At 35.8% G+C, this 144,179-nt stretch overlaps 8 protein-coding genes, 2 long non-coding RNA genes and 1 pseudogene across 15 annotated transcripts in view; 3 read left to right on the top strand and 8 right to left on the bottom strand.

Annotated features, from left to right (window-relative positions):
* The first annotated feature begins 5,121 nt into the window (after nucleotides 1-5,121).
* Nucleotides 5,122-7,502, top strand: LOC145057392 (peroxidase 12-like). The gene is made up of 3 exons (XM_079005217.1): nucleotides 5,122-5,411; nucleotides 6,302-6,499; nucleotides 6,718-7,502. The coding sequence occupies exons 1-3, from the start codon at nucleotides 5,157-5,159 to the stop codon at nucleotides 7,336-7,338; spliced, it is 1,074 nt and encodes a 357-aa protein (XP_078861343.1). The 5' UTR covers nucleotides 5,122-5,156; the 3' UTR covers nucleotides 7,339-7,502.
* A 4,617-nt stretch (nucleotides 7,503-12,119) lies between these two features.
* Nucleotides 12,120-13,093, bottom strand: LOC145059406 (uncharacterized). Its single transcript, XR_013686764.1, has 3 exons — nucleotides 12,960-13,093; nucleotides 12,742-12,835; nucleotides 12,120-12,361 (listed from the first exon to the last, which is right to left on the bottom strand). It is a non-coding gene; the product is annotated as an uncharacterized LOC145059406 (long non-coding RNA).
* A 14,118-nt stretch (nucleotides 13,094-27,211) lies between these two features.
* On the bottom strand, nucleotides 27,212-28,135 carry LOC145057393 (ATP synthase delta chain, chloroplastic-like). Its single transcript, XM_079005218.1, has one exon. The coding sequence runs from the start codon at nucleotides 28,050-28,052 to the stop codon at nucleotides 27,294-27,296; it is 759 nt and encodes a 252-aa protein (XP_078861344.1). The 5' UTR covers nucleotides 28,053-28,135; the 3' UTR covers nucleotides 27,212-27,293.
* Nucleotides 28,136-32,308: 4,173 nt separating this feature from the next.
* LOC145059105 (uncharacterized) lies at nucleotides 32,309-32,742 on the top strand. Its single transcript, XR_013686630.1, has 2 exons — nucleotides 32,309-32,342; nucleotides 32,686-32,742. It is a non-coding gene; the product is annotated as an uncharacterized LOC145059105 (long non-coding RNA).
* Nucleotides 32,743-53,297: 20,555 nt separating this feature from the next.
* On the bottom strand, nucleotides 53,298-55,481 carry LOC145057394 (Chaperone DnaJ-domain superfamily protein). Its single transcript, XM_079005219.1, has 5 exons — nucleotides 55,035-55,481; nucleotides 54,415-54,489; nucleotides 54,113-54,252; nucleotides 53,734-53,871; nucleotides 53,298-53,661 (listed from the first exon to the last, which is right to left on the bottom strand). The coding sequence occupies exons 1-5, from the start codon at nucleotides 55,336-55,338 to the stop codon at nucleotides 53,446-53,448; spliced, it is 873 nt and encodes a 290-aa protein (XP_078861345.1). The 5' UTR covers nucleotides 55,339-55,481; the 3' UTR covers nucleotides 53,298-53,445.
* A 13,377-nt stretch (nucleotides 55,482-68,858) lies between these two features.
* TGA7 (bZIP transcription factor family protein) lies at nucleotides 68,859-71,385 on the bottom strand. 3 transcript variants are annotated; one of them, XM_079005221.1, is made up of 9 exons: nucleotides 71,294-71,385; nucleotides 70,738-70,914; nucleotides 70,565-70,630; nucleotides 70,272-70,331; nucleotides 70,116-70,193; nucleotides 69,936-69,975; nucleotides 69,564-69,835; nucleotides 69,145-69,372; nucleotides 68,859-69,073 (listed from the first exon to the last, which is right to left on the bottom strand). In XM_079005221.1, the coding sequence occupies exons 2-9, from the start codon at nucleotides 70,897-70,899 to the stop codon at nucleotides 68,900-68,902; spliced, it is 1,080 nt and encodes a 359-aa protein (XP_078861347.1). In that variant the 5' UTR covers nucleotides 70,900-70,914; nucleotides 71,294-71,385; the 3' UTR covers nucleotides 68,859-68,899. The 3 variants fall into 3 exon arrangements, with proteins under 3 accessions (XP_078861347.1, XP_078861348.1, XP_078861346.1); XM_079005222.1 differs by having other exon boundaries at nucleotides 71,298-71,379; XM_079005220.1 differs by lacking the exon at nucleotides 71,294-71,385 and adding an exon at nucleotides 71,016-71,256.
* A 9,561-nt stretch (nucleotides 71,386-80,946) lies between these two features.
* Nucleotides 80,947-84,761, bottom strand: LOC145057397 (uncharacterized). Of its 2 annotated transcripts, none has more exons than XM_079005223.1 (13): nucleotides 84,539-84,761; nucleotides 84,301-84,400; nucleotides 84,068-84,155; nucleotides 83,817-83,916; nucleotides 83,650-83,723; nucleotides 83,411-83,482; nucleotides 83,258-83,335; nucleotides 83,058-83,182; nucleotides 82,894-82,966; nucleotides 82,732-82,793; nucleotides 81,632-82,006; nucleotides 81,443-81,545; nucleotides 80,947-81,371 (listed from the first exon to the last, which is right to left on the bottom strand). In XM_079005223.1, the coding sequence occupies exons 2-13, from the start codon at nucleotides 84,378-84,380 to the stop codon at nucleotides 81,147-81,149; spliced, it is 1,455 nt and encodes a 484-aa protein (XP_078861349.1). In that variant the 5' UTR covers nucleotides 84,381-84,400; nucleotides 84,539-84,761; the 3' UTR covers nucleotides 80,947-81,146. The 2 variants fall into 2 exon arrangements, with proteins under 2 accessions (XP_078861349.1, XP_078861350.1); XM_079005224.1 differs by having other exon boundaries at nucleotides 84,527-84,761.
* A 4,714-nt stretch (nucleotides 84,762-89,475) lies between these two features.
* On the bottom strand, nucleotides 89,476-91,793 carry LOC145057398 (uncharacterized protein At4g37920). Its single transcript, XM_079005225.1, has 6 exons — nucleotides 91,540-91,793; nucleotides 90,771-91,132; nucleotides 90,532-90,700; nucleotides 90,185-90,429; nucleotides 89,885-90,072; nucleotides 89,476-89,765 (listed from the first exon to the last, which is right to left on the bottom strand). Exons 1-6 carry the CDS (start codon nucleotides 91,667-91,669, stop codon nucleotides 89,606-89,608), a joined length of 1,254 nt encoding a protein of 417 aa, XP_078861351.1. The 5' UTR covers nucleotides 91,670-91,793; the 3' UTR covers nucleotides 89,476-89,605.
* A 2,560-nt stretch (nucleotides 91,794-94,353) lies between these two features.
* On the bottom strand, nucleotides 94,354-96,223 carry LOC145057399 (membrane-anchored ubiquitin-fold protein 6-like). Its single transcript, XM_079005227.1, has 3 exons — nucleotides 95,833-96,223; nucleotides 94,983-95,153; nucleotides 94,354-94,629 (listed from the first exon to the last, which is right to left on the bottom strand). Exons 1-3 carry the CDS (start codon nucleotides 95,960-95,962, stop codon nucleotides 94,574-94,576), a joined length of 357 nt encoding a protein of 118 aa, XP_078861353.1. The 5' UTR covers nucleotides 95,963-96,223; the 3' UTR covers nucleotides 94,354-94,573.
* A 6,456-nt stretch (nucleotides 96,224-102,679) lies between these two features.
* Nucleotides 102,680-105,324, bottom strand: LOC145057400 (eukaryotic peptide chain release factor subunit 1-3 pseudogene; annotated as a pseudogene). 2 transcript variants are annotated; one of them, XR_013686068.1, is made up of 3 exons: nucleotides 105,172-105,324; nucleotides 103,342-104,792; nucleotides 102,680-102,974 (listed from the first exon to the last, which is right to left on the bottom strand). The product of XR_013686068.1 is annotated as a eukaryotic peptide chain release factor subunit 1-3 pseudogene, transcript variant X1 (transcript). The 2 variants fall into 2 exon arrangements; XR_013686069.1 differs by having other exon boundaries at nucleotides 103,342-104,789; nucleotides 105,172-105,307.
* A 38,798-nt stretch (nucleotides 105,325-144,122) lies between these two features.
* LOC145057401 (tRNA modification GTPase) overlaps nucleotides 144,123-144,179 on the top strand; it is a 3,131-nt gene continuing 3,074 nt past the window's right edge. The window contains exon 1 of the mRNA XM_079005228.1: nucleotides 144,123-144,179. This exon is cut by the window's right edge and continues 225 nt beyond it. The gene's annotated coding sequence lies outside the window, so the exon portion shown is untranslated.

Genomic DNA, 144,179 nt, shown 5'->3' on the forward strand with positions numbered 1-144,179 from the left:
ATTGACATGCTGGGAATGTTAGGTGTCGCAGTGTCAAGGAAGTTGGTTGTTGACTTGGTTCTTCAGTCACTTCCTGAGTCATATCATGATTTCATTAAAGATTACTATATGACAAACCACGACATGACCCTTATCGAACTTACCTATTTGCTGATTGCTCCTAAATCAAAAATGATTTGGCCCACTGGAAAAACAAATTTGATTAGAAGATCTACTTCCCAAACTTCCATGGACATTGACAATGGAAACATTGGAATTCCAGAAAAGTCTTCTCTTCCCAATGGAAAATGATCGGCCATAGTCAACCCGGTTGACCAAATGGTAAAGAGAAAGGCTAAGTCTGAGATTTTCCCATGTGTCATTCCAAAAGAATCTATTTTCTTCTACTGCCAAGAGAAGGGGCATTGGTTGCGAAGCTGCCTTATCTACCTGAAGGATCGCAAGGATGCTAAAGTCAAAGTGTTTGACTTTGCTTCAGGTAAGTCCACTATCTAACTCTATTAAGTTCCTATTTGTAGATTCTTAATACATGATGTGACAAGGTCTCATTTTGATGTTTTGTAGGATCAAAGAAAAGAAAGGAAGCTTAAAGGAAGAGCAAGATCAGTCTGGTCGCGGATCGGATTTTTGAGTTGCTGCTTAAGAGTTGTGATATATTGCTTAGAAATATGTAGTAACATAGTTTTCATTTGTAATTGCATTGTAAGGACAAGTTTTTCCGCAATCTTTTATAAATAAAAAAGATTTTAATTTCATCTTATTTTATATTTCCTTGCAATGGCATTTATGAAAATTGATGTTTATATGTTTCTATTCTTAGCATATGGATTTGATTCTTTCGTTTGTGGTAGTGTCAAAATTTACCAAATAAGGAAAGATTCTCATCAACTAGGTTTCAATTGGACAGAAACTTGGAATCATGCAACTTGTATTATATGATGAATGAGAACCTTCATCTTTAGGAAATCAAGACTAATTCGATGTTCACATGTATATGTGAGTCAAGTGAAGGACTAAAGGATCTAGTACACATTGTTGTGCACTGGTCAGGTCCACCACAAAGAACGATAAGACTATTCGTCATGATTTACTAAATTTTAGTAAATATGGTTATGCTTACAAGATTAAGTGTAATTCTGAATCATTGAAAATTTTCAATGTATAGCAGAGCGAATAAGAAGAATCAATTAGGCAGAAAAATAAAAGTTTCTCCAATCTGAAAGGAAATGAGAGTACTTTAGTATCGTGTTTTATGATCATCTTAATGATTGTGAAAACAATATCACAATTTGATCCTCTAAGGACACCTTAGTTTACTTGTGTGGCTAATAAGTAGAATAGGGAATTGTTGAAACGGTTAAATCAATTAAGGTGAGTCATACTTCGTTCCAAAATCGAGTCTTAGAGTCATACTCCAAGATCGTGACTTGAGTGACATATCTTAAGTAGGTTTATAACACATCATGAAATATGGAATTGAAATGTTTTCTAGCTCTTGCATATTTCAAATTGGTAGTTGTGATGTTTTGGCTGAAACAAAGACCAACTAAGACCAATTATATGAAGTGTTTATCTTGATAAGAAACCGAACTAACTCTTGAATACTTGTTTATCTTATATGTCAAGAGGTCAGTGGGAGTCTTAAAGATCTTGAAAGGCTTCAAGAACTAATCAAGAATAAACCTATTGTTTATCACTAGCACACGACTTGAGGTTTGTAACCTATCGTGTTGACATATTCTTGTTTCTGTTCCCATTCCGGTTAAAGTTGCTATGCATGTGAGTTCTATGAGTTCTCAATTGTTTGCATAAGGAAAAGCACCTTGATCCGTGAAAGTTCATTGATTAGTAAGGGTGATCTGCTCAACAACTTGGAAGACATGGTAGGCGCTAGTGCTGCCAAGTATTAAGAAATTAAGATTGAACAAGTTCAGTCCGTATGAGTTTGGATTTGTCACTAATCTTGTTTTGTGATTGTGGTTATGACAAATTCACATGGATAGGAACACATACACCATAAAATCTAAGTGTCATAAGGTTTCTCTCCAATTCATGAAAATGATTGTGAGGAAACACTTTCACTAAGTAGATTTTGAGGAGATAGCAGTTGTGTTGATCGCATTCTCAAATTCGATTATGATTACGACATCCATTTTTATAGTTCGAAATGTGATAAATGGCAAACAGTCCGAACATTCGGAACTTATTGTTGTAAGTTCTGAAATAGTTTACACACATATATGAGCTTTCTTATAAAAGGTGTATGATCTTAGATAAAGGCTTATCAAAGCATCTCGTATCAAAAATCTGAACTTTGGTAAGGAAGTAAATATGTATTGATTTCTAGATGTCCAACTAATTTTTAATTACATGTCAAAGCTAGTGGGAGCATAAGTGTTATGCTGATAAAAATATAATTATCATGATAGTGAGAGCATGATTATTATATGAAGTGTTGCAAGTTAGCAATACTAGTTATAGGAAACAAAGGTTAAGAATTTTGCAAAGTTGCTAAATTTGAAAAATTGTTTCGCTATAGTAAGGGAAAGGATACTTATACTTTATTTCAAATCTAAAAGCTTAGATTGAAATATTAATTAGACTTAGTCATGGACATATATAATTACCATGTTGGAATGCTTCAACATTGGAAATTCTATATAGAAATATTATAGCAAAAGACTGGTCAAGTATCATGTCTTTATGTAAGACATTATGAATCGTATCCCATATGCTTCAGGAATAGGATCGATCGCATATGCTATAATATTCACGTGTTCTGTTTTTCCAAATGCTTAGGGCATTAAGAGGGAAAAAGGACTAGAACTGAATATGACTAAAGTTATTAAACAATTGTTAAGGACAATCTAAGGTTCGCCAATGATTGGTCGCTTGTAGTTGGAAGTATAGTAATGGATAGACCATATTGACATTATTATAAATAGACAGGATTCTATTAATAATAAGTTGTCATATGGAAAATATGGAAATGTTTCCATAATTGGAGTTGGATATTAAGAATCTATGTGTAGGTTAGAAACTTCTATGCAAGAAGGATGTTCATAGGAATGTACTTTGAATATGAGACTTCACTTCCATGGAATTGTTCTTGTGACAATATCCAAAGGAATACTTTGTATATCGTTGGCAAAGTCTCTGTGACTTTGGTACCTCGACATTACAAAAGGAATCATTGCATGATAGTTTAGAATCTAACGCATTCTAATAGTGGCAAGAATTTAGAATTCTTACACTTGTGATAAAGATTTGGAATTGTGAGATGGGCTTCATTGGAAATGTTTTTCAAATTGATCGATTTCAATGGCTTTGGAGAACAACAGAGGAGATGAGGGTCGACAACTCCTGCAATGTAGCTTCGTTTGCAAAAGTGAAGAAATGGGTAGAGATAGAGATAAGAGTAAGGAGGTCATATGGAGGTGGACAAAGGATCTGAAACAAGTGGCAAGCATGCAAGAAAAGTGCAACAGATCGGCTCAATATCAGTCGATCACCACCCAAACTTAGCCAACAAAAGCAAAACAATAACCACCATCTCAAACTAATCATTGTTCATAAACGTTGCTCATATCTCTTCGAATAAAAGAGTATAAATTTTGCTACTTGTCATTTTTTTTTATACTTTTTAATTTCTTTTCTCATACTTTCTAAAAATAACACATGTCTTTTTTTATGATTTTACATTTAAATTTAAATCTTTTTTTAAGTCCCTTCAAATTAACATTATTAATAGAGATTTTGAAATTTAAAATATTTGGTAATAATTATGTGATCCATGATAGAAAAAAAATATTCAACTATAAATAAGTTCCTATTTTACTCATTTTATTCTCCTTTTTTATATTTTTATAAATACCCTTTTATAAATTTGTTTGAAATATTTTTGTTATAATTATTATGTATTTTATTTTTATTTATCAATCATGTATTACATGTATCATAATAATAGAATAAAAATAAAAAATATGAGATAATGGAACTCAATATTTATGATTTATCATAAACAGCAAGTTAGTATATTTAAATTCATTTGTTAAATAAGTTACTCCAAAATATTTAGGAATAAAGATATTTATTATATACATTTACAACAATTGAAATAATGTGTCTTTTCGTAATCTAAGATTCGTAATATTTTTTTTGAAGTGGCAATAATTTTTGGATATCCGATTTGTTATTTGAATCCGTACCCGAAAATTCGGATATTCGAAATTTCAAATACAGATTCAGATGTCAATTACTCACTATTTGAAATTTTCGAGTATTTGGTTTTGAACACCTTTACCTCCACCTCCAGCTTGCTTTTAAGGCGAGGGGAAATATCTTGAAATAATATTTCCCTTGGTTTATGTTTGTTCTTTTATATAATCTTTGTTATTTATATCAATTTTTTTATTTTGAAGTAATGAAATATTTGGATTTTTATTTAGTTAGTTACTAATTTTTTTTATTAAATTTAAATTATTTATTAACATTTAATTTCTAAAATTAAATTATTTTGTTGTGAAAAAAATTAAAGATGATCGGTTTTTTGAAGAGTGAAAATATAATATGAAAAGAAAATGAGGTGACTTTGAAGTAACATTAAAAAGAAATGAAATGTGAAAGATAGTTGCATTATTGAATCTTACATTGAACCAAGAACAAAAATTTAAGTAATTCTAGTGATTTTCAAAAATAATTATTTATTTAAATTTTAACCAATTTCCATGTCAGAATTTATCACGAAGTCCATTACAAAATAATACTCTCTCTATTTTTTTTTCAAATATTTTTCTCAATAAAGAGATGAATAAATATAAAAGATGGTATATTTTTTAAATATGTCTCTTTTAATTATTACTAAAAGTCAAGATATAATATTATTTATAAGCTACCCAAATTTAGATTGTAGTTGATAAATAGATTAATTAATACAATTAATAAATTGAAACAAACCTAAATGCATTCATTCGTCGGTGCACCCACATGGACTACATCACATCACCGAGCCCTTGTATTTTATCTTCTGCCTTATCCATATTTAGAGGGACAAAAAAAAATAAGTATTCAATCATGAGGGGTTATAATGAAACTTCTTCAGCTATAAGAACTCCATGTATATTCAAGGTTTGAAGAGCAGAGAACACAAGCATCCAATGGCTTCTAAAATTACAGTAATGCCCTTTCACACACTCAGTGTGACAATATTGGTGGTGTTGGTTCTTGTGCATTTGCATGGAACAGAAGCACAACAGCAGCCATTGGTGCAGGGGCTTTCTTGGAATTACTATCAAAAAAGCTGTCCAAAATTGGAATCAATTATTAAAAAACAGTTGGAGAAGGTGTTCAAGAAGGATGTGACTCTTGCTGCTGCTCTACTTAGAGTTCACTTCCATGATTGTTTTGTTCAGGTATAAATACATTTATATTCCCGCTTGCTTAATTAGTAGTGACAGATTCAAGATTTTGATGATGTTATGTATTATTGTAACAACTTTTTTTTTACAAAATAGAAATATGCTTTTTACCAGGGTATATTCGTCTTTTTGTCTTAAGTCAAGAATAATTGTCTTGTTGTACATAACTAGTAAGTACAACGATTTATTAATTAATAGAATAATTAAATAAATATTTTCATCTAGGGAAACTAAAAATGGTTGTGTAAGTTTTGTATAACAAAAATCGTTTAGCTTTAATTTTTCGAAATAAAACATGAATGTATACATGTTTAAAAAATAATTATTTTGCAATAGAGATTAAAACAATAAATTGAGGGGTATATGGAAAAACCGAACCCTTTTAACTTGTAAGTATGACTTTATATTTTGAGTATGTTCAAATTAAATAGTTGATATGTATTAACGATTTACGTTGGAAATTAAAATTTAAACGTGTATCTACATAATTTTATGTAATTTTTTTAAAAATCATTTATTTAGAGAATCCACTTTTAGAAAGCGGAGTATGGTCTTAGAATAATCAAGTGTTTTTATTCCCAAAATATTCCTTTGAACCACGTTTTTTTTAAGAAAAATAAATTAATAATCATATTTGTCTTTTTCAGTTTGATTAATAATTTAATATACAAGACCTAAAGGAAAAATTCCTCTACATCATTTTGCGAAAAAATGTCAGGCTTTCCAACAAATAGTTCACTTAAAACATGATCATACCTTTTAACCTATAACTCTAAAATTTGTATTTGATCGACTTATCATAACATTCATGTAGTTTGATTAGCATTACAATGATCATAATTCGTATCCATTTTATGATATGAATACGATGATGTCTTCAACAGGGTTGTGATGGTTCGGTGTTGTTGGATGGATCGGCTAGTGGACCCGTTGATAGCGAAAAGACTGCACCACCAAACTTAAGCTTGAGAGGTTATGATGTCATTGAGGATCTTCGTAGTCGGGTTAACAAAGAATGTGGTTCGAATACTGTTTCTTGTTCCGATATTACTGCTATTGTTGCTCGTGACGCCATTGTCTTGGTAAACCCTTATACACTCTTGATCTTATTTCAAGATTTTACTTTTATTTGTTCAAATCATAAATGTAACAATATAAGATAATACTTAAACCTATAGTCTTTTTACAACAACAACAACAACAACAACAACAACAGACTTCGAAAATCACATTATTAATACTTAAACCTATAACCTCGTTCATTTGTTTAAATGTTTTAACAAACTTGTTATATAAACAGACTGGTGGACCACAATATAAAGTTCCACTAGGCCGAAGAGATGGAGTAACATTCGCCACAAGAAATGCGACACTTGCAAATCTTCCATCACCATTTGTCCCAACGGGCACACTGCTAACGAACCTAGCGCTCAAGAACTTTGACGCCACCGATGCTGTGGCCTTATCTGGAGCCCACACCATCGGTGTCGCCCATTGTACTTCTTTCACTCGACGTCTTTACCCTACACAAGACACAACCATGGATAAAACATATGCTAGCAACCTTAAACGTGTATGCCCGAATGCTAATACCAATGCAACCACAAACATGGATCTTAGGTCTCCGAATGTATTCGATAACAAGTACTTTGTTGATCTCATGAACAGACAAGCGCTCTTGATATCGGATCAAGATTTATACACGGATAAAAGGACACGCTCTATTGTTACAAGCTTTGCGGTTAATCAAACATTGTTTTTTGAGAAATTTGTAGATGTTATGGTGAAGATGGGGCAAATGGAGGTGTTAACAGGCACACAAGGTGAAATTCGTAAAAAATGTTCGGTGCGTAACTCGAACGAGTTGCTTATATCGAGTGTCGTTGAGGGTGACAACATGGACAGTGTCGAGAGTCTTTGAGGTTTTGGAAAGTTCTTTGTACGTTTGAGTGGTTAGATTCATGTTATCGTTTGATGTTTTCTGATGTATGCACGTTTTGCTTTGTGTTGACAAAATCTTTTCGAACACTTAACCTTTGATGGAATTGTGATGGCTTCTTTTATATAGAAACCGAGTTTAATTGATGAGATGATACACCATGTTTGACATATCAGGAACAGTATGCTAATTTGGAAAATATAAGAGGAAATCAAGTATTTGTCAAATATAATAACCACTGTGTGTTAAATCTGCAAAAGACGATCCTATATATTCATGTTTTCAGATTAATACAAAGGAAATTAATAAACAAATTAATTTAGTGGAGGACTACGACACAATAGGTGGCAAGAATAATGAAACCCATTTTTTTAATAGTGAGCAGATTTTATTAATGAAAATGCTAATCAAAAGTTCAAAGCCCACTAGTCACTCCACGTCTCCACCTACCAAGCAAAATTTATAGACTACTTGCTTATTCATTTCTATTTGCTACTTGGGTCAAGTGCCCATTGATGGCTTGAAGTATATATAAAAAAAAAAAAAAAATTAGCCCACTTAGCGTAAACAAAGTTTGCTCATTGGTTGAACAGTATGCACAAACCGGTTTTTCTTTTGAACCGGACCGGTTCAAAAAACTGGGTCAGTTCTGGTCAACGAAGTCAAAACCAGTTCACCCCTAAACCGGTTCGATTTCAAACTGGTTCACCACTAAAATAATTTGAACCTATACAAACCAGTTCGGTTCAGTACAAACCAGCTCACTTCAAATCAGTTCACCATAAACCAGTTCAAAACCGGTTCGGTGAACCATTTCAAAAAAATTCGGACGGAATTGCTTCTTTTTTACAATGTTTGCTTTGTTTCTTAGGATATCATGGCTAATATGTGCATGGTTAATTTGTAAGACCGGTGCATAACCGGTTCAAAACCGGTTTTCTAGACCGGATCAGCATAAAACCGGTTCGAATGGCTAGAAGTCCTAATTACTACAAATCGGCGGTTCGGTTCGACATCGGATCAGTTCAACAGTGGACCGGTTCAAGGGTGAACTGGTTTTCGGTTCGGCCACCGGTTCGGATCGTAAACCGGTTTTTTTGTGCAAGCCTAGGTAGTAGTAGGCCAAAAAGTCGGTTTATGTTTTAAAACCGGTTTGAAAATCAAAATCGATCTCAAAATAAAAACGGTTTGGATAAATTGGTTCGGTTTAAAATCTAACTGTTGGTTTAGATCGGCTTATATATGTTACACATGAAACCAGTTTGAAAAAAATGGTTTAGAAATAGGTATTCAAACCGATAAAAACTGATTTTCAGATAGTAAAAATTATTATTAATTATATCCATTATTTTTTTAATTTTTTGGTAGTAAGGCCGGACAGTATCATAGCGGGAAAGAGGAGAGAGAAGTTTCCCTCACACTGGAACATCATCCCTTGGGTGAAGGAAGCAACCCGTGGGAAAGAGGTGGGAGGAGGGGGTGCAACACTCTTTCTCTTCATGCTATTAGGTAGTTTTTTTTTTATCTTTTTTAACATTTATAAAACTATATACCTACTAAAAAAATAAAAAAATATATCAAAATTCATGGTTTTTAATTCTCTACAAAATGAGTATAATATATGTATGAAATATATTTTTTTTTTAAAAAATAAAAAAAATAGTGAGGGGAGCTTCCCACCTATTCCTTGGGTTTTAGGTGAGGGAAATGAAAGTGAGGGAAAGGTTGGTGTGGCCTACAAAAAGTGAGGGAAACATCCCTCTCATATAAGGTTGAACGTGGTGCGGTTCGGTGTGGTTATTAGCAAAAACCTCACCACTAACCGCAAATGCGGTTAATCAATTTTCAAAACCGCTCGGTGCAGTTATTTTTGCGGTGCAGTTAGACGGTTATTTTTGCGGTGCGGTTTTTTTTGTGTGTTGCGGTTATTAACCACATAGATTTGATGCGGTTATTTTGTGTAGTTTTTAACCACAGTTTAAAGCTCAAATGGTTTTAAGAGTTCAAACATATTACTTTTAATGATAAAAAAAACCATAAGGTATAAGACAATTAACTTAAATCACAAACAACTAATATCTTAAAAATGTCAAATGAATAGTAATTAACAATAAATATCTTAAAATTGTTTAATTTCACCATTTTTCAAAGTTAAACATAACAAAAAACCAACACTTTTGTATTCTACTATTTTATCTATCTTTCATCCATGAAACTTGTCTTATTTTTAATATTTAATATAATAATAATTAATAAAAAAATTGTATGTAATATATGACGTGCGGTGCGGTTTTTTTGCGATTTTTGAAAACTGATAACCGCACCGCACCGCAAATTTGCGGTTTTTGAAAAACAGAAAACCTCACCATCGGTTTTTATTGCGGTTGCGGTTTATGCGGTTAATTTTAGTTGCGGTGCGGTTTTTGCTCAACCCTACTCTCATACCCTCCAGTCTAATAGCCAGGAATGTGTATGGGACGGTTTGGTTAGGGGTGTTCGTTTGGATGGATCGGTTCGATCCGATCCAATTCAGTAAATCCAAATTGATTTCGGTTTTCAAAATATGGATCCGAATAATCCAAACTAAATTCAAATCCGATCCGATCCGATCCAATTACAATTCGGTTGGATCGGTTTTTAATTCGGTTTTCAAAAGCTAAAACATTCTAAAATTACATATAATTATAATATTCAATTTTTATAGAAGAAGCAAAAAAAAAGATTTTAATTTTGATTTAAAATTTATAAACTACTAAGAATATAAATTATAGTTTAATATTTAATAGATAAAGAACTTTTAAGAGAAAATGCGTATTAATGTTTTTATTAGATGAAATTTTTTGAACTTAGTTGAAAAATTAAATTATAAAATTAATAAATAGTTATAGTTATATTAAAAATAAATAAATAATAAATTGTCATTCGGTTTTTTTGGATTATTCGGTTCATATTTTATAAACCAAAACCAATCCGAAATCCAAAATAGTAATTCGGTTTTGTTGAAAATCAATCCAAAAATCCGAATATCCGAACCAAATAGTCCAATCCAATTTGTCCAATTGAACAATTTGGTTTTATCCAAATAATGAACAATCCTAGGTTTGGTTTGGTTTTAATTAAACCAAACCATAACCATTATAAAAGATTAATGCATCATGGTAGTCATGTATTGGTTGATATTGATTTTGGTTAACAATTTTTATAGGTTAATGATTATAGTTAATGGTTAATATTGATTAAATCATGATGGTCAAAAATGAGATAAAAATAATAATACTTTGCTATAAAACTGAAAAACATAAAGTGCATTTTTATAAAACTGAAAAACATAAAGTGCATTGTTATAAAAAAAAAAAAAAAGTGAACGTTCAACAATGTTTATAACCTTATTAATATAATAGAATATTAGATATCCCATTTACTTCCAATAATTACCTTTTAGATTTTCAATTTTAAATATAATTACATACCATATATTTAATATTATACTAAATTATAAATATTTATTAATATTATTGGTTCAGTTTGGTTTTTAGTGGTTCGGTTTTAGATGAAAATCATAACTGAATCATATGTATTTGGTCAATCAAAAATAGAAACCACATCACTTTTTTAAATAATTGTTCGGTTATTTTGGTTTTTTTCGTTAATTTGGTTTTTGTTCAGTTTTTTAGTTAATATGCACACCCCTAATAATAGGCCAAAAAGGTAGTTTATGATCTAAAAGCAGTTTGAAAATCAAAATCAATCCGAAAATAGAAAAAGGTTTGGATAAATTCGGTTCTGTTTAAAATCTATCCGTCGGTTTAGGCCGGTTTACAGATTTTACACATGTAACTGGTTTGAAAAAAAAACGGTTTAGAAACCGGTTTTCAATCCTATAAAAACTTATTTTTAGATAGTAAAAAAAATATAATTGATTTTTGTCCGTTATTTCTTCATTTTTTTAATACAAGGTTTTAGATGTTGAGAAAAATGGTTTTCACCACTTTTACTATCATGAATCTCTTTCTGATCGACCATTAAAGTTTCGTTGAATTCTGATATCAAAAGCAAGTTCTATAAAATACGAAAACCTAGCAAAAAAAGGTTTTTTCAAACGAATCCTAAGCTACTACATATTTTAATATTTTTATTAGGAAATAGATTTGAGACCAATCTAATTTTAATTCAAACTGACTTTTATTTTTATTGACACGAAAGTGATTCGTAAAAAAAATGGTTTGTGCAATAGAACCTCTGTTAAGGATCATTCCTACTCTTATAGGTTTGGATTTATCCATGGATAATGATGGCAATAATATATATATATATATATATATATATATATATATATATGCTTAGGTTATTTTGTTTTTACTAACTATTATGTGTACAAATATGGACCAACGGATGAAATTCATCAATGGACATGATTTGAGAGTGTATGATATTACAATGGGATAGCATCTACTATATAATCACACAAATTTTAGCAAATGGTATTTGGACAATTAACTACAATTATAAAAGGAAATTTTCGGATATTATGGATAATTAATTCTCCTAATTTTAAAATTTTGATTTTTTTAATTAATTCAATTTTAATTCTAACATAATTTGTAAAAATAACCGATTTATTTTGTCAGAATATTTTTTTAGTTAGAATGATGCTCTTTCAGAATTTTATTCTATTAGAAAATTATTGAATAATAATAAAGTTTTGGAATCCGAGGTTGAAAAATAACTACATTCTAACATATTCTGTCAGAATAACATAATGTCAATCAAAAACTACTAAATACATTCTGAAAAAAATATACAAAATAGATTTTTGAACTAATAATATACCAAATAATTAATTGTGATTCTTTGAATAATAACAACATTCTAAAAGAATAACAAGTGTAATTCTTAAAAAATAACAACATTCTTAAACATTAAGTGTGATAATTCTTTAATTCATTCTTCAAACTTTTCCCATCAGTTCTTCAAGCCATTCTTCAAGCCATTTCTATCACAAATTCTATTAGAATGCAACAGTAAAATTCTGTTAGAATACATTATCAACATATAAATATTAAAATTTTATCAAAATAAAACAGTAAAATTCTAGCAGAATTTATTATCAACATATAAATAATTAACCAAAACCATAATCGGAAGACATGAATATAAAAAATTAATAGATTTTTATCCTCTCAATTTATTAACAATCAAATGAATAAAAAAAATTAATAGATCTGATACTTCTATGGTCCTGCAAAACAATTTATAATACAATTGAAACAAAGTTGATTCAAGAGTTTTGTTAAACACCTTACTTACAACAAAAACCTTTATGAAGAAACCATTTATATTTTCCAAAAAAATAGTTGAACATATATAAAAAGATTGGATAGAAACCTGATTTAAGCATTTTATCGAGCAGTTGGTATGCAGCATGAAACTTTCTTTAAATTCTCAATAATGACAGCTTATGCTTTGCCAATCTTGAAACCTGTGAAAAACATGAAAAACAAAAATATTGTCCCGTAGGATTTTTAACAAACAGTTGGTAGACACTAAATAAATAATTGGTTGCTCAATGTCTTTTTCAAATTCAAGCACAGGGGAGCTCAAACCTTCAATCACTCCATCCTCCTTAATGGGATTGCGAATGACATGATTAACCATTGGAGAACCAACGATATCAGCCATAACCACTTTAGAAGAAATCTTCGATCCCATCACAGCACCATCAGAACCATTTGACAATCCCAAGCTGTAACGTCCCAAAATTCAAGACTAAAAATTTCTTTTAATAAAATGTTACTTAAAGTAAAATCATCCTTTCAAAACATATGTTCATTATCAGAGTAAAACATTCCCAGGCTGACTAATCTATGGTGTGTGCCATGCGATCATCCCAAGCTCCATTACCCGCTACCGTAAGTACCTGAAACCAAAACTGAAAACCGTAAGCACGAAGCTTAGTGAGTTCCCCAGTTACCACATACCATACAAACCATTCATAGCCAAGAACCGACTTATCCATAATCAAGTAAGGTGCTATGTGCCAAACATAGTCTTGCCATTATGCCACGGGCCGCGCGTGGTCTTCCTGGTCAAGCCTGGGCCGCTCCCTGGGTCTAACAGACAAGTGCCAAGGGCCACCCCCTGGTCTTACATACATGTGCCAAGGGCCACCCCCTGGTCTTTTATGCAAGTATCACAAAGACAACTATACATACTACTCTACTTAGCTAAACAACATACAGTGTGCCAGAAGCCACCTCCTGGTCTTTCATATATAATAGCATACAATGCGCCAGGAGCCACCTCCTGGTCTTTCATACATATTGCCTAGGGCTAACCCCCGGGTCTTCCTATCATCCATAATAACAGACAGTGTGCCAGGAGCCGCCCCCTGGTCTTTCATGCATATTGCCTAGGGCTAACCCCCAGGTCTTCCTTCCATACATAATAACATACTGTGTGCCAGGAGCCGCCTCCTGGTCTTTCATGCATATTGCCTAGGGCTAACCCCCGGGTCTTCCTACCATACATAATAACATACTGTGTGCCAGGAGCCACCCCTGGTCTTTCATGCATATTCTAATGGGCCGGCATTGGTGCCTTAGACCCATACAAATAGTGATGAGACTCACCTCGCACTGCTGAACTCTGCTGATAACCTCTGGCTGCTGATCGACAACTCTTTGAACTCCTGCTCCACTCGCTCCCCAAGCTACCAATGTCAAGGTAACACTGAGTCTAACTGACCCCCGAAAGACAACCAAGTCAACTCTGGTCAAAGTCAAAGTCCTGGTCAAAGTCAACCTTTCAGGTCAACCCTACTCGCTGAGTCACACTATTGACTCGCCGAGTTCATATGTTCAGAGTCCTTCTCTTAGCGACTCGACTCGCCGAGTCAGTACATGACTCGCCGAGTCTACCGATTACCAAGTCCTGACCTGTCCAACTCACCGAGTCTCTATTCGACTCACTGATTCGAGTCTCAACTCGAAGGGTTTGGGGGTTTCGCGACTTGACTCGCCGAGTCCAAGACAATCTTCATCAGACTCGCCGAGTTGTTCTTCCAACTCGCCGAGTTCCTGCTCAACCTCATCCGACTCGACGAGCTGTTCATCCCACTCGTCGAGTTCCTCCTCATCTTCAAGATACTCGACGAGTCCACTCAAAGGACTCGCCGAGTCCATCCGGTCCTTCATACATGCAGAGGACTTTTGAGTCATGCAGGGACTCAAATCTGTAGATCTATCCTTCCTAAGCCTATTCCTCACGTAAAGTTGCAAACTTTACGTGTAGAGAAGGAGATCTAAGCAAAATACACCATAAACTAGGTTTTAAGGCCAAGGGGCTTCAACATTGACTCAAGGGCTGATACTTTATGCTTCTCTAGTCCATAACACACTTGGATCTGAAGTAGCAACTCCAGATATGGCTTCTAACTCAAATGGGTGTCAAACCATGGCTTAAAAGCCCCAAATCTCACAACCATGGAAGATCTAAAGGAGAGAGGGACGACTTATTACCTTCAATATCTCATAAAGGCTCCACAAACTCCAGATCTATAGTCCCTTCTTGCTCCTCCAAGTTCCTTCTTTCTTCTCCAAGCTTTAATGCACCTTCCAAGGCAACAAATGGCTCAATCAAAGGATATGACGGCTAGGGTTTGGTATCCAGGGCTGAAGAGGCAGTAAGGAACCCTTGGAAGAAGATTAAGACGTTTATATAGGCTCCAAGTCCCGAATTTAGGGTTTTCCACGCACAGACCAGACTCGCCGAGTCACCTTGGCCAACTCGCCGAGTCGGTCACTTACTCCTCGACCCGGATCCCGCTCGAACTCGCCGAGTTCTTCCTTGGACTCGCCGAGTCGCCCCTAAAAATTAGGGTTTTCTTTCCTTTCTTGGCCTTCAAAACTTTGGGTGTTACAACTCTCCCCCACTTAAACTAAACTTCGTCCTCGAAGTTTGCTATGGCCCACCGCCTGCGATCTGCCTCCACTAACTCACCAATCAATCCAGCACCAGCTGCCTACCTTCGATGGCCTCCCGCTCGGTCATTCCGACTAACACAAATCCTTGTGGATAATCATTTCGGGTCAACTCTGACCCTGATCATTATGGAAACACCCCTTACTCAACCGACAACCTTATGTTACTCTCCGAGTACTGCAACTGAACCCATAGGGATTCACCCCTTCTTTCCTCACACGATTCCCTTTCCTTCCCAAGGTGATGCCCCAAAACAACTATCTCCCCTGATACTGTGAAGATCCTATGTTCACCAAATCCATTACCCCCGCTACTTCCAGTACGGGTCATTATCGCCAGTATCCACTGGGCATTCTTTCTACTATAATTGGTGTTGAGCACCCCACGACCAAGTATCTGATTTTCACCATAGACTGCTTACCAGCACTGCTACTGACTAGAAATTTCTGCTATTCCTTATCTGCCTTCCGGATGAACTGAGACCACCCTGGTCCCTACCAATCTACCAATATCTGGATTACCGGCCCCCACCGGTCGCTAGCCCCAACTCAACTCCTAGTTGCTCCCAACGACTTTCGAAGAAACTTCACCAATAACCGCTCAATCCACTCTGCCACTAAATCATACACCTGCTACATTCGCTCTAACGAATGGGGACCAATGAATCCTACGGGCCACCCCGTAGTCTTACAACACTTCTATGCTGCCAGCCAACCAAAGCTACGGGTCGCCCCGCAGTCTTGCTAAACCAGTGCTACGGGCCACACCGTAGCCTAACCCTACTCTCATACGATTTCTGCGGGCCGCACCGCAGTCTTGCTAATCTAATGCTACGGGCCACACCGCAGTCTTACTAATCTAATGCTACGGGCCACACCGCAGTCTTACTAATCATCCTCACATACGATTGCTACGGACCACACCGCAGTCTTAATATACTTCTCTTACTATTTACCCACTGGTGAATGCTACGGCCATCCGGTAGTCTGACAACACCTTTCCACACCGACTAGCTGATAGTGGATGCTACGACTAATCCATAGTTGATCATACAACACAATCGAGTACTCCCAAGTGGTACTCATGTCCCAAATGGAACTCCCAACCGATTCCTATGTAATCCGCGACCAGAAATTTCGAGAATGAGGTCTCACAATTGGCAAGTTTTTCCCAACTTCCAATTTACACTATCCTCCAATCATACAGTCACCTAAGCCGTCTTTCTTCCTAACAGGAGAGCGAAACTTAACCTAGTTTCAAAACCCCTTCTACTCCCATAACCTGATTGTTTCTCCCCCACTTAGCCTCAGTTAAGTCTTTACTGCCTGCGAAAACCCGAAGTTTTCCATTCCTTCCTTCCTTACACGATAGGCATGATCACCACCATCGCCCTATCCCTGCTAGCGATCCGTCTCTAGCCCACTCCAACTACCATATGATTACCGAATACTAGATGAACACCTCCCGCATCCCTGATGCTAAAAAAAATCCTCTAAGCTCTGACTACTGTCCTTATAGCCCGAGTAACTGGACACAGACTCCTTGGTGGTAAGCCACTTTCCTTGAGGCTTCCGAAAGCCATCCCGAACGCCCGGATTAGAACCATCAAACCCTAATGATGGTGGTTGACCACTCCCTGAACCATCTTCAACCGTAACCGAGATGATACTGGACACTTCGAACCCGAAGTGAAAGATGACCTACACTAGCTGCTAATAGCTCCTGGTATGCAATTGGCATATGACAATTCCAAAATACAATCCAAATACAAGCAGAGAGACAAATCATACATAAAATCGCCTGAGTCCAGGGTAAAAAATTCCCTAATTCACATAGGAATGAAAATAGCCATATATACGTACCTGCAACATTCCTTGCTGTAATCCAGATCTTCCGCACCTGTCACTGCAAGGCAATACCCTCTCGCCCATCCGTAATCCTCATAGTCGTTGGGGCAGGCGCACTCCCTGCTCCTCCCCTCATTGTCGGGCAGTCGGTCCTCTTGTGGCCCACCTGATTGCAGTGAAAACATAATGGGCTTGCCCCCCGTGGGTAGTCCCTGCTGACGTGACCATCACTGCCACACTTGTAGCAGTCGGAACCCTGACACACTCCTCGTGCGGTTTCCCGCACGTGCTGCACTGACTTCGGCCCTGCCGACCCACTAATCGCTGATCTGAAGTCTTGGGTCTCTTCCAGGGACCCTCCAAAGTGAATGTCTGATCTTAATTCCTCTTCGCAATGTGCTCCAGATCGATCTCCCTCTCCCTAGCTCTGGCAATCATAGAGTCCAGGGTCAGGCATGCCGAGAAGCTGACATGCTCCCGAATCTCCGCTCTCAACATGTCATGATAGCGGGTCCTCTGCATCTCATCATCCCCTGCATACTGAGGAACTAATAGGGCCCTCTCCCGAAACTTGGCGGTAATCTCTGCCACCGACTCTGTTGTCTGTCTCATGTCTAGGAATTCTCTGGCCAGCTGCTGAAGCTCCACTGCCGGTGCAAACTCCGCCCTAAACCTGGCCACGAAGTCTGACCAGGTCATAGCCTCGATGACTGAGGCTCCCAATGAGTCTCCAACTGACTCCCACCAATCTCTAGCTCTGTCTCTCAAACATGTCGCCGCAAAGCGGACCTTTGACCCATCCGGGCAGAAGCTCGTCAACTGTGCAGACTCAATGTCTGCGATCCATCTCCTGGCAGCAATGGGGTTCTTCACCCCGTGAAAATCCGGCGCACCACACCCTTTGAAGTCCTTGAAGGACAGCGTGCGCGTAGTTGCCTGGCCAGACGCCAAATCACTCCTGAAAGCTCGGAGGTGATCCTCCATCAGCTCAATGATCCCCTCCTTGATCGACCCGAAAATGACCGGGGTCGTCTCGAGGATGCCTCTCGTAATCTCAGATGCGATGAACTCGTGCAACCCATCATCAACTGGTTCGGATCCCGTGCCCGAACCTGATCCTGAACCGGATCCTGACCCGCCCACTGGTCTCTCTCGCAACGTCACCATGCTGAAAATATAACACAACCATGATCAGAATACGGATCACTGCTGCAAGATCAAACACACGCACTACCAGGTTCCGGGTCTTGTCTAGGCCCTTCCCGAATCGAGTACGGATCCTCTGCTTTCAGTAGTACGGGCCCATACTACCTTCCACATCTATCTGTACTTTCCTCAGGAATTGCTTCGACTCCACCAGGTCCCTTTCTACTACTTCTGCTTCCACCACTACCTCATCCTAGGCTTACCCTACGGAAACCTCTGACTCAACTCAACCAGTCCTCAGTTGCTGAAAGTCTCCTTGTGATGTCAATTAGCCATCACCTAGATACCATCACATGTGACGAGGCTCAGATAATCCTTCGAGTAAAAGACTCGTCCCTACAACGGTTGGACTCAAACAAGAGCTGCGCAATAGGGTCAAATCCAGCACTCTGAGATTATTCAACCCTGATCACATGTGACGTGACGTATCCACCTAATGGCTAACTCCCATCACACAAAATCCACAATGCACAAAGCAAGCAGCATTCAGACAAGGGGAAAATCTAACCACAACATACTCAAGCAATCATATCCAAATAGCGAGAATCTGAATTAGCATGCAACACAAACTCATAAACTCAGGCATAACCTAAACAGACTATCCTACTACTGTCTAATCAGCACTATCATGCAGCTCAAACACATATAATAGGCACATAAGGCATCATTCCTAGATCCCTAGTCCTAATCTAGCATGCTGTTCTATCAACTGATAATCATAACATAAACTTGTATGGGTATTTTGGGGTACTTACTTGAGCTCGACTGATTGCATGCACCACACCTCTTTTTCTCTTTTCAAAGTTCTTTTCTTTCTGAATTCTTTTTGCTTTTCTAAAACCGTTTTCTTTCTCAAAAACTCTCTTTTTACAAAAATGTCTTTTCATTTGAAAACTTTTATACCAATTCCTCAGTTTGAGTTCAGACACACCCGAGAGCATGTCCGAATCCCTCAAACCAAGGCTCTGATACCAACTTGTAACGTCCCAAAATTCAAGACTAAAAATTTCTTTTAATAAAATATTACTTAAAGTAAAATCATCCTTTCAAAACATATGTTCATTATCAGAGTAAAACATTCCCAGGCTGACTAATCTATGGTGTGTGCCATGCGATCATCCCGAGCTCCATTATCCGCTACCGGAAGTACCTGAAACCAAAACTGAAAACCGTAAGCACGAAGCTTAGTGAGTTCCCCAGTTACCACATACCATACAAACCATTCATAGCCAAGAACCGACTTATCCATAATCAAGTAAGGTGCTATGTGCCAAACATAGTCTTGCCATTATGCCACGGGCCGCGCGTGGTCTTCCTGGTCAAGCCTGGGCCGCTCCCTGGGTCTTACAAACAAGTGCCAAGGGCCACCCCCTGGTCTTACAGACATGTGCCAAGGGCCACCCCCTGGTCTTTTATGCAAGTATCACAAAGACAACTGTACATACTACTCTACTTAGCTAAACAGCATACAGTGTGCCAGAAGCCACCTCCTGGTCTTTCATATATAATAGCATACAATGCGCCAGGAGCCACCTCCTGGTCTTTCATACATATTGACTAGGGCTAATCCCTGGGTCTTCCTATCATCCATAATAACATACAGTGTGCCAGGAGCCGCCCCCTGGTCTTTCATGCATATTGCCTAGGGCTAACCCCCGGGTCTTCCTTCCATACATAATAACATACTGTGTGCCAGGAGCCGCCTCCTGGTCTTTCATGCATATTGCCTAGGGCTAACCCCCGGGTCTTCCTACCATACATAATAACATACTGTGTGCCAGGAGCCACCCCTGGTCTTTCATGCATATTCTAAATGGGCCGGCATTGGTGCCTTAGACCCATACAAATAGTGAGGAGACTCACCTCGCACTGCTGAACTCTGCTGATAACCTCTGGCTGCTGACTGACAACTCTCTGAACTCCTGCTCCACTCACTCCCCGAGCTACCAATGTCAAAGCAACACTGAGTCTAACTGACCCCCGAAAGACAACCAAGTCAACTCTGGTCAAAGTCAAAGTCCTGGTCAAAGTCAACCTTCCAGGTCAACCCTACTCACCGAGTCTACCGATTACCAAGTCCTGACCTGTCCAACTCACCGAGTCTCCATTCGACTCACTGATTCGAGTCTCAACTCGAAGGGTTTGGGGGTTTCGCGACTTGACTCGCCGAGTCCAAGACAATCTTCATCAGAGTCGCCGAGTTGTTCTTCCAACTCGTCGAGTTCCTGCTCAACCTCATCCGACTCGACGAGCTGTTCATCCCACTCGTCGAGTTCCTCCTCATCTTCAAGATACTCGCCGAGTCCACTCAAAGGACTCGCCGAGTCCATCCGGTCCTTCATACATGCAGAGGACTTTTGAGTCATGCAGGGACTCAAATCTGTAGATTTATCCTTCCTAAGCCTATTCCTCACGTAAAGTTGCAAACTTTACGTGTAGAGAAGGAGGTCTAAGCAAAATACACCATAAACTAGGTTTTAAGGCCAAGGGGCTTCAACATTGACTCAAAGGCTGATACTTTATGCTTCTCTAGTCCATAACACACTTGGATCTGAAGTAGCAACTCCAGATCTGGCTTCTAACTCAAATGGGTGTCAAACCATGGCTTAAAAGCCCCAAATCTCACAACCATGGAAGATCTAAAGGAGAGAGGGACGACTTATTACCTTCAATATCTCAGAAAGGCTCCACAAACTCCAGATCTATAGTCCCTTCTTGCTCCTCCAAGTTCCTTCTTTCTTCTCCAAGCTTTAATGCACCTTCCAAGGCAACAAATGGCTCAATCAAAGGATATGACGGCTAGGGTTTGGTATCCAGGGCTGAAGAGGCAGTAAGGAACCCTAGGAAGAAGATTAAGACGTTTATATAGGCTCCAAGTCCCGAATTTAGAGTTTTCCACGTACAGACCAGACTCGCCGAGTCACCTTGGCCAACTCGCCGAGTCGGTCACTTACTCCTCGACCCGGATCCCGCTCGGACTCGCCGAGTTCTTCCTTGGACTCGCCGAGTCGCCCCTAAAAATTAGGGTTTTCTTTCCTTTCTTGGCCTTCAAAACTTTGGGTGTTACACAAGCCCTTATTCTCAATAGAAATCGCATCACATCCAGCATCCAAAGGGGAATCCACCAAATTCACTCCAGACCTAGGGCCTTCAGATTTACTCACATCACTCGATCCTTTTATCACAGGAGATTTCACTTTTGATTCAAACTTATTGACAAGAAGAGTGATTGATTTAGCTTTCACTCGATCCTTTTATCACAGGACATTTCATATCACTCGATCGCCTGATGCCTTCTCGATCTAATGAAGAAGGAGGAAGAAGAAAATGGGTCTCTCATGTGCTTGCCGATTGAAAAAAGAAAAGAGCAGGGATTAGGGTTAGTGAGATGAACAACGATTTAAAAAGGATCTGTGATACTCATTTAATGATTTTCCAAATATACAACATTTATTTTTGGTTTATAAAGGTAAAATGACTAAGTTACCCTTTATTATTTAATTAATGATTTTTTTTCCTAAATTCTGATTGGGGTATTTAGGCACACAATATTTGCTAAAAACATTTGAACCTATCTCTCTCTCTCTCTTATATATATATATATATATATATATATATATATATATCATTATTATATATGAAAACGTTGTTTTCATCCTTCCTTTAAATTCAAATTTACATGGTTCAATACAAGACACGTAATCTAACTACAAAATGTCGCAACTGATGATATGTTATCTTCTACAAATCTCCCAATGTTTGCCAATATCCATACAACGTTTCACGATGTAAATTGAAACCATAAATCCATTCTCGTCACAACCCTAGTTGAAACGACACATCGATTTCCTTCCTCAGTAAGGTTTCACTCAACTCTTATCTTTGTAATGAAATGATAGTTGATAAATTCTAAAAGGATTTAAACACAAACACATGTGTCTAACTGGACCATAAATTTTGTAAAATAAATTCAACGCCTCAAAAGCCAAAGGTTGCGTTTAGTTGCGAAAAAATAAGCCGTTTTTCGGAAAAAATTTCCAAAAAAAATTAGAAATTTGAAAACACATTTAGTTCGTCTATTTTCCTAAAATTTTCAAGGAAAATGAAAATTTTCATTTTCTAAAATTACAAAGAAGTTGGAAGTTTTTGGAAAACCGATAATCATTGTTTTCCACATTTTTCTAATTCCAAAATTTTACTAAAATATAAACACACACCCACTCCCACCCCACCTACCTCTATCTATCCTCACTTAACACCCCCAATCCACTACACCCCTACCTATACACACCCAACCACTCCCAAGCCCAACCCCCCCTACACACACATCCCTACAAACACCCACCCCTACCCACATCCACACCCCCACAAAGACACACACACACACACATCCACACCCACTCTGATTTTTTTTTAATTGGTCTAAAATTACTAGCATACCCTCTCGTCCACCTTCCATCATTTTCATTTCAGATTCACAACACTTCGGCGCCACCATCCTCCATCATCCTTACCATCGCCTCACTGCACCACTATCTCTCTCCTCTACTTAACACTTGCAACCCTCTCACATTATTCTCTGTCCACAAGCCACCACCCTACTATTTCCCTCTTCTTCCCTACATCCTATAGAAAAGACTTTCAATCATAGTGTCACCTCTTCTCTCTCTTCAGGTCTAGGTTATTGTACCATAGTGAAGCTCGTCGTCTGTGTTTTCTTCGATAAACCTACAACTTTATATCTCTGACAAAGTACCACCGCTATTGGTTTAATAAATTGGTGTATTCTCCAAAATGATTATAGAATGCTTTTATGAAATCATTTTTTTTTAAATCAGTGATCATTTTAGAACCTCCACGTTTAATTTCAGTTTTGTTATCGTAGATTGTTGGCCGATTCCTATATTAGATTTTTAAATCTGATTCTAGTTTTGTAACGCTCGATCCAGGTATTATTCATTTTTTTGGTCCCTTATATATTAAGTCATTGCTTTTTAGCCTTGTTTTGCAAGTTTGTGGGGAATGAGGAACCATTCTTGACAAGATTAGACTTTTGGAGGCGGACGTCAAACGCGGGCGTTCCCTTGGGGAATGCAGGGCGTTCATGCGTAGAGCTCAAACCTTAATTTTTAGGGTTTAAGATCTATTTAAACACCTTAAGTCCCAGACGTTGATCTCATTTCCAGCCTCCATAGCCTCAAGCCCTAAGGTAGTGTTTGTTTTTTGTCTGTAGATTTGTGTGACATCTTTTGTTTGCGCCACTCAGACCACGCGCAGACATTAACCCTCACAGACTGTTTGTTTTTTTTGAAGACTGTAGACCTAAAATGTCTGCGTGCCCTCTTCTTGGCGCAGATGTGGACCAAAGTCTTCTAATATCTTCAGACATCTTCTAGCCTAAAAAACATATATATCTTTATTTATTTATTTATTTATTTTTTAGTTTATATTTTTTCCAACTTTATTAATGATAAACAATTTGAAAAAAAAATTACAAAACTTTAAAAAAAAAACGTTTGACGATACAAACATGATATTTTTGACAAATTTATAAATAAAGATTTATTACAATAATAATCGTTGAAGTTGTTAATATAAATATGAAAAAAATCATAATGTATTCTTATATTTTTTTTTGCCAAATTTTGTAAAAAAATTATTTAATACAGTATCATCAATTTCTCGAGAAAATATTTATGGTACGTTTTTAATGGATTTAATTGAAAATTTCGAAGTTTATTTCCATCCATTTATGTATCAAATTCTTTGATCACTAATTATAATGTTTAGTTATAACTTTGCAACCAAAGTTGTTGGTTTTTATCAAATATATATACATTAATTCATACCATTTTTATTTTTATTTTTTATACAATAATACATAAAAGTTTATCTAGATTCGTTAATTATTTATAACAAAGTCATAAAAATATTAAAAAATCACTTTGAAGTTTAAAAAAATCAGTTGGTTTTATTAGCTTGCAGATGTTAAAAAAACAAACAATCTTCTTTTTTCAGACTGCAGACGTTTGGTCCACCTCTTCTACTGCAGAGGTCTACAGATGTGTTCCGCAGACTGCATACATTTTGCCTCAGAAAAAACAAACAACACCTAAATCTCGAAACCCTAGAGCCTCCTTGTGTGTTGTAAGCTCATTGTGTGTGTTTTGGTGTATGTTTTAAGCTCATTCAAGGAAGAGAAGCTTGGTGCAAAGTGGTGGTTCAAGTTGGAGCTTCTAGATCTTGGTTCTTTGCTCCATTTCCATCACAACTAAGGTATAAAGCTCAAACATTGCTCACTAGAAGCTTAGATCTAAGTTTTTATGGATTTTGGTCCCTTTTTGGTCACATGGTTGAGATCTTTAAGTTATGATCACTCCAGAAGCCTTGAATTGTTTCTCTTGGTGTTTATGATGTTTTAGATTCAGAAAGTTTGCATCTTTGTAGTTTTAAAAGTCTCATGCATGAGATTAAGCCCTTTTTATGGAGGTAGGATGATATACCTTGAAGTTTGGACCTTTTGGGGCATGCAAAGTCACCAAGTCAGTGACTTTATGGTTATAGATGATCTTTAGGATGTGGATCTAGTTTCTAGTCATGTGGCTTTAGGCATTAAGTGCTTAATAAGCACTTTTGGGCTTCTGGGTGCGAACACCCTGCGCTGGGTCGAGGTGCCCATCGTTCAGCCTGGAGCTCGCTATTTGTTGACTCTTGATGAACTTCAAGCGTTCTACAATGGAACGCCCAACGTTTGATCAACAATGGGCTTCTTTTGGGCCATTTTCTTGGACTTTGTTGCTTTAGGCTTTAGTGGACCATAATAAATCATGTTTTGTGTTATGTTTACGTTTGGGCTTTAGGGTAAAGCCCATTAGAAAAATTTGGGACCAATTCGGAAAATTGGGCCATAAGTGGGCTATTGGTAGGCTTTGGAAGATTATCTAGTGATGGAACTTTATGTTATGATTTTGGGCCTTAGTCATTAGCCAAATTAAGCCAAGGGTAAAATGGTCATTTTACCCTAAGATAGACTATTGGATTTTGTTTGGATGTTATTTTGCTCTAATAGCTCGGGAGTCGTCAGGACAACAGTTAGAGATTTCCTTTTCTGAGATTCAGCTCTTCGAGGTGAGTTTCCTCACTGGTTAGCGGGTCTAAGACACCAAGGTCGACCCTCGTTGGTTATGTTATTATACTTGTTGTGTGTGTGATACTTGTATGTACTTGTATATGTATGTTTATTGGGTGGGGCCCATTATGTGAGTGTGGGCGGGGCCTGTATCTCATTACTATCCGAGTGTTGGCGAGGCCCGTATCTCATTGTTATCCGAGTGTGGGCAGGGCCCATATCTCATTGGGCGGGGCCCGTTATTCGAGTGTGGGCGGGGCCTGTATCTCATTACTGTATGTTATATATGGTATATGGTAGTTTGGTGAATTCACTAAGCTTTATGCTTAAGGTTTTCATTTTATGTTTCAGGTACTTCCAGTTGCAAAGGGAAGAACTCGAGATGACTGTATCTCACATACAATTGAGATTCCGCTTATGATGTTTTACTCTGATTTTATAGCAATTGATACATTGATTTTTATTTGAATGTTTGGATGATATTGGAAAATACTATTTTATCTATTATTAAAATGAAATTTTTGCGACCATATTTTTTTGATGTTACAAGTTTTAATTTTTGTTTGCTTATGATTTCATTAGACCTTGTTTTGATTTCGTCATGTTTGGTTTTGATTTTCTTAATTCACCATGTTTTGCCTGGTTTGATTCTGACTTTCAATATGATTTCTTATGATTATAGGTTTGTGGTTGGTTTTGTCTTTGTTTGATTTGGTGCTCGTGATGGCTAATGGTGGTTGCCGGAGGTAACTAATGATGGTCGTTGGAGGTGACCAGTGATCACCGGAGTTGAACGGATTGAAATCATAGATTTGTTAACATGGAGTGGAGGAAAATATTGGAGTGGTATAAGAGAAAGGAACGTGAAGGAATGTGTTCGGGTGGTAGGACCAAAATGTATGTATTTATTAATCAAAAAATAAATAAATAGTATACAAAAAAATGAAATAGACATTGAAAAATCATTTTATACACAATAAAGACCAACAAAACAAAAAATAGAATCATGTTGATCAACCATATAGATGATTTGATAGTTATATTGAATCTTGTTTTAACAATGCAATTTTTATATGTATCCTCCAACACTATGTAACCCCTCATGTAAAGTGTAATAGTATTTGTATACCTTTGATGTGACTATCTATGGGAGTGAACAAACCATAAGGATCAATGCATAATTTTGTCCAATTTAAAATAAGGATAAAAGTAAAACACATAACCCTTTATTTTTTGGGTGTTACAATATCGTTTGACATGAAACCTAGCTATGTACACTAAAATAAAAATGGACAGGCATAAAATAGATGAAACGATATTGTGCTTGGCTGTATGCTTGTATCAACATCAATGAATAATAACGAATGCAATCTCTGTCTTCCATCCACAGCCCTCTCGCCGCATTCATCCACACATACACTCTTATCTCCTATGAACGATTTTTGTATTCCCCTCATCTCCTAACCCTTTCCACATAAAATCAAGAACATAGTTTTTCACCCTATCAAATTATTATCCTTTTCGTTTTATAACTGTCCAAAATGACCACAACATTTTCTTTTTAAGTAAAACTTCAATGCAAGTTCATGTTTGTGTCTATTTTTAAGTTGTACACAAGAAAGCATATAAGATTTTATAAATTACATTAGAGTTATTGTAATTTAATTATCTCCTGAAAAACGCATGATTACAATTCTCCCAAAAAAAATATATATATATTCATATGTTTGTGAAAAGCAAATTATTATACGAAGAATGATGAAATTAAAATCCAATCATACAGCAAGTGAAATGTCGCCGATCTCAAGCTCTGCAGCAATTTCCTCCAATTGTTTCTTCACACTCATATCAATCAATTTGGATCCAGAATTCCCATACCTGATTGTGAATCCAGCAACCAATGACTCATCAATCACTGTCTTCAACCTCACGTTCTTCGCTCCGGTGAGTTTCTGCACTTGTTTCGCGATCTGCGCCATGTGTTGTTCCTCGAGCTTCACCACCGATGATACCACGGCCAACTCTGTGTTTGTTAACCTGTTGTAAGCCAGCTCGAACTCCTTCACGATCTCCTTGATCATATCGATCCGCTTACTCTCGACTAAGATGTTGATGAAATTGCAGACGTGTACTTGGAGTTTACCTGATGCAGTGATATCATCGAGCAATGCTCGTTTGTCTTCGAGGCTTACGATTGGGCTCACGAAGTAACTGAGTAAGCTGTCTTCTGAGAAGAGTTGATCGACCAATTCGACGTCTTTGACAGTCTGCTCTAGTGTTCCATTTGCGACTGCAACCTCCAACAGTGCTGCGGCATAACTTCCTGCGGCGGAATCGGCCATCTTAGCTCCGGAGGCACCGCCGCCTCCGCTGCGCCGTGGTTTCCCAGTTAGTTTGATAGATAGCTTTGGGAGTCTTAACCCGCCGGAAAAGGAGAACTTTACTGGCTTGACAGAACTTACACGAGTTGAGACTGGAGTCCGGGACTGGAATGTGACCGGAGCTTGTTGAAGAGCTGCGGCGGCTGTTGCCATTTTTACCGGCGGTTAGAGAGGAGATGGAATTTCAGAGAGGCAGAGGGAAGGTTCAGATAAAAAGGAAACGACTGAAATTTGATGTAAGAGGATTTTGGATGGAAACGGACGGTTGAGATCAGGAATGAGGAGTGATAAACGGTGAGGAATGGGATTAAAATTTCTGTGAACAAGGGGGACGATTGGATCTTATCTGTAGAAGATAACGAGGTGACACGTGGCAGTCTTGTATTAGTTCAGAAAAGTATTTGGCGAGGGGATTAGAATTGTATTTTAAAGGTTCCATTTGTAAATCTTGTTTAGTATTAATTGTCCGGCCCTATGTATCTTGGCCCAATTGGTCTATTGCCCGACTGCCTATTGATGTGATCCTATTTATATGTGTTTAACTAATGAGATAAATCTTTATGGGAAATTATCAAGTATATGATGTCAAAGTTTTATAGTTTTTATCCTTTCTTTCTAACCCTAGTCGTCCCCCCTACCCGTTATCGTCGTCGGCCATCCTCTCACATTTCTTCTGTGTTTTGTTGGTTCATTATTTCTGATACCACAAACCCAGAAAAACCCTATGAGATTATTAATACAAATTTGAATATCCCCATCATTCTAGACCGAGATCATTGTAACTATGATGCATATCATGAGTTATTTTCAGCTAACCGGAACCTAGTTGAATGAAACGGAAAACCCTACATAATCTGATGACACCGAATGAAACCTAATCGACTCTATAGTGAAGTTGTAGATTTACGTAACAATTCTACGACCCCTCCTCTAGATGATCTTGAAAAAAATGACATTTCTTGTCATGTATGAAAGAATCTTGAAACCTTCTTTCACAATAACAAATACGCAAAGACCACAAACATTGCCATTAGTGACTCCTCCATGACAGATTATTGTATTCGCATAAAGTACATTGTCAATCTCCTAAAGAACACAAATGCAATCATCCAAAAGAAAAACTTGTCAATGTATATTATTAATGGATTATCCTTGAATTTCGATTATGTGGCTAGTTTAATACGACATAGATAGCTTCTTCCCATTTTTATCGAAAACTAGATCTATTCCCCCTTCAAGGAGCAACAAATGGCTCGGGTGCAACATCGATATCTCCAAGCATCTCATGGTGATCACCCATCATTATTGACGGTGGTTCCTATGATGGTTGTTAAAGCCAACAAATAAATAATCCAAATAATCTAACACAAATAATATATATTATTAATAAGGGATTGAATCCATATAGACTGGTTCAGTGTTTATTTATGCGATCCATTCGCAAAAATCAACTTTAAAATGAAAAGGAGATTTGTTTGGTTAAGTTCTAAACTATTCATAAAAAGAATTGTAAAATTAATAAAAATCAATATGAAATGAATCAACACCGGAGAGATAATCAATATTGAGATATTATCACAAGATCAACTGTTAATTTATCATTATGGTTAATGCTGCAATATTTTTAATTCATTCCAACTTAGCTATATTAATTCAAAAGTTTGAATCACCTAGATTTTTCATAAATAGTCCATTAGTTAGAAAAGCTCTTAACAATCATTCCTAATCAAGTAATGATCAAATAAGCATATGTTTCATGTAAATTGACTATCATAGGGTTTAAGAATCATATAATCCAAAAGGAGCCCAAAATTTTACACTTATACTTTGGAGAATACAATCTTATCATTATGATTTAAAATGAGATTATAAGCATCTACCTAAATCATTTGTTACTAATTTGTTTTGAAAATCAATTAATTAATTTAGAAGACAAATCACCATAACCATTCAATTATTAAAGCTCATAGTTAAAACCACAAGAAAAGTTGAAACAAAGATTGCATTCATGGATGTGAACAAGATACTCATAAACCTTTCAAAACATAGCTAGATGTTGATGAACTTTTTACCCAATATTGATAAAGAATAAATTAGCCACACATAATCATAAATGAGAAATAAAATGTACCAAGAATTAAATCCACAAGTTCACAAGTTTTCAAGCCTTCAAAAGTTCTTAAAAATAACCCTTCAAAACACTAAAGAATATGCTCCAATCCCTCTTCATCCATCTAGAAAAAGTTCACCTACCATACCATAAATAACGGCCAAAATGTGAACTTGATACTATCCTAAAACCCATGTGACCGGGCCGAATTCAAATTAGCCCAAAAGTTACCAAGGATGTCCATCCCAAAAGAAAGATAACAAAGCTGCAAGATTTATGGACTGATGCAGCCCGTTTATTTTGTGTATGTTGTTGCATTAGAATAGACGATCAGAAAATTAGGGTTGTGCATGGATCGGTTTTGGTCGGTTTTGGACCAAACCCAACCCAACCCATAAATGGTCGGTTTCTGGTTTTCAGAACCCAATAGGATCAGTTTCTGATCGGTTTGGTTTCTTGGGTTCTGAGGTCGGTTTGAATGGTTTTTCGGTTTCTTGGGTTCAACCCATACACTAACGGGTTCTGGGTTTAAACCCATGGGTTTAAGGTTCAAACCCATTTTCCAAAAATAAAGTAAGAAGTTAAATACTTCAAAAAACACCAAATTGAAGTTAAATACTTTAAGAAACATGAGTCTTATAACCAAATAGTCTATTATAAGTTACAACCAAAGCCCCAAATAGTCTGTTACAACAAAAACACAATCAAGTATGGGTCGGTTTCTTGGGTTGGATGGATCGGTTTCTTGGGGCGGTTTGTCGGTTTTAAGTATGGGTCGGTTTCTTGGGTTGGATGGGTCGGTTTCTAGGTAAAAACCGAAACCGAACCCGACTTTTCGGTTTCTAGAAAATTCAAACCCTAACCGTTGGTTTTGCTTCGGTTTTGGTTTCGTCGGCTTTAGTCGGTTTTTCGGTTTCTTGGTTTAGGTTTGCTCACCCCTACAGAAAATTGCTCCAAAGTCTCTTTCATTCCTTATAAATTCTTCTATTATGATATACCCTTTTCATTCAGGAAACTTTACTCATAAAGAAGAATCAAACCCTTACAAGATAATGTTTTGAACCCGATTCCATATTCGAAATACACCCTTGGGAGTATAATAATAGTTATTTCATTCATTTAATTATAGTAGAAGAAACAAGAAACCAAGAAGATCTAACTGACATCCAAGGCTTAAATATTTGGCAGGTACAACATTTGAAACATAAGTTACAAGTCATCATAGCATACTACTTAAAATGGATTCGCGGATTTTCATTTACCCATTGTGGAAATACCGAAGTAAAGAGTAAAGACTCTGACCATATTCACGTTTATGTCAGACATCCTTAAATTTACGCTTTACCCCTTCATCTCTTCAAGAATTGCATCTCCTGTCAGTCCCCGTGAACTTCACCATTTATTAGCTCTTAACTCTTAAATGTTATGTCTGTACCATTTGCATTAAATGTTGTACATTTACTAGCCTAAAATCACCTTCATGGAATTGAAACCTTCGGTTTCATTCAACAACTGAATCTTGTATTGATGTGTCGTAGACATTTGGAATTGTTGATAACTGGTTTAAATTCGTTGTATAGTAAAATCGCTTTAGTAAAATCATTATGATTTTTTTTGTGCACATATAATAGTAAAAACTAAAAAGTATTTTACTTCCATTAACGTTACTTATTTACGAGTTATCATATTATGTTAGATTAAGCTTACAAAATAAGGGGAACTAATTAGTTTTTGTTTTTTTTTTTTTAATCATATGACAATTTTGATATCTAACAAACCAATCCTCTCAATTTGTATGCAGACAGAAATGTATTCGCGACAGACTTAAAACGTCAAAGAAGATCCATTCGTTATTCATCCACATGTACCCATAAGGGCCCAACGTACAATGGCAAAATTGTCATTTACCAATTCCCACACATATGCATGGTTTTAAAATTCAAAAATTTGACCATGCATGGCTTAGTTTCAAATTTTGGCAACTCTTGAAGGCGTAAAACTCAAAAGAGGGTGTGTCCAAGAATCATGTGAAGTGCATCAAATGTTATCCTTACATTAAATATAAGCACCTATTAATTTCACTTTTTGCATATATAAATATATGCAACTATTAATTTCACTTGGTTATTCTCCTACCCTCCATATATCTTTATGTGCGTATCTCTTTCTGACCATTTGACCCTTCAAATCTCTCTGTAAAACCTTGTTTTGTAAAAGCCTTAAAGAAAGCTCAAGACTTTCCAAAATGAGGAACATATATCCTCACATATTGCTTCTTGTCAGTATAGTTTTCTTGGCACTTGACCTCGGTGAAAGCCTCCATCCTCATCATTGTAAGGCCACAGTCTTCATTTACTTTCTTTGCATTATTAAATGTTAAGAAAAGAAGCTTTATTATCTGTTCCATTTTGCTTCACTTTACGTAAAAAGAAAGCCTTAATAACTCTTTTATTTCATCTATATGTACGCTCTTATAACATATTGTAACTTGTAGACTCCGATTCAAGTAATGTTTATATTCAAAAAGTGGTTTTATATATGTTTAGTCTTTGAACGTTTGTTAAAAATCCAAAATATATACATAATAAATATATCATTTTATGTTTTTTTCTATTAATTTCTTTTATCATCTGAATTTTCATCACTAATTAATTGTCTTTCTACCTTTTGTTTTAGTTACTTACAAAGTGAAAGGTGGTTATGGTGAATCCCAAAATCATAAGCATCCCAAGGTTTGATCAATTCCACTTATTTGAGTGATAAATGTTTGTATATCCGATTATAAAGAATCATATAACATGCATGTATATGATATTTTGTAGGAAGGGAAAAACGTAGAACTTGGAATGGATTTATACCCCACAGGATCAAGCATACCAGATTGCTCACATGCATGTGGGCCATGTTTTCCATGTAGGAGAGTGATGATAAGTTTCAAGTGTTCCATGCCTGAATCATGTCCTGTTGTCTACAGGTGTACTTGTAGAGGCAGATACTATCATGTTCCATCGAATTGATATGTATCTATTGATCATGCATGGGTATATTAAATTGAACTTATGGTATAATGTGGCTCATGAAGGGAAATTTGTAGTGGTGACATAGTTTCTGAAGTTGAATATTTTGGGAATCTAAATTGATATTGAGTTTTGTAGATATGATCTTTCATGATCGTAGTTTTGTCAGCAGGTTTTTTTTCATGTTAATTTTTGCTAGTTTATTGTATGTTCTTGTGATTTGGGTTTATTTGAAATTGGTGTAAGAATTCAGAATCTTATTTGAATTATATTTTGTTTTTATTTTACAAAATTTATTTTGTATCATGCTTGCACTTCTATTATTAGTTACTCTTTCATGTTCTTATATATGTTTCTCTAATAAAAAAATGTGATGATACAAAAGCCATTATTTATATAATAAGTAAATTCAGTTATATATATGATTAATGTTAGAAAAATTATTTTTAAAAATATGGAATAAACCGTAGACCGCACCACAAAGTGTGTGATAACAACTAAAGTTCTAAACCGTGTTATATAATGTTGGCGAAGAAAAATCCTTTGGCGACAATTAAGTGACGAAATTATTTTGTAACGTCAATTAGTATCACTAGTCCCTTCAACTACGGTTTATGACAAATATTATATTGCTTTTTTTTGAACGGCAAGCTGGCATTAACAAAAAAAAAAAAAACTAAAAGACTAGCCAAAGGCTAGAAATACAAAAGACCATAAGAGAGTATGCAGTGGATAACACAAAACAAAAAAACAACTAAGAACATGAGTACTTAAACCTGCAATAGCATTCTAGAATTGGGTCACAGCACCACTCCAGCCAACTAAATGTTAAAATGTATGTCCCTTCCGATTACGTGCATTGATCCATAACTAAGCCAGAGATTTCACTTCGAAAGCCAGCGTCGAATGGGTTTTTGAACCTGGACTTGGAATATGAACTATTTGGTTTCGGTGATTCCATATGATCCATACATACACCAACATTATAGCTTCATGAATTATGGATAATCTCTGATGCCCTTGCAAATTTGCTTTGCAATTTAATAGATCACCGACTGAGTTGAAAGTGCAGTCTACTAGCCGCCACCATTTGCCTACATGTTGCCAAACACCTTTTGAGGTTAGACATTCCACTAAAATATGATCTTCAGTTTCTGGAGCATCGTTACAGCACCTGCCTACACTAGATTGGCTGATACCAAATTTAAATAAGTTAGCCATGGTTGGAAGTTTCCCAGCGCATATCCGCCAGGCTAGAATATTAAGTTTCCAGAGACTAAAGGATTGCAAGCCCATTTCCCATCACTTTGCGGAAGGATTGAGCTATCTATAAAACTCCTGAGAGAGGAAAACAGTGTAAATCCCAGATGGATCTAGAGACCAGCCCTATATAGTTGAACTGCCATTATTGGGTACTAGCTTGAAATGTTCTAGGAAGAGCATGTTTTCTTTTTCCAAGTCTTTAGGGATGTTAGCTATTGATCCCCAGCATCCACTCCTTCTCTTTGCAACCAAGGGTCCGAGGAAACCACCATCTGGACCATAAATTGACTTAATCACCTCAGCCCACATACTATTGTTTGAATTCTTAAATCTCCACCACCACTTTCCCATTAAAGCTATATTTTGTGCATTTAGACTACCAATCCCCGGACCTCCTTTGTCTTTAGCTGCAAGGGCTTTTTCCCATGCAATCGATACCTTCTTCTTCAAAGCCATTTCTCCTTCCCAGAAGAATTGTGACATCCCCATTTTCACGGCCAAAAAAGACCGATGTTGGTTATGCTTTATAAAAATCAGAGTACTTCATTTTATAAAAATGATGCGGAATTTGTTCCCAGAAAAACATGGTAAATACGTTATTAAAACATTTTCGAAGAAACGTATTTATTTCATTTTAAAACGTTTGGGATGTCATCGTTAATACAGAAACATAAGCATAAACAGAACTTACAATTATTTACACTAGTGATCTACATCTCTTTAAATCTCTCAGTGTAATGTCACTTCATATCAACACCTGTGATATAAATAAACTGAGTGGGTCAGGTTGGAAAACCTGGTGAGTACATAGGGTTTTCAACCCATAATAATATAATTATTATGTTTAAACAATCAAACAATCAACCCAATTACCCATCCCCATTATCTTCTTTATTCTTAAGGATCTACCCTAAGAATCAGCTATTTCTCATTCATTCATTCCTAAGGATCATCCTAAGGAAACAACATGAAGTCCATTGTTGCCAATGACACATTGGTCAAGCGCAGCTGCTAATATTGTCACTTAGGCTCAGCTGCCAGAATTAGGACATTTTCTATGAGGCGCTTCTGCCGGTATTGACCTTTAAACACTACTTTCATGGTCATAAGGCTCCCTATTAGGCGCAACTGCCGATACTATCCTTAGAGCGCAGCTGCTAGGACGTTTACCGTAGATCTAAATCATCTACGGGTTGTGGCACAGCTGCCAGTGCTCATCTATAGGGTACTAGGTCCACTGCTGCCAATGTATACCTATAGGGCACTAGGTCCGTACTACTAATGTTCCTCTATTTCAGCTTTTATCCATCATCATTCATCTACCCATGTTTTACCCAACATATCTTGTAGATATAAAATACTTTATACAGTTTACATCATTTAAAACATGTATAAAAATCTTTCACCAGCATAGACAGCAAGTATTCAGACAATATGCACACATAGCACGTAAATTTATAATAAAATACTTCATATCTATGTGTAAGATGAAAGTAACTATGCACTCACCTGATTAGGTGGTGATTCCGAACTCAGACAGCACTTCGTTATCTCAAAACAATTTTCCTCGACAAAACCTAGTATCAATACCACTAGGATTTAGTTTTTAACGTTAACCACGACTAATTAATAGTCTAGCTATTATTACTATTATATAAGCGTTAAATAACACTCAATATAACTCATAATAATAGCCCAAATAATTATTTTAAGGTCCTAATAATGTTACTATAATTAAATAAAATCTATATTAAATATAGTATAGGCGTAGCTCACTTACAGCGAGTTTTTATTAAAAACCGGGCTTCGCTGGAGCAGCGTTTCCAAGCCGAAAGCTTTTCTTCTCGGAGCCGTCGGGCGCTCCGGGGATTTCTTCTCGTGCTAGGGAGGTTCCGTAGACTTGGGAGGGGTTTAGGGAGGCTAGAGAGAAGTTAGAGAGAGAAAGAGAGGCTTATGGTGTGAAGAAAATATGAGGAGTTCACCCTTGTATTTATAGGAGTTTTATAGTAAAGTAGTCTCTAAGCTTCGTCCGTAACTTTTGCATACGAGCTCCGTTTTTGTCTGTCTTTTTACCGTTGAGTTCCTATTAATGAGATCTTCAACTTTCATTTAGACCTCGTTGGCTAATTCTCATTCTATCTCGGATTTACAAAACTGTATCGAATTCGTCGCGCTCGAAAAGTAGGGACTAAGCTTCGTCCATAACTTTCGCATACGAGCTCCATTTTTGTCTGTCTTTTTACCGTTGAGTTCCTATTAATGAGATCTTCAACTCTCATTTAGACCTCGTTGGCTAATTCTCATTCTATCTCGTATTTACGAAACTGTATCGAATTCGCCGCGCTCGAAAAGTAGGGACTAAGCTTCGTCCATAACTTTTGCATACGAGCTCTATTATCGACGTTCTTTATATCCACGCGTTGGTATTTACGAGTACTACAACTTTCATTTAGATCCCGTCGGCTAAAAATCGACCGATCTAAAATTCAGATTTCGGGCTGTGCACTGCTATGCTAAATCTTAGAAAAATCATAACTTCCTCATACGAAGTCAGATTTGGGCATTCTATTTATCGATGTTCTTAGTTTAACATATTCTACGACTTTCGTTTAGATCGCTAAGGCTAAATCTCGCTCTATCGTAAATTCACTATTTACGCTTCCCGGTATCGTGTCGGTTCCATCGCGAAACTTCAACGGGTCATAACTTTTTCGTTATAACTCGGTTTTCGGCGTTCTTTATATGTACGAAAACCTTGTAACATACTCTACAACTTGGTTAAGATTATTTATTCTAAATAATCTTTTGTCGAAAAGTCGTTTTCGACCCCTATTGCCTCTAATTTGACTAGCCCAGATTTGCGGGCGTTACAATTATCTCCCCCTTAGGATGATTACGTCCCGGAATCATCAACGAAACAGGGTCGTATAATGACTCCATATGTCATCTCTTCATCCTAGGTAATAATTATAACTTCTACATTCCTTCAATTCTATCTCTTAAACTCATTGACTGTAAGTGTACTCGATCGTGCACCTGCTCTCTACCTCAGGTTAGACTCCAAATTATGACCTTCAAGTCACAATCTCGATCCCTGCTGGATAGGGACTTGAGATAAGTTCTTTTATTACTACTATAGATCGATGTGTCATATTCTAATGACCTATCATCGTATGTTGCAACACTTAGACTTAGGTCTCTTAGAGTTAAATTCTAAAACAGACTATGCCTTCCTTCATGTTCTAATGTGATATAATCACACTTTAACATTAGGCATTTCTAGCCACCAACTTCTTTAACAACGAGTGCGATACTTCTATTGATCGCTTTGATTTCAACCGTTTGGTTTAAGTCGGACGCTACATCAAACTTGGTTCTCTGAACCACACAACATACTCATCGTAGCCGGACTCGATTCGATATGACCACTAGGGTCGGAATATCAACAATCTTCTTAGTCATTACCGAAACGATGGTAACAACACACTTGAATAAAACGAAATCAATTACTAGCTTCTTGGTAACCTTGTGACTTTCCCTGATCCAAGTGTGAGTCCTGTGCTTCCGGTAGTATAGGCCTCTACTACCATTCACACCTACTCATACTCGTCTCAGGTATTGTCCCGCAGTTTTCCAAGTCACCACACAAGAAAATCATATAACAGCTTAACACATCAGATATCAAAACGAAGGTTTTTATTATTACTTGAAACTATTACATAGGTGTTCAAGTTCACCCTAGACTATGCCTCTAACAGGCTACATCATACGATTCTATGGCTACTTCATAACTCGATCTTTGGATGTCAAGCCGTCACTCCTGAATCCTCGCGTTGTCATCTGCTTCGTCAAGGATCATTTGAAATGCTCTCGCCTTTGGCTTTGGCGACACATTTGGCTTTGTAGCCCTCTCTCTCTTTGGGCAATCTTGCTTGAAGTTCCCTTCCTCATTACATTCGTAACACACCCTTTTATTGAATTCACACTCGTTGGCATAATGCCCATGCTTCCCACACTTGAAACAAGTTACTTCCTCACTGCATTTTCCAGAGTGTTTCTTTTTGCACTTCTCGAACCATCTTTCTTCACTCCCTCCTCCTCTAAACTTCCTGGTACTTGATTTGCTTCTCTCATCGGGCTTTGCAGACCCCTCAAACTTCCTCTTTTCGCCAACCTCGGTCTTGTTGGCGGCTCTTCCCTTGATCATCTCCTCAACCGACTTGGCAGCCCAGATAGCTGCCTCCAAAGTAGGTGCCTGACGCACTGGCACTGCATATTCCCATGGAAGTCCTTTTGCGTACTTGTCAATTTTTGTCAGCTCATCCGGAACAAGACGTAAGGCGAACTCCATCTTCTCTGTGAAGTTGTTGGTGTATTCATCAATAGACATGCTTCCTTTCTTTAAGGTAAGGAATTGGTTTTCTAGCTCGAGCAGATTTTGGGCTGAGCAGTACCTACGTTTGAACTGCACCAGAAATTCTGCCCATGTTAGTTGCAAGGGCTCATTGGGGCTCAGAGTTTTCCCCAAGGTATTCCACCAACGTACAGCGCCTCCTCGAAACTGACGCACTGCAAATGTGGTCTGTTGTTTTCCTCTGCAACCGCACGTCATGAAAGCTAACTCCATCTTCGAGATCCAATCCATGACCCCGATCGGATCCTCCTTTCCAGTGAAAGTCGATGGCTTGCAAGTCAGAAAATCCTTGTACTTGCATCCATTCCTCTCGACTTTGTCATCTTGGTTGTTTTGTCAAACTATTGGCGGGTTGACTTGACCAACAGTCCCACTGTAGTTCTCCTCCTCAGTCTGCCCTTCATTCAACTCGGGCCGTTCGATCTGAATAGTGGCTTCCTCTCGATTTTGCTGGAGAAAACGTCTAGTTTCCTCCATTTGACGATCCAACATCGCTTGGATCATCGCTTGCACTCCGGCCATTGTGACTGGCTCAGCAATGGCTTCCATCATCGGTATTTGCTCAATCACTGGGGGCTGATCTCGGTTCCCATTTGCATTCACGTTCCCGCTACGTGTTCTTACCATCTCGATCTATACACCGAATGAGGTGAATCTAGACCTTTACTTAGGATTGACGTTTAAATCATCCTTATCACTCTGAAACGTTTATATGCTAGTTCTAATATCGTAGTCGTACGTTTAGAATCCTACACACATAAGGTTTCCAGATCCGGTCGGCAACAGACCATAGATCCGAACAACTAACAGCATATCAGGCACAAGTATTTAGCACATAAAAGCATTTTAGGCATAATTCCTAAAATAATCTAGTGCTCACACCTCATAATCATCGCTTAGCATTCTAAGTTTAAGTCTAGAAATAAATCCATATTCCTAGTTCGCTTAAACTAATGCTCTGATACCAACTGTGACATCCCCATTTTCACGGCCAAAAAAGACCGATGTTGTTTATGCTTTATAAAAATCAGAGTACTTCATTTTATAAAAATGTTGCGGAATTTGTTCCCAGAAAAACATGGTAAATACGTTATTAAAACATTTTCGAAGAAACGTATTTATTTCATTTTAAAACGTTTGGGATGTCATCGTTAATACAGAAACATAAGCATAAACAGAACTTACAATTATTTACACTAGTGATCTACATCTCTTTAAATCTCTCAGTGTAATGTCACTTCATATCAACACCTGTGATATAAATAAACTGAGTGGGTCAGGTTGGAAAACCTGGTGAGTACATAGGGTTTTCAACCCACAATAATATAATTATTATGTTTAAACAATCAAACAATCAACCCAATTACCCATCCCCATTATCTTCTTTATTCTTAAGGATCTACCCTAAGAATCAGCTATTTCTCATTCATTCATTCCTAAGGATCATCCTAAGGAAACAACATGAAGTCCATTGTTGCCAATGACACATTGGTCAAGCGCAGCTGCTAATATTGTCACTTAGGCTCAGCTGCCAGAATTAGGACATTTTCTATGAGGCGCTTCTGCCGGTATTGACCTTTAAACACTACTTTCATGGTCATAAGGCTCCCTATTAGGCGCAACTGCCGATACTATCCTTAGAGCGCAGCTGCTAGGACGTTTACCGTAGATCTAAATCATCTACGGGTTGTGGCACAGCTGCCAGTGCTCATCTATAGGGTACTAGGTCCACTGCTGCCAATGTATACCTATAGGGCACTAGGTTCGTACTACTAATGTTCCTCTATTTCAGCTTTTATCCATCATCATTCATCTACCCATGTTTTACCCAACATATCTTGTAGATATAAAATACTTTATACAGTTTACATCATTTAAAACATGTATAAAAATCTTTCACCAGCATAGACAGCAAGTATTCAGACAATATGCACACATAGCACGTAAATTTATAATAAAATACTTCATATCTATGTGTAAGATAAAAGTAACTATGCACTCACCTGATTAGGTGGTGATTCCGAACTCAGACAGCACTTCGTTATCTCAAAACAATTTTCCTCGACAAAACCTAGTATCAATACCACTAGGGTTTAGTTTTTAACGTTAACCACGACTAATTAATAGTCTAGCTATTATTACTATTATATAAGCGTTAAATAACACTCAATATAACTCATAATAATAGCCCAAATAATTATTTTAAGGTCCTAATAATGTTACTATAATTAAATAAAATCTATATTAAATATAGTATAGGCGTAGCTCACTTACAGCGAGTTTTTATTAAAAACCGGGCTTCGCTGGAGCAGCGTTTCCAAGCCGAAAGCTTTTCTTCTCGGAGCCGTCGGGCGCTCCGGGGATTTCTTCTCGTGCTAGGGAGGTTCCGTAGACTTGGGAGGGGTTTAGGGAGGCTAGAGAGAAGTTAGAGAGAGAAAGAGAGGCTTATGGTGTGAAGAAAATATGAGGAGTTCACCCTTGTATTTATAGGAGTTTTATAGTAAAGTAGTCTCTAAGCTTCGTCCGTAACTTTTGCATACGAGCTCCGTTTTTGTCTGTCTTTTTACCGTTGAGTTCCTATTAATGAGATCTTCAACTTTCATTTAGACCTCGTTGGCTAATTCTCATTCTATCTCGGATTTACAAAACTGTATCGAATTCGCCGCGCTCGAAAAGTAGGGACTAAGCTTCGTCCATAACTTTCGCATACGAGCTCCATTTTTGTCTGTCTTTTTACCGTTGAGTTCCTATTAATGAGATCTTCAACTCTCATTTAGACCTCGTTGGCTAATTCTCATTCTATCTCGTATTTACGAAACTGTATCGAATTCGCCGCGCTCGAAAAGTAGGGACTAAGCTTCGTCCATAACTTTTGCATACGAGCTCTATTATCGACGTTCTTTATATCCATGCGTTGGTATTTACGAGTACTACAACTTTCATTTAGATCCCGTCGGCTAAAAATCGACCGATCTAAAATTCAGATTTCGGGCTGTGCACTGCTATGCTAAATCTTAGAAAAATCATAACTTCCTCATACGAAGTCAGATTTGGGCATTCTATTTATCGATGTTCTTAGTTTAACATATTCTACGACTTTCGTTTAGATCGCTAAGGCTAAATCTCGCTCTATCGTAAATTCACTATTTACGCTTCCCGGTATCGTGTCGGTTCCATCGCGAAACTTCAACGGGTCATAACTTTTTCGTTATAACTCGGTTTTCGGCGTTCTTTATATGTACGAAAACCTTGTAACATACTCTACAACTTGGTTAAGATTATTTATTCTAAATAATCTTTTGTCGAAAAGTCGTTTTCGACCCCTATTGCCTCTAATTTGACTAGCCCAGATTTGCGGGCGTTACAAGAATCTCATTCTAATTTTCTCAAGACTCTCAGTAACTTTAGATGGATCCTTGAATAAAGAGAAATAGAAAGAACCAAGACTGCTTAAAACATATTTGCATAGTGTTAGTCGGCCACCAAACGACAAAGTGTTTGCTTTCCACTTTGATAACTTCGCCTAAAAAAATTTCTACAACTGGATTCCAATGTGTAGATCTTGCCGTAGATGCCGCCACTAGGGGTCCAAGATAGATAAAAGGGAGTGAACCAACAGAATAGTTGAAGCTTCGAGCCACCAAATTCAATTCGCAAATTTGGACCCCAAAACGGAATATCTTGCTTTTCGACTTGTTCATCTTGAGTCCTGATGATAATTCAAAGCATCTTAGGATTCTGATCAAGTTCTGTGCATTCTCAATCGACCAAGATCCCATAAAAATCACATCATCTACACATTGGAGGTGTGATATAACTAGACCATCGCGAGGGAGTTTAATGCCCTGAAATAGACCCTTTTCTTTTGCCATTTCCATCGCCAAGTGAAGTCCCTCTGCTGCAATAATAAATAGAAGTGAAGATAGGGGGTCCCCTTGTCTAACCCCTTGCTCCTTGCCAAATTCTGTTGTTGCAGACCCATTTATGAGCACTGAAACTCTTGTAGAAGATAGGCACACTAGGATCCACCTTTGGAATTTAGTCCCAAACTCCATTTGTTGCAGCACAGAGTCTAAATACTCCCAGCTAAGGCTAACAAATGCCTTCTCGAAATCGACCTTGAATGTAAACTCTTTCCTCTTTGCTTTCTTGATCCAATCGATTACCTCAATAAGTATAAGAGGGTCGTTAAGTAAAACAAAACCAGACTGAAAATGATCAGATCAATGACGAACAAAGGATGAGTCGCCAGATCAAGGTGGTCTGCATCTGATCCTACATCGGCTTGGAAGGAGAATGAAACATTTCCTTATAAGGGGTGTAGATACCTTCCTTGACACAACTTGTTTTAAAGCCTTAAGGGCAGCAGATCCCATAAGAACTCTGCAGTTATGCGTGCTTGGGTGAGAGCAATCTAGGGATGGGTGACCCCCTGGGAAGTTTTCGAGCCAGGACCCCAAAGTGGACAATATTGTGATACGTGCCAGAGGGAGATGTTACAAATGGTATCAAAGTTGGGGCACGGGTCAATGTGTTCGACGAGGACGTCAAACCCTATAATGGGGGTGGTGGTGGGTTGCACTTGATCCTATATCGGCTGGGAAGGAGAACTAAGAATTCCTTATAAGAGGTGAGGAAACATTCCCTAACAAGACGCGTTTAAAAGTCGTGAGGGCAACAGATCCCAAAAGGACTCTGCAGTTAAGCATGCCCGGGTGAGAGCAATTCAGGGATGGGTAACCCCCTGGGAAGTTTTCGCGTCGGGATCCCAAAGCGGACAATATTGTGATACGTGCCAAATTGGGATGTTACAACTAGTTCCTTCCCCATCTTTACCATTTGTTATGTTCCTTTTCTTTACCTTGAGTGTTGTTGGCTTTTGAACTTAAGGACATGTTACTTTGTTATTTCCTACTTTCTTGCACACACTACACCAAAAAAAAATTTACCAACCTTTGACACAGTGTTTCTTACACCCCTTTCACTTGGATCGTTTCTTCTATTCACCTTAGGTCTACTTGGCATTGTTCTCTAAATGGTGTTAAAGGCGGTATAAAGTCAGTTGATAGCCAAATCTTGCTACCATTCATCTCACGTATTGGATACTTGTAAGTATTCTTGTAAAATGTTGCATAGTACATTAAATCCACATAACTTCCAACATCTATATTTAGGAAGGAGATAGTTTCAAATGCACACATCCATATGATGGGTTTTAAGCATAACAAACAAAAAATATGTGTATATGCAACCCTAATTCTTGGATCTATGTTTTCGCTAACTGAACATACAACTCGTAAACATCCAATGGAAAACCCTAATACTACTAGTATAATTCTGAAATTACTAATATAGGGTTAAGAAAGCATACCTTGATTGTTATATAGTAATAACAATGTAAATCCTTAGTGTTGTTGAAGCTTAGAGAGCAAGCACCACAAATATCATGTCTCTAATGGTTTACACCCAACACTAGCAAGAGCATGAGAGAGGAGAGAGGGAAGGATGCTTGAGGATTTTTGGTTATTCCTTTAGGGTTTCAGGTGGATGAAAATGTGAAGGGGTAAGGCTCTTTATATAGATAGGGCAGCTTAGAGCCAAAGCTAGGGTTTTATGAGGAAACCCTAATCCCTTAGCTTAAGGACTAAGCAGCCCAAGAATCCTCATCCAAGAGCCCTTGGACGAAAATTATAGGGCCTTCCTAGAAGTTCTCATCCAACCTATTCTAGGGAGGTTCTAGAGCCTCTTTCCTCAACTATCAATAAGTTGCCAAACAGCCCCTACACTTTTATAATTCAATTTAATCCCAAAATTAATTCCAATTAATTTATGATTATATATTAATTAAATATTACTATTTCAAATTAATATATTATTCTCATAATATATTAACAAATCATTTATTTTAGTTAGGGTCATGTCAATATTCCTCATATGAAAGTTCTCAATGAATTGACCATATGACTTAGGAAGTGAAAGAATAATCAAATCAATGGTTTGCTTCCTTGGGAAAACGACACCCATTATATTCAATTTGTTAATGTACGATTTCATTTCCAAAACATGCGCACATACAAAAATTTCATCTTGATGTCTACATGCCAATAGGGCTTGATTAGTTTCGTATCTTTCAATTTGAGGAAAATGTGATGTGGGGAGAGTCACTGGAGGAGGATGTGGAAGAGTTGAAGAAACATGGCGTCCAGTTCCACCATTTCTCAAAGAAGAGAACATTTTCACCTTGATTAGAAAGTGGAAGATCATCTTCAGAAGAAAGAGGAAAACCATTTCCAAAAGAATAAGGAAGAACATCGTTGTCTTGACTCGACATCTATAATGGGAGAAAAGAGAATTCAAGTTAGTTGATTTTAATCCTTAATTATTAACCCATAAATTTTAAATTAAGGCTATGATCCATATTTTCTATTCGAACTTTGAAGAGGGGTGTCGTAATCAAATTCAAATCTATCTTAGGTAGGTAAGATTTTTACCAATTTCAATCTTATGAAACTCTTAGATATTTTGAGATTCATTGAGTCTAATCGATGACATGTTTAATCTTGGATTATGCTGTCACTTTTGTGATAGGGATGCCAAGGATCACAAACGAGATGTGAATAACCATACAAACCTGCTTGACAACCTCGATGTCATTTATCATCTCTCATTGATGTACTGGTTAACCACACACGCTTCATCAACAACGATAATTTTTCGACATGTCCATTATATCACTTTATAGTCCTTATTAGTGTTTTGGTTAACCACACACACTCCACTAACGACATATAAAGTATGGTGTGCTTTTCATGGATTAGCATACATTTCACATTTTTCCTAAAAGTAACTAAGAGTGAGATTTTAAAAATAGATTAGTTACTTTATGTCATTATACTTATTAGTGATATTATGTCCTATCAAATCCGTTCGGCTAACGACCCTCCACCACACATGAGAGCGGTGGGTGAGAGTGGACACCTATTCAATGGCTATTTTATAGGCCTCTTCCTTATACCCTCTTTATAGTATGGTTTTGTGAATAAGGCGTACTACCGATTTGACTGAATATTTTTATACATATAATATATATTTAACTTATACATAATATAAGGTGTATTTTAAAACATTTTAAAATTGCAAGGTTTAATCTTTTGATAAATTAAACTTTTATTTAATTAAATTTAAACCATTTTATGGGTTTATTAGTTATGTTTTAATAAATATTTTAATAAAATTAATAATAAGAGCTATAAGGAAAATATTAATTAATCTTATCATTATCTTGTCTAAGATTATCTCATAACATTTAGGGTTTTATTTAATTATCTAATATGACCAAATATCGGATTTGGCAGATTTAATAAGAGATAATTACCAAATAACAACCATATAAATCAAATTAGTCAGGAAAATCCGAAAATTTGAAATTCATTGTGCTCACGTCGTGAGCATAGACTCTTACGCCGTGAGGACAGTCTGGCAAAAAACAAAATTTCGAATTTATCTGTGTGCACGTCCTGAGATCAGTGTAACAGAAAATTTTGATTTTTTCAGGTTCAATCAATATACATTCAATTGTTAGACAACCAAGCTCTGATACCACTTATGAGTTTTACATGTATTAACGCGGATAAATCGTTAACACTTAAGGGTATATGCAACCTAAAGATCTATGTCATAACTCTATTGAAGTAATATTCTATTGAACAACAAGAAACCTATGAACCCTAGGTATTTTTGAATTTTGACAAACAAGATAGAATTTACATACATTTTTTTTATTGTTGTAGTAAACAATCAAGAATCTTTTCTTCTTTGATTTTGGAAGCTAGCACCACAAGTGTCGTGTCTCTAATGGTTCACACCCAAACCCTAGCATCCAATGAAATTGAAGAGAGAGAGAGAGAGAGAGAGAGAAAGAGAAAGAGAGAAAGAAAGAAAGAAAGAAAGGAGAGAAAGGAGAGAGGTAAGAATTTCGGCCTAACCCTTCTATAGAAGTCATGGCCAAAAGTTGGAGGTATAGTGGTCCTTATATAGTGCAACTTGGAAACCTAGATAAGCCCAAAACCAATATAATAATAATAATATTATCTTGAATTTGTAATTATCTAGTTTCCTAATTATCCTCCAAGGATAATTCTAGAATTCTAAAACCTTATAAAAACCGTCCAAGGCTTCTAGGAAGAATCTAAATGCCTCTTGCTCAACTATGGAACAATTACACTTTAACCCTTGTACTTTTAATTAATTTCATTCATCCCAAAATTAATTCTAATTAATTTTTGATTAATTATTAATTAAATATTACTATTTATAATATATTATTCTCATAATATATTAACAAATAATTTATTTTTATTTCTAATTAATTTATTAATTATATAATAAGTCAATTAATCAGTCTCTCTCTCTATCTCTCTCTCTAAAATTTATCATATTCAATTACTAGGTTTGAGGGCAACCCAAAAGAAATGTGCTACTATCAATTCAAGTTTATACCAATTATAATTATGGGATTAGACACCAAGTCCAAGAAAACTCACATAAATCTCCACTATGTTTTGATTAATATATAGCTACATCTGTCACAACTAGGAATTCTGATGCTTTGTAAACACTTAACAAGGATAACATTATAACTAAAACTTGAAAGCATGTATGATGCTTATTCAATGACAAAAAAATTCCATCAAACACTCTATACAAACACTCAAATAGTCAACAAAAGGTTGGAAACCCTAGAAATCCCGGTTTAAGTCCAACATGGACTAGGATTTCCTGATTCGGCCTAATGGGCCAATAAACTTCCAATTTGACTATTTTGGGCTTAGAACTCTTAAATGGGCTCTCATTGGACCCACTTTCATGAAACTTAACCTTTTGGGCCATAATGGGCCTAAAATGGATTAGTTTACCTTAATGGGCCTTGTTGGGCCATAATAATCCAATAAGCCCTAAAGAGCCAAAAATCCATTCTTTCATGCAAGATTGGGTCGTAACCCACTCCAAAGGCCTAATGGGCCGAAAACTATCAATTTGGGCTTCACATTACGATACTCAAACACTAAGGCCCAAATCTTTTCTCTTCCTTCTCTCTCTCGGTCCAAGTAGAAAACAAAAAAAAAAGGAAAAATATGTAATTAGGGAGGGTTGACCTTGGAGGTGCCACCTCCTTATTACACCTCATATTTTCATGCAAAGATCCAACATATATCCATGATAGTCATTTCATAACCTCTCTCTTCCCTTCTCTTTTTCTTCTTCGACCGAGAGCACAAGGAAAACACACACACATAGCATCAAACTTCTTCCAAACTCCCTCAAGTATTCTCCTCCTTCCCACTCCAAAATCTCGAAATTTTGCATGTACATCAAGAGGATTTCAAGAGAATATCATCACTTCTTGGTAAGTTATACATATCCAAGGATTACATAACTCTTTTCTCATGATTATATCCCTTCTCTTAAACATTTTTGGTAATCATACTCCTAGAATCACCTCAAGTTCGAGATCCACATCAAGTGTTGCTAGGACCAAAAGTCTTCTTCTTATCTTCTTCAAAACCTTGATCATCAAAGCAAGGGGAGTTCATACCCCTCTATTTTTGGTTTTCACATGCTTTATGGGGGAGAATACAAGTAAAATGTGTAGATCTATGCGTATTTGTATGTTATGTGTGATTTCTTGTGTTTATATGGTAAATATGTGCCAAAAATAAAGGATATTTCGAGATCTATAGTTCAAGGAGGAAAAATATGTGATCTAGGATGCATTACACTTATCAAGTTAATAAAAATTATCATCTAAGGTTATAATAAGCATGTTACAACATAAAACTCATTTTTGGACTATTTTTGTCAAATAAACAAAAGTTGGGAAAAAGTTGTCATTCAAGGATTTTACAAGGATCAAAAGGGTCAAAACAGTTAAAATAGAAGTTTTTATGAACATTATGCTTTTCAAAGGACTAAAAATGTAAATTGTAGCCTATTGGGCTAAAATTTTGGGCTTTTCGGCCTATAGGCCCAAAATTGCGAAAAATATGGGTTTTAAGGGGCTAAAATGGTAAATTTCTCAAAATAGTGGGTAGAAAAGTAAATAAATCTATTTCAGGGGTTAAAATGACCCTTTTTGCCAAAAAAAAGATTAAAAATGTAAAGTCTTTGGATTTTGGGTCAAATTTGTAAAAGTTGTGAAAAGTTTGGATTATAAATGAAAATCTTTTTACTAAAGGGGCTGAAACTGCCAAAAAGTGAACATTGGGCTGAAAACATTATTTAAATAAGTGTTGGGCCAAAATTTCAAGAAAAATAGTTTAAAGAACTAAAATGTCATTTTTTTAAAAAGGGACTAAAAATGTCATTTTTATTAAAGATGGGCTGAATAGGCCAAACCAATATTTTTGAGTCAGTTATTTTATTATTAAGATATTCGGTCAAAATACCAAATTATAAATTATGAATTTAGAATGAAAAATATACATATATTTTCATAAATTTAAATAACGTTATAAAACAATCGATAAACTTCGTGCATTTGCGATTTAATAATTTTTCAATCAGACTTTCCGGCAATTATACTATACCTAAAACAAGTAAATATTCAAATTGTTGGGCTCGAAAGATTCCAATCATGCTTATTGGGCCTTTGTGACCCATTAACATGACTTATGGGCCTAACAATAATAATATATGTTTTTGGGCCTTCTATGACCCAAATACATGCTTGAGGGACCCTCAATAGCTTTTACATGCTATAGGGCCTCAGTGGCCCATTAGTATTACTAGTAAGGTCCACATAAATCTTATGCGAAATGGACCAACGCGCCTTTCATATACTCAACAGTCTTAAATAACATACGTAATTAGTAGGGCCTAGTAGTCCTCTTCTCCTCATCTGTGAGGCTTGCCTTATCTTCAAGTAAACTAAAATCAGGTCATTAATCAAGGTTAATCAAATTCATTTGGATTAAGTGAGTAATAACGGGCGACACCAATAAGTGTCGGTCGTAGTCTGTAGTTGTAATCAAAGTTTCCTGGAAGGAGAGTGAGAGTTTGTGTATAGATCTATGCGGGGGTGACTCCCCCACACCTAAGTTGTTCGCTACAGTTAGACTCGGCCAGTCTAGGGTGAAAAAATCTTAAGATCAATTTCGGTGTTCATTAGAATGCAAAGACAGACGAACTAGTCATTATCATGCATGATTATAACGACTCACATAGAGATCCAATACCATCTAAGTAAATCATGGGATTATATTCATTCGTTGTCAGGGGTGGATTTAGGGGGGTTCCGGGGTGGCACCGGCAACCCCTAACTTTTCCGACCGTAGTGGAAACATTTTCGAAATTTTTTAAAATTTTTATTTTTTCTACTATCATGCAACCCCTACCTTTCCCGTGCAACCCCTACTATGAAATCCTGCGTCCGCCACTATTCGTTGTGACGATACGATAATACAAAACAATCATAATATTTTATCGGAAAACATCAGGTTTTCCGGGGAAACCAATTCTATTCACTTGTACTTTCAATAACTAATATGTAAAACTTCTCATTTATACACGTTCTGAAATCATTCATGCATATACTTACATGATCATCACAACATTTTCATGAAAAGTCTTATTACAGAAAATATTGGATTTTCTGGGTTTTACGAACAACATAAACTATTTTACACCAAACATACTTATGAACTCACCAACATTATATATATTGACCGTTTTCAAAATAACTTGTATTCTCAGGTAATCATTAGAACGAAGAAGCATCCAGTGTGTTGAAAGTTTCTTATGTAGTTGCTAATCATCAAACATTTTATATTTTGGGATCATGTGATGTAAACCAAATACTTGATGTAAACAATGCCAGTTGTACTATGTAATGTTTGGTGATGAATGTGTTATGTTTCATGTATATTCATTGTGATGATATTTCAATTTAAGTCACGCGAGCCCTCGGATGTTTCCGCTGTCTGGTTCGGGGGTGTGACAACATCCCTAACTAAGATTTCCGTTCCCCTTCCTCTTGTCCCTAGGTCCATTACCTGAAATGCATGCTTACATAATAACTATAAACATGAAGTTAGTAAGTAAAAATATATCAACATAATAAAATCCATAATAAATCTCAATGGTAAAGATGAAATGTAAAATAAATGATGTAAGCTTAGTACAGGTCCATAAATATATATATTTTTGACTCCGACATGTTGTCGCCAGCTCGTGTCGTAAGGTGTTGGGTTAAGTCCCTCAGTTATTCCTAGGACAAGAGGGAATAGGTCTTGCTTCATATTTGTTATGGTTACTAAACTAAAGGTTTTCATTATATCTAAAGTGTGTAGTGAGGGATCATCGACATAGGTTAGGTGTTATTGATGGAACATGGTAATCCTATTTTTCTCTATATGGAAGTGTTGTATGCACATAAATATGTGGGTAGAGGAAGCCTCAAGAAGTGAAGGCTGAGCTGGTGTATTTCAAGTTGGAGAGAGTTAGGGAATTCAATCTTGGTATTGAAAGTGTGGAATCCTATTGCCGAAGTGGTCTATTTGGATATGAATGAAATAGGTTCTGAGCTAGCGAGTTAGCGCAACAACATACTGTCTTGTTTTCTTCGTTGCTTGTTATTTTATTTTATTTTTACAAAAGATTAAACAAAAGCGGACACCATAGATCAATCCCTTAGTTCATTGTAGGGTTTCATAAGTACTCCCGATCAATCATATCGTTCTCCAAACAGGATGGGGTGTAGGCACGTTGATTAGAGCAGTTGGGAAGAACAATGACCTCTTTCTTTTTTCATATGGGCATCCACTTTTCTGTTTTAGTACCATACAAAAGGAAAGGGAGGACGTGAAGGAAAAGGTATGTGTAGGCGCAATAGTTCAAGGCAAGCAAGTAATGGTCATATGATGCCAAGGAAATCATGGAGATGGCAGGTAATGGTCATATGATGCCAAGGAAATCATGGAGATGGGTACAAAGTGATTCAAGACTCTTTACACGGATGAAAGTGATCGGGATGTGAACTTCTTTTTTGGATGCACTTATCGCTCTATTGATCAACACTTGTTAGTTGGTGTTAGGGGGGGGGGGGGGGGGGATCAAGCAATCTCGAGCCAACGGGGTCAGGTACCAGTAGTTACAATGGTAATCTCCTAAATTATAAGAGAGGAAGATAGAGTTAGCATTACCTCCCTCGCTTTCAGTTAAGGCTAGAAAGAATTATCTTACCTTTATCTTATGTCATTCTTTCAAGTTTCCTTTCTTTGTAAACCAGGGATGATCGTTGTGGGTCACCACCTCCCACCTATCTTACACATCCGATCAAGGTTCAAAGAAAGTGCCTCCTAGTTGATCAAAATCGCTCAGGTTGGAAAGGACTCAACTTGGATCAGTGATCGATTTCTAGGTTTCGTTGTAAACCTAGTTAGTTACTTCCAATTACGTAATTCAGTAGTTAAAAGCATTTGTTCCCTAACGAGTTCCATATTCGAGCTCGTTTCGATCATTCTCGCTTTTTTGTTTCCGTAGCTCATGTTGATAATTCCTTAGAATGTTACCTTAGAAGAATCAACCTAGAGAATGACCAGTTATTAATGCGGATATTGCAATGGATGCATAAGGATGTTGTGTTCAGCTTGGAATACAATCATGAAGTTGAAAGTACCAAAAATTCATAGAGGCATACCATCAGAAAAGCTGCCTTGACCAATTGGGTAGATTAAGAAAACAAGTCGCAACTGCAATAGGAGTTGAATATGCAACAACAAGACGGAAGAGAAATAGGATTGAAGTTATAAAGCTATTTGTGCATGAATGCTCAATGTAATGCAGCATGTGATTTGCTTAATGTCATAGTGTAACTCGCACTAGACTCCACTCAAGACACGACCTAAGATCTTGTCTAGTATGTTTTTACTTAAGAACAATGTATGTATGGACCTACTCAAGAAATAAATCGATATATAATTTGCACTAAACCTTTTCTACATGACCCTACTCAAGAAACCATATGATATACGCTCTACTTATGAATCTATATGTGTATGGTCCTACTCTAGAAACCATATAATATAGGCTCTACTCAACAAATTCTTTTGTATACAATATTTCTACTTAAGAAACCATATACAATTGACTTTCCTAATTTGCACTATAGGTACATATGTCATGCGAATGTACCCATGTTACTCACCTTTATTAGAGACTTGGATATCTAAATTCTTCCTCTTATGCATTGTCAATATATATGCTTTTACAACATTATGGTCAAATGCTCTTTTTCATGTAAGGTGAATACATATGAACCCCTCACATTTATAGCTATCATTGAATTTTCTTAATCCGTTACAACCTCTCTTTCAACACATTTTGAATCAAAATCCCAATGTAACCTATAAATTACTTATCTCTAGTAACTCAGTGCAATATTATCATTTACAAAAACCAGAGAGTTCAAGCACATTTAAATTGTCTCATTCATGTCGATTTTTTTTAACCTTTTGACGCTTCTTATCATAAAGAACCCTAAAAAGCTTCCATACCATGTCGTTCAATATCGTTCCATGTAACAAATGCAACATAAATTCACGGAGACAAAGTTGAATAAACTTGAAAAAGATACATTATGCTTGTATTGTATCTTGTAAGCCATATATATACAATACAACAATTTATGCTATTAATCAATATACACCCTATAAGTAATTTTTTTATCAAATACCGAAAATACCCCTACGATGACGCATCATCTTCATCTGACGCGAGCTCAAGACCCTCGGCTGCTAAAAGTTTACTTATGATGAGTTTTTTCTTCTCTTCATCTGCCTTCTTTCTCATCAAATCCCTCTTCCTCAACACAAGCGTATGCCTTTTCAAAGTATTATTGAAATTCTCCATTGATGCCTTCTTCTCTTTCGCAAGAATTCTTCTTTCCTCATCAGGATCAATCTATAATTTCATACATCATTAATGTATTTTTAAATAATTAATTTATTAAATATGATTATTAAAAATCAATACCTTTGAACGTGAGAGGCGACGTACACGGATATTTAACTCTTGTTGTTGTTGTTCTGCCCAAGCAACAATTGCCATGTCACCACGTTGATCAAAAGCCTTCCGCTTTTTCATCAACCACTCCATCCATGCTTGAGATGCCTGCCACGTCAGCAAGTATCAATGATCAAAATCTAAAATACCAGAATCACACCTTGACAAGGGTATTTATGTCTTTTACACAAACAAACAAAAGATTCAGAGCAAGACCCTGTCCCGCCTTTTTGAATGAGACAAAAAACTACAACTTTTGTGTAAATGACATCATTATCAGTCTATCGACTCACAGTCCAATGCAGGTCAAATACAGTACAGATAAAATCATTGATGATTTGATGGTTACCTTCATTGGATTGACACGGTTTTCCATATCATACTTTCTTCTTTGATCACTATCTATTAGCAACTCATAGGCTGCTTGAATCTTGATGAATCGAGCTTCAGCAGTTTCTCCTTCCTCAAGAGACCCTCTGCCATCATAAACTACAAACACAAAATCAGATAGACTACTTCAAGGGTAGTTAGGGAATTTAATTTATTTAAGAAAAAAAGAAATAAAGAAATAAGTATGTATATCCATAAGCCAAGAAAAAAAGTACCCTATTACCATTTTAGAAACTACAAGGAAAGTAAACAAGGACAAACCATCGGGATGATAGAACTTTGCTAAACGTCTGTATGCCAACTTTATTTCATCATCATCAGCATCGCCCTTCAGCTCTGTGTCATTACATTTTTAACACATTAGATATGGGGTAAAATTACTAATATACCCTTATACGATCATCTTGTTATTCATTTGTGCAGATTTGAACATACCAAGAGAGAAAAACACATTCTCATCTCACTTGAATGTTCATAACTCAAGATTGAAAGCAAAACCGATTTATTCTGCATGGTCGTCTTTAATGCATCACTTGAAACTAGTGACAATCGAAAAGATAGTGTTTGGATGTTTGTTTAATCTGATTACTGTGACTTCAGTTTCGAGTGTTTGGCAAAAATTGATGATGATTATGATTTTCTGATTATTCAATCCTAAGTCTTCATGTTTAATAAAGTTTTTGGTGTTTTATAACAATTCAGTTCTAATAATCTTTTAGACTAACACAAAAAGCGTAACTGTAAAACATATATTACATGAACATATATATATATATATATATATATATATATATATATATATATATATATATATATATATATATATATATATATATTGTAATTTACAGAGTAAAAGAAACATTGAAAATGAAAATATATACCGAGAGTATCGTATGGAGATTTCTCGTTAGTCCAATTAGCTGCCCTAACTAGCGTCCTCCGCTGATGATTACTGAATCCACCCCACAAGGGTTCAATTTGACGAACATCTGATGAATCAATTCCTGGAGAGAAAACTGTTGAACGGGAAGAAGACAATCGAGGGTTTGAGGAATTATTAGGATTGCGTATCGAATTTGAAACCTTAACAATCGATCGAGGTCGACACCGAGCTCTACTGTAACAACATGTTATCGATGAGTATACCGCATGATGAGGCCTACAAATTCCCCTCAAATTGCTCATTGAGTTTAAACTTTCTTTTTCTCAGCAACCCTAGTTCTAATTTCAAGAAATCAATTACGAAAGAATCATCAAAATTTGGGATTCTGATTTGGGGTTTTTCTTCTAAAGATTGAAGATGCGTGAAGGAAATGAAAAGGAAAACTAAAATCTTACAATTTTAATTTTTCAGTTGGAATGTAATCAAGGCGTCCAAAAAACCCGAAACCCATTCTACCCATCAGATCCGTTTCGAATTCGGGTAGAATGGGTCGGGTAGAACGGATAACGGGTATAAACATTCGGGTAATAGGTTAACCCGATAATAATATAGGTCGGGTCTTAGGTATGAATATTTATTTTCGGGTATACCCGAATTCGTTTTTTAAATAATACCAAATATATAATGCAGTCACGTACGTACACTTCAAATAAAATAAAACCCTTCGTTTCCTTCTTATGAACGACGACTCGACAGTCGACCGCAAACTTGCAAAGGGAATACGACGTTGAATATGAAGTCCTGAACCGTCATCACAATTCTCAGTTTCTCACTATCGCACGGAATGGAATTAAAAAAGCACATAACATATTATAATGATTTGTATTGTTATTATATATGTACTTGTTAATTGTATGAAGTATTTTCCTACCCAATTCTTTATTTAAATCAACCAACATGTAAAATTAAAAAAATAAAAAAAAAAATTATCAATAAGTGTCATTTAAGAAATTTTCGAGTATACCCGATAATTACCCCACCCGACCTCAAACCTGAATACCCGAAAACCCGAATTACAATATAGGTCAGGTATCGGGTATTATTTTCTTAGGGAAATACCCGTTCCACCGAAAAACCCAAAAATTTTAGCCGTTCGACACCCCTAAATGTAATGTTTTAAGAGCCACGTTATTTTTTAATATAAAATGCTCGTGTGGTTTTTTCCTTTTTCTTTTTCTTCTTTTTAATTTCTTTTTTTGGTTGTTTGGAAGTGTTTTTCAAAATGATTTATTAAATTTTTTAAATTTTTTATATATACTTGTAAACTACTTCTTAAATATATTTATGTGTACTATGGGACTTTAACCCACAATCTTACTTAAGAAGGGGACAACATCTAATAACGCCAAGCTCAGTGGCGGATGCAGAAAATTATCATAGCAGTGACATAATTTTTTTATCGTCCGAATATAATAACATAAAAAAAAGTACTAGTATATCAAACCAATCTATTACATTTTAATATTTAAATTTGACATCTTCGGGTACACTTTTTTTTAAACCGACCCATTACATCTTCGATCTTCACTTTCATAAGTATTTCTTTTTCAACATAAAAAATCATGACATCGTTCAAAAAATCATCACCTATTTTGTTACGCAAATCCTCTTCAACAACTTCACCGCAGAAAAACATCTTTCGACTGTTGCAGTTGCAATGGGTAAAATCAAAACCAATTTCAACAACCTATAAATCATGGGATAAGGCCGATGTTTCCCCGTTTCCACCATCAAACGATAAATGTCGGAAATTTCTTGCAAACTAGTGAACCGGTCATCTTTATGCAAAGCGTGATAATGTATTTAAAGTTCACCATCAAGTTGCATCATCTCCGCATTATCAAAATATTTTTTGTATAACTCACTCAACTTTAACAACTTTGTTTTGTCAAATATAACAAATGAATCACAATGACTCAAAGCCCCCATGTATTCTAGTAATTGGGTGCTAAGTTTACTAAATCAGTCTCAAATTCTATAATTTGCATATCCATGATGGTGTTGAAAATTTCAACTTCAAAATGAAATTGATTAGTAACTTTAGTCTTATGGCCTCTTAATGTGACATAATTTTCCATCATCTCCACAATTTTAATATCATATTTTTGACAAAAAGAGAATACCTTTGATAAAAGTTTAGCAAACCTCGTGTCTCTTAAAGACTTCAATGCGTCCATTGTCCCTCTAACCAAAGAAACCACTTCTAAAATATTTTGATCCTTTTTTTGAAGATGCTTTGACAATACGTTCGTGAGGTGTAAAATTCCATACATCAAATGTAAGTAAAATACGAAATCTAGTGTCTTGAAATATTTTAGGATACCAAATGCTTGATTTCGGTTACTTAAAGTGGATCATTTCTCTTTGACATAAGCAAGAACATGACGAACCTCTAGAAATAAGTTCATCAAACTTGTGATGGTTTTGAAATGTGAACCCCATCTTGTTACGGGTAAAAACGTCATCTATGGCCACTTTAAGAGTCAAAGAGGATGTATCATTCATGTGCACTACTCCAATGAATCTTTCCTTCACCACTCCACGGTTGTCGATATTTCTCAAAACTATGGTCATTTGTTCTTTTTTTGATACATCACTAGATTCATCAACCAATTTTACCAATTTCTTTGCAAATACCTAAAATTATCTCTATTGAAAAGCATTCAACAATTTGCTTTTGAGTCCTCGGGTACGTCACTTGATTATTTTGAGGAGCATTTTCTATGGTAACATTGTGAATGCCTTCATTATGGTCTCTCGAGAAAGATAATAACTCAAAGAAAAACCCTCTATTAAGAGAGTCACTCGACTCATCATGACCCTGAAATGGTAAACCGTTTTTCAATAAAAATTTACAACACCAAATTGGAGCGCCTAAATGAAGTTTATAATTACTCTTCTCAATCTTGGTTTGCTTCTTGAAGGCTGCACTAATAGATTGTTTTTCTTTCAATAAAAATTCACAATTTTCTTTTGCTTTTTGATGAAAACTATCAATACCATCCATATGATCTCGTAATGATTTTTTTTTATTCCAACTATCAAAACCTTGTGAAACAAATACATCTCTCCCATGTTGTTTTCCCACCATGTCTCCACATACATAGCAAAGTAAACAAAATGCTTTGTTCTCTTTTATGCTATATTCTAACCAATCAAAGTCATCAAACCACTTAACAACAAAACGTCTTTCTTTTGAACCTACTTTCTTTGAATGGAATGTATGACCCCTTGGTTGACAAGGTCCTTGAAGCAAATATGTCCTCCTTATTTGTAACATCCCAAAAATACGGGCCAAAAATTTCGTTTTTAAAACATGTACTTAGCAAAACATTTAGGAATAATTCATTCAACAATCATTTCATTTCACAAAAGATGTTGCATGTCAGAAAACATTGTCATAATCATAAAAATGTCAGAGTACAATTTCCTAGGAAAATATCATAATGCGGAATACAAGCAGGTGTGTGTGATGTACCGCTACCGCGCCAGCTCCTTCCCCTTCGAAGAAGAGGTACCTAAAACCAAAACTGAAAACTGTAAGCACGAAGCTTAGTGAGTTCCCCCATAATACCTCATACCAGGCAAGCATACAATGTACAGCTAGGAGATACGGGCCTCGCCCACACTCATGAAGATATGGGCCTTGCCCACACTCCGCTAGCCAGGAGATACGGGCCTCGCCCACACTTCACTATCTGGGAGATACGGGCCTCGCCCATACTCCTCTCTCGGAGAGATACGGGCCTCGCCCACACTCAGCCGCTAACCCATAATATACAAGTATCACACAGACAACAAGTATAGACAACTCTATCATACTGGCATATATCATAATCAACTCAACCAAGAGATACAGGCTCGGCCCACACTCTAATACTAACATCTCGTCTATACGGGCCGGCCTTGGTGCCTTAGACTCGTTACTACTGGAAGGAAACTCACCTCAAAGTAACTGCCGATCTGTGTGAGAACTGACTGTCTGCTGCTACTGCTGCTCCGGAGATCCTCCGGCTATAATTCCCACAAAACCCTTAGTCAAATACTGCTAACCGACTTCAGGGTAAATTGACCATTTACCCTTAACAAATCGAGAGTCAAGTCACAATCAACTGCCAGTTGACCAGACTCGCCGAGTTGGCTTACCAACTCGCTGAGTCCCTTTCCCTTAGTCTGACCATAAATCCATCTCTACTCATCGAGTTAGACGTTGACTCGACGAGTTTTCCTTCTATACCCAAGGCCAATAGTCCTTCATCCTACTCGCTGAGTTGTATGAACAACTCGTCGAGTTCATCTTCATCCGATGAACACTTTATGCTTTGACTCGCCGAGTTGTATGAACAACTCGTCGAGTCTGTTCTTGATCTAAGAAGGTTGCCTTAAACTCGCCGAGTCAGGGCATTAACTCGCCGAGTTCCTTCCCAGATGAGTTCAGCTTCCAACTCACCGAGTCCACCCAGGACTCACTACTCTACTCGGCATAAACGAAAAGGGGGAAAACTCGGGGACTCGCGACCCGACTCGCCGAGTTCGATGAGTGACTCGCCGAGTCTGCCACATGCAATTACTATACACTCGATCTTGTTCGAATCCAGTCCATGCCATATACAGATCTGGGTTCTTAGGGCAGGATGTTCACGTAAAGTTTCCAACTTTACGTGTAGAAATGCATAGAATGGGGATTAAAGGCGAAATAAAGGCTAAGAAGGTAGATCTAGGACATTCAAGCAATTTACTCCCATAAAGGTTATAGATCTGAGCTTCTGGAGCTCAAACATGACTAGATCTAGTAGATAATCAACCTATTACGAATTCTACTTCATGCACAAGCTTGGAAAAAGGTTCAAGAAGAGCTCAGAAGGTGCTCTAATGGGGTTTTAAGCATACAAACAGAATGGAGCAGAGATATACCTCAGAGAACTCTGAAATAGCACCAAGATATCTGGTCTCCTTCTCCTCTTCTTGATCCACTCTCCTTTTTCTCCCAAAAACTTCAAGGAATCACTCTAATCACTTCAATCTCACAAGAAACGAGTTAGGGTTTGATGTAGGGCACTCTAAGGGTGAAAGGGGCGAGCTTGGGCCGCACAAGCTAGCTTAAATAGGGGCAAACCCTTGGAATTAGGGTTTCATCAGACAGCGGGGACTCGCCAAGTTCAGAATATGGACTCGCCGAGTCGCCAACTCAAACATGCTCCGGGTCCCATCTCTACTCGGCGAGTCGGACCTACAACTCGCCGAGTCCAAGGCTAAAAAAATGAAAACCACTAAGATAAATTTTACGTACCAGGAACTAGGTGCTACATTATTTCATCTCTTTGATTTGGATGGTAAGTTGTAATCTTTGGTCTAACACCCGGATCTTTTGGAAGATCTTTTAATTCAACATTTGTAATTGGAGTAGTTGTAGGTTGTGGATTTACATTAGAAACCGAAGGGAATGATTGCTTAGAAGGACATGGTCTTTTAGAGGACTCTTCAAAACTTAAATCATTGGATCATCGTCTTTTGGAGGATTCTCCAACACTTGATTTATTGATGTTTGTTCTTCCAAAAAAGGACCCAATTTTATCCTAACAATTCAATATCAAACAAGTCATCCAATTATTCAAAAACTCAATGGAAAAGAAACTAATTTGAATAATTTCAAGGTTAATAATCTAAGTATCTAACATTCTAACAACAAGTTACAAGTAAACAACTAATTTCAAGGTTAAGAACTACTAATTTCACCTAAACAATAAGAAATTTCAATAAAAAAAACAACTAATTTGACTAATTTCATAAACCTAAAATTATCAATACCTACTTGTTTCATTGTATTTGTAAGTTTGAAGGGAGTGCCAAGACAAGCCAAGCAAAATCGAAATACTTATGCCTTGGTTGTAATCGATTGAAGGGAGGCAGGAGGCTGCGTTGGCGATCTTTTTTTCTCATCGCAGCTTTCACAGGAGATGCCAAATTGTCGATTCTTTTTTTTCTTTTCAAAAGGCGATCGTTTCCTGCTTCTTTTCTTTGAGTTGCCAATGGATATTAGGTATGTGGGTCACAATTCCAAATTAGGTTAAAAACTTAATAAGCAACTTGGGCTACAAAGTCACAATGCATTTGGGCTATTGGGCCAATTTTCTTTATTTTTTTGGACTAACATTTTTTACACTTTTTATTTTTTGGGCCTCAAATTCTCGAAATTATAGTGTCACCCAAACGAATTTGAAGCTAGTGCACCTAATAGAATTTTTTTTACCCTAACGGACCGAAGCGGAGCAGTGGTCCGGGACCCCCCGGGCACCACACACATCCACCCCCGGCTAAGCTAGAAGTCATTTGGTAATTTATTAGCTTTTCAAAAAATTAATTAATTAAAAAAATGTTTTCTAAACACTAATTTTTTAGGTAAAAAATAATTTTTTTTAAAGTCAAGAATTGAAGGCTTCTCCAAAAAACCAACAAGGAGATTTAAAAGCACTCTCAAACACACTCATAGAATACGAAGTTTAGTATTTAGTCTTTTTCGGGTTTTATGGAAAGTTTTTTATGGTTTTAATTTATGTCGTTGTTGGTACTTCATCTCTCACGCTAGTGTTATCCACCACAACCTTCGTCACCGTCCTAACGACCGCTAGCATCGTCGTCACCACCAACACCTTTAGTCGCCAACTTCAACCTTAACGATGTCATCTCTCTCTCTCTCTCTCTCTCTCTCTCTCTCTCTCTCACACACAGTTAAAGTTACTAGCTTCAATTACTTAAATTGACCTTTTTTCTTCCTCCCCTACATGGGGGGGCTAGGATTTCAGCAAATGAAAGAAATTTTTTCTTGGCGAGATGCTACATAGGTTTTCTTAGTAGGGGTTTGTTGCGTATCTCTCAATGGTTCTAGTTGTGGTGTCAATTTGAAAATGGGTGGATGAAAATACTCGAAAAAGGCAGCGATGGTGGCGACATGGGGGTGGCCATTAAAGGTAGCTTTGGTGGTTCTTTGGGGTTTTGTCTACACACCGAGGGGAGTCCAGTGAAGTGACTTTAGCAAAAAACAGACGGTTGGAACGGATGTCATGCGATTTCTAACGAATTTGAAGGTAGTGTCGCATGGTGGATGCTATGGGGATTTTGCAGTTCTCAATCGTTTGTTCCTGATAAGGGGATACTGACATAAGTGCGTGAAAAGCGGGCAAGAAGGATCCATCAAATCAAGTGGCTTTGGATACAGTTTGTTTGGCAGGTTAAAAGGAAATGATGAACTGGGTAGCTTTGTTTTCTTGGTCGGTGGAGATGCCTCTTAGAACAAAGGTGGTTGAAACAAAGGAAGAGATTTGAAAAACTACATTGTGTGAACATTATGGCGTTGGAGTTCAAATCCAGTTGCTTTGGATGTGGCCAAGGAAGAGATCGTTGATCTAGGAAAAGTCGAGATGATAATGAACATGTCCAAAGGGACATCGGTCCTTAATTAATATATGACAAACACAATATCATATGTTCTCACATAACATTTGTTATTTGGAAAAAGAGTCATGAAAATGCATGCTATGTAACATCCCATTTTTACCATAACCGTAGAGTGTAATTATTATAAAATACGAAATAAAAATCTATTAATCTTAAGCCAAAATAATTATCATGGACGCATAGTAAACCTCAATATGTTTTCCATAAATATATAGAACGCAAAAATCCGACTTCGTATGAAGAAGTTATGCTTCTTCGAAGTTTTGTGTTTAAACCGAAGCGGCTCAACGTATCGAAAAATTGAGTTTTAGATAGGTGGCTTATTAGTTTAAGCAATCTAAATGAAATTCGTAGTAGTTGTAAAACCGAGAGTGTACATATTTAGAACGCCCAAATCTAACTTCATGAGAGGAAATTATGATTCTCACAGCAATCTTAGCAGTCTAAGCCAATGAAAATACACATTTTTGATAAAGCAAGAATTAATTGTTGAGACCTTAATGAAAGTTGTAAATCTCATCAAGTGCTTTCCGTCGATATAAAGAATGTCGAAAACGGAGCTCGTATGCAAAAGTTATATGGTCATCCAAAGATCTACGAAAAAAAGATTGCGCTGATGACGTGGCAGCACCGGAGTGCGCCATGTGGCAAGCCGACCCTTCACTCCTCCAAGAGACATGATGACGTGGTAAGATACGGACGTGACATGTGGCACCATAAGAGTGTGACACATGTGACATCCTCTAATTTTCAGAACAAATTAAAACTTTTCTTTACAATTTTAAAATCATTTGTTTATTTTTTTTCTTTTTTGCATAAAATCCCAGTACAAAAGATCATTTTGATTACAAATGTTTGTTTCCAAAATGTTAAAATCATAAAGATGTCATAATCAATACAGATACATAAGTTACAGTGTAAAGACCTGATGATCCTGAATACTATTGCAGGTAGTCCCTTATTCACTCAGTGTCCTAATCAAGTCCAGTAGCTTAAGTCTTGATACATGTGATGCATATAAACTCAGTGGGTCAGGTTTGGGAAACCTGGTGAGATACATAAGAATTTCAACCACACAATATTGATATGATAATATTCTTTAATTATCAGACCCGCAAAACCAATCGTTACCATACTAAATCCATTTTGGCTTATATTCCTACATATCTATTCATGCCGATACTCACAAATCCTAGTCCAAGATTATCAGGTTTCTCCAATGAACCATTTAAGGTAAGAGTTTGACTACACAGCTAGGGGATCCCTTAGCCGATGTAAGTCTTAAGGCACCCAAGCCTTCAATGTAATTTAATGAATACGGTATTACCTTTCAACTACATCTATAGGTTATGAGCCTACACTAAAAATGTAATTCACAAGACCGCCTAGAATGGTCAAGTGTTCATCCTACTTTGAGATATGATCAGACATACCGCTAAAAGTTTCCTAATCGGGACCTGATAGTGTCATGGAATAGAAATTTACTCTCTATTCCTAGGTTATGAACATTCTCCTAATGAGACTACATAATATCAACTAGGTATCTTCCATAAGCCTAAGTATATCCCTAGACTAGATTATAGTGCCTAAAGCCAACTTTTTAATACCAATTTTATTCTTGGGCGACACTAACCTATCTTCCATAAGAGTATTAGGTATTATTAATCATAATGTTGCGACATGTGCTCAGGCTGTCGGGTCTTCTGTGTTGGATCCACATCGGAGATCTGGAGGCGGTGCTATCAGTGAGATTCCGGCGAGATACCTAAGCTACAGTCATAGCAAATCCGTTAGAGTTTCCCCAGGGATTGTGCACTGGGAGCAAGCTTCGACGATCAAGTTAGATCGGTTGGTAGAGATGAGATGGTTCTCCCTAGCTAGAGAAAACCATCTTAGTGTGTTTGGCCATGAAGACTCTAGGGTTTAGGTCCCAGGAAACGTCCAAGGGAAGCTCTCCCTCTATGGAGGAGATTACGTTCTATTTATATGGGATAATTAGGTCAAGAGAGAGTTAGGTCAGGCCTTGGGCCAACCCAACTCATGACCAGCTAACAAGGAGTTGTGTAAGGCCTATTGGGGTCGTTGGAAGCAGGCATTGGGCAAGATTCAGTCGTGGGCGCTAGACAAGGCTGGCAGGCGAGTGCCAAGAGAGCGCCAACCAAGGTTAGTGCGCCAAGTCTTGACGTCTGGACCATGCTAATGGACCATACGTTAACAAGTATTATTAATAATTTATCTTCTCAACAATTTTTACCTTGAATATTATTATATAAAATTATATGTTTATCCTAACATAAAATAGAACCATATCATGTCCGCAGATAGCACAGTATATACATATATTAACATATAATTCATGCAATAAGCATATAACTCATGTAATACTTCCATTAGATATTTACTACTTTAATTATACTTGTATTAAATCATGTTCATGAAATGAACTATGTAATCACTTGACAAGGTGTCTGGTGATTGGTGAATTGGGCAGAGCTTTACCGTACACCTTTTTTTTTCAAAAGACCTAGACGTACATAACGCTAAGTCTTAGTCTAATTTCATATTTCATGGAACTATTATCCTAAGGGTTTATATTCCTCAACAATCCCAAAGTCTACTTTAAGATTTAAATAAGGAATAACCAGGTAGGATCATACTGGAGGTAGGGTCCGTTTGGTATACAGAGTATACTCTTTGAAAATCACACTTTAAACACCTCACTAAATCCAGCCTAGGCATCACTTCCATAAGTAGATCAATCAGTATAACGACTTGAAATTACTGACAAACCTTAATTATAGATTCATAATAATGACTATGCCTATAATTAAAAGTTACACTTAACATGAACTAAGTGTAGCTTAACTTATAGAGGTTCTTGATGAAGACCCGAAATCTAAGCGGGCAGAATACTGACTCGGGATCTCCTACTCGAAGGATATTACTCAGATGAGTACTTAGGGGTGTCGCAGGTCTTTGCTGCAGGTCAGAAACGATAGAAAATGGCTTAAAAAGTAAGATCGCTCGAGAGAGAAAGTGTGTAGGTGCAGAGGTGAAAGCATACACGAAGCCGGATATTTATAGGCAAGAAAAACCTTGTGCGTCGTCACCACCTCTAGGTATGCGCGCCGTGTACTAGGGCCTGGGTGGCTCCATTAGGCTTCTGTCACGTGTCGTGTTGTCGTTTGCCCACCTCACCCCCTTATAGAATGTGACACATGTCACACTCTTATGGAGTCACGTGTCGTGTTATTTTGGAGCCATGTCAACAAGTTTCTCGGAGGAAGCGGCTTCCGGCCATGCCACGTGGCGCCCTCTAGTGGTGCCATGTCATCAGTGAACGTGGTGCACTTCGCGCGTACAGATTTTTTGATTTTCAAAATGTCATAACTTCTTCATACGATCTCCGTATTCAACGTTATTTATATCTCCAGAAATCTCTCAATGAGATCAACTTTCATTTAGACCCCGTCGGTTAATTTTGAACTTATTTTTAATGTTATATTTTTAACAAGCTTAGACTATTAAAGTCCATTAAAAATCCATAACTTTCTCATATGATATTCGTTCTCGACTGCCTTTATATTGACAGAACCATATAGATGAGATCTTCAACTCTCATTTAGATTGTTTTTCCTAACAATCAACCGATCTCTACTTCGGTTTCTAAGTTGTATATTGATGCACTGAAAATCAAAAAATCATAACTTCATCTTACGAAGTCAGATTTGAACATTCTCTATATGCACATTCCCGGTTTAACGACAACTACGAATTTCATTTAGATCACTTAGGCTAAAACGTAATCTATCAAAATTTCACTCGTTACCATACGTAGAGTTGTGCCGATTTAATAGTGAAACGATGAAGAAGCATAACTTCTTCATACAAAGTCGGATTTTAGCGTTCTTTATATGTACAGAACCCTTGTCACATACACTATAACTTTGGTTAAGGATATTTATTCTAAATAATCTTCTAGGAAAAAGTCATTTTTAACGCTAAGTATGTCTTAATTAACTAGTCTGAATCTACGGACATTGCACGTGCCACCTTCTAGAAGAAAGATGTGTGGAGGAACCGAAGCGAGATATGTGTCAAAAGGTGATAGGAGCCAGCAAGGGCCAAGTGCGCGGCGTGCCCCTTGGCGTTACGCAGCGTACCTCCCTCTCCCATATAAATACTCCTCCGAAATTCATGCATTCTCAGCTCAAATTCTCTATATCTGTCTTTAATCTCTTCAATTCCTTCGAGTCCAACTTTCTCCCAAATTTTAGGATATTTTAGTAAGGTTCTAAGGTCCCGTAGTGCTCGGAAAATAGAAGTGTTCGAGTCGGGATTTTGTTTGCCTATATTTACCAGTTTTCACTAAAACCTCTGTAAGTTAAGCTACACTCTCTGGATTTATGTGTAACTATAGTCATAAGTCGTTATTATGAACCTTTAAAAAAGATTTATTAGTAATTCAAAGTCAAAATATTAATTGATCTACTTACAGGAGAGGTGCCTATAATGGTCATGTTGGCTTGGTTGTTGGATTTCAGAAAAGCTATACGCCGAAATGATCCTGTCTCCCAACTGTCCGGCCTGACCGATCTTTATTTGATAGAATTATCAGTATTCATTGGGATTAGTAGTAGCTCAAGTCTACATTACAGATTCCCAAAGGAACTAATAAACTATAGTAATATAGGTAGATCCTCGTTGGAGTGATGCTCGTTAATCAAAGTGTCCGGTTAACTATTTATCCCTTAAGAAACTGTCCAGGTAAGTTCATCTCGCTATATTGTATACTCAAGTATGTATCTTATGTATATTAGGATATAGTTACCCTATAGTATGCACTTAGGAAATTAGACTAGGATAGTTAGTTGCCTGTTATGTGGATTGTTATTTTATGTGTATGTCATTATATATAGAGTTGAGGGCAGACCAGCCTCGTGCTAAAGGCCAATAGACTCGGGCGGACTAGCTTCATGTTAAAGTCCAAGATGTGGGATAGCTATTGTTGTAAGCAAAATGGACAAACCAATTATATGTTATGCAGAAGGTCAAAGGGTGGACCAACTATATGTTGAAGCTCATTGTGTGTATGCATTGTATATGTTTTGTGGTATGGAATATTTTGAGGGAATTCATTATGCCTCGGCATATAGTTGTTGAATAACTGCTTTGCAAGTTGTTCATCATACCGTGGAAAGGCTCAAACATGACTATATCAACATCAAAGCATCAATAAAGTTTTATAGACTTCCGCTAAGATACTCTTTAATATAATAATGAATTGTAATGTTTTGTAAGACTTATATTTTAAATAAATAAAAATGAAAATTTGCCTTTGAAATTCGAGACGTAACATGCTAAGGTATGAATATTAGCAAATTTCCAATGTGGATTAGATTCTCCGTGAACTCGAAACTCTTATATAACGATCTCACCACCATTGTGTACTAATTAACATCTTATATCATACTCTTGATACAAAGCGGTGTGGGTCGTCTCAAGGACTATTAGAACAAGTTTCAACAACAAACTTAAAGGTTTTCGACTAATCCACACATATTGGAAGTCACATTTTTAGAAAAGACGGTTTGTTTTATATCATGAATTTTCTCATGTCATTGTAATATTAACTTTTATTATTAATATATACCAACCACAATATAATTAGGTTTGTAAGTGAACCGAATGAATAAAAACAAAGAGCTTGTTTATGTTCGTTCGTTTAAATTAACTGAACAAACAATCGAGCATGAATAGATAAATGACAAATTAATCTTTTTGCTCATGTTCATTTGTTTGACAAGTTACCTTTACTCATTCGTTTATGTTCCTTAAGGTGTTGAACGATCTCATGAAACATATATTGAACATAAATAAGCATAAATGCACAAATGTAAATGAACATAAACATCCAAATCGAGAATGTAAAAGTTGATCGTCAAAACTTATGATATGTTGATCATACTTAGGAATTTTATGAAATCTAGAAGTAGGAAAACTTAAATCGCTCTTAGAAGCTCCAATAACACTCTCACTGTGTGTGTATACCAAACATACATAAATTTTAATGAACAAATGGGACTATTGTCTGTGTTCGTTAGTTTAGCTATACGAACACAAACTCTTATTTATGTATGTTCATTTATTAAGTAAATGACCTTCCGATGAACTTTATTTTTTGAACGGCTCCTATTTTAATCCTAAATTACACCGATGTCTGTAGACTTGAAGGTCAAACCTTTAGGGGACGAACATATTTTTCGAATCTTTAAAACCTCAACACGTTAGAGTGGAACACATACCGTTAAAATAAGTACTGTATATATATATTGCTATAAACTGCATTTACATTTTTCGACCAACAACGAAATCTAATCCATGAGGTCTAGCAGACCAAAGTGAATTTAGTACACGAAGACGTTGGAAATACTCGCCCAATGCAAGCAACCCTTTTGCTGCTTGACGATTTGTCAAGACCCGTGACATTTGTTGTAGCGTTCGATATCGAAGATGATCCGCCTGTAAATTTTAACATTTACAACATCTCAAATTTCTAAAAATCAACAAAATCTCTAGCAATTAGTATTTACCTGGTTTAAGAAGTTTTCGAGTGCTTGGAGCTCCTCCATTGCCGAAATCATCCAAGTGTTGCAATTTGCACTTTCCGTTATGTTAATAGCGACGCTTTGAGCCAACGTTTGTTCAAGTTTATCAATTCCTTGAGTTAATGCATCTTCGGCTTGTCGACATGTGTGTCTAAGTTTGGATAAATTCACGATTTGTGTATCTGTTAATGGCTCAAACCATGGCATTAGTATCTGTCAAAACCAAAAGATCATTATCAGAACATAAGATTCAGTAGTCGCAGTGTTGTGTATATGATTTACATCTCATATGATGATGTTTTCTATATAGGGTGGTGTGCGTTAGGTATATTAGGGGTTGTGGAAAAACGACATTTTGCATAAACATAAACCAAATGTGGTATGTATATGATTTAAGGACTTACATATAGAACCTCGGAGGGTCGGAATCCACCAAGCCATTCAAACAACCTCTCAATGGGAGACCTCCACGACCCATATAACAAATTAAAGGCATCGACCTTTGCAGCATCAGCTTTCATCCAGAAAAGATCTTGGTAGTGGTCTATAACACCATCTAATACAACCCGAAGCTCATCATCACTTACATCGGTTTGTAGGATAGTCATAAGTTCACTCTCCTTTTTATGTTGCTCAACAACCCATAAATCATACTTAGCCACAAATGTAGCAATCCCTACACATGAGAATCGTTTCAAAAGATTTTGCAATGTTGAGTACAAAAGTATTCATGTAGAAAAAAAATACGAAATCATATACACTCAAGATGACATTACCAGGTAGTTGACCATAGCCTGGTGGATCCACATACGTAACCTGTAATCAAGACAATAACAAGAAGTTTATACACAAAGTCTAGAGAACAAATCTAGCGACACTATATCGACAGAAGCATGCTTTAGCTAGCGACAAATTTTAGTGTCTCAAAGTTTTTGGGTAGCAGGATTCTCTTAAACCTGTTGTCGAGTCCTCTTGATTTCATGCTCTAGTTTTTCCAACTTTAGACGCCCTGATTCCAATTCTCGAACGTAGGCCTATACAAGCGAGACAAAAAGATCATGCTAATTAAATATCAAATTATAATCACTCGAGACCAAAATGTTTTTCCATACCTTTTTCTTTAAACGACTTTTTCGTGCAGCTTCACGGTTTTGTGCTAATCGTCGTTGAAACTGAAATACATTAAGTAACTTATTAAAACTCATCTCTAGCAGCACATTATTTTTAAATAGCATAAGATGTCATGTGTGTATATATATATATATATATATATATATATATATATATATATATATATATATATATATATATATATATATATATATATATATATATATATATATATATATATATATATATATATAGTTAATTAATTATTATTGCATAATCAAATGAAATAATTTACCTTATCTGAAATATTCTTATCCGACTCCCGATAAGATTCTAATGATTCTTGAGAAGTGTACTCCATCTAAAGAACACGACAAAAAGAATTAGATGAGTGTAAAATGTAAATACAGGGTAAAGATGATCATCCATACGATGAAAACTCATAAAATAATATATATGTTCTCCTACATTGTTGGTTAGTCTCGTTGCTTCGGGTTGACTGATGATGGTATGGCTCTTCTTCGTGCTCATGTGATCCTCGAAGATGTCGTTCGACATGCTAACATGGTGAAGTGGATCATATGTTCCCATTCTTGTCGAAGTGGAAAATTGGGTTGATGTTGGTGCCATATTTATATGCAAATCCTAACATAGTAAAAAAAATGCTTAAAGTTATATACAACTAGTAAGGTTAATTACTGTAGCTAGAAAGTCCCGAGTTCCTATGTTGAAACAAATCTCCATACCATATTGGTTTTAACCAAATGGATATTTGATAGTTCTTGAATGAATTGGACTCAACCTCTTATTTGCCCGTAAGAAGCATAACATAAATATAGAAATAAACAAAATATTTTTAGTTATACAATTATATGATATCAATTAACATCGGTATCAGTATCAGAATTAGAATCAGTTTCAGACTCCAAATTTATGCCTTTTACCAAACTAATAAAAGATATATCAAACAACCTTTAAACAAATTACAAAATTTTATGGTGTGCATATAGAAAGAGAGAGAGACCTACTGATGCATGAGCAAATGGAAAATCTTGAATAACAACAAAGATGGAAAATATGTAAATGTGTTGGGGGGGTTTTATAGACAAGGAACTAAATGCATTGACATGATAAATAAATATAACTAGGTTAGTGGGAAAGGGACCAAGTCGCTTTTAGATTATTTCCACCATCTCACAAAATGTATTATGATTATTCTATATTGGTATAGAAATATATTATAATATTTGGAAATATTTTTCTATAAAGTTATCTACATTGATAACTATTGGTCAAAATTAGGTCTACACATAAACACAATAAGAACAACTACTTTTTCACCGTTTTCTGCTTCATTATTAATTTATTTGATATCTAAAAGCACAAAAAACCTATATGCATGGTTAGTTCTTTTATAAAAATACATTAGAATTGGAGCAAAAAGGCTAAAGTAAATAAAAATGATATAAATGAAGTTTAATTATTGCAGGCAATAGTAAATAAGAAAATGACATTAGCTTTTTGAAAAGTTTGATTAAATTATTATGCTTTCCATTTGCTTGGTGTTTAAGAATCCAAGATATTTTTAGTAGGAGTCTCTATAACGAGTTAACTAGTTGATTTTATATATCTTTTTTGTGTAGAGAATATGCTGTGATGTTTTTTTTAAATAAGTACAAAGAAATTAACTCACATTGTATCTAAGTATGATTTTTACAATTTCAGTTTGAGAAACTTCTTTCTATAAATATAAAGAAATCATTGTTACTGAAATAGTTAAGAAAACTCTATATACAATAACTACATTAGGAAAAAAAATCGACTTTTTTAATATATTTTAAAACATCGGTGATGTTAGTAGTTTCACCAGATAAAAACTCATCAAACAATTTTAACTCCAAATAAAGTTCATTGTCATCAATATCCAATCGGTCACCATATTTAAGTGTGACTTCCAGATAGCTACAACACAACTTAAGATCTTTGTCATCACATTTCTTCAACTTTTTGGAAAAAAAAAAATCATACTCTAGCTTCGAGTTGTTCGAGTCTTATTCTAAGAGAATTCATCGCTTGATCTACAATGTATAAAAAATAGTTAACCTTAAATTTCTCATTGGCTAAAGTACGACGTCTTGATTACTTGAATTATCATCAAACTGTTTTTCTCGGTGAATGAGACGCCTTTGAGGGAACACGAGATCAATATTCATTTCAACGTTCGAAAGTTAATTAGCATCATCAATTTCCTTAATTAAATAACCTTGATTTTCTAAACTCCTCGAAGAACTCAATTAAAATATTTACTTCTTTAATAGCAACATCGACAAACATATCTTTTGATTGTAATTTTTACTGATCAAGTTCATGGTATATAATATTTTAGCGTGAGCTATTGGAATTGGAACAAAACATGGACTTTTGTCTTTGGATTATCGGATTGTCAATTACCTGACAACAAACTAAATCGTATGTAAAACTAACCCCTTGACGATATGGGTCCTGTGCGTCTTTCACCTCACACACACTTAAAGATGCTCATGATCATGTATATATATATATATATGAAGTAAGAAATTTTGTGAATATTCAATTATAAATATATTTTGCACACTTTTAGGGCAAATTGTATAAAAAAAACACTAAGTTTACAAAAAATTTTGATTTTGATATTATGTTTTTTTTCTTAATTAAATCACTAAGTTTATAATTTTGTCATAAAATTAACCAATCAACTAGTTTGTTTCGCGTTTTATGTTTCTCACTTGATGATTGGGCAAAATACTGATGTGGCTTCCACATATGGTCCTAATTAGCAAATGTGTGGGTTATATTGAATCATTACGTAGATCTGTACTCATTTTTCTTTATTTCTTATTGTTTTCTCTTAGAAATTTGGGATAATAATAGTCTTGGAAATTCTGAGAATTGTGTATACACTTTCAGATTAAAGTATTTTGGTGGTACACCCAACCTTAAATCGGATAAGACTCAGAAATGAGAGCAAGAACAGAGAATCTAGGTGTTATGAATTTCGCGTGTACTATCAAATGAAGACCAAAAATTAGTTAAGTAACATGTCCATTAGAAAACTGTCACCAGACAGTTGTATGTCTGAAAATTGTTACTAAAAACAGTTTGATGTTTGAAACCTGTCACTAAAACTGGGTTATTTATATAAGGGTCAAAACAAAGTCAAAAACCGGGTTTATTTTCAAAAATTCAAATTTCTAATGCATTTTTAATATAGCAATATAACCCAAATAAAAAAAATCTGCGCTGACTTGGCAGCTCGACCCTAGTCAGGGGCTCTGCCCATTGGACCCCGCTCCCAGGGGCGCTGCCCCCGGACCCCCATTCGTTTATGGGCTTCGCCCCTAAATAACAGTCTACTTTAAATCTTGAATGAACTTCAACAAGTGTGCACTCCGCACCATCTGTACTTGTTTAATAATCATCAAGATTGATTTTTGGTCAACAAGTCAATCCATTAGACTTAAATACACATTGATGATACAAAATCACCAACATTTTCTTCTCTCAAGGCATCACAACTTTGTGCAATGGCTTTTCAAGGTCGATCAAGTAGTTCACTATCCCATAGTGGTGTAAGCAAAGGCAAAGAATGTTGTCCACAGTAACATCACCTAAAGGAAACATTCATTTTCTTGCTTACACTATTTTGGGATGATGAACCACTTGAGCGACTTTAGAAAACCATTGCAAATTGTGATGTTTTGAGACAAGAAAAAGAAGAAATGTGGGAAAGTGAGTATCTATGTTAGTGTTCACTTTAATTAAAGTGTTTGTTAACTATAATCATATATGGAATTCATATTAGTTTTTTGTCTAGTCAGCAAGTGAGAAACATAAAACATCTAAATCAAACCGGTCGGTTGGTTAAATTTGCAATATAATTGTAAACTGAATGAATTAATTGAGAAAAAAAAAACATAATGTCAAAATCAAAATTTTATATATATTTAGTGTCTTTTATGCAATTTGTCCTATTTTATAACTTAATTTACATAAGAGATCCCATAAATAATTTTCCAGAGAAGAGTTTAAAAGGTAAAGTAACTATGAATTTCTTTAATTGTGCAAGCTATAATATCACTGCTTTCATATGTAACTAAAAAAGATTCTTAATTTGAATATGAATATAGTCTTTAGCATGCAATTAATTAACAATAAAAACATTATTCACTTATAAATAGCTTTAGAGTACAGTTTATTTAGAGGACTTGTCGTGTCCTAAAGCTTTTTCTTTTCTTTAGCAAAGATTCACCTTTTGGTGCCTGTTCAATAACCTTCGGAAAGCAACACCATTTAGGAAAGAAAAATAAAGTGTAACCACCTGTCACTCATAAAGATATTGTGAGATGAAAGCTTAATTTAACACAAGAATTTGTGACACGCTCATGTTTCATCCGAGAAATGAGCCTTATTTACTATTTATGGGTATTTTTAACAGTGTCATGATTTAACTACTAATATTTTATTTTTCTAGGATCGAACAATATGAGTTTTATACCTTTTTCCAAATAACAATTTTCACATGTTTATTAAGTTCACCAATAATCATTTTATATCATGTTTTACAGTTAATTAGTTTGTTATATTGGGTGACCAGTATGGAAATCCATGAGAAAGTGAGGGAAGTTTTGCTTCAAAGATGATTTTCTAATCATGGAAATCCACCCGAACACAACGCTCATACAATATCCGCGATTTGGTGCAAGATGTTAGAACAATAAAGTGTGAATATGCCATCAAAGAGTATTTAATGGGGAATTGAATTAGGTGTTAAGGAATAAGCTTTGATGTTGATTCATGATAAAAACCTTCCAATGTAAAAATTAAGGTAAAATATTGGTGGAAGTATATTGTTATTTTAGTGTTTGGACCTTAATTGCTTCATGATATGGAAATTGGTTAATTTCGATATTTACAATTTTTGGATATTAAATTGACTTAAAACGTTTAAGGGGTGTTGGTAATTAGGGCATTTCCAATTAAAAAGATGAATTTAATTTTATATTTTGTCTAAGTAAAAAAGTTTTGACTAACTAGCAACATAGGGTTTAAGTAAAAAAGATAACAAATCGTAGTTGTACATGGATGATTTCAAGTGTGGGGGCTAAATGCCAAAGCTTTGAGATGAATAACATTTCTAGATTAGTCATGTGGGAAGGAAAGAGTTTTTTATGCTTTTGATAGGTGAGATGAAATCAAGATTTATCTCCAAGGAAAATTTTGTGGTATTGATTATAAAAACATCAAAGTTCACATACGATTCCTTAAGTTCACATATGATTCCTTTATGGTATGAACACCACTCCTTCAAGTCTAGAATTTTATGATGAGAAATGGTGAGAAAATTGAGTTTTGATGTTAATTTGGGATTGAATTAGTAAATAATGTTTCAATTGGTATTAGAACACTGTCTTCTGCCTTGATTAACCCAAACAATCAAATCCATTCATTTTGGTTTCTAATGTGACTAGAGATGATTGGATATTAAAAGTTGAAAACAAAACTCGAGTTTTGAATGAAAAAAATAGGGTTCTAGTACGTTTGTTACGATCGTATGTGTCTTGTGCCTAGCCTGTATATGCCTTGTGTTTCGTTTTGTGGAAGACGGATAATAGTACTATCTCACAAATAATTTTACCCGAATATGCCTTGTGTTTAGTTTTGTGGAAGACAGATAATAGTACTATCTCACAAATAATTTTACCCGAAGAGTGGTAATACAACCTTACAAAAAAAAAATTAGTTCATACAACTTTCACATGATGAGAAAATATGAGAAATGTTTGTGGAATGGATGGTATGGTCTCCAAGTTGTAATGAAAGGACCCTTTATATGGGAAATGAAGTTCTAAGTGATCATATTTTTTAGAATTAGAAGGGGTGTGATAGTTTTGTTGATTCCTCAATCGAGATCGAGGTGAGTACATAGTATTTTAACAAGCATGTCTCATATTACGTCGTACTTTCAATTTATATATATTTATTTGATAAATACTATATATTTCTAGTCACATTTCATGTACTTATATGTTCATCATACAAGAATTGGAACATATGGTTGACTAGTGTGGTCTTGTCAAGGTGTATGCACAGTTGTGAAAATATGAAGAAACTTTGGTGCATTAAAATGAAATAGTCTGGTATGCATAGTTGTGCAAATTTGAGTATAACAATGTTAAGATGGATATGAGAAAGAATTATCTTTGCAAGCCAGGTAATTACTTTGGATGACGTAATGTACCTTATCGTCTTATCCCTTACTAATACGAATAAATATAGTGATGATAAGTGGACCCTTATGGGGGAAGGTGATTTAGGAGTACATCCTCTACAAGGAAGCTACGATATAAGGATTCATGTCCCTTCTAAGTTGTATGAGGCATACATCATAAATATTATAAGGTGTATTATACATGTGTAGTATAAGTGTAAGTGTATGGCTATGATTATGATAGGCATACGTGTACCTTAGGGGTGTATAATCTTGTGATTTCAAGTTTCAACTCATATGAAGTTTATATGGGTTTGTTAGCGTTAGTATAATAGAATGCTTCATTATTTATAATGAGGTTAAACCTCATATAAATAGGGATACATAAAATACTTAATGTAAACCATAAAGGACTTGGGCCTAAACCTTAATCACTAACATATTCACGCAGTTTGATCAGGGGAGACGATTAAACTGGAAAAACAAAAACATAAATGAAGACAATGGCAGCGACGGTGGCAAAGCTCTAACGATGGCAGCTAATAACAAATGCTCGTTAGAGAAGAAGTGGCAGCCAACGGCAATTTCTTTATATAAGAAGATAGGAGCGACGTTGGCGATGATCATCGAGTCGGCAGCAAAGGAGTCCAGAGAAAAGAAGCGAGAAAGAAAAAGGGCTCGAGCTGCGACGGACGGAGCCTATTCTGACTCACTCAGAAAATAGATATGAAGAAGAGGAAAATTGAGGAGAAGGCAGAAAGCTTAAAGTCAGGAACAATCCGACGAGGAGATATAAGCAAACAAGACAATAGAAGAAGCCGAGGTAAGAGCCCTAGTTTGGTGTTAATTAACGGTTGTTTTATTATTTATGAGGAGAAAAAAACAAACGAAGGGAATATGAAGCATAATGAAGGCACCTCCGATGACTATGAGAGAATGTCGTCGGAGGTGGAGGGCAGCAGTAGCGGGTTGTGGTCAGCGGTATGATTTTAACCTAGATCTCTTATACCATGTTATATAATAGAATGCTTCATTCATAAATAGTGAGGTTAAACATCATATAAATAGGGATACATAAAATACCTAATATAAACCCTAAAGGGCTTGGGCCTAAATCTTAATCACTAATAGTTAGAATGTTATAGTATGAATAGGTACCATTATGCGCCAGCTAGTATGTGACATTGTACAAGCATACATATAAAATGCATGTACATACTGTTTTAAAATGATGAGTTTAGTTTGAGGGGGAAATGACTTATAAGCCCAATGAAGTATCCAAATCGTTCAAAAAAAACTCCAATTATGTTTTGTTTGTTCAAGAACACCCAACGAGCTTAACATTTTGTGTAAAAAAAAGCTCAACTAACTTACACTTTTGTTCAATTCACATTAGGGTCAACCGGATAATGAAAGTCAACGAATGACATGGCTTAGGACGTGGAACTAATTATCAGTAAAATGACTTGTAAGACCAATGAAGTTTTGAAAACATTCAAAAAACCCCAATCATGTTTTGTCTGTTCAAAAAAATCCAACAAACTTAACCTTTTGTCTAAAAAACCCAAAGACCTTACACTTTTGTTTGGTTCTCATTAGAGGTAACCAGATTCATTAGGTGTACATCTAGTTAGCAAATGACATGGCATTATATTTAATGACATGGCATTATATTTAATGACATGGAATAAACATATTATAATTATCCTTTATATATTGATTTAGGGCTTGGATAAAATAAAAACGAACGGTGTCTGTGTTCGATCTCTCGTAATGGCTACTTCTTCTTCTTCCCCTCAATCGTTGATGTCCTACTCAAGATCTAGAAATAAGATATTTGATGATGCAAACCCTTGTGGATGTGGACGCCCTTCTCGGATTTGGACATCTAGAATGGAGGATCATCCAAAGAAAAATCAGGGCTTGTTCGGACAGATGGGTAAGTGTAATTCAAAAACAAGAACTTATAAGGACATGATAAAGCTTTCAATTACCCTTACCCATTTATTTGAACAAGCCCTGATCTGGATGATCCTCCGTTTTAGATGTCTGAACCCGAGAAAGGGGTCCACATCCACAAGGGTTTGCATCATCAAATATCTTATTCGTAGATCATGAGTTGGACATCAACGATTGAGAGGAAGAAGAAGAAGAAGTAGTCATTACAAGAGATCGAACACAATTCTAATTTGTTTATTTCATGTCATTAAATATAATGTCATGTCATTTACTAGCTATTTGTATACCTAATGAATCTAGTTGCCTCTAATGAGAACTGAATAAAAGCATAAGTTTGTTGGATTTTTTTAGACAAAATGTTAAGTTTATTGGGATTTTTTAAACATACAAAACATGATTGGAGTTTTTTGAACGGTTTCGAAATTTCATTGGTCTTACAAGTCATTTTCCTGATATTTAATCCAACGTTGTAAGCCATGTCATCGTTGACTTTCATTAGTCGGTTGACCCTAATGAAAATTGAACAAAAGTGTAAGTTAGTTGGGCTTTTTTAGACAAAATGTTAAGTTTGTTGGGTGTTCTTAAACAGACAAAAGATAATTAGGGTATTTTGAATGGTTTGGAAACTTTTTTGGGCTTATAAGTCATTTCTCCTTAGTCCGATCTATAAGGTATGGATTTCATGATAAATTACATAGCCACGACATAATAGGTAAGATCTATATAGATATTTTTCATCCCAGACAAGATAATTTATAGGAATAGTTATGTCAAGTACATACTTTAGAAATGCACTAATGTTAGATCTTCGTGACCTTAAATGGAGTGCATTCATGTTATATGGAACGGTTAGTGTGATTGCGTTAATAATTCCTCTTTATATGATAGAAGTTCATTGCAAGAAATGAGAAAGGTATATGTCCATGACATGTAAATAACCCTATATGATTTAATGTCTAAGGAGGAGAGTTAGTTGAACTATCCCATAATGAGTTGGGAATCCCAATGTGTTGAGGAGTTATGCTTTAATGAAACATCAAATGAATGGAATTTAATGTCTAAAGATGAGAGTAGACATGGGTGTAATAGCATTTCTCAAAGCATGTAAGTTCCTAGCTAAGGGATATCATTCGTGTTTGGCATATGTGATTAGTGTCACATAAGAGGAAAGAAAGAAAGAAGAAAGATGTTTCGATGTGAAAGATATGACTGTGAGAAATGTTATTTCGTTCGATCTACAAACATTTTGAGTTTTTGGTGATGTTGTTTGGTTTGAAAAATGCAACGTCCGCATTATTAGACCTTGTGAATTGGGTTTACAAACCATTTCTTGACAACTTGGTTATTGTGTTTATTGATGATATACTTGTCTACACCACGATCAAGAAGAAAGACAAGAATATTTAAGAGAAGTAGCAGCACTCAAAAGAGAAATAACATAGGGTATCAATCTTTGAGAGACTGACTTGTAAGTACCCTAAAGAGGACAAAGAGATATCTAAGTGATGATGTTCTTCGGGATTGCAATAGGTTCGATACTTTTATTGAACCCTTAATCAACATCAAGGCGATACATAGTAATTTGACGTACATGTTCGTATTTATACATTACAATCATGTTGAGAAAAAAATTAATTTTAATAAGAAAGGTCGCATCTTTTTTAGGTTTTATCTCTTTAAAGGATTTGAACTTATTTCAGTTTATAACTTTTACTTGTACGGTATTTCTCGGATTTCAACTCATTTTATCATTTATCTTTTATTTGTAATGATACCAAACACATGCTTTTGAAGGATGAATAAAGTTTGAAAGATGAAGGAGTTTTGTTTTAAAATATATAAATGCTTTGCTTTATATGTACTATTATTTATCATTTCTAACAAGGCTTAACATGTATTGGATGAAGAAGAACCTTAAGGGATGAGGAAGTTTATAAGTAGAGCATAGACTTTATCGTATTGTCTTCGTTTGACTGGATATTCCCTCGTATATTTTTTTAAACAATGTTTAGATTGTTTTAAAACTTTTGATAAAGTTTTATTAGGACTCGTGCTATTTTATAAAGTTTTTAGTAACTTTAATGGTCTTCGATTGTGATCATTACGAGCATTTTAGGTCGTCGAGTTTGCTCATTTTATCTATAAAGGTCCTTTCTTGAATCATCCAAGAAAATAGACATGTGTGATGCTTATATCATATTATGTCATGTTCATTGTTCAAGTTAACTATCAAAATAGCTATTTTACTTCGTAGAGAAGGAATGTGCAATCTTTTACTTTGCAAGTGCAACCCGTTGCATAAAGGCACCACAAACTAGTTCCCTGTCATACATACATTATAAAAAAAAAAATGTGCTAAAAGTTTTTTCTTTTTCTTCAAAGATATTTTACTATTAAAATCTGATTAAAAAAAACGCTCCAATTCTCTCTCACCTTTAGTGTGTGTGTATGCATGACAAAGTTTCACACAGTTGTAAACATATTCCATTGTTTTCCTATATATATTATAATATACGATAAGATTGTTGGTAAATTAGACTACTCATTTCCTATTTACATGCATAAATTTTACATTCACAAATTTTTATCTTTCCAACTACTTTACTTAGTTGACCTTGACCCCAATGAGTAAATGACCATTATACCCTTTTTCAAAAAAGAAATATCAACTTTACTTCTTTGTTGCATCAATAAACATGGCTCGAGTCCAATGTTCAACATCTTCAGTGTGGGATGGAGGAGGCGGCAAAGTAGGATGCTCCACCAGATCCCACCCTTCCGTAAGTGTTTCCTTTTTCCCTCCATTATGGTTGTGGTTGTGGGCCCCAGTAATCATATCATTAGCATAAAGATAACTAGAAGGAGAGCTCGAAAGACCTTTATCATGTGTACTTCTCTACATATCAAAATAAGAATTAACTATTTATTAAAACTTACATTTCTAGATTTTTAAAAAAATAAAAATACCATTGAAGATGAAGTATGTGTGCTTTCAAGTAAAGTACTTGACGAGATAGCTGAATTCACATTCCATACTGAATAGTTTAACTGCTGAACTTGTTTAGATGATCTAACAAAAAATATTATTAAGTTGAAGAAATACGAAGGACTAAAAACGTAAGTTGAAGAAAAAACAAAGGACTAAAAGCGTAGTACCTTGAACAAGCCATTTTCAAAGAAACAGCAGTTCGAACTTCTTTAGAGGAAGAAAGCATGGATAACAATTTAGCAAAAGCTTCAAAAGTAGAAGCATCAGGAGGAACTTCAAGGCACAATGAGTTGTAACAATAAGCAGTTACACAGGCGACACTTTTTTTCAAAAGTGAAATTCCTTTTTGTAAATCCATGTGTGTTTCAAGGGAATGAGGAGATGCTGAGGTGTAACTGAAGCTACTAGAAGATTCCAAACGAGCCTTTTTTTCTGATTCCATTGAAGCAACACCAAAATTACTTGAACTTTTGTCTGACCATGATGTTTCTACACCCGTTGTGCAAAAGTTTTGTCTGGGTATGAAAAGTGGATACTCATTGCTGCATAACAAAATAGCAATCTACTTTCATTCATTTGTTTATTGGATTAATTTATTATTATAGCAAATTATTTAAATTGTTTTTCAAGTTGCCAACAAATCAAATTTATTGTGTAAGAAGGTAAGGAACTTAGGGTTATATGTGTTTTGAGTTCTGAGTTTTGACCTACTAATTGAAAGTTTACTGGGTCATTTACGTATTTACACTTTTGGCCCAAGTTTTTGACTTTGTTACAAATTTGGTCAGAACTTTGTTTTACAGATCTGCCACAAACTTCTTTTCTTATATTTAGTTTTTTACAAGATTTTTTGAAAAAATTAAGACTTTGCACAAACTTCTTTTACACACTTTTTTACAAATTGTTACACTAAAAAAATTACAACTTTTTTATATTTTTAAAAATTTAAAAATTATACAACCTTTTTAAACATTATTAACTCTTTTTTCACTTATGTTGTAAAAAAAGTTTCAAAAATCGTGTAAACAAAGTTAAAAAGGTTGTCATAAAAAAAATTAATTTGAAAAAAAAAAATTAGGACCATTTTGTAAAAGAAAAAGGTTCGGACGAAATTTGTAAGAAAATTTAAAAACATGGGCCAAAAGTGTAAATATGTAAATGAAAACTGAAAGTACAATGGTGTAATTGGCAGAAACAAAAATAGGATTTTGTAATACAAAAGCAGGTTGCTATTTCTTGCATTTAGATGAAAATTGAAGTAATATACCTTCTAGAGGAAGGGCGTGCATCCCAATAAGAATCACGTTGCCATATACGGGAGCATGAACCCTGCATCAAAATTTTGATACCGGAATGTAATCACTCATTCCATTCCTTTGTCCAATTCCATTCCATACTATAAACAAAAGGTGATGAGAAAAGAAATTACCGCAAAACCTGAGTTATGAAGTGCAGGAGCACCAACATTGTGAACAATCAGATTAAGAAGCTGCACCATATATCTGTTGTATTTATTAAAAATAATAAAGTTAAAAACAAAAAAAATTAAAAAAGATAATTCATTATATATCATAATTTAATAAAATTCCTAACCCTAAAGAAGCAGCAAGCTCGTCTGAAGGAACAGAATGTGGATCAAGTCCCCTTGGTAATTTTGCATTGCAAATTTGATCATATTGTCCACTCAATCCATCTTTTCTCTCTCCATCTATATTCACCTGCAACCATTGAATATTTACAAATTTGCCCTCCATCATTTATCTAGACAGCACTAATAAGTGAGAAATATGTACCTTGCGTTGTGGAAACAATTTGCAGATTTGTTTGATGACTACAGATTGTTTATGGAGGCGTTCTGATGTAATTGCCATCTGTATGTAATATATAGAAAAAAAAAATTAATAATTTTGAAAGAAATTGAAGGAAGTAAATTTAATAATTCTTACATGACCAAGGCTTTGAGTGCATATAAGATTAGGATAATATTTTTCCAGTTGCTCTTTTCTGTTCTTTTCCAACTGTAAATGGAAAGATAGATGATTAAATTTAAATTCCCCTTCAGTGTCTTCAATAGAAGTGCTAAAACTTATGCAACAAATTGCATAAAATGAGAAAAGGTGAAACATTTTGAATAAATGTGCATTTAAACTAAAAAGAATATAAAAAAGCTAAGAGATTTTTATACCACATCCATGGCTGATTCAAGCAATTCATATCTGACTTTTAAGTCAGAAGTCGTTTTTTCAACTTTGGCTTTATCTGTAAAGCACAAATTAAGTATAAAATGATCAATGATTTAATACTTAACAATCACTTGCAGATATTAACTACAGGCATATTATAAAATCTAACCTTTTGAAAGTTGTTCTTTACGAAAATGGAGCTTCTCTCTCAATGTGGCAAGTTTCTCATGTTGAAGGATTCTCCAGCTAATTTGATCATCTGCCTTACTCTGAAAAAACAGAGTTGGAAAATTAACTCATTTTTTAGCAGCAGCAAATAAAGGAAAAACAGTATGTAAAAGAGTATGAAGAAATCAAACAAGTAGAGAGAAACATAAAAAGCAAATTATTCAGAAAAACAGGTTCTGGGGTTGATTAAACCTTTGCAACAAGAACTTCACTCAATTTTGAGTATAAAGAATCTCGACGACTCTTTAATGATGTCAAATTTGTGCCATATGAATTCAACCTGTATAAAGGAGATAACAATTCAAGTTTCAAAATTCAAATGTAAATCAACTTTGGGAACAAATGGAGTACAAATTGATGCCTGTTTGAGCTGAATTGCTAAATTAAAACACTACAAAATACTAAAAAAAAATCGTAAACTTTACCTGTAATTGACACAGACCGTACAAATAGAAGCAAGATTCGAGTTCTCGCAGAAAGCGCAAGTAGAGGATTTCCTAGTCATCGTCCTTGAATTCTGAAACCCTAAAAAAAAATTAACGCAATGACCAATATCAAGCTAACGGATTACAACAATTACTATACATAATTATTTGACTAATATAAACAACGAATGCAGATATTCTAATTGAAATTGTTGAGAAGAGCTACCAGATACGTTACCCCAAAAATCGAACAAGAACACCGCCCCCCTTTAACTTTCTACAGAGTTGATCATGTAGGGTTTTGCTATCGGAAACGAAATTGCTGAATACATGCGATTTATACGCTGTAGAATTACAAGTAAACGAGTCTTGATCTTGGAATTTCGAACATTTTCAATTTTTATAGTGGCCGATAATCGGATTTGGGTGTTACTTTACGTGAAAGATGTATTTGAATTGATATATACGAGTCATATACATGAGACCCCTCGAGTAAGTTACACTATTTTTTTTTCTTTTTTTGTCAAATGACTAAGGTTAAAAAATATTAAAATGTATAAGTATATAGGATACGAAATAAGGTTACCTAACGCTTTCTTCCCGAGTTCTATTTAAAGAGATAAATGTGACTTATTTCCTAACGCTTTGTTCCCGAGTTCTACTTAAGGAGGTAAATGGGAAGATATGAAGGGAAAGTGAAGGGTATCGAAGAAAAATCGTATTCCCGAGTTTCATTAATAGAAGGAAAGTGAAGGGAAGGGGAAGGATTTTGGAGTTATATTTTCCTTCCGAATTTTCCTCCCAAATTTGGCGGATTTGGAAAGAAAGTGAGGGGAAGGAAAATTTAAGTTTTATTTTTTTTTTCCTCCTAACTCGGGAACACAAAAAATTAAAATTTTTCTTTCATTTCTTTTCATTTCGTTCGAACTCGGGAACACGATATAACGAATATTTTCCTTCCCCTCCCTTTCTTTCGGTCAAACTTTTCTTTCCCTTTCCTTTAATGAATTTACAAAAAAACTGGGGAACAAGGCGTAAGTTACTGAAAATCGAAAGATATTTATCAAAATGACCACATTTTGTAAAGATATATCATAAATAACCATTTATTAAAAAACTGACCATGAAAATTTTCGAACTCCGTTATGATTTGTGATGTCTGTTTTTTTGACTTTTTCTAACAAAAAGTAAGTTCGAATATTGTTCTTCTGAATTTTCGAATTAAATTGTGTTTTTCAGGCATGGTTTTTGGTAAAAGGGGTTTGAAATTTTGAACTTTAATTAAATTTTTGGTTTATTTAATGGTGTCATTTTTTGGATAAAAATGTACAACTTGTTTCAACTTTCAATTTTCCAGGATGTCGTGGAAGGCAATATATCAGATGGAATGTCATATAATTGTTTTCCAAGCTATACATGTAACACCTAGTTTCGGAATGTTTCTAACTTCGAGATAGCGGGTCGTAAATGGATTACATAAAAAATTTAGGCTTCCAGGGAATAGAGTTTAGACCCTATCATATGTTGATAATGTTGGTTAAGTGATTAAAACCCTTAAACTGTGCTTTGAAGCAAAATGGTAAAATTGGAAAAGTAATATTTCGGGCTTCTTGCATGGATTATGATTTTAGTTCGACATGTATTAAGTCAAAAGTAATTAGATAAGGTTGTGGGGTTTGTCAATAATTTCGCGTACATATAAAGATCGTCGAAAACGGAGTTGAAACAAAGAAGTTATGACTGTTTGAAGATGGAGTGGAATTAGGCGAAAACCTGTCACCACGAGGTGGGGAGCAAATCCCCACGACGTAGTGAGTCACCACGAGGTGGTAAGCAGGTCGCCACGAGGTAGCCGCTAGGGAGCCCAAACCCATGAATTTTTTTAGGGTTTTCTACATATTTAAAGGTAAGGATTCATGTTTCAGAGTATTTTCTTAGCCTCCATCACATCTAGAACTTCTTGGAAGCAACCCTATCCTCCTTCTTCATGATTTGAGTTCCTCGTCTCTCATCTCACCTTTCTTGGATGCTTTTGGTGGTGTTTTGATGAAGCTTGAAGATCAAGAAGGTTCTTTTGATTGAAAGGAATGTTGTTTCAAGTTTGGATCCATCAAAGTCACTCCATTTCTGCACTATTGTGAGTATAAACTTCATATCTTGCTCTTTAGTTCTTTAGATCTCTTCATTTGTGGTTTTTGGCACTTTTGGTCCATTTTATGGGTAATCTTGGAGTTAATTGGACTCCAACATATTTTGATCGGTTTGGAATGCTTCTTGGACCTCATGGACTAGGAAAGTTATGATCTTTTGTCTTCCCTTTTAGCCATGCAAGTTAACTTGGTCCTTTAGGTCATTTTGGTGTATTAAATTTTAGATCTTGATATTTTTGAGACATTATTATGGATAAAGTTGGAAACTTTATCCATCTAAACATCATGTTGATTCAGATTTGAAGGTTGGAGACTTGGACTTAACGAATTATGTTAAGAAAGATGCATTCTTGGTCCCTTTAAGAATTAAAGACTAGATCTTGGTTGTGTGGACCATCCTAATAGATAAAATTGGAAACGTTATCCATTATGAAGCTATTAGGAACCAAATCTAATGATATGAGTTTTGGTCTTTAGGGATTAAGCTCTTAATGAAGAAAAATCTTTCTTACTGAAACCACGATGTGGCCAAGGAAGTCCTACGACGTGGTGGCATGCTTCAACGCGTCTGTTTTGTCTAGACGTGACCACGAGGTGGAAAAGGAATTGCCACGATGTGGGGGTCATCTAAGTTGACATTACCCATTGACTTTTTTACCAGGTTGACTTTTGATCAAACTTGGGTAGAATTAAGTATTAGACTAAGGATTGGTCTCAGTTTGGCCTTAGGAAGCTTGAGTTGGCTATTTTTTTGTTGAGATAGTTGTTGAGCTTCTGTTGAGTAGTTTAGGTGAGTCTTTTCACTATACTATCTAGGATGCTAGTTGTCTTTATGATACTTGCATGGAAGACCAGGATCTAGCCCCCGACATATGTATGAAAGACCATGGGTGTAGCCCATGGAAATTGTATGAAAGACCATGGAGTAGCCCATGGCAACTTCATGAAAGATAAATGGGTAGCCCATGGAAGAAAGTGACTGTAAGACTATGATTTGGCCCATAGCTTTCATTTGGGGTTGAAATATACCCGATATGTTATGTGTGGTATGTGGTATTTTGGAGAACTCGCTAAGCTTTATGCTTAAGGTTTATGTTTAAAATGTTTTCAGGTCTTCTTGTTCCAAATGGAAGGGTTTGACTTGATCGCACTACATCCCCTGGAGATTTATTCCGCATTTTGATTGTTTATGATTTTACTTTGATGATTTGAGAATACTTTTACTCTTATTGTCTTTTGGAACAAACGAATGAATGACTTTGATTTATCTAAAATGAAATCTTTACTCGGTATTTTTGGGATGTTACAACACATATCATTTTAGTGTACAATATACATTTAGGAAAAAAAATTATCTCAACTAAGTTATCATCAAAACAAGAGTTGTCATCAGGTGGAGAATTTGGAGGCGAGGGAGTTGCAAGCCAATGAAGTGCAACATATGATAGGAAAATTGTCTCATGAACAGGTGAAACTCAATCTTAATGATAGGGTAGTCTAAAATAGAGTCTTGTGGGTCAATTTATACATGTGATTTGGCTAGGAGTTGGAAGAAGACATAAAGGTCAAAAAAAAACTTGTTAAGTGTCTTGAAACTTGTCAAGGTGATAGCAAAATTACCAAAGATTTTGGAATTTGTACTTCTTGGTTTGATGACATATCGTGAAATTGTGTTGGAGACTATTTTTCACACGAGGTGTTATCTTTCAAAAAGTAAATATTTATTCTAAGTTTTTGAAGAAATTGTTATTAAACAAACACACGTCCTTATAAGGAAACCATTTCAACATATACACAATCCTTTTGAGATTGTAATATGAATTCATTGATTTCAATCATTTATTATGTTTTTTGTGAAGTATTTATAATATTTCTACAATCATTACGTATAAATTAAAGAATTTTGTATCAACTAACACATATACTTCTTAATTTAATAAGATCAGAATTTTATTTAATAATAAAGTTCCATACAAAATACATATTTCCTATAAATCTACGTTGTCTAAAAAATTAGGAATTGATATCTTCCTTTCTCCTCGATGACAACTCACATGAAATATTAGTCGTCACCTAAGTAATCCTCAAACCAACAAATACATGAAACATTCTTAGTTTTTCAGAATAGTTCAGGGACACCTCACAAGCTTTTCATTTAATCAATGAATAAAAAAACCCTTCACTAGATGTTCGACCAGCACCAGCATCATTAGGGTTGAACACAGGATGGCGACAAACAATATGTCTCTAACTTCAAACCTCGTGGTTGGTGGAAATAAAGGTCAATAAGATTAAAGTAGTAAACATAGATAACTCAACTATTGTCTTCATTCTTCTTAATTTGATGATCGTTGAAATATGAAAAAATTGGAATTTTTGATAACTAAAATATTAATGACATGTCAAATGTTCATGAGTCTTGAACTTGTTCTTGATTTTCAAACTTGTTCTTTAGTTTCGGACATATTTTTCAAACTTCTTCAAAGTTGTCCTAAAAAGGCAAAGGCACAATACATCTTATTTTCGAACAAGTTCTTCCCTTTTATTTTGAGAATATGTTCTCTTTTTGTTTGCGTAAATGTTCTTTCCTATTAATTTCGAACGAGTTTTCACTCTTTTTTTTTTAACATATTCCTCCTTGGTTATAATTTTCAAACATGAAAAACTTTCAAAAACATATTAAAATAGGAGAAATGCTTACTTCCATGTGCAAATAGTTCAAATAAAAAGTCTCCAAATGCTTTTACAATTTTCAAACATGTTCTTAATGTGGGAAGACATTTACAAAGAACAACAAAAGGAAGTTTCAAATAACATTCATGTTTTTTTTAGAAAGGATGGCTATTTTGTGATATTCAAATATAGAAAGTGGTCATTTTGTCAAATATTTCAAATAAGTAGAGCATTATTCTATCTCTAAACCATTGGACAAAAACAAACAAATTTTCTAATAATGATCTTGTTAAAAAATGAGACTCTGACAAGAATTTTTGTCCTATTGACATCAATCTCAGACTCAGTAAAATACTATTGTAGAATATGCATTTTCCGAATCATATAAACACTAGAAACAAGTGTAACACCATAACCATGTTCACAATACTTTCAAAAAAATATTATGTTTTTTTTTTCAAAAATAGTGTCTTCTATCGGGTTTACATGAATTTATCTCGTATCAACTTTTCAATTTCTTCCATTTTTTGAATGATTTTAGGGTTCATAAGATCCCGAGCTTCCTTTACAAGTGTCCCTTCTCTGCTAAAATGGTAAGCATTCACCACAGCCTTAATCCAAGTATGTAGTTTTTCAGGTGTCCTACAAAAACCATATAACAACAAAATTTTAAACATATTAAAATCAGCATCCAACTATTTTTCCCTTTGTTTAAATTGTGTGATAAACTCATAAATGTGATGAAAGACTAGGTTACATACGTATATAAGTTATCGAAATCCTGTCCTTCAAGCTCATCACCAGGGGTAAAAGCGTCATTTAGCGCACATAACAACCTTTCTGGATCTTCAATAGTAAGAAGATATTTAACAATTCGGACCTCTTTTGGCATAAGTCTTTGAAGATTACCTCTTGCTGTCATGTACAAATGATACAATATGTCTTTTACCTGTCATAAATCATATGTTTCAAAAATGGTTTATTCAATTCCATTCCAGTACGAATTACTGATTCAAATTCCATTCCTTCTCCAATTCCATCGTTTCAAATTCATCACTTACCTCATCTTTCATCATGTTTGTCTCCTTTGCAGCTGACCAAGCTTTTGTAATCATCAAAACCAAAGCTGAATCCAATTGATTTTTTTCAGCTAAATTATCAATCTTCCTACAAGCAGCATCAACAGAAGGAGAATTTATAATATCTTGAAATTTTAATTCTGCAGCATTAATTGCTTCAATGCTTTCTGTTGCAGTATCATAAGCTTCTACAGCAGCCAAACATGTGTTTCCAACTTTTGCAATCACTAATCATAACAAAAATAAATAAATATATATATTTTTAATGTATTAGGTTATTAGCAACAACACAAATAAGCAAAAAAATAAATGGGGATCGAGTCACTCACGATTTTGTTCTTCCTCATTATCATGATAAGATTCTGCAACTGCATGAAGATGCATAAAGAATTCTTTTGTGAAATCTTTTCGTCTCTTAGCAACAATATCACCAATTTCAGAAGGCGAATTTTTAACAACTTGTAGAAGTTCATTATGTCTTTGCACATCTTCATCAACCTGTATATAGTTTAAAACAAGTGTTACACAGTTGGTAAAATGTCATATATACCCTTCAAATATGAAATACCTCTTTCAACTTTCTTCCAAGTCGAAATAGCTTGTGCTTCATCCCAGGGTCATCTTCTTTATCTGCTCGATCTTGACATCTTTCAAAGAAATGAGGGCGAATGGTTTCCCATTCCTTGCTAAAAGCTAACAGCCTTCTCCAATCAACAGGGTTAGGTTTGTCAACCATGAAAACTTCAATCAATTTGTCACAAATTCGAATCATTTTAGGGTCACCAGAATCATCGACATTCTCTTCACCAATTTCAGATGTAGATTTCAAGGTAGAATCGTTTGGTACAGCAGTTGTATGATTTGCATCACCAACAACAGCTTCAACTGTAAAATTATATGGTTGCAACCTTTGCGAAGTCAACTTAAGACCTGTAAAATTAGGGTTTAGGGTTTTTCTCAATAAATATCAGAATCATAATCCCAAACATCCAAACACCTATAAATTTCTTGTTGCTGTTGTCGTCGCACTGTAATTCTATGAGCGAAATATGCATCCTACTTGGTCGAAGTACTAATTACTTCTGGTTTTCAACATTATTTTCATGAATTGAAAAGTTTTCGCACAAAAATGTCAATAACTTCGTTGAAATCGTAAAGTTACTAGAAATCGAGAAAGTTCTGATGATAAAAGCTAGTGATGAGATTAATATGAACAAATTCAATTTCTGATATTTTATTTTTAAGATTTCAATTTCCGAATTCGTCAAGAGAACTGAGTAGCTAAACAAAATACATGTTTCGGAAATATGAAACAATGAAAGGCGGTTGAAACTTACTAAGCGGAAAAGATGATTTTCTATTTGAAATTCTGATGAAAGAGGAAGAACATTCTTTGGAGGTAGAAGTGGATTGTTTGCAGGTGAAGGAGCAGTATGAACTGAGAGACGGGGATGATAGTAATTCCATTAATGAGTTCCGATTAGGGTTTCAAGAGAGAAAGCAGAGACGATAGTGAGGAATGGAGACGAAGAGAAACAGAGTCGTGAGGTTTTGAGTGAAAATGAGATTTGGATTGCCTTTCAAAACTTTTTTTTGTCATCTTTTTTTTTTCTTTTACAACTCTTTTGGTGTGTTTTTTAAATTTAGGGTTAATTTAAATAATAATAATAATAATAATAAAAGCGACAAACAATAGTAAATGGATACTATTTAGGATATATTCTATTTATATTCAATATATCATTCACAAAGTTACTTTTACATTAGCCGTTATATTCACCACTAACCACTATAGTGGTGGATGTCACATTATCACCACATTCAACCACTAAACTTATGGGATACCCACCACTATATGCTTCTTTTTTTTATTTTTAAATTAAAATATATATATATTTTAATTAATTAAAATGTAGAGAGAGGTAGAGAGAGATAAAGAGACATGGAGAGAGAAAAAAATTAATTGGATGTTGTTGTCCGTTCTCCCCACCACATTTGACCACGAATTTTTCCACCACTAGCGACCACTAAGAGTATGAGGTGGTGTTCACATTTTTTGTTTGTGGTCACATAGACCACGAACATGCTCGTTATGAGTATACCATAAGGCCTTACACCAATTTCAACATACTAAAATGGTATTGAATTTTTATGTGTGGGTCGAGTGTTCGTGTCATTCAATATAACAAAAGTGGTTGATCTAAATCTATCATGTATTGACATTAAGTGTTGAGTAACATCCAATGCGACCGAATTATCCGATTAGAATGAATTCTAATAAGATAATTAGAACACAGAAAAAAGTTTAATGGCATGTTGAATATAATTAAAAAGGTTTAGTAAGTAATGAACAAATTAGTTAATATTGATTGTTATTTTATGGCATTTACCCTTAAACTTATTCCGTTGTGTTTGTAACATAACATTCATTGTATTTATATTGTAGATTTGACTAATGTCATAAAATGACAAGTAACAACATTAAATTTTCGCTTTAGATTACTTATCTTGTAATTGTATTAGATAGGTCGTTATTCTTTAGTTCACATTAGAAGTCGTATTTTAATTGTATTCAATAGGTCGCTATTTTTTCGGTTCGCATGAAAAGACATTTCAAGAAGATAATTATGTCATATTGGAAGCTATAGTAGCATAATGCCAAAGCTAAATATACATAAATGAACAATTATGTCATATTTTAACGTCACAATTGATATGAAGCATGATTAAATACAGAGATAACGACTTGAAAATGTAATATATTTTTTAATTTGTATACATTTTGGTCACTGAGTTTTTTTATTAACATTTCCCTCATCAACTTGTTTAATTGTACACATTCAGTCCTTATGAACGGCTACTCCAGGTAAATCAGAAAAATAACTTAACAGAGTAATATATTTCTCATTTTGTACACATTTAGTCATTATTTTTTTTCACATTTAGTCCTTAATATTTTTTGTTGCAAAATAAATCATTATTGTTTTTGTACATATCCAGTACTTATGACCGGTTTCTTAGCCAGGTTTTTCCTCATGTCATCTTGTAGGACAATCATTAATGAGGTGTCCGAGGTTCTTGATGTTTATGGCCCTGGGACATCGGCTGTTTGGTTGCTTATGTCTTGTGTTTCGTTTAGATCTTATGTTCTGAACGACTTAACTTCTTCATACGATCTCATAACAATCTTTATACCCACACGTTGGTATTTGAGTCTACTACAACTTTTGTTTAGATTACTCCAAAGTACAAAGTAATATATTTTTACTTATGGCCTTTATATACGTGCGTTCTTTATAAATATATGTATGATTTTTTTTATAAAATCATAAGTAAAAATATATTACTTTTTAATGGGAATAATCTAACACTTGATTGCTTAGATCTTATGGTTTGGCTTAGGAGAGTATTCTGAACATCGTAACATTTTTATACGATCTCATATTTTAACGATGTTTATATCAACACGTTCATATTTAAGTCTACTACAACTTTCGTGTAGATTACTCTCATTAAAAAGTAATATATTTTTACTCACGATATTTATATACATGTGTTTTTTATGAATATATATATGAACTTTTTTTATAAAATTGTAAGTAAAAATATATTAATTTTTAATAAAAGTAATCTAAACGAAAATTATAGTAGACTCAAAACAAACACATGGATATAAAGATTTATTAAAATATGAGATCGTATGAAGAAGTTACGACGTTCAAAACACAAGACCTAAACACCAAGCAATCGAGGTCATAGTGGTCAAAAAAATAAACAACCCCGAACACCTCAATAATAATTGTCCCACGTAGGATGCCGTGCGAAAAACTTAAAGAAACTGTATCTAAGTTAAACTAAATATATACATAATGAGAAATATATTACCCTGTTAAATCATTTTTTCCGGCTTAAAATGACTAAATGTGTAAGTTAAACAAATTAAATATGAACGAAAAAGGAAAAATTCAATTGTCGAATGTGTATAAATCCAAGTTGTATATTTTAGATTAACAAATTTCTAACATTTGTGGGTAAATCTAGAGGGTCATTTTAATTTATGATACATATAAGAAGCATTCTTTATTTGTATTAATTCGTATAAGTATCTTTAAAAACCAACCAATCAAACCACGAATATGATATAAGACAAATTAAAAACAAATGATGAAATTTCTTATCTTTTTAACATCTTCTTTTCAATCTACAAAGCTTCTATACCGATTCATATACCAACATAAAATCATACTTTCCTTTTCTTTTTCCCTTTCTGATTTTGAGAAAAAAGATTTAAGAAAATTTGTAATGATCAAAATATAATAAACCCTCCAAGATCCTTTCATCTGAAAGCTCATGAAAATCGATGTATAAACTTCACAGAATCATGCATGAACAACTGCTCGTTTTGGGAGAGCCATCCTGCAACTTTTCTGTTGAAAATTCAAAAAAAAAAGTGTTAGAAATGTTGGTCTGTTGACTATTACAAACTTGGTTTGACTTTCGATTTCAAACAGAAAAAACATTGAAATTTACTTGTTATAATCGTCTACATATAATAGAAATTGTGTGTGTGTGTTGAAAATTACAACAATTAATAACAAATCTTACATTGCTCTTTCGTGCATTGAAACCATAAAAAATTAACAATCTTTTATAACCACAAACAAGCAAAATCTTAAAGCAAATAAATCATCAAATCTCCCGAAGATACTATACATTATATATGTAACAAATAGATGAAATGAATTTAAAATTTTTACTAATTTGTGAAGGATTTTTTTACCACTTTTTTTATCGGCCATTGGAGGGCGCATAACAATATGCATAGTGATGACACCTCCTGGGATTTCGCTAACATGAGATCTTGATTCAGCAAGAGTTTTGTTGTTTTCAAGAATCTTTCCCGCATTTATGAGCTTCACATCATTTATTGTTTTCGGTGCGTTTTCTTTTTCTGTCAAAAAGAAAAAAAAGATTCTTCTAGTAAGAATTGAAAGTTTTGGTTTTTGAGCAACTTTCAAGCTAAAAATCATTAAAGGTCTTGTTTTTTTTCAATGTATTAGTAATCCTATGGAATTCACGACATATAATAAAATCGTAACAAATTCATGGATATAGGCAAATAAAATATCATGTGAAATTTTAAATCTTTAACACCACAAACATTCACCAATAATCAAAACGTTTTTTTAAACAGTAAAAGTTGGATGTTGCGATTGTGTAAGATAGATCCTAAATTAAGTCGTGAAAATTAAATTAAGAGATAATTGACACAATACGATCAATATCTAGTAATCCAATTTAGGTTTTGGATTAAATAGTTTATGCATCAATTCATAATCTTTCTTTCTCCAAATTTATAAAATTTCAACAAAAATAATATAAATTTAGGATTAATATAGAAACCCCATAGCCAAATTATACAATAACCGACTTGAAACTATGTGATTAGGGAAAATTTATAAAATTCAAGATTTAAAAGCAATCAAGGCTCCACTAATATCAACAAGTAGTAGATGAGACTTTTAAAACAAAACCCCAACAAGATAACGCGAAAACAAAATAAGAAATTCTCATGAAAAATCAAGAAACTTGATTTAATATATTGATCAAGATGATGATATTGAACTAACCTTTGGGCCATTGTGAAATAATTTTCTCTTTTAGAGATCCGACAGTTGTAACAGAGCTGTATTTGCTAGGTCCGATATCGCTGCCATCAGCTAACCTAAATTTGACATCAATCAGTTCTTCAGCCGCCATTGATGAACACCTCAAATTATCATAACCCAGTTCGATTGATTCAAAAAGAATTGGAAAGACCGTGTCTTTTTCAACTGGGTAAAGTTAAAACCCAAGATTCGGTGCTAAAAATCAATCATGCTAATTAAAAAGAGATGAGAAATCAATGGATCGAGAACAGTTTTTGTGGGTTTCAATAGATTTGAAGATAAGGAATCAAACAAGAAGAAGAAGAAGAAGAAGAAGAAGGGGTTGAATTAAAAGGGAATGAATGAGAAGGTTTCTTGAATGGAGAAAGAATAATTTTGTGCGAAATGGGAAATTTATTTATGAATGATAAGATTGGAATTTGGAATTTGGAGCGATGGTGGGATCTTTTTCTTTACCAATGAAGAGGTGTCGACATGCCATGAGACAAGGCCACGGACTCCTCTTTTTAAGAGGTGGCTCATTAAAATGAGCAAAATGGAAAGGTATTACTTGTATTAGAATAAAAAAAATAAGTATAAAATTTTGAGAAATTAGTATTATCTGGTAAAATGTTATTTTAAGCAACTATTTTACAACTTATTATTATCGATAAAAGTTTCATTTCTTTATTATTTTAATTTACAATATAATAATTTTTTTACATAATTTTTTTTACAAACTATGAATAATTTTGTATTTTTCTTTTCTTTTATTCAAAATAGTCATTCATTTTATTTATTTGTTGCAAAAAAATTGAACAAAATTTATAAATTATAGTATTCTTACAAAAATCTTTATTATAAACCAATATGAGACTAACCTATGTAGTAGAGATTTTGTCTCTTAGAATTTTAATCCATTAACTGATACTAACTTCTAATTATTAATCATTAGCCCAACGTTAATAAAAAAATTGTATTATAAAATGAATGGTTGTTATATAATAGACTAATAGTCTCTAAAAAAATATTGTATTCATTTAGCGTTGTAACACTTCTATCTTGAGCATTTTAGTATAGTCTTTTTATTGATTTAATTCTAATACAAGTTACATATGGTAATATTGTGTATTTGGTAAATATTTTAAAATTGTAGAATAATTTATGCTTTTTAAACAAAAATATTGTTTAAAAAAACATTACCGGCAACCTTTTTAGGAAATAGAAACGTTTATATTTTTCTTAATTTTTTGTTCCGAACAATTAGGCAAGTTTTCGATAAGAATAACTATCAGTTTTTTCGAAAAAGAAAAACAAATGCAACTTATTTTCCCCAAAAAAAACCCTCTCATAATTGAAAAGTAATTTTTTTGTATCAATTTACTTTTATTTTAACTCATAATTTCCTTAACCATATTGTTGTTGATTATCTTGATGTAGGTTCGATTGTACATTTGCTTGTTAATTTCGAAACCGAAGATTTTGGATCAACAAACTTGTATAGATTGTATCACAACTTGTTTCATACTGTATTTGTTAATTTGGAGACCAAAGGTTCTACGTTATCTAATTTAAAGATTGGCGATTATACGTTTTCTAATTGTAGGTTCTATGTCTACTAATTTGAAAATAATTTAGAATTCAATTATCGAGAAATTTCTTTACTTACTATTGCTGATATGACTATAATTTTTTTTTACCTAATCTAGATACTCCCTATCTAAGTCAAATATTCGATACCCTATAACTGACCGATATAATATCGCATAACAACTTTTGCATCATTAACCTGAACACACACAACTACCTACACATATTCATCTTCACCCCAAACTCATTCGACCAATCCCTATCCCTATACACCAACCAACCCCACATACCCACCCACGCTACCCCCATTTACTTGTCTACACCCACCCCTATGCTCCACATATCTATTCGAAATGTGCATTTGAAAATGTTTATTTTTATGTTGATTCTTATATTAAAACTTTGTTTTAATTTATGTTCAAATGTGTTAAATATTGTATTGAAATAACAAATAATAGAAAATAAAAACCGATAGAAAACTTACATCCAAATATATTTACTAAAATAGAAAATAAAACTTCTATAAGTTTTAATCAAGCATATTTTCTAATATTTCTACTAAAAAACTAAAAATAAATTTTGTACTCCTTTTCTCAACATTAAAAATAAGAAAGAAAAAAAAAATCTACAACAAAATACACCCCTATTCTTACTTGGAGACCTTTTTTCGTATCTTTCCACCCCGATAAAAGTTTCATCAATTTGGTTGCATCTTATTAAAATTATGGTTTACAAATAATTAAATATTATAAAAGGGCCATTTTGATGTAGTTGTTTTCGTATTTAAAGATTTCGGTTAAGGAAATCCAAAATATCTTTGGGGTGATGACAAATTAGAAGCCATATCATGAATAAATTATAGTGACCGTGGGTTTTGGATGGTGCAATATCTTGAATAAACTATAATGACCATGGGTTTTGGATGGTTGACAAGGTTCACTCATTGATTTTTTTAATGTATATGTTAATCTAATTATCAATTTAAAGTTGCAACTTGCAACCATTGAGCCGGCATTTGTTTTCTTCAACTCTCAACACACCTTGTTTTGTCAAAATATACTATAAGAAGTAGTTTTTGGTATAAGATTTGACAACTACGATAATTAGGATATGTTTAGTTGGCATGAATCTATTTGAATTAGGAGAAATTGGAATCTAATTCCACCCCTTCCTCATGTTTGATTCAAGTTTTTAAAAATAATTATAATCCTAAATGAGTTCAATTTTCCATCAATTTAGAGAAAATATTTGTACTCCTAAAAGAGAAAACTAAACGGAAAAAACATGCGTTAATATTTAAGTTAGCTCATACTACTCCACTAACCTATATTTAAACTTTCATACTCTCATATACTCCCTTCGTCTCAATATTATTGTCCACAGACAAAAAAACACATAGATTAAGAAAAAGCATTAATTACCATTAACTTTATATAATAAAATGACAATTTTGTCCTTATGAACAATAAATGCTTAGTTGGTTAAGAAATAATGAGAGAGTATTTTCGTAAAAATATTATTTATTTTTATAAGTGGACTAATATTTTGGGACAAACCAAAAAGGAAAGATGAATTTTGGGACGGAGGGAGTATAAGGTAATATCATAATAAAAGTTAACTCTTTCAAGTCTAACATCAAACTATCTTATAACTTTCTTTTAAGGCATCGTCTCTTCCTCACACCCATGATGGTGGCATTTGTCCGCCTAACCGTAGTCATTAGTTCTACCCTTCTGTGTTTATAAACCACCAACAACTTCTTTTACTGAACTTGTTGACACTCGCGATGAATTTATGATTGTTGTTTTCGATATCATGTCCAATAATGTCATATCACATATCCACTACAACATCTCTACTTTCATGACCGTCATTTTCATCTCATGCTTCTTACTCGACAAACTTTCAAATTCATACTATAAAATTGACCTTACAACCATCTTATAAAATTTACGATTAAAAAGTTATTGATATTTAATACTCCCTCCGACCCAAAATTATAGTCCATTTTTCCTTTTTGGTTTGTCCCAAAATAATAGTCCACTTTTAAAAATAAATAACATTTTTATCAAAATACCCCCTAATTATTACTTAACCAACTAAGCTTCCATTAAATGCAAAGTAAGGACAAAACTATCATTTTATTGTTTAAAGGTAGTGGTAATTAATGCTTCCTTAATATGTGTGTTTTTTGTCTGTGGACAATAATTTTGGGACGGAGGGAGTATTAAAAACATAACAATACAGATTTTCTGACATGTTATATATATATATATATATATATATATATATATATATATATATATATATATATATATATATATATATATATGGTTGTCAAAATCGCGATCCTGATCATAGGATCGTAGGATCGTACAATCCTAGTATGAAAAACGATCCAGATCGTAAACGGACCATATTTGGAGAAGGATCTTAAGATCGTAGGATCGAGATCCGATCCGATCCTACCTTCCCTTGAATTTTTTTATTTTTTTTTTAATTTTTTGCAGATAAATATTTTTATTGCTTTATACCTTTTACCATTTACCAATTTACCATTTATCATTTTGTGTTGTGACTTACAACTAAAATTTTGAAGTTTTTAAAATTTTTGAATGAAAAATTGAATGTTTAAAATATTTTTCATGCTTTAAATTATAAATTAAAATTATGTTTTATTTTGTCGGATCTAAAGATCCTGATTCCGATCTTGCAAACCCAAAAATAGTCCTACATAGGATCCCGATCTTAACAACTTATATATATATATATATATATATATATATATATATATATATATATATATATATATATATATATATATATATATATATATAGGAATGAGTTCTACGGAAAACAAATAACTAAGGCAACATACACTGAAGGCAATAATCAAATGACACGTGTCCATTTCTTTATTCACAAGTAATGTATTGTGGAAGTTATTTATGTAGTTACCTTAAAGTGATGTGTTGTCATGTTTTCATTGGTTCAAGCATGTGTTGCCCTAATCCTTCATTTTCCATATATATATATATATATATATATATATATATATATATATATATATATATATATATATATATATATATATATATATATATGGCCATTGATAAATAGAAAAGCATAATAAATTTATTGAACATAAAATTGGGACCAGTCAACCAAATATATATTCAAAAACATAAGAAATAAGAATTGGTAACAAATGGGCATCGTGTGTCTTTAATAATTGATTTCATTTCAATGGTTGTTCCTGTTCGGTGGGCTTCCATAATCATCCATTATTATATCCACTCTCTTTTTTTTATTTTAAAAAAAAAAAAAAAAAGTATTTTGAGAAATAAGTAAAGAGACCAACTCACATTTCTATTGTACATGCTAAATAAATTATCAACACATAAGTAAATTTTGTAGATCCTTGAACTTGGAGAACATGTTTCACTCTACATAAGTAAATTTGATAGTTAGATAACTGCATGTGACATGTTAATAATATTTATGTCGATTTTGTATTTTCAAAAGCAACCAAATAGTAATATATATTTTGATCACATTTATGTCGGTTTTTTTTTTTTTTTTGTCAAAACTATTTAAAGTCAGTATGTAAGCGTGGGCAACCAGGGTAACCCTTCACGGCCCAATAGGATCGAAGGCCCAAAATTAATGTCGATTGTTTACAAGGAGATCATGAGCTTCACAAAAGTATTGAATCATTAAAATATGATGCATCAGTGGCAGAAATTTCCCAAACAATTGAGCAAAGTGACCAAGCTTTCAACGGGACTGCAACTCTATCTCTCTCACTGTCACTATATGAGTATTCCGCTTTCTGATTGTCTGTTTTGTCTACCGATTTGATAATCTATTTCTGACCCGTATTCTGAATATTAATTTCATGTAGTCTATAAGTTCTAAATAATGATTTTTGAAATATGAAGTTTTAAAGTTCAAAGTCAACTAAGACTAGTTCCCGATTGTATTCTCTCATTTCTGAGTCTGAATCTAAAGGTAAATGAAGTATGTTAATCACTTAATTTTTATTCTCTCATCTCTTAAGTTTTTAGATGTTTCAAGTTAAGCTTAGTTTTGAGAAAGAATGAAAAATATCGATTTGGGAGACACCACGAATATGATATGGATAGGATGAGTAATGAAGGTTAGGTTAATTTCAATTTTTACTTCATTGGAATATAACTATTTATAGTTCAATCTTAATTTTGTAGTTTTATTGATTTTTGTTGCATGATCACATTCTAAAAAGGATGAATTTTTATTAGTTTAAAGGGTAGTGTTGATCATTACACGGATTTTGAACTTGGTATGATTTCAAGATTTTGTTTGAAAGATGTTCTTTATTCAATTTTATACTCTATAAAGTTGCAATTCAGTCTGGATATCCAAAATTGGTTGTATGATTATGTTTTTGTTTTACTTAGTTCTCCAAATATTCGGAAACCAATTTTGGCTCCAATTGCATGGATACAAAAGCTTGTAACTTTGTTTGATGAAACTTATCTAATATGGTGAGAGATGTTCTTGAAGAGGACAGGATAAAAACATCAAAGAAATGTTTGGAAGACAAAAATGAAATCTTATAGGATCTACTTCGATTATTCAACTACATTAGTCTAATATAAATTTTTGGTATACCGTTTAATCCCAACATTTATTTTATCAACAGAAAAGTTCCGATTATTTAATTTTATACGATAATCTGTCGAAAAAAATAAATACTATTTTGCTACTTTAGGAAAAAAAATAATCAGAATTTCTTTGTTCAAAAAATAAAATTGAGATTAAACCATAAACTAACCTTAAATTTTGAGACTATATCAAAAAATTCCCTTGAATTTCATTATTTGGCGCAATAAGATTGAAAGGTCATGTGGATAGATAACAAGTTTACTATAAAACACATTACTACTACATTAAACATCATTTTTACCATTTTAATTGGTTATAATTTAAACATGCATTTAAACTTGTTATTACATCCTAAAGTTATAAAAATCAATTACAAGTAACTTACTTAAAAATGATTATGATGATCTAAATATTTAAAAGAAACACATCTTTCGAAAACTTTGATTATCAAGATAGATGTAAAATCAAATAAGACATAAAGTATGAAACTAATTATCCAATTTCCATGGTTGCCTACGAAATAAAATATTCTCCATTTACGAGAAACACAAAATTAATAAATCTATAAAAAAAATAACCAAACAAAACCTAATTGTTTCCATCAAGGCAATTTCAAATAAGATGATACGAATCCATAAAAACAACCACAAGTTTCAAAAAAAAAAAAGATGGTAATATGAATCTCTACAACTTGAGATAAAAGTAAAATGACACTAATAGCCCCCAATCACGACCAAAACATAACATCAAACTATGTCTCGAAAGCCAAAGCTCAAATTGCAAATCCACAATTAAGGGCATACTTAAAAACATGTTGTAAAATCTCAAGTGCAACCACTAGAAGTTTGGGGTATAATATGTTGTTCATCCACGCTATTTTATTCCAACTGATTCAACATACAAAACAAAAAAAAAAAGTTATTCCAAATGCCACAAAAATACTATTATTATTATTCCACATCAAACATTTTTATCCTTTTCTTATCTTAGCTTCAAAAACAAAAGATATAGAAAGAACGACCTAACTTTTTTAACATATTTACCGTTTTACCCTTGTAGTTCATCTCTTTTAGAAAAAAATCAACATATTATCTCCTATTACCTTCAATTTAGTAAGTAATGTTTGTAACACCTAAATTTCATTAATGATTGATTGCATTATATCAAACCAACCCTAAGAAAACTTTAAAAAGTTCAACATAGAACACACATTGCAAAAAAAAAGACAAAAAAGAAGAAAGAAAAGAGACTAACCTTTTAAGGAAATTGTTGATCAGTGAACAAATATGGAGCTTAATAGACTGCTTGAAGAGTACCCTGGTGCTGATTCTTGGCTCCACCCCCTTGCACCAGTATCTGATCATTCATTGATTGCTATTCATCAGAATCATAATTTTCTCCATCATCAGAAAGATCATCAAAAGAACGAATGTCAAGCTGATAACGAAGTATCCCACCAATTCCACCAAACCCTCTACAAAACTGTGAACCTTCTTGTGATTTGTTTGTCACAAACTCAAGTGTGCAACCAAATTTCTTATACTCATTAGCAAACCACTCGAGCAATGAAGTCTTTTCTTGAACTTCAAGTTCAGCATTTGTTTCAGGGTCCCTAAAGTTACTCTGATCAGCTTCTTGTTCCTTGTTCAGATGCTTTATGATGATTTCACTTGTAGCACTGTGTTTAAGCACGTATCGATTGATGTCAAGATTCTCCCACACAATGAGAATTTCAACAGCTCCCATCTCTAACGATTTCAAAGTGTCTTCAACACCAAAGACGTATTTACCAGTGTCTTGACTTATCTCTTCAAAGTACTTACCAATCAAACGCTTTTCTTGGATGAACTTCACGTTAGCAAGGATTTCAGAGGACAATTCGATAGCTTGATTGAAACCATTCTCTCCTCCATATGAAACATCAACCACGTTCAAGATTTTGGCTTGAAGACGAGGGTCAAACATGTCGGATTGACTCAACTCGGTTTTGAAATCAGCAGATCCAGCAAGGATAAGACCAGAAACATTAGGTTGACTGGTGGCAGGGTTGATGTAGAACTGTGTTGCCAGCTCAGCTGTCTTTCTCACATAGTTATGACGTTTCTCCATTCGAAGACGTGCAAATCGAAGAGCAGATTGTCCTCCTCTCCCGTGTTTCTTTGGTAAATCGACTGTGAATTTGTGAAGAACTTCCCTTGTGTTGCCACTCAAGGTCCCGAAAAGTGTCCCATTACCATCCATAACAATGAAACCAAACTTGTCATCAGATTCCAAGAGCTCGCTTAAAGCTTCTGTATGGAACTTGTTATCACAGAGATAAAGGGAGGCGTTGATTGGTTTGAAAGGTTCAAAATCGATTGTAACCTTCTTCTCTTTTCCATCATCAGTGAGTATGGTTCCAGTGTAGAGCACAAGTCCATTCGGGGGAACTTTGTTGTACAGCTTAAGCCTCTGTTGAGCAGATGTTATGGCGCCTAAAACAGATTGACGATTCACTCTGCTCTTGATATTTGAAGCAGTTCCAAATTCATCACCAAGCATCTTTGTGACTCGAGAAATTTGATCGCGTGGAGGCATAATAAGAGAGATCATACTTGTACCATTGCCTCTTGCAGCTTCCAGTGCCTTGATAAGCTTCTTGATCTTCCATATCTCTATATTCTTATCGGTTTCTTGTCCATCCGACATCGTGACGAAATTATCTGCTAAAAGAAGCAAACAGATATCGATTATTTGCAAAATCGTCACAACGCTAGTTCGATTTATTCTAATCGAAGCCGTATCGCGTATCCATATAAGGAGACACAGACCAGAATCCAGATCGATACATAACTTAATAACTACTACTGATTATGAATACGAATTCTAGTACCTTTGAAAACGAGCGATCTAACAACACGAGATTCGAGACGAAAAGTACAATACGATGACTTAAGAAACTAAAGAATGAACAGAATATATGAAACTATGGTAAAAAACTTAACAAATTGCAAAATCAAAAGAGTAAAGCGTATGAAGTTTAATCAAACAGATGCAATAACAATTGCTACGGACTGAAACAGATCTGGGGGAGAGAGTTCTTACATGAAGAGGAAGAACGTCTGCGGCAGCTTGGACTGGAGTCGGTTTTTGGATTGTGGTTGAAACCCTAAGGAAAAGGTCAATTTATGTGGAAGAGGAATTTGCAAAATAAAAATAGGTAATAGTTATCCATTAGCACCCCCGAAGTCTTGAGATATTTTAAATTGGCACAATAGCATTGAATGAGAACAACATTGATAAAAATTAAAAATATGAAGAAAATCGGGGCATATGGTGCTATTGATATGTATTTTGATAAATGTCAATTAAGATTTAAGTCGAGTTGGATTATTTGGAGTACAAAAAGTTTGATAGCCATTCTATAAAACTTATGGTATTTTGGAACTAATTATGACTTTATTCACATTAATTTTTTTGTTTTGAGAAAAATAACTAAAGTGGAAACTTTTTTTTCTTTTTTTTAGTTAACTTTTCTTATTTAGCTTTTTTTTCTAACTCACATTGGGTGCTTTTTTATAGGTTTTTCTTTTCAATTTGGTTTTTATTAAGGGCGTGTTCGGCACGGAGTGTTTGGAAACATTTGAGAGCTTCTAGTTTTTAACAAAACGTTCTGTTTTGAACAAAAAAGTCCGGTCGGCACTACAAGTTTCTAGCGTTTAGTTTAAACAAAACGCTCCAAATCCAAATGTTATTTCATGTAGTGTTTAACAAAACACTACAAGCTAAAAGCTACCCGCTACAAGTTACACACTACCAACTAGTTTTGGCGAACACGCCCTAATTATTTATGGATTATAAATTAACTAATGTGATAACAAAAGATATTCTAGTTCAACGGTATTAGGTGTTGTTCACTATTCTTGAAATCGAGAATTCAAGTCGTGTATGAAACATATGTGGGGGTATGCCTTAGAGATTGTCGCTCATATCTTTAATCTAGTCCCAACTAAGAAGGTTGTCAAAACATCTCACGAGATGTGGACAGGGAAGGTTCCCTCGTTAACACACATCAAGGTTTGGGGTTACGAGGCTTTCGTGAGACACGAGACTCACGACAAGCTCGAACCTCGTAGTGAGCGGTGTATTTTCATCGGCTACCCACATAAATCCTTTGGATATCTTTTCTACAGACTGAGTGACAATGTTGTCTTCGTTGCGAAGAGAGGAGTCTTTTCGCGGGAGAGAACTCATAGGCCAAGGAGACAGTAGGAGGCAAATTAACCTTGAAGAGCTTCAAGATTCAAGCGGTGAAGGACCCTCAAACACTCGCAATCAACCTGAGGAGGAAACTCCTGTTGATCCGATTGACGAGTTCATACCTCTGAGGCGTTCTAGTAGAGTTAGTGTTCCACCTATGTTGTATGGTTTCCATATAACATACGAGGGTGATACATTTATCAGTGATAGCACGCCAATAAATTTGGATGAACATAACAACTACAAAGAAGTCATGGCAGGCCCCGAGACTGCTAAATGGAAAGAGGCTATGGACAGCGATATTCAGTCCATGTGTGACAATCAAGTTTGGAACTTAGTTGACAATGTATCGGGTCGTAAGACAGTGGGGTGCAAATGGATATTCAAGAAGAAGACCGACATAGATGGGAAAGCACACACATATAAGGCGCGACTGGTTGCGAAGGGCTTTACTCAAACTCATGGAGTTGACTATGATGAGACCTTCTCGCTAGTGGAAAAGATTAAGTCTATTAGGGTTATGCTAGCCATAGCTACATTTCATGATTTTGAAATATGGAAAATAGATGTCAAAACCGCTTTCCTTAATGGAAAGTTGGCTGAGGATGTTTACATGAGTTATCCAGAGGGTTTTGTCAATGCAAAGTATCCTAATAGAGTGTGCAAGCTTGAGAAATCCATTTATGGATTAAAACAAGCATCTCGCAGATGGGATCTTTGTTCCGATGAGAAAGTCAAAGAGTTTGGTTTTTCGAGAAGCGAGGATGAGTCTTGAATGTATGTCAAGGCTAGTCGGAGTACAGTTAGCTTTCCGGTGTTGTATGTGGATGACATACTTCTCATAGGAAATGACATCCCGACCTTGTAGGAGGTTGAGTCCTGGCTTGGGAAGTGTTTCGCTATGAAGGACCTCGGAGAAGCTGCCTATATTATGGGGATAAGGATATTGAGAGACATGAGTAAAAGACTAATTGGACTTAGTCAAAGTACCTACTTGGATAAGGTGTTGAAAAGGTTCAACATGATGGATTCCAAGAAAGGTGACTTGCCCATCCAAGGCAATACCAAACTGAGAAAAACTCAGAGTTCGAGTACAGAGGCTGAGATAGTTGAGATGAGTCGGGTACCATATGCTTCCGTAGTTGGTTCGATCATGTATGTTATGACTTGGACTCGCCCTGATGTGGCATTTGATTTGAGCATGGTCAGCAGATATCAAGGGAATCCTGGTAAGGCTCACTAGAATGCGGTAAAGAACATTCTTAAGTACCTGCGATGGACTAAGGATTGGGTCCTTACCCTCGGTGGGAGTGATGACTTGAGAGTAATGAGGTATAGTGACGCCAACTTTCAGACCGACAAAGATAATTTCCGCTCCTAGTCTGGTTTGACATTTACCCTGAATGGAGGAGCAATAACTTGGAAAAGTACAAGCAAGAGACTGTAGCTGATTCAACGTGCGAATCATGTTGGATTAGGTGTCTAAGCCCATAATTATTATTGGTATGTATTCGATCCGAGAGTAGCATGGTCCATTTGGGTTGCATGTCATCAGGACAATTTGTTAGGATGGACTTTTGAGAGAAGGTTGTTTATGGTTTATTAATATATTATAAGTAATAATATATTAATATGAAATCATATGTTTTAATTAGTATTGATCAAGAATTAATTTTGAATTAATTTAGTGGTCGAAAGAGACTAATTAAATCTATAGGGACTAATTATGATAATTAGTTATATTTATATGTGTTGGGCTTATGATCCATGTTGGACCAAGTTTATGTATGGATACATAAAGAGTTGGGCCACATGAACCATGGATCATAAAACCCATGGGTATGGATTTGGGTTATATCTATGACCCTAGAAATCCCACATATAAATAGATACTTCATTGCCCAAAATCGCCACTTGTATCTTTTTGAAGTTCATGGTGTCTTTTGTGTGCATGGAATTCTCTCTCAAGTTCATCATTTGTCCATGGTGTGTTGTGATTCCATTTGAGGCTTCCACACTATTGGGGCTAAGCTCTTTAAGGCCAAATACAACAAGACTTCAAGCTCCATCAAAAAGGTATGTCATGCTAACTAGTATATTATATTTTTATGTTAAATGCATGCTAGTTGTGTGACAACCCGAAATTTATTCAGTCATTTTTAACCCCTCATTCCGTTAATAAGCCTCGCTTTATTAAACTGTCCGTTAACCTTTTGGACTGGTTAATTAATTTGGGACTTTTTAAATGACTTAGTAAGTGTTGAAACAAACTGGAAACACCCTCATTAATCCCTTGAAAAGTTTTAGTTTCAACCAAGTCAAAATACGACCATTTAATTGGGTGCGACCAAAAGCCCCGTTTAACGTTAGTATCGGGTAGATTCCCACCGAGCCACAAGCTCAACCCCTATATAAGGGGGAGTGGACTCCATTCACACTCTTTCCACTCTCTCTCTACACTCTCTCTCCACAACTTGTTTTAGAGCCAAAAACGCCCATTCCGAGCCCCAAACTAGTAAGTAATCTATCCTAACTTGTTGTGTAGCTTAGTTAACATACAAATTCGTGTTTAAAACATCAAATAGGGGCAAATCCATGTGTTTATGGCCCAAGAACATTCTTGGACCGTGAACACCCTTAAGTGGGGTTTTTAATCCCCAAAACCCCTCTAAACTACCCCTAGGGCTTAGATATGACTTGTGGACTTACACCTTCGAGCTTAGAACACTAAAACCTTGCATTTTGGAGAGTAAACATGAGTTTACGGCCCAAGAACAGTCTTGGACCGTAAAACCCTCTTCATAGGCCGTGAACACCTTTTAAGGTGTTAGAAATGCCCTCAAACACCTCCTATGGCCTTGGAAAATGCCTAGAAACAACCAGCATTGAAGTAAAGGCATTAAACATCAAATAATCATTGGACATAGGATTTTACGGCCGTAAACCCCCCTAGGATTGGTACATGGGCCGTAAACTCCCAAAAGGTGGCCAAATGATGCCCTAACACCCCCATTTGACTTGGAATAATGCTTAGAACTTTATACTCTATCATTTAAGGCTTAGATCTATGAAGGAAATGACCAAGTGAGAGTTTATGGCCGTAAACTCCTTGTTTAGGGCCGTGAACTCCTCAAATGGTCCATTTATTGCCTTAAACCCATTCATATGCCTTATATTTGGACCTAGCCTAATTCTATGAGTGAGATAAGACCATTTAGCATCCTAGAATACCCCCACCATGAGTTTATGGCCGTAAACTCATGGGGAGTTGGTCTTAGGGCCATGAACTCTATAAAGAGTTTACTCTTGAAGAGTAAACTCCCTATCTAGGTCATACATGCCCTTAGATGTTACCCGGGACACCCCTAGCACTTAATCAAAGTGTTTTCCACACATTAGGATGTGTATACGTGTTTAATTAGTATTATATTTACTAATTGTATGTAAACATATGTCATCATATGTTAATAGGTCACTAAGTGTGTTCAACTCTTTACTTGACACCGAGCACCCAACCGACACCTTCGTTCGATCCACTTACAACAGGTGAGTTCATATCCCTGAATTAACCTTTTAAATGTTTTTACATGCTTTTATGGGGGGAATACAAGTTAAAACATGCTAGCTATCATATCAATCACATGTGATTGATAACCCGCATGCACAAGGATTTATTACATTGTCAGTTGTTTTACCAAGTATGATACTGTAAATGGTTTTCCAAAACGTCTTTAGTTGTTCAAATCTTTTCTCAAATTGTCTCTCGCGCTGCATGTTACTTCAAAATCAGTTACAGCAGTATTTTAAACAAAGGTTTTCTTCACTATATTGTTTTATCAGAAATTACATTCAAAACGTGTTTATGAAAGGTTTTCAAAGGATTTCTAAAGGTCTTCAAACTTATTTTACAAAAGAATACCAAGTCATGATTTTCTTAAGTGTAAAGGTTTTCCAAAGTGCTCATCAAAGTTTTCTTCCATGTTTTATACTTCTACTTCGTTAGATACTACTACTTCGTTATGCCTCTATTTCGTTAAATGCGCCTACTTCATTAAACGCTTCTACTTTGTTAACGCTTCTACTTCGTTAAATGTTACTGCTTCTACGCTTCTACTTCGTTAATGCTACTACTTCGTTAATGCTACTACTTCGTTAAATGCTTCTACGTCGTTAAATGTATGTCTGTACTTGTATAGTTATATAAATAATGTTTAAAGGACTTAGGAATGCTAGTTCGCCCTATTTCCTTTTCCTCGTTTGGATGTGGTCTGGTGGGATCGGATATCCGTCCGAAGGTCGTTTAATCATTAATTATATATTATGTATACATGTATAGACATGAAGTTTTACATCGGTCAATACATGTTCCTTGGGTAGCAAGGACGCCCTCCTACTCGTCACTCATAGATCAGAGACACTAGTAACTATTATAGAAATAGTTAGAAAGCTCTATTCACTCTTTCTAGCACGAGAATTCCACAAGAGTCAGTTCACACGCGAGTTTATATCATTTCTCCAGCGCCTCTAATAGAATTCAGAATCCGAGATGCATCTTCAAGACACGGATCTCCCCGTTGTCGAGTTGGTAACCAGAGTCTCCTGTAGGGAGAGCGGGCATTGTGTGTATAGATCTATACGGGGCTGACACCCCCGCACCCTGACTGCTAGCTACAATCCACGACCTACCAAGCCAAGGGGTGACAAATGTCATATTTACACCGACGCTTGCAGGGCGTCAAGTACTCTAGTGTTGATCAGTATGGTTACGAGTATCTCCATGTTTACCTTATAATTCATGGCCTTAAGGTAACGATAATTAACAATGTATGCTGGAAACACACTCTTAGAATTACTCTTTGTTTTAGACCTTGCTAGTTATATCTTTCATTTGATATTGTTTGGGGTCTGTGTTTCTTTGTTTTAGACCTTGCTAGCCGTATCGTACATTTGATACCGTCTGGGGTCTGTGTCTCCTTTTGTTAGACTGAGCCAGGCGTGTCGTCCACTCGATACTCTCCTGGAGTCTATGATTTCTTTGCCTCAGTCAGCAGTATTTTCTGCTGAGGCATATGTTATTATCCCTTATATTTTACTAGTGATATTCTCCTACTTTCTTTAAAGTCAAATACCGTATTTTGGGTAATGATAGTATTTCAGGGAAAATTTCTCTTTAAATCATAACACTGTCGAGTCTTGGTAGAAGACTGCTTTTAATTAGAAAATATAGGATTTTCTGGAAAGGAATCTAATACACTATAGACTCTAAACTACTACTTTTATAAAGTTATTTTGGATAAAATACTTACTTACACAAATGACACTAAATACTTATGAACTCACCAGCATTTATAAAAATGCTGATACTCGCTTTCAAAATAACTTGTATTCTCAGGTCAGCAATAGACATGTACATCCCATGAGCTTTTGGTGAAGACAGTTTTGTACCAAGCTGCACTTATATTATTACTTGTATTACTTTAATGTCTCTATGAAATGTAAACCATGTAAAACTATTACTATTAATGCAATGGTTGTTGTACTTTGATTACTATATTGCATATGTTGTGATACTTGACATGACGTTATCCACCCCAGAACGTTTCCGTCGTTTCGGTTTTGGGGTGTGACAGATTGATATCAGAGCATTTTTTTATAGTGAGCTAAGTATATCAATTCATAAAAGATATACAACCTATAAATACATAGGGATAAAACACTCTGACCAAGAATTATACTTTAAAATATAACCATATTTTACCAAAGTATAAGAACATCCAGAATCTAAACACTCGAACACAAGTATCACAAGAAGAACAAGAATAAAAGTCTTCGGATGTTGAGCATTACCGTCAAACCTGGGAAGTTATGTAATCATAAGCTGGAATAAATGTAACCTGATCAACTACATTTATTCGAGATGCGATGAACATGTGCTTGGGAGTGATAGTGGTGTTGCAACAAGTCTGAAACTTACCAACTAGGAATGCTAGAGCCAAACATAAAGTTTAAAATACTATGGGAGTATTTTGGAATACTAAAAGACTCACATTAATCCCATAATCATATTCAGAAGTTAAGAAACAAACAAGAAATTAAAATACCATAGGGGTATTTTAGGATCCATAGATAACCTTATGTGAAGAACTAAAAAGATCCTTATTGATATACCTACAATTACAGAGGGTATACTCCCAAGGTTATATATAATAAGGATCCCATAGACTTAGAATGTGTGGTTTCGCTCTACTTCCTTTTCCTCGTTGGGATGTGGATATAGAGTAATATCACATATTCGAAGGCCTATCTGTAACACCCGAGATCAGAAAGGTCAAGAAAAGAAAGGAAAAACCCTAAGTTGAAGAGGGTTGACTCGTTGAGTCCAGGGAGGAACTCGGCGAGTCGGAGCGGGATCCGGGTGTAAAGCAATTGACCGACTCGGCGAGTCGGCAAGTGGACTCGGCGAGTCAGGTCTGGGTTTGGAAACCCTAATTTCGGGACTTGGTACCCTATTTAAGCATCTTATTCTCTTTCCTAGGGCTCAGTTGCGGCCCTATAGTCCAGAACCAGAAACCCTAAGCCTCCATTGTTGCTCATTTAAGCCTTCTTGCCTTTTTGGGTGATTTGAAGGAAGAAGGAAGAAGGCACACATTCGGGATTCAAGAATTGGTAGTAGATCCAGAGTTTGTGAGGTCTTCCAGAGCATTTGAAGGTAATGAGTCGTTACCTTCCCTCTTTTGCATATAGATCAACCTTTATCATGGAATTTGGGGCTTTTAGGACAAGTTCATGAACCATTTCGAGTTAGAAGCCCAGATCTGAAGTTGCTACTTCAGATCTATGTGTATCTTGGCCTAGAGAATCATAAAGCATCAGTCTATGGGTTGATTGTTGAGCCCTTTTGTCTCAAACCCTAGTTTATAGTGATTTGAGCCTAGATCTCGTTAGCTACACGTAAAGTTTGCCACTTTACGTAAGGAATAGGCTTTAGAAGGGTGGATCTACAGTTTGGAGCCCATGCATGACTCAAAAGTCCTCTGCATGTATGTAGATCTGAATGGACTTGGCGAGTCCTTCGAGTGGACTCGGCGAGTAGCTTGAAGATGAGGAGGAACTCGACGAGTGGGATGAACAGCTCGTCGAGTCGGATGAAGTTAAGCATGAACTCGGAGAGTTGGAAGAACAACTCGACGAGTTGGTTGAAGATTGCCTTGGACTCGGCAAGTCTATTAGTGGACTCGGCGAGTCAGGTCGCGAAACCCCAAACCCTTCAAGTTGAGACTCGAATCAGTGAGTCGAGTGGTGACTCAGCGAGTTGGACAGGACAGGACTTGGAACTAGTTGGACTCGGTGAGTCATAGACTGACCCGGCGAGTCGAGTCGCGAATAGAAAGACCCTGAGCATATGAACTCGGTGAGTCATTAGGAGGACTCGGCGAGTAGGGTTGACCTGGAAGGTTGACTTTGACCAGGATTTTGACCTTGACCAGAGTTGACCTAGTTGACCTTTGGAGGTCAGTTGGACTAAGTGTTTTATGGATATTGATAACTCGGAGAGCTAGAGGAGCAGTGGTTCGGGAGATTGTCGGGTAGCAGCCAGAGGTTTATCAGCAGAGCTCAGCAGTTCAGGTGAGTTTCCCTTCAGTAGGAACGGGTCTAAGGCCACAATGCCGACCCGTTCAGCTAGCAGTGGTTTTCGGACTACGATCCGATGTAGTAGTTAGTATGTTTGATGCCTTCGTGGCTCAGACAGGGTTTATGTGGTTATGTTAGTTGATATGTTTATGCTATGTTCAGCCAGCTTCAGACTTCGTTCCGATGTAGGGGACAAGGTCCCAGTCAGCTTCGGACTTCGGTCCGATGTAGGGGACAAGGTCCCAGTCAGCTTCGGACTTCGGTCCGATGTAGGGGGCAAGGCCCCAATTAGTCCGGACTTCGGTCCGATGCAGTGGGCAAGGCCCAGTATGTGCTTTATATGTTATTGCGTGGTATGTGGTAAATTGGGGGAGCTTACTAAGCTTCGTGCTTACGGTTTTCAGTTTTGGTTTCAGGTACTCGGTTTTCAAAAGAGGAGCTCGGGAAGATTGCAGAGCACACACCATAGTCAGTTAGCCTGGGGACGTTTGACTCTGATAATGAGATTATGTTTTGAATTAATACTCTAAAAATTATGCTATGACTTATGATACAGTTTTGTAAATATGGTTTTAGTAATGTTTTAAAAGAAATTTTTAGTCGTGATTTTTGGGTCGTTACACTATCGGATCTAAGCTATATATGACTTGTGTACCCTATGTAATTATAGCAGGACTCGATATGGATCACCTAGTGAAATGTTAATAATCTCTTAGGATTCTTTAGACATTTCCATTCTCGCACGAACCCTGTAGAAAGCCCTATCCACTTCAGTACTCAACAGAAGAGTTGGTTCACACCCCGAAGAGGTTCATTGAGAAGACTTCTAGTTCGGAAATAAATGAACTAGGTCGAGACTGTGACATCCCCAAAATCACGGCCAGAAAAGACCGATTTTGTTTATGCTTTATAAAAATCAGAGTACTTCTTTTCATAAAAATGTTGCGGAATTTGTTCCCAGAAAAACACGATAAATACGTTATTAAAACATTTTCGAAGAAACGTATTTATTTCATTTTAAAACGTTTGGGATGTCATTGCTAATACAGAAACATAAGCATAAACAGAACTTACAATTATTTACACTAGTGATCTACATCTCTTTAAATCTCTCAGTGTAATGTCACTTTATATCGTCACCTGTGATGTAAATAAACTGAGTGGGTCAGGTTGGTAAACCTGGTGAGTACATAGGGTTTTCAACCCACAATAATATAGTTATTATGTTTAAACAATCAAACAATCAACCCAATTACCCATCCCCATTATCTTCTTTTAGTCTTCCCTAAAGATATTATCTCAAGGGTCATCTCCTATATCATATTTACTTCTCATCTCCTTACATCGTATTTCCTTATTTGATTGTTCCTACGAACTTTACCTAAGGATCATCCCCTACATTGCATAGACAATACTAATCCGGGGATTACTCCCTCAATATGTGTCTAGCAAGAGTTAGGGTATCATCGCATGATTACGCAGCCACAACATCGCCTGGACTTGTAAATCATGATAAGGGTTAGTCTATCATCGCATGAATACGTAGCCACAACATCGCCTGGACTCGTACTTCATAATAAGGGTTAGACTATCATCGCATAAATACGTAGTTACAACATCGCCTGAACTCGTAATTCATCACCTACAGGTTACTAGCCTGCTGGTGTTTCCACGGGGTTGTCTATAATAGTCCGTGGTTGCCATCTATAGTCTGGTAGATGACTACATCTCCACATTGTCGGACAAGGTCGTAGTATCCTACATCACCGATTCATAATCACCTATCTATCCTCACCTAATTATCATCACCTTCCTATCATCACCTATCTCTCATTATTTTATTTCATCACTCACAAACTACTTCATCTACCCATGTTTTATCCCAACATATTTGTAGATATAAAATAAATATACAGTTTAAATCATTTAAAACATGTATAAATCATTCATCCAGCATAGACAACAAGTATTCAAACAATATGCACACATAGCACGTAATTTATATTAAAATGCTTCATATCTATGTGTAAAATGGAAGGGACTATGCACTCACCTGAGTAGGTGGTGACTTAGCACTCGGACAGCGCTTCGATACTCTCAAAATGATATTCCTTCGATAAAACCTAGTATCGATACCACTAGGGTTTAGTTTAACGATAACCGCGACAAATTAATTAGTCCGAGTATTATTAAGCGTTAATAATACTCGATATAACTCATAATAATAGCCCAAATAATTATTTTAAGGACCTAATAACATTCCTATAATTATTTGAAAGCTATATTAAAAATTGCGTAAGCGTAGCACACTTACAGCGAATTTTATCGAAAACCGGAACTTAATTGGAGCAGCGTTTCGAAACCGAAAAACTCCTTTTTCTCGGGACTCCGGGAGCCTCGGGGCTTCCCTAGGGTGCTAAGGGGTTTTTCTAGGGTTTAGGGGGGTTTAGATGAGCTAGAGAGAGAAACTAGAGAGAGAAAGAAGTGAAAAATGGTGTGAGAAATGAAGAACCCTCGCTGCCTTTTTATAGCTGCGAGGCCTCGGACTACGCAGGGCGTAATCCTCGGCTACGCGGCGCGTTCTCTCGGATAAGGATGCCAGCTTCGCACCAGCTGGCTCGCACCCATTCTCGGACCCGGACCAGATCAAGTACGCTGCGCGTACCCAGCTTCGGACGCGGGGCGTACTCCAGATGCTAGGCGTCTCTTCGCTATGCTGGGCGTAACCCTCGCACCAGGTGTCACCATCCGAAGCGATTTCATCCGACGGCTGGGAGTTCGGCCACGTCATCCTTTCATGCATCAGTTTCGTAAGTTTACTTTCCAACTTTAAAAATTCGTAACTTTCGCGTACGACCTCCGTTTCCGACGTTCTTTATATCCACGCGAAGGTGGGAACGTACTCTACAACTTTCGTTTAGACTTCGTCGGCTAATTTTGGCTCGATTTTAAATTTTATATTATTAACGGGCCGGGACACGATTGGTCCGTTAAATCCTCATAACTTCTTCATCCGACATCCGTTTTCGCCCATCTTTTTCTCGTTACGCTACTCTCAACGAGATCTTCGATTCTCGTTTAGGTTGTGTCGGCTAAAAACCGCTCGATCAAATATTCGAATTTCGGGCTGTACACTGCTAGTCCGAAACTTCGAAAAATCATAACTTCTTCATACGAAGTCAGATTTGGGCGTTCTTTTTATCGATATTCTTAGTTTAACATATTCGACGACTTTCGTTTAGATTGCTAAGGCTAAATCTTGCTCTATCGTAAATTCACTATTTATGATTCCCGGTGTCGTGTCGGTTCTGTCGCGAAACTTCGACGGGTCATAACTTCTTCGTTATAACTCGGATTTCGGCGCTCTTTATATGTACGGAAACCTTGTGACATATACTACAACTTAGTTAAGATTATTTATTCTAAATAATCTTTTGTCGAAAAGTCGTTTTCGACTCCTATTGCCTCTAATTTGACTAGCCCGGATCTACGGGCGTTACAGAGACTATTGAAATCACCAAGTGCCTATATCTTTTTAGGGACATCAGTGAGAAATTCGCCTAAACTTTTGAGATTTCCAGTCATCCATCATGAAGTGATGACACCCAGAGTCGGATTTGGAAGTAAGGCGGAGTAGAAATTCAGTATGTCTATAAGATAGGAGAACCCTAGGTAACTACCCGAAGGAAACCAACATCGGTACCAGTCAAAGATACGAGGTAGACAGAAGGAGCCAGTACATGGAACCCGAGAAGTGTCTTTTCCTCATGTTCGTCACGCTAATACACCCATAAAATAATACAATTTAGTGAGTTAGTGATTACACTACTCACACTATGTGTTAGGTAAATTGCCTTTTCCCATTGCAAGTAATACGATTAGAGCGGATCCCAACACCTCTATTGAGAGTGTTTAGCCATAAGTCTTCATGAGCCTTTCTTCCCGCGGTCTTCGTTCCGAACTGTTCTCAGATCTTTCCAAGCTGGAGAGTGAACCTTTCCCAATATAAAGGTAACTTAGTACGAACGACTCCCATCTTATGACTTTTCTGATACTCATACTCCTACCTTGAATACCCGGACTACATCATAGGGATGTAGGTCGACACTCAAACAACCAATATCCGAAGCACGGGAAAAATTTATGCCTAATATAGTACGGACAGATATGTCCAAGGTTAACCATCGTCTCTCATCAGCTTGTGTTCTTTTCCGTATAGGAAAACCATGCCTCCGAAGAAGCGTAACCCATCCGCCGGCAAGAAACCGACTCTCCTACTCGATGAAGCTACGTTCCAAGCTGCAGTCTCGGCAGCCGTAGCAGCTGTCATGGCTCAACTGAATGCTAACAACGCCAATGTTAGCAAGAGCCCCATCGGGAATTCTGTGACATCCCCAAAATCACGGCCAGAAAAGACCGATTTTTTTTTTGTTTATGCTTTATAAAAATCAGAGTACTTCATTTTATAAAAATGTTGCGGAATTTGTTCCCAGAAAAACGTGGTAAATACGTTATTAAAACATTTTCGAATAAACGTATTTATTTCATTTTAAAACGTTTGGGATGTCATCGTTATTATAGAAACATAAGCATAAACAGAACTTACATTTGTTTACACTAGTGATCTACATCTCTTTAAATCTCTCAGTGTAAAGTGACTTCATATCAACACCTGTGATATAAATAAACTGAGTGGGTCAGGTTGGGAAACCTGGTGAGTACATAGGGTTTTCAACCCACAATAATATAAATATTATGTTAAACAATCAAACAATCCACCCAATTACCCATCCCCATTATCTTCTTTACTCTTAAGGATTTAACCTAAGAGTCATCTATCCTGCATTAGTTTATTTCGAAGTCCCTTACTTCCAGGGTTATAGGACTGGCACTAAATCCATAGCTGCCGATGTTCGTTCGTAAAGCACTAAATCCATAGCTGCTATATCCTACTCATCGGGTACTAAATCCATAGCTACCAATTCCTAACAGGTACTAAATCCATAGCTACCAGCGTCTAACAGGTACTAAGTCCATAGCTACCAATTCCTAACAGGTACTAAATCCATAGCTACCAGCGTCTAACAGGTACTAAGTCCATAGCTACCGGTGTTCGTCCCATAGGCACTAAGTGATGGGTTTTTGTCATAAGACATCCTATGTGCTCATACAAACCCTAATGCTTGGATCTAGGTTTCTCTATTGTACATGCAAGTTATCCAAGACTATAAACCCTATATTCTAGTATTCAAGTAATCATATTAACATGAGAATAGGTTTAAGATGTTACCTTGATTGTTATGTAGCAATAACAATCCTAAATCTCCTTGTATTGACTTTAGAAAGCATAGAGTCACAAATGTCACTCCTCTAATGGTTCACAAACACCATAAGCAAGAGGATGAAGAGGATAGAGGATGGAGGCTTCCCAAAACCGTCTACAAACCCTAGGATAAGTCTTAGCCACGTTTTTAGTCATAAGGGATCTCTTTATATAGGAGGCAATTAGGGTTATCTAACAAGGAAACCCTAATTTGGATGCTTAAGCCCTAAGCAACCCATGGAGCCCTTTCCTTAAGGCCTTGGACGATTTCATATGGGCTTCCCCCATAGAATTCGTCCACCTTATAATAAAAGGCAATCCATGGCCCAAATTGCAATTATCTTATAATTACAATTCCAGTCCCTTAAGTTTAATTAATCTCTTTTAGTCACAAAACTAATTACCAATTAATTTTTGACTAATATTAATTAAACAATATGATTTCTCCTTTAATATATTATTCTCATAATATATTAATAAATCATATTTAATCCTTTCTCTCCATAATTCATCCTATCAAGTTGCTTTGGTGAAGGCAACCCAAAAGGACCATGCACCATCGGGTCAAGTACATACCAAAATAGTTATGGACTTAGACACTAATCCAACAATCTCCTACTTGGATAAGGCTAATAACTATTCTGCGTATGACTTCAGATCCTGATCTGCAATCGTAGCTTTCCAAAGCCGCTGTCAACTCTGATCCTATCAGATACGCGTGTCCTTAGATAAAGGATCATATATTCCTCCATTCTAGATATCATATGAGATATGATTTCAAATCATTCTCTTTGTACTATTTCTCGATTCCCGATTTATGACGACTGACTAATTGAACAAATCAAATTAGCCCTAGCCCGACCGAGCATTTACGTATGTCATCACTAAATCATCGAGGGGCCCAAAGATATCGCTTTTATCCTACCTTGGATAAAAGGAATGGCTAAACTTTGATACAATGCTCGCCTGCACTCATGCACCGAATTACACACAACAATATGTTTTATGACACCAAGTTACTAGTGCGTTTACATATTATCAATGTGCAACCGATTTGCAAGATACAACTCACACATCTCGGTTTCAAGAATATAAGATGTTATCGTCTCACCAATCACTCGTGATACAATCCATGAAGTGATCCAAGTGAGCGTGGGTTTAATCCAATGCTCAAATCATATTCATAAGCACTCATGAACGTTGCAGCAAACATTTGCTTATGTCTAATACTCTTTTAGACAATCCACACACCAATTCACGACAGTCTTCATTCATATCTACTTCCAACATATGAACGACTGTGGCCCGTTCGAATAATTCGATTATTCTTAATAAATTCAATTATTCTGGAAGTCAAAACATGCAAATGTGAAACACAAGAATAATACTAATCCCATATGGCCTCAAACCTTTGAGTATAAATAAAACACCTTTTATTTATCACCATATCGATTACTCATTATTTGTCGTTTCGGGTAATCAACTTCTTACTTGAATTATTACACTTGTCCCATGCTCTTAGCATGCACACAATGTTTACCTATGGTTCTTACTTTTGTAAAATAGATCAAATTGAACACATTTCCAACCATTCTCATTTCACAACTCCAAATCCTTTTTCATAAGTGTAAGAATATCAAATACTTGCGACTTATAGAATATGCTAGATTCTAACACTTTATGCAATGATCCTTTTGTAATGTCACTGCACCGTCACAAAGACTATTGCCAATGATATTACAAAGTTCTCTATCGAAGATTGTTACAAGACAATTCCTTAGATATGATATCTCTCACTCAAAGTACATTCCTTTGAACATCCTTTTGCATAAAAGTTTCTAATCTAGACATAGATTTTTCAATATTCAATTCCCAATATGGATACGCTTCCATATTTTCCATATGACAACTTATTCTTAATAGAATCTTATCTATTCGTAATAATGTCGATATTGTCCATCCAATATGGAAACATTTCCATATTTTCCATATGACAACTTATTCTTAATAGAATCTTTTCTATTCATAATAATGTCGATATGGTCCATCTAATACCATGCTTCCAACTACTCACAAGTGACCAATCCTCGTCGAACTTTGGATTGTCCTTTGATAGTTGTTTAATTATTTTAGTCAAAACCGATTCTTGTCATTTTTCCCTCTAAATGCGCTAGACATTTGGAAAATTTTAGAATGGTCAAATATCATAGCATTTGCAATCGATCCAATACCCGAAGCGTATGGGACACGATGCATAAAGATTTTATACTTCATCAATCTTCTGCCATAATATTTTATTTGCTATGTTCTCAAAATTCAAATTGTGAAGAGGAATGCCATAATCATAATCGAATTTTTAAGAACACACTATGTACCCTTGACTAAATTTATTAACATTTCTCAACCTAATCCTTTTGATTTGAAATGAAGCATAATATTCTCTCCCTTAATTATAGCAAAACAACTTTACAACCCTTACGACTTTGCAAGGTATAACTCTTGTTTTCTATAATTAATATTGCCAACTTGCAATACGTGCCTTAATAATCATACAATCATAACTTTTATGCTCCCACTATCATGATGATTATTATAAACATAACACTTATGCTCCCACTAGCTTCGACATGTATTCAGAAACAGCTAAACTTTCAGAAAAACAATACTTATTGGATTTCTTAAATTCATGTTTCTAATACTTAATGCTTTGATAATCTTTTATCAAGGCCTCTTATACACCTTTGCCTTAGATAGTTCATATGTGTGTCTAAACAATTAAGACTAATTGCCAAACCTCACAATTCAAATCATGGAAAGGGATACCGTAACCATAATCGAATTTGAGAATGCAATTTTACAGTCACTATCTTCTTAAAATCTTTCCTAGTGAAAGCATTTCCTCACAATCATTTTCATGAAGGAGGAAATCTTATGACACTTAGATTTAAACGGTGTATTTGTTCCTATCCATGTGAATTTGTCAAAACCAAAGTTTACGACAAATTCAAACTCATATGGATCGAACTCTCTTAATCTCGATTTCTTGCCTTATGGTAGCACAACTGTCCACCACGTCTTCCAAGTAGTTAAGCAGCTCACCTTTTCTTATCAATGTACTTTTCATTGATCAAGGTCCTTGCCTTTTATGCATTCAAATGAGAACTCATAGGACTCACATGCATAATTAACTCGATTGGATTGGCACAGAAACAAAATAATGTCAGCACGATAGGTTGTAAACCTCAATTCGTGTGCTAGTGATGATTGATAAGGTTTATTTGATTTGTTCTTGAAACCTTTCAAGACCATTAAGACTCCCACTGACTCCTTGACATATAAGATTCTCTTGTCAAAACATTTCTTGACAAACAAATATTCAAGAGTTAGTGTAGCTTTTATCAAAACTCTTCATAAATTGGTCCTAGTTGGTCTTTGTCTTATTCAAGACATCACAACTTTCCATATTTGATGAATGTTACAAACCTTCTTGATACTTTTCACTTAATTTCACAATCTTAACTTTAAGACTTGTTTTGAAATGAAGTATGATTGACCTCTTGATTTAACCATTTCTTCAATTCTTGATTCCTCTTCTTAAACATACAATTGTACTAAGACTCACTTAGAGGATCAATTGAGATATGGTTCTTAATCATTAAGACCTATCATAAAGCATAAAAGCTACTCTCCCTTCTTCTTACAATGGAGAAACTTTTATCTTTCTGCCTACTTGATTCTTCTTATTCGTTCTGCTATTGATTTAAACATTTTCAATCAATTCATAATTACACTTAATCTTGTAAGTATAATCATATTTACTAAACTTTTAGTAAAACATGACGAATATCTTTGTTACTCTTATGATGGACTTGATCAACACGTAACTTTGTGTGCTCGATCTCCTAGTCCTTCACTTGACACTTTGTTAATGAATCAGTCTAATTTCCAAATATGAAATTTCTCATTCATCGTGCAACCAAGTTGCATGATTCCAAGTTTCTGTCCAATTGAAACTTGGGAGATGAGAAACTCTCCCTATTTGGTAAATTCTCGACTTTCCATAAATAACATAATAAGAACCAAATCCATTATTGCTAATAATAGAAACATTCAAACATCAATTTTTCATACACGCCATTGCAAGGATAAATAAACAATATAAAATCAAAATTTATTTTATTGCGGAAAAATTTGTCCTTACAATACAAATCATTGAAAAACTATGCTAATACATCTTTCTTAGCAATCTAATTCTAACTCTAAGTAGTAGCTCAAGAATCTGATCTTCGAGAAACGCGATCGAAATCCATTCCTTCACGGTTAGATTCTGCTCACTTCTTCCCTTAAGCTTCCTTTCTTTTCTTCGATCCTACGAAACATCAATTGTGATCTTATCACATTATGTATTAAAAATCTAGAATAGAAGCTTAAAAGAGTTAGTTAATGGATTTTACCTATATTAGAGCCATACGTTTCGACTCTCCCATCTCTTAGATCTCTTAGGTAAATGGGGCAACTTTGTCTCCAATGCCCCTTCTCTTGGCAATAAAAGCAAATTGACTCTTTTGGAACAGGACATGGAAGTACTTCAGACATAACCTTTCTCTTATGATCAAACTTTTCGATCATAGCATGTCTTTCGTTGCCATTGTCTATATCCATATAGGTCTTGAAGGCAGGTTCACCAATCAACTTTGCTTTTCTATTGCGCCAAACCATTGCTGATTCAGCAACAATAAGCATATATGTGAGATCTATGAGGGTCACGTCGCGGTTCATCATATAGTACTCTCTTACGAACTCACTATATGAGTTAGGAAGTGACTGAAGAACCCAATCAACATCTATTTCCTCACAGACAACGGATCCCAACATTCTTAACCTATCAATGTGTGACTTCATCCCTAGGACGTGTGCACACACTGACTTTCCTTCTTTATGTTTACTTGCCAAAAGGGCTTGAGTGATCTTGAACTTTTCAAGCCTTCGAACTCGTGGGTTAAGGAGAATAATCGGAAGAGGGGGAGGAAGTGAAGTATGATCTCTTGTTCCTCGATCGAATCGTGGAATATCATCTTCATGTGGAATGCTTGTTCCATGGGATTTGAGAAGACCATAGTTGTCAAACTTTGACATCTACAAAACGGGAGAAAATAAATTCAAGTTAGTTGATTGATTGAGTCCTTAGTAAATCACCCAAATGAGATACTAAGGCTAGGACCCAACACAATATTCTACAACTCGGGAGAGGGATGCCGTAACCCAAATTGCAGAACATTTGAAGGTAAGTGAATGACAATTCACTAATTTCCACCACGAAAAACGAAAAAGAAATTTAAGTTTTAAATCTATGAAAACTCCTAGATCCTATGAGATTCATTGAACATTTCAATGGCATGTTTAACTCTCGATATGTCCCTCTTGTTTGTGACTGGGATGCCGAGGATCACAAAGCGAGTGTGAATAACCATGCGAACTACATGGTGCCCCCACATGTTACAATCACCTATTCGATGTGCCGGTAAACCACACACGCTCCACCAAACCATGACAAACATTGAGTCACCCTTTGCTACCTTTGCTTAGAACCATTTAGTGTGCCGGTAAACCACACACGCTCCACTAACGTCTTCGCAAGGGCACAAAGTGTAATTTCATGGAATTGCATCAATTCACTTTGCCTAAGTAACTAAAATTGGGAATTTGAAAAACATTTAGTTACTTTTATACTTCACTATACTTATAATGGAATGTTTCGTCCTATCCTACCCGTTCGGCTAACGACCCTCCACTAGTCAAGAGTGCGGTGGGTAAGAGTGGATACCCATTCAATCGCCATTTTATAGGCAATTTCCTTAAACACCCCTTATAGACCAGCTTCGTGAAAGAGGCCTACTAACGGTAAGACTGACTTTTACTCATATAATGTTAGACTTTTAATGTTATATATAGTATATGGTATATTTTACACATTTAAAATACTAGGTGGTTAAATTTAATAATTATACCTTTAATCCAATTAAATTGTAAACCAAAACTTTTATGGATTTATTAAACCTCTTTTAATTATACACCTTAATTAATTAATAAAACCATAAGGGTGTGATTTGAACTTTTTCAAAACAATACTAGGGTTTTAGAATTTAACATTCCTAAATTAAACTTTTAATCAACTTTTTAAATTCCAAAACTTGAGGGCAAGTTTTGAAACATTTCAAAACATTAGGGTTTAGAATTTAAATATACATCAAAATTAAACAATTAATCAAAATTTAAATTCCAAAACTTGAGGGCAAGTTTTGAAACCTTTTTTCAAAACATTAGGGTTTCAACTATTTAAATCTCAAAACAACAAAACTTTTTGGGTTCAAATTTAAACTATAAAACCTAAAGGGGAAAATATGAAACTTTTCAAAGCACATGGATCAAATAACAAATAATCTAAATTAACCTTTAATCACATAATTATCCATATTTGATTTATTTAATGATTTCTTGCAAAACAATTACCAATTTAATCAAAATAATTAATCAATTATCACATAAGGAAACAAATATTTTATTAATTGATAAATATCTTCAATTAGATCAAGAATATAGTCAAATATATCATAAAATCGGATTTATATTGATCTAATATGATAAGTCAACTATCCTTAAGCAAAACAACAAGAAATCCCGGTTTTCCCTCTCACTGACCAGCCGACTCGTCGAGTCAGACATGGACTCGTCGAGTTCATCATGAACTCGGCGAGTTCCTCTAAAAAAACTCGACGAGTTCAGCCCCCAGAAACACAAAAATCGAATTTTTTTTCAACATAGAAAGCATCAATACAATAGAAACCAATCTAGGCTCTGATACCACTGATGGGTTTTTGTCATAAGACATCCTATGTGCTCATACAAACCCTAATGCTTGGATCTAGGTTTCTCTATTGTACATGCAAGTTATCCAAGACTATAAACCCTATATTCTAGTATTCAAGTAATCATATTAACATGGGAATAGATTTAAGATGTTACCTTGATTGTTATGTAGCAATAACAATCCCAAATCTCCTTGTATTGACTTTAGAAAGCATAGAGTCACAAATGTCACTCCTCTAATGGTTCACAAACACCATAAGCAAGAGGATGAAGAGGAGAGAGGATGGAGGCTGCCCAAAACCGTCTACAAACCCTAGGATAAGTCTTAGCCACGTTTTTGGTCATAAGGGATCTCTTTATATAGGAGGGAATTAGGGTTATCTAACAAGGAAACCATAATTTGGATGCTTAAGCCCTAAGCAACCCATGGAGCCCTTTCCTTAAGGACTTGGATGATTTCATATGGGCTTCCCCCATAGAATTCGTCCACCTTATAATAAAAGGCAATCCATGGCCCAAATTGCAATTATCTTATAATTACAATTCCAGCCCCTTAAGTTTAATTAATCTCTTTTAGTCACAAAACTAATTACCAATTAATTCTTGACTAATATTAATTAAACAATATGATTTCTCCTTTAATATATTATTCTCATAATATATTAATAAATCATATTTAATCCCTTATCTCCATAATTCATCCTATCAAGTTGCTTTGGTGAAGGCAACCCAAAAGGACCATGCACCATCGGGTCAAATACATACCAAAATAGTTATGGACTTAGACACTAATCCAACACTAAGTCTATAGCTGCCAATGTATACTCACATCATCTTCTATCTCTCATCATTCATCTACCCATCTCATACCCAACATATTTGTACATATAAAATACGTATACAGTTTAAATCCTTGAAAACATGTATAAAACGTTCATCCAACATAGACAGCAAGTATTTAGATAATATGCACACATAGCACGTAGTTTATATAAAATACTTCATATCTATGTGTAAGATGAAAGAGACTATGCACTCACTTGAAAGGTGGTGACTCAGCACTCGGACCGCGCTTCGATACTCTCAAAACAATTATCCCTTGACGACACCTAGTATCAATACCACTAGGGTTTAGTCTAACGATAATCGCGACAAATTAATAGTCTAGCTATTATTATTATTATATAAGCGTTAAATAACACTCAATATAACTCATAATAATAGCCCAAATACTCATTATAAGTTCCTAATAACGTTATTATATTGAAACATAAGCTATACTAAAGATAGGGTAGGTACAACTCACTTACAGCGGGTTTTTCGCAAAACCGGGCTTCGTTGGAGCAGCGTTCCAGAGCCGAAAGGCTCTTTTCTCGAGGCTCCGGGAGCCTCGGGGCTTCCTTCGGGTGCTAGGGGGTTTACCCTAGGCTTTAGGGGGTTAGGGAGGCTTAGAGAGAGATTATAGAGAGAGAAAGAGAAGTTGGAAGGTGTGAGAAATGAGGATGCCCCGGCACCCTTTTTATAGGCTGGAAAAGCCAAAAACTCGTCGAGTTCCAGGCCAGGTGTCACCATCTGGTGGCTAGCCTTGGGGAGGAAGCAACGGCCAGGATTGCGCCACGTCACCCGATTTCGCACAGCAGCCTCCCGACTTAGAAAAATCATAACTCTCGCATACGAGCTCCGTTTTTGACGTTATGTTTTTCCACACGTAGGTAAAAACAAGATCTACAACTTTCATTTAGACTCCGTGTAACGACCCAATTTTCATGAACAAAAATTTCGTTTTAAAAACATTACTTTTAGAAAATATTAGAAGCTAAAACATTGTCTGATCAAATTATCACACAAGTGAACCATGTCTAAAAGCCAATTCATACATTCAATCAATATATCAGAGTACAAATCCCAGTGAAGCTCGTAAATGCGGAAACCGGAGAGTGTGTGTGTGTGACGTGCCGCTACCGCGCCGGCTCCTTTCCCCTAGTTGAGGAGGTATCTGAAACCAAAACTGAAAACTGTAAGCACAAAGCTTAGTGAGTTCCCCCATAATACCACATACCATGCAACATATAACAACCATTGTTCAGCTAGGAGTTACGGGCCTTGCCCACACTCGGGAAGATACGGGCCCTGCCCACACTTCGCTAGCCGGGAGATACGGGCCTCGCCCACACTTGTGAAGATACGGGCCTTGCCCACACTTCGCTATCTGGGAGATACGGGCCTAGCCCACACTCCAACCTCGGAGAGATACGGGCCCTGCCCACACTCAACCGCTAACCCATAACATACAAGTATCACGCAGACAACAAGTATAAGCAGTTCTATCATATTAACACATATATCATACTTGACTAAACCTAGAGATACGGGCTCGGCCCACACTCTAGTACTAGCATCTCGTCTACACGGGTCGACCTTGGTGCCTTAGACCCATTCCTACTGGAAAGGAAACTCACCTCGAAATAGCTGCTGGTCTGTGTGGGAATTGATCACCTACTACTGCTGCTGCTGCTCCGGAAACCCTCCGGCTGCAATTCCCACAATATACTCAATCAAACACTGCTCACCGACCTTTGGGTAAAATGACCATTTTAACCCTGACCTTGCCCTAAGTCAAAATCAGAGTCAACTTTCAGTTGACCTCGACTCGCCGAGTTGGCTTTCCAGCTCGCCGAGTCCCTACGCAAACGACTGCCCTGAATCCTGGTCCTACTCGTTGAGTTAGGCGCCAACTCGACGGGTTCACCTTCTTAACCAATATTCAAGTCCTTCATCCTACTCGCCGAGTTGTATGAACAACTCGCCGAGTTCATCTTCATCCGATGAACACTTATGCGAAGACTCGCCGAGTTGTATGAACAACTCGTTGAGTCTGTTCTTGATCTAAGGAGATTGCCTTGAACTCGCCGAGTCAGGGCATTGACTCGCCGAGTACCTCCATAGATGAGTTAAGCTTCCGACTCACAGAGCCACACCCCGTGACTCACTGGTCACTCGACACTACGAAAAGGGGACAAACTCGGAGACTCGCGAATAGACTCGCCGAGTCATATGAACGACTCGCCGAGTCGTTGCCATGCACCTACTGAATACACGGATTTGCTCGATTCCATTCCATGCCATTCATAGATCTGGACTTCTAGGACACGAATCACACGTAAAGTTTCCAACTTTACGTGTGGATATTCACCAATATGGATTTTAGGGCTCAAAATGTCTCAAAAGGGTAGATCTAGGACTAACAAGCAACATGGGGCCAAAAAGCTAACAGATCTGAGCCCCTGGAGCTCAATCTTGCCTAGATCCAAAGGCCAAACGCCTTATTACAACATACAATGCACATACAAGCTTGGGGATTTGACCAAGAAGGACCCAAATGAAGTTTTAAGCATAGAATCAAGGGGAAAACGGGTTATACCTCAAAGGAACTGCTGGAAGAACACAAATAATGCTTGGATGGCTTCCCTTCTTCTGGATCTACTTCCTTCCTCTTTCAAAGCCTTCAAAAACACACACACTAACCTCAAACTCTCAAGGAATAGCTTAGAACGAGAGATACAGGGCTTTAAGGGTCAATGGGGGCCGACTTGGGGCTGATAAGTCCTTTAAATAGGGTGCAAACCCCTGAAACTTAGGGTTTCATCCAACAGCTGTGACTCGCCGAGTCCAGGATATGGACTCGCCGAGTCACCAACTTAAACGTGTCCCGGGTCCCGCATCCACTCGGCGAGTCGGACCTATGACTCGCCGAGTCCAAGGCTAAAAGAAAGGAAATATTCAAATAACATTTACGTACCAGGAACCGGGTGCTACACTCCGTTGGCTAATTCTTGACCGATCTTAAATTTAACAGTAGGAGGTGATTAGACTGCTAAATGACCGCGAAGAATTCGTAACTCCTTCATATAGACTCCGTTTTCGTCCATCTTTTTACCGTTGAGTTCCTATTAATGAGATATTCAAATCTAATTTAGGTCGCGTAAGCCAAAAACCGCTCGAACTAAGATTCAAGTTTCGAGCCGTGCACTGCTAAGCCGAATCTTAGAAAAATCATAACGTCCTCATACGAAGTCAGATTTGGGCGTTCTTTTTATCGACGCTCTTATTTTAACATATTCTACAACTTTTATTTAGATTTCTAAGGCTAAATCTCGCTCTATCGTAAATTCACTATTTACACTTCCCGGTGCCATGTCGGTTTTGCCGTAAAACTTCGACGGGCCATAACTTCTTCGTTATAACTCGGATTTCGGCGTTCTTTATATGTACAGAAACCTTGAGAAATATTCCATAACTTGGTTAAGATTATTTATTCTAAATAATCTTTTGTCGAAAAGTCGTTTTCGACCCCTATTTCCTCTAAATTGACTAGCCCGGATTTGCGGGCGTTACAAATTCTGATCCAAGTAATGGACAGCAGCAACCAACCTCTGTGTACCCAGCCACCCAAGAACCTCAACCAAATCCGCTGAAGAGAAAGTTAAAGATCGAGGAGGGAAGTACCTCGGCTTAAGGACCTTCCGAAGGGCAACGAGCTAAGACAGTCAATACCCCTGCCAACCCTTCCATCTCGACACCTACAAGACCAGACCTAGGAAACCTTCTCCACTGCAGCAAGTGCAGCTACCATCAACATGGTATCTGTCGAGAACTCTTCTGTGCTACGTGCAACAGGAAGGGGCACACCTCTTGTACCTGTAGAGCCCCGGTTGAGTTCATTACATCAACCACCAATGTGACGACCAATCCAGTTTGTCGTCTATGTGGTGAGATTGGACACTTCAAAAAAGGATTGCCCAACTGAAAGAAAAGACAAGGACATTGGAGGAGTCTGACTCTAATGCTTAGGGAGAAGCATCAAGGAACCTGGTAGATTTTTGGTACGTCTCTCAATCTCAGATAACTAACCGAAAACATTAAAAGGCTAATTCTAATTGTAAATACTTCCCCATTAAGGCGAAAGTCGCAACACTGTTATAAAATTTAAAATTTCATCAGGTAAAACTATAATGGTTACATATATACGTTACGACCATGTATAATTGAGATGGATAGATCTAGAGTGAGTGAATGCAGCCTCATTTCATGTTCCTTGTTTGGTTGTGGATTTAGGGCGGGGTCGCTCAGTCAACAGTCCTCCCCACCTTAATTATACATGACTAGTATATGTTAGGCGATTATAGAAAGGCCTCGTGAAAATCCTTTCATGAAAGATACCCTATTCAGAAACACTCAGGACCCTCTATAGTTTCGCGTCGACTCTATCGGTCCAAGTATCCGCGACAATGATATACGGAACGAAACCCGAGACGCCTAGAACTTGTGTGCCAGTTCGGCACATGACTCTATCGACCCTCATTCTATATCATGTCGAAGTATGCCAACTTCGACGCCTCTATAGATCATGGTTCGACTTAGTGCAGCCGTGTGTAACTCCCTAGTGCTGTGTAAAAAGAACTTTCACCATAGCCATTTCGGAAAATAAAGGTTCTTCCGAACCTAAACATAATGAAAATAATAAAGACTAATGCGATCCGTCAATCGTCACTCTTATTTCAAACCTTCTGAAGTACCCAGGAGAAGGGTATCGCGCGCTGTTAACCAAGCCTTCTTAGACAAATAGAAACAGAAACAAAAGACACTGCAGGTATTCCAGAAGACGATAACCACCCGAAGCACACTCCGTAGGTCCCCCAGAAAGACCCTTCACACCTCGCAATCGGGTTCGTGAATCAAGAGGATAAAACTCATGGGACTGACCCCTATAACTGAGTATATGCATAAGGGTGGTATATAATTGAGATAAAAAAGATTTAAGATGTGTGCTTCCTCCCTACTCCCTGTTCCTTGTTGGGTTGTGGGTCTGGGGTGGAGTCACACAACTGAACATCCTGCCGACCTCAATTATATACGGCTTGCATACACCAAGTATTAGTGGTTAAGCCAAGTATGAGCTCTACCACGAACCTCATAGTAAAACCCTTCATCCTATTCCATAGAATAGGAGCTAGAGTCAAGAGAACCACGACAGGTTGAGCTACTATAATGATCGCAAATCCGAAATTTGTTGTCATCCCGGTTAAGCCAACATAGTAGCTAACACCCTCGGTTGGTAAAGAAATCTGAGTCGTAAGAGTCAAGGACATTGACTATGACCATCCATTCAGGCTTAATCCCCCGAATTACGCATCTCAACGGTTATCCCGAAAATGCGGAAGTTGCGATAAGTTAAACTCTGAGAAGAGTGGATGAGGAGATTTAAGTTCCGAGTGATGAAACCCTATACTCACTAGATTTGACCTAGATCGAGAAAACTCAGAACCTCCGGAAGAGTAGTTGCAGAAGATGTTCGCACTACTCACACACTTCGTCCACCCCGTTACCGATGAGTAGTGCCTAGGACGTTCCGCCCCCTTACGTGGAATAAGTCACCGTCACCCTGTAGACGATAAACTGCATTCTCCGAAGTGAACACTAGAATACCAAGAACCACAGGATAACCCCCGCAGCCATGAATAATTGAATAAAGTGCGAGAGTAGGTTGCGTTAAGCCTTATAACCCAGATTCCGAAGAGATTATAGACTTCACACCAGTCTAGATGTTAGTTGACGGGTTATACAAGAGCACACGCTTTCTGCAACTAAAATAAACCAACGCATTGGAGAATAGGACATGTCTTAGAGATTCATTGGACTATTAGGTGTTCCACGAATACTATCTCGCACAGAAATAGTAGAACCACCTCCCGAAATAGTCCAACACTCGTCTGGTGAAACCCAATTTCCCCGACCCTGAGAGTTTCCGATAGAAACGTCTCAAGAACCAGTAGTGCAGGTTCATTTTGCACAAGATTGAGATAGCTACCCTACAGCAAACAAATACCCGTAGACATGCAATCCATCTGATGATCTAGAAAACCTCTGAAAGCCAATTGACAGGAAACACGAATCCAAGGACAACCCGAGCAACCTGAAGGACTACACTTCCAGTATGAGAGAGAACGTTTGGAACTTCGGAATAGCGATCACGCCAGTGATGATCTCGCCATAGAAGTACACTATGTTCTAAGTACTGAAAAGCTCTACTTTTCCGAGAGCTTAGGACCATCTGAGATTCTTTACAAAGATTGGTCCAAACCTTATCAGACCACTACTACTTTCGGAAATTCCACAAGTTTCACCCCAAATCAATCCACTTCTTAGGCTTGATCAGTGTTTGCCCGATGTCACTCTTTGTATCCCACTCATCTTGATAGAAAACATTGGGAACCCTAACTTCGTAGACGAACCTGTAGGAATCGCTAACTGCACGAGATGGAATCCGCATCCCGTAAGTGAAGGTTTGTTGGAATGACAAGCATAGGCAAGAGTTCACTTGGGAGTGCGAGGACCAACCGAATAGGAAGTGCCCTCATACCTCTACCCGATTGTTCATGAGTACTTCCTTGCCTAAACCTGAATTTCGGACGAAATTCCCTCTAACGGGGGGATGATGTGACAACCTGAAATTTACTCCGTCATTTTTAACTCCTCCTTCCGTTAATAAGCCTCGCTTTATTAAACTGTCCGTTAACCTTTTGGACTGGTTAATTAATTTGGGACTTTTTAAATGACTTAGTAAGGGTTGAAACAAAACTGGAAACACCCTCATTAATCCCTTGAAAAGTTTTAGTTTCAACCAATTCAAAATACGACCATTTAATCGGGTGCGAACAAAATCCCCGTTTAACGTCAGTATCGGGTAGATTTCCACTGAGCCACAAGCTCAACCCCTATATAAGGGGGAGTGGACTCCATTCACACTCTTTCCACTCTCTCTCTACAACTTGTTTTCGAGCCAAAAACGCCCATTCCGAGCCCCAAACTAGTAAGTAATCTATCCTAACACGTTGTGTAGCTTAGTTAGCATACAAATTCGTGTTTAAGACATCAAATAGGGGCAAATCCATGTGTTTACATCCCAAGAACATTCTTGGACCGTGAACACCCTTAAGTGGGGTTTTTAAGCCCCAAAACCCCTCTAAACTACCCATAGGGCTTAGATATGACTTGTGGACTTACACCTTCGATCTTAGAACACTAAAACCTTGCGTTTTGGAGAGTAAACATGAGTTTATGGCCCAAGAACACTCTTGGACTGTAAACCCCTCTTCATAGGCCGTGAACACCTTTTAAGGTGTTAGAAATGCCCTCAAATACCTCCTATGGCCTTGGAAAATGCCTAGAAACAACCACCATTGAAGTAAAGGCATTAAACATCAAAGAATCATTGGACATAGGATTTTACGGCCGTAAACCCCCCTAGGATTGGTCCATGGGCCGTAAACTCCCAAAAGGTGGCCAAATGATTCCCTAACACCCCCATTTGACTTGGAATAATGCTTAGAACTTTATACTCTATCATTTAAGGCTTAGATCTATGAAGGAAATGACCAAGTGAGAGTTTACGGCCGTAAACTCCTTGTTTAGGGTCGTGAACTCCTCAAATGGTCCATTTATTGCCTTAAACCCATTCATATGCCTTATATTTGGACCTAGCCTAATTCTATGAGTGAGATAAGACCATTTAGCATCCTAGAACACCCCCACCATGAGTTTACGGCCGTAAACTCATGGGGAGTTGGTCTTAGGGCCGTGAACTCTATAAAGAGTTTACTCTTGAAGAGTAAACTCCCTATTTAGGCCTTACATGCCCTTAGATGTTACCTGGGACACCCCTAGCACTTAATCAAATTGTTTTCCGCACATTAGGATGTGTATACATGTTTAATTAGTGTTATATTTACTAATTGTATGTAAACATATGCCATCATATGTTAATAGGTCACTAAGTGCGTTCAAGTCTTTACTTGACACCAAGCACCCAACCGGCACCTTCGTTCGATCCACTTACAACAGGTGAGTTCATACCCCTGAATTAACCTTTTAAATATTTTTACATGCTTTTATGGGGGGATACAAGTTAAAACATGCCAGTTATCATACCAATCACATGTAATTGATAACCCGCATGCACAAGGATTTATTACATTTTCAGCTGTTTTACCAAGTATGATACTGTAAATGGTTTTCCAAAACGTCTTTACCTGTTCAAATCTTTTCTCAAATTGTCTCTCACACTGTATGTTACTTCAAAATCAGTTACAACAGTATTTTAAACAAAGGTTTTCTTCACTTATATTGTTTTATCAAAAATTACATTCAAAACGTGTTTATGAAAGGTTTTCAAAGGATTTCTAAAGGTCTTCAAACTTATTTTACAAAAGAATACCAAGTCATGATTTTCTTAAGTGTAAAGGTTTTCCAAAGTGTTCATCAAAGTTTTCTTCCATGTTTTATACCTCTACTTCATTAGATACTACTACTTTGTTATGCCTCTATTTCGTTAAATGCTCCTACTTCGTTAAACGCTTCTACTTTGTTAACGCTTCTACTTCGTTAAATGTTACTGCTTCTACGCTTCTACTTCGTTAATGCTACTACTTCGTTAAATGCTTCTACGTCGTTAAATGTATGCATGTACTTGTATAGTTATATAAATAATGTTTAAAGGACTTAGGAATGCTAGTTCGCCCTATTTCCTTTTCCTCGTTTGGATGTGGTCTGGTGGGATCGGATATCCGTCCGAAGGTCGTTTAATCATTAATTATATATTATGTATACATGTATAGACATAAAGTTTTACATCGGTCAATACATGTTCCTTGGGTAGCAAGGACGCCCTCCTACTCGTCACTCATAGATCAGAGACACTAGTAACTATTATAGAAATAGTTAGAAAGCTCTATTCACTCTTTCTAGCACGAGAATTCCACAAGAGTCAGTTCACACGCGGGTTTATATCATTTCTCCAGCGCCTCTAATAGAATTCAGAATCCAAGATGCATCTTCAAGACATGGATCTCCCCGTTGTCGAGTTGGTAACCAGAGTCTCCTGTAAGGAGAGCGGGCATTGTGTGTATAGATCTATACGGGACTGACACCCCCGTACCCTGACTGCTAGCTACAATCCACGAACTACCAAGCCAAGGGGTGACAAATGTCATATTTACACCGACGCTTGCAGGGCGTCAAGTACTTTAGTGTCGATCAATATGGTTACGAGTATCTCCATGTTTACCTTATAATTCATGGCCTTAAGGTAACGATAATTAACACTGTATGCTGGAAACACACTCTTAGAATTACTCTTTGTTTTAGACCTTGCTAGTTGTATCTTTCATTTGATACTGTCTGGGGTCTGTGTTTCTTTGTTTTAGACCTTGCTAGCCGTATCGTACATTTGATACCGTCTGGGGTCTATGTCTCCTTTTGTTAGACTGAGCCAGGCGTGTCGTCCACTCGATACTCTCCTGGAGTCTATGATTTCTTTGCCTCAGTCAGCAGTATTTTCTGCTGAGGCATATGTTATTATCCCTTATATTTTACTAGTGATATTCTCCTACTTTCTTTAAAGTCAAATACCGTATTTTGGGTAATGATAGTATTTCAGGGAAAATTTCTTTTTAAAACATAACACTGTTGAGTCTTGGTAGAAAACTGCTTTTAATTAGAAAATATAAGATTTTTTGGAAAGGAATCTAATACACTATAGACTCTAAACTACTACTTTTATAAAGTTATTTTGGATAAAATACTTACTTACACAAATGACACTAAATACTTATGAACTCACCAACATTTATAAAAATGCTGATACTCGCTTTCAAAATAAATTGTATTCTCAGGTCAGCAATAGACATGTACATCCCAGGAGCTTTTGGTGAAGACAGTTTTGTACCAAGCTGCACCTATATTATTACTTGTATTACTTTAATGTCTCTATGAAATGTAAACCATGTAAAACTATTACTATTAATGCAATGGTTGTTGTACTTTGATTACTATACTGCATATGTTGTGATACTTGACATGACGTCATCCACCCATAACGTTTCCGCCGTTTCGGTTTTGGGGTATGACAAGTTGTAAGATTAATACCTTGGAAACCATTTGCATGTATAATTAGTGAAAACATAGATCCAAGGTATTTAGGGTTGTATGTGCACCATAGGATGTTGTAATATACCAAAACCCAATAGTGGTACCAAAGCCATGGATTGTTTTCAATTATACTTGATGCAAGTTGCTGGATAAAACTGGAAAAAATCGAATTTTTTGCTGCCGGGACAGCAGACTCGATGAGTCCAGTGATGGACTCGACGAGTCCATGAACAAATTCATCTAACTTGTCGAGTTGGTTCATGCACTCGACGAGTTGGACCCCATGACAATTTATCTTCGAGTTTTTTGGCCTGTTTTGGATTAGAATCATTACTACAAAGTGTTTTGTTCATAAAATTTGTTTTTTGATACTATGGTAATGTTTATTCTCGTCCAAATAAAGGATAATAATCAAAGTTTCAAGTTTTATACATGTTTATATGATGCTTGAAAAATGTTGATTATGAATGTTCATGTTTATGAGTTTGTTTAGATTAATAGGAAAAATTACTAGATAGTTGTTTTCAATCCAAGTTAATCTTGAAGTTGTTCATAATATGTGTTTTTGTAACTTGTCCTCAAGTTACATGAAAAGTCACATTTATGAATTTTAAAACTCATAAAATTTCCATAAGTTATGAAAAAATGAATAGTCATATTTTTTTAATACTTTTAAAGTCTTCCGTAATCTGTCTACAAGTTATGGAACTTGAAGGGTTTTTTCCATTAAACCACTTTAAAATTCATAAGTTATGGAAACCATAAGTTTTTTGAATTGTTCAAAACTTGTCCTCAAATTTTGGAATTTGTAAAGTCAAACCCCATATACACTTTAATTCCAAACCCAAGAATTTTAAAAGTTAAAGTTCAAACTTTATGGACTTCATTAAATTAATTAAAGTGTCTAATTAAAAGAGTTAATAATTCCATAAAGACATGGTTTAAGTTTAATTAAATTAAGAGTATAGTTTAATTAATAGATTAAACCACCAAGTATTTTAAATGTTTAAAATACACCATTATACTATTATAATATTAATAGTTAATACTTATATATATGTATAAGAACAAAGTCAGTCTTACCGTTAGTAGGCCTCATTCACGAAGTCGGTCTATAAGGGGGGTATAAGGTTACTGCCTATAAAATGACAGTTTAATGGGTGTCCACTCTCACCTACTGCTTCCTTGACCGGTGGAGGGTCGTTAGTTGAACGGGTAGGACAAGGACTATAACTCTCCCTTCATTAAAAGTATTAATGATAAATACTAATTAACTAAACCTTTTATAAATACCCAATCTTAGTTACTTAGGAAAAAGTGAATAAGGTGCTAATCCATGAAATTACACTTTGCACTTTGTTTAAGTCGGTTAGTGGAGCGTGTGTGGTTAACTGGCACACTAACTCGTATTTAACAAGGTAGGCAAAGGGTAACTTAATGTTTATCATAGTATCGATGGAACGTGTTGTTGGATTAGTGTCTAAGTCCATAACTATTTTGGTATGTACTTGACCCGATGGTGCATGGTCCTTTTTGGTTGCCTTCACCAAAGCAACTTGATTGGAGAAATAATAGAGAAAGAGGTTATTATGATTTATTAATATGTTATAAGAATAATATATTAAATGAGTAATCATATTTGTTTAATTAATATTGGTCAATAATTAATTAGGAATTAATTTTGTGATCAAGTGTAATTAATTAAACTAGAGGGGCTGAATTGTAATTATGTGATAGTTACAAAATATGGTAATGGTTATAATAAATATGGGTTGAACGAATTCAAGGAGATAAGGATCCTTGAAATCGTCCAAAGGATAAAAGATAAGGGTTTTCAAGGCTTATCTTATGGTTGCTTGGTGGGCAAGGAACTAGATAAGGATAAGGACTGAAACCTAATCTCTACACCTATATAAATAACCCTAAGGCCATAAGAATTCGTCTATGCCTTGTCTAGGGTTCCTAGAAACGAATTTTATACCTCTTCCCTCTTTTTCTTGCTTCTCCATTTGCTCTTGATGTTTGTGACCCATTAGAGGCACTACACTTGTGGTGCTTGCTTTCAAGACTTTGGGTTTGAAGATTTAAGTTGTTATTACAATATAGCAACAAGAGGTATGTAATCTAACCTTCTTGGTTAATTTCGAAAATAGCAATCATGATTAGGGTTTAATTATGTGTTCATAATGTTGTGTATCTAATAGTGAAAACATAGATCCAATGCTAGGGTTGCATGTACACATAGGATTGTTTGTATAAAACCCATCCCGTGTGTGGTTAACCGACACGTCGATTGAGGGGTAAACACTTAAGGGTACCAAGTAATTTGCATGGTTACTTCACACCTTGTTTTGTGATCCTCGGCATCCCAGTCACGAAACCTGAAGGGCACACTCGAGATTGAAACATGTCATTGAACAGTTTAATGAATCTCAAATATCTAGGAGTTTCAAAAACCAATTAAAACCTAATAATATATATATTTCGTTTTCATGGTGGAAATTGGTGAATCGTCATTTGCCTACCTTCAAATATTTTATAGCTTGGATTACGACATCCCTCTTCCAAGTTATAAAAGTATTGTGTTGGGTCCTAGCCTTAATATTTCATATTGGGTGTTATGTTAAGGACTTTAAATCAACTATCTTGAATATCTCCCAAAAGATGTCTGGTTTAGACATTTATGATCTTCCCAAATCTCTTGAAACAAGCTTTCCTAAATGAAGATGATGTCCCATGGAAATCATACTTCTTTCACCTCCTCCAATTATTCTCCCTAACCCATAAGTTCCTGAAAAGTTTAAGGTCACTCAAGCCCTATTGGCAAGCAAAGGTCTATGTGTGATCACATTTTGGAGATGTAGTCACATATTGACAAGCCGGGAGAGTTAGGTGTCAAAGTCTTGAGAAAGTTGGTGGCTCAACTACTTTCTAAGTCACATAGTGAGTTCTTTTGGAACACCTATGAAACAGACTATGACAATACCCTTAATGATATTATCTATTTGCTAAGATCAACTTCCTAAAAACTTTATGGACATTGACAATGATGACACTGGAAATCCAGAAAAAGCATTCTCTTCCCAATGGAAAGGGTTCGGTCATAGTCAACTCGGTTGACCAAATGGTAAATAGAAAAGCTAAGTCTAAGATAGTCCCATTACCAAAGGGTCCAAATGTTTATATTGCCAAAGAAAGGGGCATTGGTTGCGAAGCTGCCAAATTTACCTAAGGATGTTAAAGTCAATATGTTTGACTCTACTTCAGGTAAAGTCCACTATCTAACTCTGCTAAGTTTCTATTATGAGACTCTTGATACATGATGTGACTGGGTCACATGTTGATTTTAAGAATCAAAGATAAGTGAAGGAACTTAAAGAAAGAATATGCTGAATCTGATCGCGTAGATGGATTTCTATCGCACACACACATGTCAACATATACAAAACAGATAAGCATAAATATAAGGTACCGATATAAACCATTACTGGGTTTGTTGTCTGGCAGCATAAAACAGTCCAGTCTCAAGCCAACCACACTACAACAACACATGCTATTAGAAAACATATAGCCAAAATAGATAACATGCAGACCTAACATATCACTAATCATAACAACATCCTATCTACCAGGATACCGATCTAACAAATCATAAGAACATACAAGCATACGATAAACCAAGATAACAATCCAAAGGGCCGGCCTTGGTGCCTTCGACCCATAAGTATAGTGAGGAAAACTCACCTCGAATGTAGAAGCTCCCCGAAAGAAAGTCCTTATTTGCCCTGCCGACTTTCGAGCTATCAAAACCAATAACACACCCAATTAGCAATTGGGTCCCACACTATAATCCATAATCCATACTTGGGATAAAATGACCATTTTACCCTTGACCCAACATACACCAAACTGAGGCCCAAAACCAAAAGATCCACAAAGACCCACTAATGGCCTAATTTTTCGAATTGGGCCCAACCCCATATGGGTCTTATCCTAAGTCCAAATTTTCCTTAAATCCAAATCAGGTTACCAAAAACACCCCTTGGGATAAACTTGGTTAAATATATAAGTCAAGAGTCAAAGTCAACGGTCCAAGTTGACCTAACTCGCCGAGTGTACTCACAGACTCGTCGAGTTCCCACAAAACTCAAAAGATCGGGAAAAACCCTAGCCAACTCGCCGAGTTGACAGGACAACTCTCAGAGTTTTCCCAGTCTTAACACATTCAGACCCTTTTCATTGAATATTATGCTTCAAGATACATATTTGGTCCACTAGGGCTGGAATACCTCGTAAAGTTGCCAATTTTACGTTCATGAATGCCAAACGAAGCTCTAGAACTCATACAAGGCTTAATAGAGAACTTAATGCATCGATGAGGCCTTGAACCCAATAAAGTTTGCAACTTTAAGCCAAAAGGGACCATCAAACGTCTAGACCTAAAGTGATAGCCCCATGAAATGATCAACCCCATGAACAATCCAAAAATGAGTCAAATATGACAATAAACTTCCAAGTAAGAGATCTAAGCAATAGATGAACAAGATTTTGACTTTTTACCTCAAATGAGTAGCAAAACACAAGGAGATTCTGGATCTAAAGCTTTCCCTTCAAGCTAGGCACCACCAACTTCAAGCTCTTTCAAAGTGGGACCAAAAGAAGCAACTTTTAAGCTCACACACTCAACTTGGGATAAGATGCACGAATCTAGGGTTTTTTCTGGACAAGGTTGGCTGGTAAGGAGGCCAACCAAGGGGTTAACGGTCTTTAAATAGGGGGCAACACCCAAAACATTAGGGTTTCCTAAATAGTGCCCAACTCGTCGAGTTGGCTCCTAAAGTCGCCAAGTTTTCTCATTAAATCCTGCACCCAAAACAACTTCTACCCGCCGTGTTGAGGCTCCTTAACTCGTCGAGTAGACCTTTTAATCCTCATGATTCTTCATCTTAATACGTCGAGTTGGCTCCTCCAAGTCACCAAGTTCAACTTTAAATTGGTCTAAATTCAACAATTAACCTTATAGATTCTGGGTGTTACATTAATATACAAAATATGCTAACAAAACCAAAAATTGTATATGTATTTTTTTTTAAATAATTAAAAAGGTCATGAAATTTGAAATTCCCTATGACTTAACGGGTGTTTGGATAAGGAAAAAAGACGGTGCTTAATGCTTATTGCTTATTCCCACCACAATAAGTTAAGTTTAAGTGTTTGGATAAAAATCCTTAAAAATCAGCTTATTGTGGTAAGGATAGGCTAAATAAGTTGATTTTAATAAACATCTTCCCCCTTGTTTATTGCTTATTATTTATTCCCACCGCAAATAAGTTAATAAACAATAAGCTAATAAACTATAATTTAATTTATCCAAACACCCCCTTAAGGGTATACGGTATGTACATTCCACACAATGTGGCTATATCAGCCCATTTTCATCCTCACTCCCCATGCCGTGAAGAAGTGCCAAACAAAAGAGAAAAGATGCGTGTTCATCCTTGGCCTCAACCACACCCCTCCATGCCAACATCCCTCCACGTTAAGAGGGCGGTGTGCACCCTTGCCTTTTTCCACTTTAGTCTCAACCTCAACATCGTGTCTATAACATTAATGGTATACATCACAGCCTAAGTGACAACTAAAAAGGTGAAATGACAACCAAAAAGAGTAAGGTGAATAATAAAAAAAAGTACAAATGGGTGTTTATGTTAATACAGAGGTCAAATACATTTCCACTTTTTAATTTGAAGATTTAAATAAGTAGAAGACTAATAACTTATTATTTTTTTATTTAAGTTTCTTAAAATATTCTTATAATTTCTTAAACATACTTCGAATATAAGGTATACAACACAAGCCCTATAGCCCCACATCATCATGATCATTGACCACCACCTCATAACCTTACATCATCAAACATTTGAGGGGCGTGATGTGTACAACACCACTATGCTTCATTATAGAGAGGGAACAAATAAGAGAAAGAGAAAAGAGTTTGAATTCCCGTCAATTTGATATGCTTCAATTCAGAGCCCATGCTATTGCTGACATGGTATGCTTAAGAGGTGTTCGAGCTCAACCTCAACCAATGAACATCTTCAAAAGAATGTATGTTAAACAAGGGCGGCTCAACCAATTTAGGGGCTATAAACAAATAAAAAATATGGGGGCCTATGACATTTCTTATACTTAACGTTATAAACCGTCATCCTTTATCCGAATTTGAGACCGACAATAATAAACTAAAAAGTTTATAAATAGTGAAGATTTTTTTTATTATGTATTTGTTTTCTGTGAATCACCAAGACAACTACAAATGAACAAACCAAATACTGGAAGTAATAGATTAATGCAAATACCTGCTGCTTGACAACATTGACTCGCTGACTGTTTCCTTGAGTTCGTTCCAACCCAAATTCAAAAATTCCAAAGGCAAAATCCACACAAAAGTATTCAAGACTTGGCAATTGAAAATCAGTATTCTGTGATCAATGAATAACTGAAAATAATTAACCCTAATCGACTAACCCTAATAGATAATGGAAAACTAGAAAAGAAGTGAAGCACAAGAAACGAAACACATACTGTTTGACGTTGATGATTTGAACAATTGAGAATCGAGATAGAAGAATAGAAGATAAATGTAGAGTTTTAGTTTTCAAAATCGCACTAATGTCCTGTATGTATTTCGTCTTCAACAATCAAGATCATTCACTGTGATGCGACATATCGGACAATTAGTAACAAACTAATTGAGATTTGTGATATATTAATATTGAGTTAAGTTTGAAGAATATAAGGCCCTTTAGAATCGGGGCATAAAGCCTAGCTTACCAAAATACAAGACACCCATAATCCAAAATAGCATTATTAGCATGAAAAACGCAATAAACTAATAAATTATTTAAATAAAAATATCAATCACCCTAAATTAGAAAAAGACTAAACTTATCAAAACTTACATAGATCTCAATCCATAAAAATAAGCCGGAAGCAAAACTTACATAGATCTTCAAACTATGTTCCAAAACCAGGGTTGCCCATA

The sequence above is a fragment of the Lactuca serriola genome, chromosome 6 (genome assembly GCF_051521515.1).
Source record: "Lactuca serriola cultivar US96UC23 chromosome 6, Lser_US96UC23_V15, whole genome shotgun sequence".
Classification (NCBI taxonomy): Eukaryota; Viridiplantae; Streptophyta; class Magnoliopsida; order Asterales; family Asteraceae; genus Lactuca; species Lactuca serriola.

What these genes read in the sequence shown, in the direction of transcription:
- LOC145057392 (XM_079005217.1), top strand. Translation starts at nt 5,157, where the DNA reads ATGGCTTCTAAAATTACAGTAATGCCCTTTCACACACTCAGTGTGACA. An exon ending in TCCATGATTGTTTTGTTCAG is followed by an intron (nt 5,412 to 6,301) that starts GTATAAATACAT and finishes TGTCTTCAACAG; the next exon opens with GGTTGTGATGGTTCGGTGTT. An exon ending in CTCGTGACGCCATTGTCTTG is followed by an intron (nt 6,500 to 6,717) that starts GTAAACCCTTAT and finishes TTATATAAACAG; the next exon opens with ACTGGTGGACCACAATATAA.
- LOC145057393 (XM_079005218.1), bottom strand. Translation starts at nt 28,052, where the DNA reads ATGGCAACAGCCGCCGCAGCTCTTCAACAAGCTCCGGTCACATTCCAG.
- LOC145057394 (XM_079005219.1), bottom strand. Translation starts at nt 55,338, where the DNA reads ATGAGCAATTTGAGGGGAATTTGTAGGCCTCATCATGCGGTATACTCA. An exon ending in ACCGTGTCAATCCAATGAAG is followed by an intron (nt 53,872 to 54,112) that starts GTAACCATCAAA and finishes CTGACGTGGCAG; the next exon opens with GCATCTCAAGCATGGATGGA. An exon ending in GTCGCCTCTCACGTTCAAAG is followed by an intron (nt 53,662 to 53,733) that starts GTATTGATTTTT and finishes ATGAAATTATAG; the next exon opens with ATTGATCCTGATGAGGAAAG.
- TGA7 (XM_079005220.1), bottom strand. An exon ending in TCAAGAGGACTCGACAACAG is followed by an intron (nt 69,976 to 70,115) that starts GTTTAAGAGAAT and finishes TCTTGATTACAG; the next exon opens with GTTACGTATGTGGATCCACC. An exon ending in GACCCTCCGAGGTTCTATAT is followed by an intron (nt 69,373 to 69,563) that starts GTAAGTCCTTAA and finishes TGGTTTTGACAG; the next exon opens with ATACTAATGCCATGGTTTGA.
- LOC145057397 (XM_079005223.1), bottom strand. Translation starts at nt 84,380, where the DNA reads ATGACTAGGAAATCCTCTACTTGCGCTTTCTGCGAGAACTCGAATCTT. An exon ending in ACGGTCTGTGTCAATTACAG is followed by an intron (nt 84,156 to 84,300) that starts GTAAAGTTTACG and finishes TCCTTTATACAG; the next exon opens with GTTGAATTCATATGGCACAA. An exon ending in TTGAAAATGGCTTGTTCAAG is followed by an intron (nt 81,546 to 81,631) that starts GTACTACGCTTT and finishes ATTTTTTGTTAG; the next exon opens with ATCATCTAAACAAGTTCAGC.
- LOC145057398 (XM_079005225.1), bottom strand. Translation starts at nt 91,669, where the DNA reads ATGGAATTACTATCATCCCCGTCTCTCAGTTCATACTGCTCCTTCACC. An exon ending in TTGGAAGAAAGTTGAAAGAG is followed by an intron (nt 90,701 to 90,770) that starts GTATTTCATATT and finishes AACTATATACAG; the next exon opens with GTTGATGAAGATGTGCAAAG. An exon ending in GATTTCGATAACTTATATAC is followed by an intron (nt 89,766 to 89,884) that starts GTATGTAACCTA and finishes TGGTTTTTGTAG; the next exon opens with GACACCTGAAAAACTACATA.
- LOC145057399 (XM_079005227.1), bottom strand. Translation starts at nt 95,962, where the DNA reads ATGGCGGCTGAAGAACTGATTGATGTCAAATTTAGGTTAGCTGATGGC. An exon ending in TATTTCACAATGGCCCAAAG is followed by an intron (nt 95,154 to 95,832) that starts GTTAGTTCAATA and finishes TCTTTTTGACAG; the next exon opens with AAAAAGAAAACGCACCGAAA. An exon ending in AATGGCCGATAAAAAAAGTG is followed by an intron (nt 94,630 to 94,982) that starts GTAAAAAAATCC and finishes AATTTTCAACAG; the next exon opens with AAAAGTTGCAGGATGGCTCT.